Raw genomic sequence first — 105,367 nt, 5'->3', positions numbered from 1 at the left:
TGCTACTCCATGGCTCATATGGGACAGATGGGTTTGATGCTCCTGGATGACATACTTCAACAAGCCAGATTTATCAATATCTGAGAATTGCATAAAGAAATGAAGACACTTTTTGGCTATGATATGGTTCCAGAACCTAAAATCATTGATGCTGCTTTGCAGGCATACAGACTGGTAAATGACTTTGTGAGTGCTGTATGTGTCCTAGAGGTTGATAAGGACAAAGGAGGACCTCATAAAGAAATCTACCCCTATGTCATCCAGCAACTTAGACCAACTTTAAATGAATTGGGAATCTTCCCTTCAGAGAAACTGGGCCTTGACAAAGTGTAAACTCCCTTGGATGGGCTTCCCAAGGATTTATTGATGTTGCTACTTGATTGTAAACTGTCCCCTGGAAATATTAATGATAACATATTAACTTATTCAAACAAGTTTTCCCTTATTGAGTACCAAACCACGTCATGGTAACTTGAACCTTAATTAAAGGGAAATAAGTTTGAACTGAAATTAGGTATTGTTCTATGTGTATCGAGAAGCAGAAAATGAAATGCTATAAGGTCAAAAATAATAATTTTGAGGAGATGCCATTTATCTATTCTTTCATTGTTCATACTTCAAGTCTAAGAAACCACCTCCTGCTACGAGATCTTGAAGATGCTTTCCTACATTTTCTTCTAGGAGTTTTATGGTTCTGTCTTTTATGTTTAGGTCTTTGATACATTTTTTTAAATCTTTATTTTTTAAATTTCTCTCCCCTCCGCCCCCCCCTCAGGTGTCTGTTCTCTGTGTCCATTTGCTGCGTGTTCTTCTTTTTTTGTCCACTTCTGTTGTTGTCAGTGGCACGGGAGTCTGTGTTTCTTTTTTTGTTGCGTCATCTTGTTGCATCAGCTCTCTGTGTGTGCGGTGCCATTTCTGGGCAGGCTGCACTTTCTTTCATGCTGGGCAGCTCTCCTTACAGAAAACACTCCTTGCACATGGGGCTCCCCTATGTGGGGGCACCCCTGCGTGGCACAGCACTCCTTGCGTACATCAGCACTGCATGCAGGCCAGCTCCACATGGGTCAAGGAGGTCCAGGGTTTGAACTGCGGATCTCCCATGTGGTAGACAGATGCCCTATCCACTGGCCCAAGTCCATTTCCCTTTGATACATTTTGAGTTAATTTTTATAAAAGGTTTGAGATATGGGTCCTCTTTCATTCTTTTGTATTTGGATATCCTCTTCTCCCAGCACCATTTGTTGAAGAGAATGTTCTGTCCCAGCTGAGTGGACTTGGTAGTGTTGTCAAAAATCAATTGACCATAGAGGCAAGATCTATTTCTGAACTCTCAATTCAATTCCATTGATCACTATATCTCTCTTTATACCAATACCATGGTGTTTTGACCATTGTAGCTTTGTAATATGCTCTAAGTTCAGGAAATTTGAGTCCTCTGAATTTGTTCTTCTTTTTAAAGATAATTTTGGCTATTTAGGTCTCCTTTCCCTTCCAAACAAATTTGGTAATTGACTTTTCTATTTCTGTAGAGTAGGCTGTTGGAATTTTTATTGGGTTTACATTGAATCTGTAAATCAATTTAGGAAGAATTGATACCTTAATGATATTTAGTCCTCCAGTCCATGAACACAGAATGTCCCTTCATTTGTTTAGGTCTTCTTTGATTTCTTTTAGCAATGTTTTGTAGTTTCCTGAGCACAGGTCTTTTACATCCTTGGTTAAATTAATTCTTAAATATCTGATTCTTTTAGTTGCTTTTGTAAACAGATTTTTTTCCCCCTGATTGCAGCCTCAGATTGTTCACTACTAATGTACAGAAACAGTAAAATGATTTTTGTGTGTTAATCTTGTATCCTGCCACTTTGCTGAACTCATTTATTAACTCTAGTAGCTTTGTTGTAAATATTTCAGAATTTTCTCAATATAGGATCATTTACTAATAGTGAGAATTTTACTTCTTTTGCAGTTTGGATGCTTTTATTTCTTTTTCTTGCCTAACTGCTCTAATTAGAACTTCTAGCACAGTGTTGAATAACATTGGTGACAGTGGGCATACTTGTCTTGTTCCTCATCTTAGAGGGAAATCTTTCAGTGTTTTTGAGTACAATATTAATTGTAGGTTTTCTATATATGCTGTGTATCCTGTTGAGGAAGTTTCTTTCTATTCCTATTTTTTAAAGAGTTTTTTATTGAGAAAGGATCCTTGAATTTGTCAAATGCCTTTTCTGCAACAATTGAGATGATCATATGTGGTTTTTCTCCTTCAGTTTGTTAGCATGGTGTATTATATTAATTTATTTTCTTGTGTTAAATCAACCTTGCATACCAGGAATAGGATCCACTTGATCACAGTGTATAATTCTTTTAATGTGCTTTTGGATTCTATTTGAAAGTATTTTTTTTTTTTGAGAATTTTTGCATCTATATTCATTAGAGAGATTGGTCTGTAATTTTCTTTTCTTGTAATATCTTTATCTGGTTTTGGTATTAGGGTGGTGTTCACGTCATAGAATGAGTTAGGTAGTGTTCTCTCCTCTTCAATTTTTTAGAAGAGTTTGATCAGGTTTGATATTAATTCTTCTCTTCTCCAAATAATTGGTAGAATTCATATGTGATTCCATCTGGTCCTGGGCTTTTCTTTCTTGGGAGGTCTCTTTGATGACTGATTCTATCTCTTTACTTGTGATTGGTCTGTTGAGGTCTTTTATTTCTTCTACAGTCAGTGTATGTTGTTCATGCATTTCTAGGAATTTGTCTATTTCATCTAGGTTGTCTAATTTATTGGCATACTGTTTTTCATAATATCCTCTTATGTTTTTTTATTTCTGTGGGGTCAGTTGTAATGTCCCCCCTCTCATTTCTGATTTAGTTATTTGCATCTTCTCTCTTCTTATTTGTTAATCTAGCTAAGGGTTTATAGATTTTATCGATCTTCTCAAAGAACCAACTTGGTTTTGTTGATAATCTTATATTTTGTTTTCAATTCCTCTTATTTCTCCTCTAATCTTTGCTATTTATTTCTATCTACTTACTTTGGGATTAATTTGCTGTTCTTATTCTAGTTTCTCCAGGTGTTCAGGTAGGCCTTTGATTTGATCTCTTTCTTTCTTTTTAAAATATGTATTAAGGGCTATAAATTTCCCTTTCAACACTGTCTTCACTGCGTCCCATAATTTTTGTATGTTATGTTCCATTTTCATCCATCTTGAGATATTTACTGATTTCTCTTGCAATTTCTCTTTTAACCCACTGATTGTTTGAGTGTGTTGTTTAGCTTACATATATTTGTGAATTTTTCCATTCTCCACCTTTTCTTGATTTCTAGCTTAATTTCATTATGATCAGAGAAGGTGCTTTGTATAATTTCAATCTTCTAAAATTTATTGAGATCTGTTTTGTGACCCATCATGTTGTCTATCCTGGAAAAAGATCCATGAGCACTTGAGAAGAATGTATATCCTATTGATTTGGGTTACAATGTTCTGTATATGCCTTTTAGGTCTAGTTTGTTTAACATATTATTTAAGTTCTATGTTTCCTTATTGATCCTCTGTCTAGTTGATCTATCTGTCGATGTGAGCAGTGTATTGAAATCTCCAACTATGATTATAGAGATGTCTTTTTCTCCCTTCAGTTTTGCCAGTGTTTGCCTCATGCATTTTAGGGCACTCTGGTTAGATGCACAAATATTTATGATTGTTATTTTTTCCTGGTGGACTGCCTCTTTTATTAATATATAACATCCTTCTTTATCTCATTTAACAGTTTTGCATTAAAGTCTGTTTTGCCTAATATTATATAGCTATTCCTCCTTTTTTTTGGGGGGGGGGCTACTATTTGCATGGAATATCTTTTTCCCAGACTCTCACTTTCAGCTGATTTGTATCATTTGCCTAAGGTGAGCCTCTTGTAGACAGCATATAGATGTTTCATATTTTTTATCCATTCTATCAGTTTGTGTCTTTTGATTGGGGAGATTAATCCATTAACATTCAATGTTATTACTGTAAAGGCATCATTTACTTCAAACATTTTATCCTTTGACTTTCTAATGCCATGTCTTATTTATGTCTGTCTTTTTACCCTTTTAGTTACCCTTTCTGATAATCTCCATTTCTACACTCTCCTCCAAGCCTCTCTTTCCTGTCCTTTCCTTTCAGGCTGCAAAAATTCCTCTAGTATTTCTTGTAGACTGGCCTCTGGTTAATGAACTCTCTTAGTTTCTGTTTATCTGTGAATATTTTAAACCCACCTGCATTTTAGAAGATTTTGTTCATTTATTCCCCTCCCCCTCCCCCCATTTTTTTGCAGTCGCTGTCTTCTCTCTGTGTGCATTTGCTGTGTGCTCCCTGTATCTGCTTGTCTTCTCTTTAGGAGGACTGGGAACTGAACCTGGTACCTCCCATATGGGGGAGAGACATTCAATTGCTGGAGCCACCTTAGCTCCCTGGTTTGTTATATCTTTCATTGTCTTTCCTCTTTGTTACATCACCTCACCATGCCTGCTCATCACACCAGCTTGCCTTCTCCAGGAGGCACCAGGAACTGAACCCAGGACCTTCCAGGTGGTAGACAGAAGCCCAATCACTTGAGGCACATCTGCTTCCCTCACCCTTATTTTTGAAGGACAATTTTTTTTTTTTGCCAGATAAAGCATTCTTGTGGTGTCTTAAATATATCTTTCCACTGCCTTCTTGCCCCCATGGTTTCTGATGAGAAATCCATACTAAGTCATATTGAATGTCTCTTGTATATGATGAATTGCTCTCTTGCAGCTTTCAGAATTTTCTCTTTACATTTACATTTGACATTCTGATTAGTATGTGTAGGTATGTGTAGTATGTCAGAGTAGGTCTATTCAGATTTATTCTGTTTGGAGTATGTTGCATTTCTTTGACATGGATATCTATGTCTTTCATAGAACTGGGAAATTTGAGGCCACTTTTTCCTTAAATATTCTTATGTCCCCCCCCCTTCTTCTGGTACACCTGTGAAGCATATATTTGTGCACTTCATGCTGTCATTCAATTCCCTGAGATCTTGCTCAATTTTTTCCAATCGTTTTTCCCATCTGTTCTGTCTAATTTCAGATGCCCTGTCTTCTAAATCACTGATCCTTTCTTCTGCCTGTTCAAATGTGCTGTTGTATACCTCTAATGTATTTCTAATCTAATCTATTGTGTCTTCCATTCCCATGAATTCTGTTATTTTTCATGCTTTCAAATTCTTCCTTATACTCACCCAGTGTCTGTCTAATATCCTTTATCTCTTTAGCCATATTTTCCTTCAACTCCTTGCATTCATTTAGGAGATTTGTGTGAAAATTATAAAGTATTTGTTTCAAATCCTGTGTTTTATCTGGCATTTTAATTTGTTCCTTTGACTGGGTGGTATATTCCTGTTTCTTAGTATGGCTTGTAATTTTTTGCTGATGTCTAGGTGTCTGATTGTGATGCTGAGTTTATTCTGATGGTCAGTTTCCCTCTCTTGCCTAGGGTTTTATGGTTGATTGACTTTATATTTCAGCTCTTCCTTGATTCTTAGCTCAATTTATTCTAAGTCTCTAAAATTGTCTCTAAAATGCTCAGATTCCCTGACCACATTTGTATCCTGAGACATGTAGAAAGAAGCAGCCTTCCAGTCATAGACTTTGAAGATTCCCAGAGCCACTATAATTGAAGGGGGAAAGGTGATCCTGGAAACAGTTCTAGAATTGCTCCAGGATTGAGATGCTGTTAAATTTTTTAAAAAAAGTCTTCTATCTTTTTTTTTTTTAACTTACCACAATGGTAGAAAAATCTTTTTTGCTGAAATAATTTTGAAGATTTTTGTTCTATCTTGAACTTGTTAATACTTGGTTTTATTCTTTGTTTTGATAAGTCTATTTTTGTTTTTTCTTCTAGTGCTAGGATATATCTCTTAGTCTTGGGATATAGGTTTTGCTCCTAAGGTGTAGTTCTTCTGGGTTTTAATGGAAAGTTTTAGGTGTTTACCAAGTCCTTCTAATTTGGCAGAATTTGAACTTGAATCTGTCTTCCTTGCCATGCACAGCAGCTAAAATCTTTGCTCAGTTTTTTCATCCATCCATTGGTTTTCCTCTAAGCTACTTGGAATTTTCTCTGTGCATGTCCAGTTCAGAGTGTAGCCAAAGTTTTGAGGGGAGTTTATATGAAGATTTTGGGCTATTTGTCTTTAGGTTCCTTTCCCTCTGGGGTTTTCTTCTTTAATTTTCAGCATCCCTGAACTCTGTCCTTGATTCATTAGACCAGTGATTCTATGGATTTCTGGCTGAAATTTAGTTGTCCTGCACTGCAAAGCATGAGGAGTACCCTCAGCAGAAAAGCCATACAAAGGTGGATTATATCCAATGTGATTCCCTTATTTTAAATGTAGAATCTCCCCAGTTTATGCCTGCTTTTGATCACTGTCCTATACTTTCATTAAGTTTTTTTAAAATTTTGATCAAAGTTTATATTTACTATCTATGGAGGGTTAGTCAGATATAATCCATTACAACATTGCAACTGTACCAGAACTGAAACCCAGTCCAAAGCTAGGATTTTAACAAATATTTAGCAAACACCTTCTTTGTACTAGTGTTTCAGTTTGCCTGAGCTGCTACCATAAATACCATACAATGTGTTGGCTTAAACAACAGGAATTTATTGGCTCACAGTTTTGAAGCTAGAATAGTTCCAAAATCAACATATTGGCAAGAGTTGCCTTCTCCCCAAAGACTGTAGTGTTCTGACGCTGGCCGCCAGCAATCCTTGGGATTCCTTGACTTGCATATCTGCTGCCTATCCTTTCCTTTCTTGCTCTGTGACTTCCAGGTTCTCTTTATAAGGGCTCTGGTAATTCCGATTAAGACACACCCTCTTTCAGTTGGGCCACACCTTAGCTGAACATAACATCTTCAAAAGGTCCTTTTTGCAATGGGTTCACACCCACAGGGACTTGGATTGAGATTAAAAACATGTGTTGGTTGGGGTACATAACTTAACCTACCACAGTGAGGTGTATATCTGGGACTGTGGGGACCTAGAGTCTATTGATATCAACTCCTTCCAAAACATTTTGCAAAGGATCATATTTTTAGCCCCTGACTCAGAGATCCTTACCTCAACTTAAAACCACCTTGAGATTTTCCTCTATCCCTCTTTTCTTTCTGTTCTTGCTTCCCCCCCACCTCCCTGCTTTTCCCTTTTTTCCTTCTTCCCCCACCCTTCTTCTCTTCTTCTTTGCAAAATATTTACTAAGTGTTTTTTTCTCTTCCCAGGCTCTGGGAATACAGACAATGTGCTTATGCCTAGCTAACTCCTATTAGTCTGTGACGATTCCACTTCTGGAAAGTCTTTCCAGGTTTAACAAGTGGATTAATGCAGAGAGTATGACTGAAGTCAATTTCACAAATATTTGTTGAAGACCTGTACCAAGGAACTACCCTTTATTAATAATAATAGTTAATATTTGTCAAGCATTTGCTGTAAGGCAGATATTGTGCCAAGTGTTTTATGTGCATTATGTCATTGAATCTTCACACCCAATGAGGGAGGTCCCGTGATTATTTATTCCCATTTTATATACAAGAAGAGGGAACTTAGAGAAATGAAGTGATTTGCCCAAGGACGCACGGCTCTATTTCCACTGTTTCTGATACGTGGTTGGTGCCAATGATGTGTATTTCCTTATTTTACCAATAAGGCCACAGCACAGGATTGTGCAGTTTAGAGTTCTGCACAAAAATAGATGACAGAGATGGCAGAGTGGATGATATCCAGCCCCGGCTTTGCCGCAAGCTTTTGCTGGTCCTGCTTAGAGAGGATGCTTAGACAATTCTGTCCGAATTGAGGCCTCTGAATCCCAAGCTGACACTTCTCAGACATCTAAATTTTGGCTTCCAATCTCCTGATCCTTTCTTTCCAATTTTGATATGAATGAGGGGTGGGTGTAGAGAGGAAAAGAAGGCCAGGCTCCTTTCTCTCCCCGATCCTCTGGTGCCCTCCTCCTGGGCTGTCTTGTGCTCTGGCGTCACCTAGTGTTCCTCTGCCACAGCACCACCCTGACAACTCTGACAAGTTGAGTAAAAGTATTTTTTCTCAGGGAGTCTCTAGGGAGATGAAGTGTGAAGAGATGATAAAGCACTGTGGAACTCACTAAGGGAAAGATCATGGCTTCTGGGCAATTAGAGCTTAGAATTTGGATTTAGCTAGATTTGGATCCTGATTCTACCACACACTAGCTTTGTGACCTTGGGAAGTCACTTTCCCTCTTTGCTCTTCAGTTTCCTCTTTCGTAAGACGAGGAGAATACCGATGTTTCTTTTCTTTTCTTTTTTTTTTTTTTAAGCAGTTTTTGGGGAATTGCTTTATTTTTTATTTATTTATTTTCAGATTTTTAAAAATTTCTCTCCTCCTCCCCTGGTTGTCTGCTCTCTGCGTCCATTCACTGTGTGTTCTTTGTGTCCGCTTGGAGTCTTGTCAGCAGCCACCAGAATCTGTGTCTCTTTTTTGTTGCATCATCTTGCTGCGTCAGCTCTCCATTTGTGTGGTGCCACTCCTGAGCAGGCTGTGCTTTTTTCACAGCAGGCAGCTCTCCTTACAGGGTGCACTCCTTGTGTGTGGAGCTTCTCTACGTGGGGGACACCCCTGCGTGGCCGGGCACTCCTTGCGCGCATCAGCACTGCTCATGGGTCAGCTCATTACACGGGTCAGGAGGCCTGGGTTTGAACCCTGGACCTCCCATGTGGGCCAAATCTGCTTCCCCTGATGTTTCTTGACATCCATGAAATGCTTAGCACTGTGCTCAGTTGTATGTTAAGTGTGTTGTCATATTTGAAGGACAGGCAGGATATGGATATTTATTTTAGGCAGAGGGAACTATGAAAGCAAAGACAGAGAAAGGGGAGAATGCTCAGAAAATGAGCTAGGGATAGATGATCCCTCCTCCCTGCTGGGGAAGGACAGGCCCAGCTGGACAATCCCATGGGCCAAGGCCCAGGGGGCACGTGTCTCTTAACCATCAGTGAGAGGAGCTCCTTCCTGGGAACCAGCCTCCTGTTCCAGGTTGAGACCCCATCCTAAGTGCTCTTCTGGCCTCTGGCTGCCCTTATATGCCTGATCAGACCCTGCCAGCCATCAGCTCCCCACCTCTGCTTCCTTCTCCAGCTAGAACACAGCTCCTCCAAACTCCTCAGAAGTGCCCAGTCCTGACTCTGGTTCCTCTAACTCCTCTCTTGTTTCATCTGATTCTCTCCCATTCCCGGTTCAACATTGATAAACTACAGTGCCAGCTTCCATGATGCTATGTTCTCTTGATTGTCTTCCTACTTCTCTAGCTTGTTTTCTGAGGCTCCTTTGTGAGCTTCTTTTCTCTGCACATCCTTAGCACATTACCAAGTCCAGTCATTCTCTTCTTACTCTCCACACTCTTTCTGAGCCATCTTATTCCCTTTTTTAAACTTTATTTTCAAAGAAGTTTTAGATTACAGAAAAGGTACATGGAAAATATAGGGGATTCCCATATAACCCATCCACCTTCCCATCTCACATTTCCCCCTATTAATAACATCTTACGTTAGTGTGGTGTTGGAGATTTGGACCTGAAGGGTATCGGGAAAGAAAGAAAGAGAAAAAGGAGGGGGTGGGGGAAGAGAGGGGGGGGGGAAAGAGAGGGGGAGGGAGAGAGAGAGAGAGAGAGAGAGAGAGAGACAGAGGGAGAGAGAGAGGGACAGAGAGAGGGACAGAGAGAGGGAGAGAGAGAGAGAGAAAGAGAGAATGTGCTGGGATCAGAGGGTCTGTGAGTAATGGCTCCTCAGACAACTTTATTGACAACAAGGGGCTCTCTATATACCCCAGTCTACGTGACAACAAGCAGCAACATCCAGTTAACTATCAGCATTACTCATAGTCTATGGAATTAAAAAAAATCTTATCTCAAGGTACAAAGTCTAACTGTTCTATTTACTACAAAAGGCATGTGCTCATCTTTTCTTTCAGCCTTTAACAGCTTCATCCTGTTTGCTGGGAGCTCTTAATTACTGCATTCCTTAGGTTGCAAGTGTAGCCATGGAGACAGCACGTCTCTCCTTGCGAGACCACTGTGCCTCAGTTTCCAACAGTGTGGTATATTTGTTACAGTTGATGAACAATATTGAAGCACTGCTACTAACCATGCTCTATAGTTTACATTTTGGCTTACACTTTGTACCATACAATTTTATAGGGTTGACAAAATGTATAATGGACTGTATCTGTCATTATAATATCATGCAGAACAATTCCATGCCCTAAAAATGCCCCATGTTATACCTGTTCTTCCCTCCCGACCCCTCAGAACCTCTGGTGACCACTATTTTTATATCAATGTTATTTTACAAGTTCTCCCATTACAATAATTGCGGTCACCCCTCGGGCTGAAGTGTGGTTTGCTGGCCTGGCAGGGGAGCGGCCGCGGTAGGCCTAATTCCGCTGCCCCCATAAAAGGGTGGTTGGTCGGGCTCACCGCCACCCCTGAAGGGAGCTCGGCATGGGCGCAGAGTGCCCTCGGGTCTCCCCTTCTCGGCAGCCATGCTTCCGCGGCTGCCCCTCCTCCCAGATGGTGCCACCCGATGCCTTGTGGGGCGGCACCCTTCTTCTTCCTTCTCCCTGCGCAGGCGCAGGGCAGAAAATTCCAGTCTGCCCTTTTCCCCTCCCCCGACAGCAGCAACAGCCAGGCGTGGGCGGAAAAATCCAGTCTGCCCTCCACCCCAGCAACAGCAGCCACCAATTCCTAGACCCTGCCCCTTCCCCCAGCAACAGTGACAGCCAATCCCTAACCACCACCCCTCCCCCATCCGGTACCGCCCACTGACCTTTCGCCGGCAACCAATCAGAACGGGGCGTGGCTTCGACCAATCAGCCTTCCCCAGCCCCTATAAAACTGTTGCCTCTCCCTCAATAAAGTGGACTTGCGTGTTTACCTTGTCTCCGCGGTAGTTCTTCTGCCGTGCGCCCTCCAGTCCTGAGAGCCCCCGACAAGGGCCTGGCCTCCCTTGTCCCCAGTTTCGTCGCCTGCTTCTCCGGGCGACCCCTTCGTCGCCGGCTTCGCCGGGCGACCCCATCAGCTGAACCGCACAACCCCTTGTGAGACCGATCCCTCATCTGCTGCCGGACCGACCCCTCGTCCCAAGTGGGACCGACCCTTCGTCCCAAGCGGGACCGACCCCTCGTCCAGAGCTGGACCGACCCCTCGTCCGCAGCCAGACCCCACCTCTACCGACCGAGCAAACCGTCGCAAATAATAATACTGTCTACTTTGGTCCATGGTTGCATCCCCCCTTTATGTTTGTTCATTTCTCAATCTTGGGGGTTTTGGATAGTGATGCTTGTTCTGCCTCAGATTGAGAGGGGTGGGCGCCTTATTCATTCCAGTGACTTTAACTATCACCTCTATGCTTTCCTCAGCGCTTCAGACCTGCTCATCCAACAGCCTCTTGAATGCTTGAAAGGCACCACCAACCTGACCCATCCAATGTGAACTTACCTTCTAGCCCAAATCTGCTCCCTTTCCTGTGTGACATTGCACAGCCAATAGCACCCCCTCTATCTTATTGCCTAAGCCAAAAACAAGGATGCTAGCTTTGGCCCTTCCGTCTTTCCTCCCGCAGTACTAGTCTCACCATGTCCCCATGACTATACATCCTATATGTTTATCTAGCCTGTCCATTTCTCTTTAACCTCTGCTGCAACAACCTCATTCGGGACACCATCTTTATTTGCTTGTAGGTTTGCAACTGCCTTCTAATTTGACCCCTTGCTTCTAGTCTCCTCCCCTCCCACCCCCATTTGTCTCTTGCATTCCTTTCTGGGGTCTCTAGGGGCCAATGTATTTCCATGTCCTTCCCAGCTTCTAGAGGCTTCTCACATTCCTTGGCTCTGGTTCCACCTTCAAAGCCAGGAAAGTCGCATCTCTTTGACATTTCATTCATGGTAAAATCTCCCTCTGTCTCTCTCTTCAGTCTCTCTGTCTTATTTTAAGGACCTCTGTGTTTACATTGGTTCTGCTGATTAATGGAGGGTAATCTGCCCATCTCAAGATCTTTAATTTAATCACACCTGTGATGCAACACATTCTCAGGTTCGGGGATTAGTACGGGGACATCTTCGGGGCAGAGAGCATTATTCTGTCTACTTTAGCCTCCAATCCATTCTCGACCTTACAGCCAGAGTGGTACCAGCGGTTCTTAACCTTTTTTGTTCCATGGACACTGTATTAGTCAGCCAAAGGGGTGCTGATGCAAAATACCAGAAATTGGTTGGTTTTCATAAAGGGTGTTTATTTGGAGTAGGAGCTTACAGATACCAGGCCATAAAGCATAAGTTACTTCCCTCACCAAAGTCTATTTGGAGCAAGATGGCTGCTGACGTCTGCGAGGGTTCAGTCTTCCTGGGTGCCTACGTTCCCGGGGCTTGCTTTATTCTGGCTCCAAGTTTCCTTCCTTCCCGGGGCTGGCTTCTCTTTCCTCCGTGTGTTGACTTCCCAGGACTACTGTTTAAAGCTTCAGCATCAAACTCCAAAATCAAAACCCCAACATTAAAAGCCCTCAAGTCTGTTCTTCGCCATGCCTTTTATCTGTGAACCCCCACCAAGGGGTGGGGATTCCACACCCTAATGATAACTCAATCATGCCCAGGTACAGATATGATTACAAGCATAATCCAATATTTCTTTTTGGAATTCATCAATTATATCAAATTGCTACAGATACCCTTGCCTGTCAGGTGAAAACCACGAACCCCTTACTAAGGCCACACTATACTGTGCATTATTTAATAAATATGTCACACCCATACCAACATGGCCCCACAAGAATAATGTTTTTTTTTGAATTTCAATTCAAGCCACCAACCCCTGGTTAAGAACCCTTGTAAGAAAACTCAGTCAAGTCAGTCCTGCCCCACTCTTGCCTCCAGGACCCTGCCTTGCGCCCATACAAACAGCTTGCACCCTCACAATTGCTATGCTGCCATCAAGGTCATTGTTCATCATTTACTCTTTCCCATCTTGCCCCCCACTTGCCCTTCATCTAGTTCACTCTTACTTGCTCTTTGGGTCTACTTTAGTCCTCTTCTGGAAGCCTTCCCTGCCACTACCATCCTTGTTGGGATTATGTGCCCCCTCTCTCCAATGGGCTCCAGTACCTCTCCCAAGTTAGGTTATATCATACAGTGTTGGAATGACCCATTTCCTTTTGGGTTCATTCTGCTAGATTGTAAACTCTATGGGGGCAAAGACTGCCTGCTTCACTGCTGTGCCATTTGTGCCCAAGAAGTGTACAATATGGAGTAGGCTTTCAATAAACATTTGCCAAGAATAATAAATGTATGAGATTCTGTTCTGTGAACTCTCATTGCATCATTTGCTGGAGGATGTTGGCAGAGGTGTCCTATGTGATTGTCGTGGTAGTGGGAGTGATTCTGCACTGTGGATGGCAGTGGCAGAGGTGAGAGAGGTGAACAGGCAGACCTTTGCTTGCTGATGAATGTGGTGACTCCAGTTGATTCCCAGCTCAGAAAGCAGCACTTTGAGCCACAGCTGTCATATCCCAGGGTAGTCATTGGGGAATTTACTTTCCATTGGTGGGAAAGAGACCCCTCAACTTTAAAGGTTAGTGTTTGCCTGTTTTCATTTGTTGTTGTTGTTTGTAAGAACCAAAATAGTGAATAGCATCAAGATTCCCACCTCTTAAAAATGGATACTGTCTATATATCCATAATTTGCTTTTCTTCAACATATCATGGACTTTTTTCCTGACCAGTACATAAAGATCTCCCTCATTCTCTTCTTTTTTAAAATATTTACATCTGTTGTGTATTATAGCGTAATGATAAAACGACATTGCACTTATAAACAACATTAGGTATTATAGTATAGTAATAAAACCACATCCCAGTTGTAAAGAACATTTATATTGTTTCCTGTTTCTTGAAGTTAAAAGGTATGTGTTCCGTGATCCAAACTTTAGCATCAATCCCTTTCTCCTCCAGGGTCCATTGACTTCAACTTCCAGCTGCCCCTTGTGGCTTCTCTCTCTGTGGCTTTCTCTCTAAAGCCTCCAGTAGGGAAATGGACTTGGCCCAGTGGTTAGGGCGTCTGTCTACCACATGGGAGGTCCGCGGCTCAAACCCTGGGCCTCCTTGACCCGTGTGGAGCTGGCCCATGCGCAGTGCTGATGAGCGCAAGGAGTGCCGCACCGCGTAGGGGAGCCCCACGCGCAAGGAGTGCGCCCCGTAAGGAGAGCCGCCCAGCGTGAAAGAAAGTGCAGCCTGCCCAGGAATGGCGCCGCCCACACTTCCCATGGCATGCCACTGACTACAACAGTAGCGGACAAAGAAACAAGACGCAGCAAATAGACACACAGAACAGACAACCCGGGGAGGGGGGAATGAAATAAATAAATAAATCTTTAAAAAAAATAAATAAATAAAGCCTCCAGTAATAGGATTAAGGCTCATCCTGATTCAGTTGGACCTTAACTGAAGGAATCTCCTATTTACAATGGGTTCATGGTCACAGGACTGGATTAAGGTTAAAAACGAGTCTTTCTGGGGTACATAACTCCAAGCCCCACAGATCTAATGCCTGAAACACCTTCTGTGTTCCAATGAGTTGCCCAAAGCTATACCATAGGCAGCAGAGCTAGGTCTAGAAGTCAGCTGTCATTGCAGTTCCAAGCTCCTCCACTAGGTTGTGCTGGACCACCACTGCAGGAAGCAGCCCGGTGAGATCAGAAAACCTCCGGTTGCATATATGGGCTTACTGCATGCTTTTTACAGGTTCAGGGTTTCCTATTAAACTTATCAGTGAGAAACAGTCCCAGGTGGCTATTCTACTCCATCCAATTATTTATTCATTCTAATGAATATATATTTTTAAAGGTTTATTTTATTTTTCTCCCCTCCCCTCCCCCCCACCACCGTTGTCAGCTTTCTGTGTCCATTTGCTGTATGTTCTTCTGTGTCTGCTTGTATTCTCAAGGCAGCTCTGGGAACCAATCCTGGGACCTTCCAGAGTGGAAGAGAGGCAATCATTCTCTTGCACCACCTCGGCGCCCTGATTTGCTGCATCTCTTATTATCTTTCCTCTGTGTCTCTTTTTGTTACGTCATCTTGCTGTGCCAGCTCTCCGCGTGGGCCAGCACTCTGGCACGGGGTAGTACTCTGTGCAGGCCAGCACACCACGCAGGCCAGCACTCTGCATGGGCCCCTCGCCACACGGGCCAGATTGCTTTCACCAGGAGGCCCTGAGTACTGAACCCTGGACCTCCTATAAGGTAGACAGGAACCCAATGGCTTGAGCCACATCTGTTTCCCTGAATAAATATTTTTGGAGTGCTCACTAATGAGGCTCCAGCAATGGACAGAACACATATCCTGTCCCTGGGGAGTGCAGAATCTGGTGGTGGAGAAGACAGGTCAGTAAACAGGGAATTACTAAATTAATTGCTACGATGGGGAACGACACAGTGCTGGGGTCACAGAGGGGTTCGCTTTACCTGAGAAGGGGCAAAGGGGCCAGGGAAGGTAGAAGGAGAAATGATGTCTAGGCTTCAATCTGTAGAAGAATAGAAATATGCTGGACTAATGGGTATTTGGGGCAGGCCATTAACCTGGCATCCACTTAAGCCAATAGTCTTAATATATCTATTCAAAATTTATTTAGAGGAGAGAATGAATACTACATAAGAGAAGGTTGGAGAGGGAGCCCATTGGGGGAAGTATTCGCTTTCTCCTCTGTTATCCTAAGCAATTCAGCTCTAGCCACAGATGTGCAAAACAAAAGCCCTGTTATTAACTAGACTCACCTGTCCTCTTCATTAGGCATAACCATCAGTGTTTACTTGCACTAGCCCTTGGAGATCGCATACCTTCAATCCCCACCTAACAGTTATAGTCAATATTCCTTTTTTAAAATTTTAAAATTGTGATCATATATATATATATACACATACATATATATCATAAAATTTGCCATTTTAACCATTTTAAGTGTACAATTCAGGGGCATTAATTACATTTACAATGTTTTGCTACCATCACAACCATCTATTACCATAATTTTTTCATCACCCTAAACAGAAATTTTGTACCTATTACACAATAATTCCTCATTTCCCCTTCCCCTCAGTCCCTGGTAACCTTTCTGTCTCTACTTCCTGTCTTTACAAATCTGTCTGTTGTAGATATCTAATGTAAGCGGAATCATACAATATTTGTCCTTTTGCTTCTGGCTTATTTTGCTTAGCATAATGTTTTCAAGTTTCATTCATGTTGCAGCATGTATCAGAATTTCATTCTTTTTTATAGCTGATTAATATTCTAGTGTATGGATAGACCATATTTTGTTTATCATTCATCTGTTGATGGACACTTGGGTTGTTTGTATATAGAATTCTTGAGAGGAGTTTTTTTTCCTTCATTTTTAATATAAACAATCATCATGTTATCAGGATTTCTTCTTATGATTTGGGGTCTGAACAGGGTAGAAGCCAGCCAGGTGAAGAGGCAGGATGAAGAGGGGTTGTGGGTAGGTAAGGTGCAGCCTTCCAGGTAGGGGGAACAGCAAACAGGGGTCATACAGAAGGGGAATCTGACCCTTAGAAGAACTGAGCTTGAGTCTCGTTGAAGGGTAAAGGAGGAAAAGTACTGATGTTGGAGTTTTTCTCTTTTCTCTTACACGTTTCATAAAGAAAAATAATCTTCAAATCTGGTATTTCTATCACGTCATACATTTCATGTTACTTATATATCTGTTAGTATCTGGGGTATTCATGGGAACGTGCATTGAAGAATTAGATGATATCAGTGCAATTGCTCTCTCTGCCCACCCTGTCCATCCCTACATAAATACATTCTTTAACCAGTTTCCTATATGTCAAAATAGAAATAATGCTGTGAAGGAAGTTACTATACATAATTTTTTTGTGGATTTATTGGATTGTTTCTTTTATATAGTTCTAGAATGGTAATTCAAAAACAACTCTCAAGATTGGGGAATGAATAATGGACTGAAGTAGACTTAGTATTATTCTACTATAGACTTATTGCTATTCTAGTAATGGAAAAACTTCTATCACTGATGTGGAGGCATTGGCCACCAGAGGTTCAATGGGGAGGGAGAGGAAAAAATAAAAGTGTAATATTGGGGCATTTTCAGACATTATTTTCCTGCATGAAGTTGCAATGATGGACACAGGCCATTATATATTTCGTCATAATTTACAAAATTGCACGGGACAGAGTGTAAACTATCATGTAAACTATAATCCACAGTTAGTGGCAATGCTCTGATATGTGTTCATCAATTGTAACAAATGTACCACACTAATGAAAGATGCTATAAATGTGAGAAAGTGTGGGAGGGGGAGGGAATGGGGTGTATGGGAATCCCCTATATTTTTTATGTAACATTTATGTAACCTAAAGTTTCTTTAAAATAAACAACTTAATTAAAAAAAAAAGAAACCAATCCACTCCTGTAAAGGTGATAGATGACTAAGCCTTTATGAAATCAAGAGAAACACCAAGCAATAGACATAATATTTTAAATTGCATGTATTTGTATACATGTGCAATATATATCTATATCTCTGTGTGTTTATATGCATACATGTGTTTAAAAATTTTTTTAAAAATAAAAAACAAAAGGTAAGATATTTTAAAACACGGTTACTACCAGGTGGTTTTCCAGAAAAAAAATTTTAAACCAGTTCATACTTCTAATAACAGTAAATGAAAATGCATAATTCCCCACATCTTCAACAACATTGGGTATTATAATTAAGCTTCTTTGGCTGACTTGATAATTTAAAATAATCTCATTTAAAAATGTATTTCTTTCACTACTAATGAGGTTAAATATTTTTCTTATGTTTATTAACTATTTATACTTTTTCTGTGGATTGTCTTCAGATAATTTTTGTCCCCTTTCTATTGGAGGGCATTTTTATTAATTTGTATGAATTACCTATACAATCAGGATATTGACACAAATTTGTCCATGTATGTGAACAAATTCTAGCTTGTTTTCTTTTAAATAGATTTTATGATTTTTTTTCTATATTGTTTGAATTTTCATGTGTGCTATTTCTTCTATGGCTTTACGTTTAGAAAACTTAGTGTTAATAACTTCTAAAAAGTTACCTATTTTTTTCAAATTTATTTTGGTGTGTTTTCAATTTTTTAGTATTATAGAATAGAATGTTTAAGGAATATCCTTGTATTCAACTATAATTATTACCTTAAGATAGATTTCCAAAGTGGAATTATCTTGACAGATTATGCAATATTCTAAGGCACTTAAGATATGTCACTGAATGGTTCCCCAGAGTTGGGTTAACAAGTTACACGCCCACAACTCCCAAGAGTACACAAAATTACTTGTTTTCCAACTCCCAGTGTCTGAATGTGGACATCATTATTTTAAGATCTTTGCCAACATGATAGATGAAAAATTGCATTTTCTAGCTCTATTTTTGTATTTCTTTGATTTTCAGTGAAGCATACTTTTTCATGTTTATGGATCACACCATCTTCCCTATTTTTCTATTGGGATATTTACTTTATAAAATTCTCCCACAATCGCATTCCTGTGATTTTTTTCTTAGATTACTGTTTTTCTTTTTTGTTGATGTTGTTGCTATTTTACTTCATGCAGAAAATTTCATGACTTTCAGCAATAAAGCTGGGGTCAAAATATAGTAATATATTACTATTATGTTATATAAAAATATAGCATATATATAAAAATGATAGTTGCCACTTTGTAAGTACCTACAATGTGTCAGATACTTCTCATATATTATTATTACTAATATTCAAAACTACCCTTTTATCCTCATTTTACAGATGAGGAAGCTGAGGCACATAGAGTTAAGTATCTTGCCCAAGGTCATAGAGCTATTAAGAGGGAGAGCCTGTATTATTTTGAATTCTCATGACAACTTTACAATATTACGGTATTATTTTCTCTGCAACCCAAGCATCAGCTTTCACTCCTATCTAAGGTCTCTTCCTTCCAGTGTATTCAGGAAAGAAAGTTTGTTTTCTCTAATTTTCTTCCAAGCCCCCTAGAAAGTTGCCCTCAGTATCTTGTGTCCTTATTTGGTGGTGCTAGGGCATGTGACCTTTCTCACTAGTGGCCACCACTGGGGATTCCTGCACGTTTCCTTAAGGATAATGTTGCTACCTCCCCATGGGCTCTAGCACACCAAATACCAAGCCCTGGGCAATGTATGCTCCCTGCACCAGACATTTGGACCAAACAATCTCTAGTTGTTCTCCTAAGGGGCTTTCCTTCTCACACCAGTCAGACTCAGTGGGGTTGGAGTCCAGTGCGGCATTCCCGCTAATGGGTGTGTTGGTGCCACCTGCTTTTGGGGATAGGCATTCACAGGAAGGAGGATGAACAACCAAAGCTGCTTAGTGCAGGCGATGCCTGATGTGCACCTGATGGAAGTCTGATACTTCGTAGATGTGGACTCCACTGGCATGGCTGCTGGGCCCCAGTTGCAGGCAGTGCTCATTCCATGGGAAACTGAGGAACCTCTGAAGTGGGATTTGTGCCCATCCATTTGGTCCTACAAAGTTCAGACCCTTGACCCAGACCCCCTGACTTTGTCTCGCATTTTCCCCATCCCCCACTCCCCAAAACCCCTACCCAGGGTAGCCTCTGCAGTCTCTGGGGCAGGAACCTGCGCTCTAGTCCACATACCTCCTCCTAAATATACTGACTGTACTTGTTAGAGGGCTGACTCCTGTATTTCCCATCACTCCGGCTGATGAACTTGACTGCCAACCAGAATGAATGGGGGACAGGCTGAAAGTGAAAAGCACATTGAGGACAAAATACTTCCCTCAGGAAAGGGGTCTGAAATGAAAAACAAAGAAGGGTAAAGGGGTCATGCACGGATATTCTGCTTACTCACAAGTTTGGGGAATCCCAGAGCAGTGGGACACAGCCTGGGAACATTTTAGGTTCCCCTTAGAGAAGCATCTTGCCCAACACGCTAGCTCCTAGGCAGTTGGTTAGAAATGGAAGAGGGGCTGGTGAGGCAGAGAGAAGGCAAGGTCTGTCTCCTGCCTTTCCACAGAGTCAAGGTTGAAGTACACCTTTCTCATGCGCCTAGAGAAGTCCAGGGAAGTCGGCTGGGCCCAGGTTGACTCTCTAGTACCCCCCACCCCTCTTAGAGGCTGTGGGGTGAACCACTCACCAATGAGGGGGAACATGTGTGTGGCCATGGGAGCCCTACTCTCAGGAAGCTATGGAGTGACTGTCCAACTGTGTGACCTGAGGTTCATGAATGGGCCACATGATGAAGCAAACAGCTAGACATCACTAGTGCCAGAGACCAGGCCAGGTGAGGGGGCAGAAAAGAAGCCACAGATTTCCCCAGGCATGGCCTTCAGCAGGGCTCAGCAGGATACCCAAACAGGACCCACTGCACCTCAGGGCATGCCAACAGCAGATGCACAGGAACAAGATCAGACCCACCAAACTTGTTGGAGATAAGCAAAGGATACAGAGGGCTGTGTGCACACCTGAGGTTGCTACCCCATGACACTGTAAGAACATTTTCAGAAGAGGTCCAGGAATTGGTGAGACTTCAAGAACAGAAGGAAGTGGGTTGGCAAGTGGGTTTCCTGTCTGGTAAGAGACAAAACTAAGAGGAAGACTATTATTGGTGCAAAACTGAATTTCTGTAGAAATTTGAAAATCTGGGCCACTTCCTGTTTAAGCACCAGTTGTGTAGCATGTTTGGGTAAATAGAGCCTCAACCAGTTGAATCAAGGGAAATTCCCACTGTAATCAAGAACCTGAACAATGTTACTTTTAGGTCTGTTGAGTCCACCTGGACGGATGTTTCAGATATGTGACATTTAAAGGGCTTCTTTTTTTTTTTTTTTCTAGTTAGGCCAACAGTTTTTAAGGAATTGGGAGAAAATTACAGATTACAGTTTCCCAAGTATACTTGTGGGTCCAGGAAGAGAAAGGAAAAAGGAAAAGGCTTAAAGCGCTTCTTAAACTCAGGAATTCATTGTAAAGAACCACAACAGCACCATGGGTGAACAGGTTTAGCCATGTGAAGAAAAATTTCACCTCTTCTAAAATAACCATTTAAAAATTCTGTTGTTCAGTGTAATTTTATAAAGTATTTTCTCTTTGAATTAAAACTTAACTGACAATATGCTTGCTCACTCGTTAAAAATTGTGATTGTGATGCTCCAAAGTTCAGACCTCTCCTGGAGACTCAAAGCTGGGAGCAGATCCATATTATCTTACTCTTCACCAGGAATCACAAGGACAAGTCGTAGACAGGAAGTTCCCTTTTCGTCCCACTCTTCTTGGAAAACTTCCCTCCTTGTTCCATTTTCTGGTGCCTTTCTGGGGGTATCATTATGAGGTGACCCAAGTTTGATGGAGAGCTGGTGAGTCTCTCTTCAACGATGTCCCATCCCCTCCTTTTTCGTCATTTCATGGTGTTGATGAAGAGCAGAACTGAGAAATTATTGGAGAGATGAGGGACCCAGTGGGCTGATGAGTGTTTCTTATACACAGAAGAGGAACAATTCTCTCTCTTGGCACTTGCTGGAGATGGTCCACTGCAGAGGTTGCACAACAAGGGCAGTGAACAGGGAGGTAGGATCCTGGTCGCAGTCTGAGCTCTCCTTTTCTAGTTAACTTGGATCTAGAGTTTGGTCTGAGTCTGAACTTACCTTGGTCATGAATACGATAGGTGGTGACCAACTCCTTGACTCTTTAGCAAAGTGATTCTTAAAACTTTTTTGATTTGCAAACATCTGCAAATCTGGGGCCCTCTACCCAGAAAAGTGCATAGACCCATACACCCATGACATTTCTCAGGGTTGACAAGACACTGAAGTCCATCTGTGGACCCAGATTAAGTTGTCCTCCAAGCTTTAAAAAATTAGCAAGTCTGGGGTCTAACCTCCTCAGCCCAGCATGCAAAATCCTTCATCATCTGGCCCTTTGCTCCCTTTCCTGATGCTAGACACATACTCTAACAACTCACAGTTCTCCTTTTTCACTTCTGTAGTTTCGCAAATATTAATCTCTCTGCCTGGAATGTTCTCTTTGATTGCCTGGAAACTGATTCAGCTGTATTAAAGCAGAGTTAAGCATTTCTTTTTTTGCATGATTTGCGCCCAAACAGGGCATTTTGATGGGCTGTTTGACCAATGGTTATCAAAGCTGACACACTGTCAAATCTCCATGTCAAAATGTTGAAACGTTTTTTTCTTTAAGTCAATGTGTCAGAATTGGATTATCCATCCTCTCTTCCCACATGTTCCTTTCTCTGCTTGTTCCTGACAGAAAGGGATTCTTTTAGCATAATGAAATATTATCAGAGCCAGTCCATAAGAGGCAAATAGTATTAATAAGAATGCCTTATATATCTTGTAAATTCTCCTGTCTGAAGAATCTGAAAATTCTAAGGCTACTTTTGCAAATAAATGTCAAGATCTTCTGTTGCTTTCCCAGGCAGGTGTCAGGAGTGAAGTTAAAATGTGGCTCTGACCACCACATTTCGGCATGTGGCAGACGGCCTGTGGGCCGCTACAGCCATTCCCAGCTGTCTCTCCTGCTGCCCTCTACTCCAGGGGCTGGAAAGTCTCATAAATGCCTTCCTGGTCTCCTTCGTAGTTAGGAGTTGCCAAGGAGTTATAAGAGGAAGTCTGCTGGGAGCTTCTGGGAAAATTTTGGTTTCCTGATGGGGCCTCCTTTCCCTAATACCTGCCCGGAAAGAGGGTGTGATGTTGGGAGCTGTGGTGACCATCTGTGCCCATGAGGCGATTAGCACACACTGTGGTCCTCAAATGTTAGGGTGCATCAGTATTACCTGGAGGGCTTCTTAAAACACAGATTGCTGGGCCTTCCCTCCAGAGTTTCTGATTAACAGGTCTGGGGTGGGCCTGAGAATTTATATTCCTAACAAGTTTCAAGATGCTACTACTGCTGCTGGTCTGGGCACCACACTTGGAGAACCGTTGAACGTGAGGATGAAAATCCCAGAGGCAGAGGATGGCAAAAGAGAACAATAGAAAGAATCTGGATGCTGATGACCTTGTCAAGCAGCTGAATTTATGTAAGTAACATCCCCACCACTATTTGTCTAAGCCACAGTTTCTTATGACTTGCAACCAAAAGCATTTGAATTTACAGAGAGAGAGACTCTAGAGGGAGGGCAGAAGGAGAGAAAAGACCAGAGGAATGCTGATCCAAGACTGACTTGGTCTGAAGTAAAAACTGCCCCAATAGGAAATGTTTTGAACTATGTCCTAGAACCCATACATGTTGATAATTTTAAGATAGTTTTTAAAATATTAAGTTAATTTAAAAATTTTTATCAAAATAAAACATGAACATAGCTTACAAAGTCAAATAGTTTTACAAGGCTTATAATGACAAATAGTAAAGCCCTACCCCACCCATACCCACCCTGACCCTCACACTTCCCTACTTTGAACTCTTACAGCTATTTCTTCTGGAATTTGCAAATTTCCCTCTACCTCTAAATAACATGCTTATACTTCCTTTATTTACCTTTTGCTTTGTTTATTCACTTCCTTCTATGGAAACTGAGGATTTAGATTTCTTTATATATACTCTATATACATTCCTCTCCCATGTTTTGCCAATATGGTTAAGTTACATTTTTTTGGTTAAATTAATATTCAATGTTGATTTAATATTATGATTGTAAATATTATTCATTAGTGAGTTATGTTCACTGATTACATATTTTTCTGGTTAAACTTTTTGTTTTCACTGGAGTCAATAATTACTCCATTTTTTATTTGCTTAATTTTCTGTTTATAATAGAAGAGAATTTCCACTTAATAAGTCCAAATGCATCAGTAAACATATAAATTTTATTTTATTTTGGAGTGGCACTCTTTGTTCCAACCCAACTCCTGAGGGGCATGAGTTGGGGTGGCTGCAAGACCAAAGAACGCACCTGGCATTGAGTCAGACATCAGCTTTATTCGGACTTACCAACAGGAGAGATCTCCAGTGGCGGCAGTCCAGACAATGAAGATAGCACTCTGCAAAGAGAAGGGAGAATGAGGGGGTGATATAAGGGGTTTCAGAGACATTCCATAGGGTGTGAGAACAGGGTTCCTGCTAGGGTCCTGTGATGGCACATACGGGGTCCGATAATGTTATCATAGGAAGGAAGTTTTTCTGCTCTGAGGAGATTACTGTTTACAATACCATCTATACATCCTTTCCTTCAGGGGAAGGTTGTTAACCTTTAACTTATGTCTGGGTCATGCAGGCGGCTATGTGCTGAGGGCTCGGGGGAGCCGGGGTCCTGGGTCCCACACTGCAAAAAGGTCATCCTGGAATTTCCCTTCAACTTCATATTAGGAATGGCCTTTCTCTTTCATCTCTGTCGAGTGCCCTGTTTTCTGGATTCTGTGTTTTCCTCTCTTTTGATTTACCCTCTCATTTTTAACAAAGGCTGCCTGGGAGGTGAATTGGTCAGGGTTCTAATGGGAAGCATATGGCCAATGCAGAAGAGGCATTTGAAAAGCACTGAGTGAAGAGACCATTTTACAAAGTGTGGGCAGGATTGAAGGAGAACAACAAAGGACATGAAGTACCGTGGGGCTAGCAACAGCAGAAAGCTGTGATCCCCAAAGCCTGAAATGGCAAGGGGAGAGAGTATTAGTAGGCCCGGTGAGAGCCGTAGCTGTAGGAGATAGCCAACAGGCACTTGGGCTATGACTTGAGGACTGCAGTGGCCTAGTCGGCAGGAGAGAACAGAGGAAATAAATAACTCACCCTCTTTCTCCTCCTGCCCGGGATTTCTTGCACATGACTCCCATTGGCTGAATCCAACCAGGAAGCTGGGTTGCTGCAGTCCATAGAGGTGGGCTCTTGGCTTACAGAGCAGGGTGGAGAAGGCTTGAGACTAGATCTGGAAGGACAGCAGAGCACAGCTAGCCCAGGAGATAAACTTTTGAAACCGAATGTATCTGAAAATGTCTTTATTCAACTCTTTCTCTAGAATAATAGTTTGACTGGTTTAGTGGGTTGAATGGTGACACCCAACCAGCCACCCCCCCCCCAAAAAAAAGAGATGTGTCACCTGGAAACTCAGAATGTGACTTGATTTGGAATAAGATTCTTTGTAGACATAATTAAGGTAAGGATCCTGACATGAGATCATCCATGATTAGGGCGGACCCTAAATCCAATGAGAGTATCCTTATAGGAGACAGAAAAGAAGACACAAGCACACAAACAGGAGAGAAGGCCATGTGAAGACAGAGACTGGAGTTACAAAGCCCCAAGCCAAGGAACTCCTGGGTCCACCAAGAGCTGGAAGAGGCAAGGAAGACGCCTCCTTCATGATGTTGGGAGGGAGCCCTGTCCTTCTGACACCTTGATTTGGATTTCTAGTCTCCAGAAATGAGAGAGAATAAATTTCTGTTGTTTTAAGCCATCAGGTTTATGGTAATTTGTCATGGTAGCCCTAGGAAATAAATACAGCTGGTATAGAATTCCGGGTTGGCAATTCTTTTTCCTCAGAACTTTGGAGGCAATGTTCCACTATCTTCTGGCTTCCAGATTGCTACTGAATCCTCAATAACCACTGAGACAGATAGGAAATGGTTCTCTTTCTGGTAGTAACTAAAGTGAAACAATTTCATAATAAAATAACACGATTATATTACGGATTAGAGTAAACATTTTTGCAAGAGTTGTCAAGACAAAAATTAATTTAAAAAATTACAAAAAAAATTTTTTGAAGAGAAGTTCGCTTTTGCCATATTCTCAGACCATGAAATATGCATGTGATATATGCCTTCACTTTTCTCTGCCATTAATAATGATGAGAAGAGCTAATACCTAATGTATCAGTTAGGATACATTATGCTGAAGCAAAAAGACAAACAAAACTCAGGGGCTTGACATAAAGAAGGTGTCAGAGTCCCTGAAGGATTTTGAAACAGAGTGTGATTCAATTAGATCTGCCATTAAGAAAGCTCTCTCTAAAGGCAGTGTGAGGGATCAATTCAACTACAGTTAGAGACTAATGCAGGAAGGCTATTTGCATAATGAAGGGATAAAGACAAGGAAGGCTTGAACTAAGGCAAAATCACTACAATTAACTGGGTAATATTCAGCCTCTCTTTCATCAACTGATAAATGGGTATGGTAATAGCTTTCTTGACAGGTTATTCTGAGGATTATAAGCAATCTGAGATAACATAAGCAAAATCCATGACAGTACTAAGGCTCTGGAATCACAGAAAGGTAGGTCAAAATCCCTTACTAGATGAGGAGGTTGTTTATTAATCTCTTGAAGTCTCAATTTGCTCATCTTAAGGTAAGAAAAATTAGGTAAGGAAAATGATTGCAAACTGGTTGTAGGTTGAGACAATTGGCTTAAGAGGGAAGCAGAATTCCTTCTAGAAAAAGAACTGAGATTTTATTTAGGAAAACCACCTAAATGAATTTGTGTATTTCTGAAAGTCAAGATTCCCTAGACATAACTAGAAGAGAAGAAGTTTAAATGGAGAAGGATTAAGTTGTTCTGCTTAATAAAATAATACAAAATTTTAGCTTTCCTTTGAGATGAAAATTTGAGAGAAACTTGGGAGAAAATAAAGGGATAGAAGAGAGGTTTTCACTAGAGATAAGATTACTCTGAGCATCAGTTCTTGCTAGCTTCCCTGACCCTTTCTTCCAAAACCATAAATCTGATCTTGTTGTTCCTCCTTCCCCAGTACAGTGCCTGATTTTTAAAAGTTTTTCAGCAACAATTTGCTAAGTAAACGAGTGACTAAATGAATGCCTGATCAGATAGCAGATGGATCCCTAAAGAAAAGGACAACCACCAAGAATTTCTCTGTAGCGTTTTGGGCAATGATGTTTAATATTCATTTTTAAGGAGCTGCCTATTTTGTGCTTTGCTACAACCACTCCCACGCTCATCCCCAAATTACTTTCAGTAAAAGTCTGCTACACAAACTACACTGCTTGGGAGAGGATTTAAGAAATGAAAGAACAAAGTATCTAGGACTGGGCAAAACTATATGCAAAGATGGCAATAACCACAAGAAGAAAGCTAATGAACCGTGGGATCTGGAATTGAGTGGGAGCAGACATTCCAAGTAAGAGGTGAACAGAATCCTCTGAAATTTTGGGTAGGGTGTGATGGATGTCCTAATCCTTCTCTCTGAGGAATTAAGGGAAGAATTGGCTGGAAGATTTTGAGATATCCACAACCTCTCTGGTTACTTAAGGATGATAAATACTCAACTCATATAGTTGTAAGGATTATTAATCGGGGTAATTCCTGTAAAGTACTTAGTACAGTACCTGGCACATAGTAAGAGATCAATCAATGTTAGTTGTTCTTTCCTTCACTTTCCTCCACTCTCTCTACTCTCTTTCTGCCAGGCTCCATTCATTCTTTTCCAAGGACATGTAGGGGGCGTATCCACTCCTCCTCCGCCCCACCCACGCTCCACCCCTCGTTCTTCCCGGGATTGGCTCCTGAGAGGCGGAGCCTAGCGGAGAGCCCAGCACAAAGCGAAGGGGGCGGGGCGCATGCGCGGGCTGGGCTGGGTGGAGGTGGGGAGGAAGAACTGCCGGAAGTAGGCGGCGGTGGTGGTGGCCGAGCCTGCGGCAGCTGTTCGGAAAACCGAGGCGGGGGACGCACGGCCAGCGGACAGGCAGGCCAGGCGGGCCATCTCTCCCTCCGGCACCTAGAAGGCCCGAGTCTCCCCTCTGCCTGGACGGAGGGTCTCTGGTCCAGCAGCCTTCTCTGGACCCGGTCTTTCCCTAAACCCGCCAGGGGGCGCCGCACTGAGGGGCTGCAAAGTGGAGGGCGGGCGGCGCTGACCGGAGAAGCGGCCCCGGACCGGGCGGAGGAGAGGGCTCTGCCCTGCACCGGAGGTGTCCCTGGACGGGGGACTGGGAGTCGTCATCCAGGACTGGGGCAGGGGCTTCTGGGGGCGAGGAGGGCGCATCGCCCTCTGCCCCCGCCGGCACCCTGGCCATGACGGGCAAGTCGGTGAAGGACGTGGATCGGTACCAGGCGGTCCTGGCCAACCTGCTGCTGGAGGAGGATAACAAGTTTTGCGCGGACTGCCAGTCTAAAGGTAGCGCGTCTCTCCTGGCGGGCGAGGGTCCAGCCGCCGGACTGTGCGTGGAGGTGGCCCGCGTGAGGAGGGGGTTTCTGGAGCTCAGGCCGCGCAAGTCATCTTTGAATGGTTAGGCGTGCCACTCTGCTGACGAGCCTGCTGGGTTATCTGCAGCCCCGGGACTAGCGTGGGGAGAGGTTGCGAGGGCGGGGTGGGGGGAGGGTGGTGGTGGAAGGTGCGTGGTGTGTGCAGGTGAGAATGTCTGTATATCAGGGCTCAGCTCAGGGCCAACTGTCGGTCCAAAGGCAGCCCAGAACCTCAGCTTCTCACTTGCAAACCTGGGGATGAACTGCAGTGTGTGTGTGTGTGTGTGTGTGTGTGTGTGTGTGTGTGTGTGTGTGTAAGAGAGCAAGAGCGAGAGAGAGAGAGGGCGCGAGTGCGAGAGAGCGAGGAAGAGGGAGGGGAGGGGGGAAGTGAGATGACAGGAACGAAAACTGCTTAAATTGCTGCCTGCTATTTGGTTAGCAACTGCTTTTTTCATTTACAGACTTGCTGAGATCTGACAGTGCTTAGATGACTTTCTTCTTCCTGGATGTGTGCAGTGGGAAAATGCCTTATGCAGTGCGGATTTCTAGGCAGCCTAGCCCTGGCTTGTGGAGTGTGCTGGAGGCCTAATGTGTGTGTGGTGGCGAAAACTAGCGGATTTTGGATGTAGCGCAGGATCCATTTAATCAGTTAGTTGTGAGAAGGAAGCAAGGGGTGCACCGAATTTGTTGCTTTCATGGTGATTACACTTGTTAAGGTGAAATATGCTCATTGCAAATTGGCAGAACCATTTAGCTTTGTTTTCTGGGTCCTCAAAGATGCATGGCTTGGCACAATTGAAAATCAGTATGATTAGAAAGCTTGATTATGAGTGAAAGAAATGTTTGCACGCAAAATGTATAGATATAAGCTTTTATATTTTATATCCTTATGTTCTTTCTGATTTCTTTGGTATATAATTGGAAGAGTTGGGAAAATAGCAATAGTTAAATTTTGAGGACCATTGTTATTTTACTTTTCTTCATAATGCAGTGGCTTTCCCAGGGCTGTGTGCTATATAGCATTTGGGCATATATCGTAAAACAAAGATTCAAACATACTTGCATTTATCTATATTGAGAAAGGAGGTACATGCTTAATTTATGCTTTCACTTAACTACATTTTATTTTAGAAAAAATAAGGTTATTTAAGGAGAACAGGGGAATGATATATTGATTTAGACAGCCAGTAGTATATTTCAGTGACCTCTCCCGATAGATAAATGGCATGTCCTTCAGTATGAAAGCAGGTCCCCAGATTTCTTTCCTGAATTTTTGCCTTAGCAAGAATTCATTTTAAAAAATACTTCAGAGTCAATTTATGATGAGTAGGTTAATTTCTTTTAGTTAATTCTTGTTAGCTCTTGTTCTAAGATCTAGTGGAAGATTCAGTTTTAATGTTAGGTTCAAATTCTGTTGTCCTTGGTTGACAGATCTTGAATTACAGTGAAGCAGCCAACTGGAGTGAGCATTGCTACCTTTGAGGAGTCAGATGCCATTTTGATGATTAGCACTCTCGCCCCCCACCCCCCCTTTTCTCATACTGCTCTTGTACTTACTCATATTCCAATAAAATGCAGCATATGGAAGTTGTTGATTCACCACTTCCTCCAAATTTTCCATTGCTTTTTATCGATAGCATTACTAGGGATCAGGTAGTGAAATAGTAGTAACTGCTGGGCTTGTAAATTTTATTAACAGCTGTTTATGTTAAGAGTCCTGGTTCCTGAAACAATTTATTTTCAAAAGTTAGTTTTAAAGTTTGACTTGGTGGCTTCAGTACCTTGGCCATTGTATTAAAAATGTGATGACAATTGAGTCTTCTTTCAATTCAGTTAAATAAGACATTTGTTGAGGCCTAGGTTTATTCAGTTTGTAAATTATCTAGCCCCCTCTTCTACTCTTTCAACTTCTTTCACTCATTCTCTCTCTCCTTTTTTTCTAATTTTGGTTGTTGGAGTGATCATGTGATCAACTATCAGCTCTTGGAAGGAAGAAACACTTGCATCAATAGATTAAGTTACCTGTTAGCTCTGATAAAGAATACATTTAGTTGGAAGAGGAATTTACAATTATTGGCTAAAATGAAATTTGTATTTGAGTTTACTTCTCATGTCCTTTACTGCTTAGAAAATTGAAGACTAACTGTATATGACCTGGTGAGTGACTCCCAATATACTAATTTTTTTTCTTATTGTTTACATTAATTTTAAGTCTGATGATCTAGCTCTGGACTATAGTCCTTTGAGCAGGTATTTCTATAATGTTCTAACATAAATCTTTGTCAATGACTCTTCTTTTTAAAATCTTATGCTTATTTAATAATGATGTTTCTTTATTAATTGATTTTTAATAGATTTTTTTTGAGAAGTTGTAGGTTTACAGAATTATGCAGAAAGTAGAGTTCCCATATATTAATTGACTCTATTAGATACGTAACCTGAACATCAGCATAGAGAACAAGCATGTTTTTGCTTTACATAGTTAGAAGTGTTTTTGGTCCTGGTTTTTTAAAAACTCTTGAGTGCGCGGCTCACCATTTCTGGGACCTCTAAGCCATTGGAGTGATTGCTGTGTGAGAAACTGCTTTGACAGCCTTTTAAAAATGGAGGACTTGCTCAAGGCCCAAAGGTATGGTTTCCTTATTATCCAAAACCTCAAGTTAATGTGCTCTTTAGGGTAAATTTTTGGACTTATTTATGTAGTGCTAGATCAGAAGACAATCACACTAAAAATTCCATGTATGCCAATGGCAACCCTGGCTAGTGGAGATCTACTCCATTTCTGAGTAGACGCTTGGTGAGGTTATATAGGTCCAAGATTTGGTCTTTAACTCTGCAGTTCCAGATTTTACCAGTGCCTAGAATAACTCCTAAGCAACCTCTTCAGAGATAGTGGTTTAAACTAGGCACTATCTTATTTTTCATGAAGGGATCTACCTTTCTGATAACGTGAATATTTACTTGTGTCCACTTTTGGGATACTCCGTTTTAAGTAGCAAGGTATGAGAAATTGTAAAGAAATTTGATAGACTTGAGGAATATTTACTCTAGGCTGTAAAATATCATGGAATTCTTGAATCTGATAGAAACCTGGTAATAATTTTAAAATTTCCCCTTATTTTGCTATGTGCTGTCTCTAAAATGTTTCAAGCTGCCTCTGTTCCAATTCCCATTATATATATATATATTTTTTTTAAATTTAAGATTATTTTTTTAAAAGGTTGTACATTCATGTAGTTCAAAATTCAAAAGGCCCAAAAGGAAATATATACAGTGAAAAATTTTGCTCCAGTCCTTGATCCCTTGGACACCATTTTCCCTCCCTGAAGGTAACTAATGGTAGCAGTTTCTTATGGGACTTTTAAGAAATAACCTATGCATAGGCAAACAATGACATTAAGTATATTCTTTTGCAATTCTTTTATGCAAATAGTAGCATACTACCCACAATTCTTGACACCTTGCGTTTTTTTAAATCAGTAATCAACAGATTCTCCATGTGCACTGAAAAGCTTCTTTATTCTTTCAAGGTATTTTCTCTTTCAGGGTTTCTCTACCCAGGTATAATGGTTCATCCAGATTATCCTGATTAGGTTGAAAGATATTCTTAAGTGATTTAAAGACATCTGTTCTCTTTGATGGCATCTTAGAAAGTGTCCTAGACCCATCCATAGCACATATAAGCCTAACTTTCAGGTGACAAAGAAACAGAGTAGTATCAGGGGCTATAGACTTTATGTTGAAATATCCAGTTAAACTCTTCTCCTCCACTTACTGAAGCTTTGTGAGCTTTAGCACATGATTTAACTTTTACAGCTTAATTTTCTTTTTTTGAAAAATGAAAATGCCTTGTAAACTAAAGTGTAAGCATTGTTACTGTTGCTGACCTTATATACTTTATCTTGATTTTATTAGTTTTATTTTCTTATTTAGGTTATAGTTTGGTTCAGAATGACTCTTTGAAGGTAACAAATAGCTTTGGTGCTATAAGATGCTCATATTTCCTTCCAGCATGGCCATAATTACTTATGTAGTGTATGAAGACCCAGATGGTTGAGATGCTAAATTGACACAGGTAGGAGACTGGTGTTGTTACTGCTGGGGTAATTTATTTTTTTAAACCAGTTCTTTTATGGAAAGCCAGTGCAGATAAAATTAATTGGCTCAACATTTTAGAGCCTTGCTCTACAAATAAATTTCAAGTCAGCTTAAGTTTTGAAAAATGCTTTATTCCCTTGGGCATATATGAAAACCCCACAGCTAACATCCTACTTAATGATGAAAGACTGAAAGCTTTTGCTCTAAGATCAGGAACAAGTCAAGTGTGCCCAGTGTCATCACTGTTCTTCAACATTGTATTAGAAATTCTTGCTAGAAAAATTTAAACAAGGAAAAGAAATAAAAGGCATTCAAATTGGAAGGGAAAAAATATACTTTACATTTTTTCAGATGTCGTGATACTATATACAGATAATCCTGAAAAACCCACAACAAAGCTCCTAGAGCTAATAAATGAATTCGGCAAAGAGTTGGGGTATGAGATCAACATCCCTCAATCAGTAGTGTCTCTCTATACATAAGCAGTGAACAATCAGAAGAAGAAATCAAGAAAAAATTCTATTTAACTAGCAACTAAAAGAATCAAATATCTAGGAATAAATCTAACCAAAGATGTAAAGGACTTGTATATAGAAAACTATAAAATATTACTGAAAGAAATCAAAGAAGACCTGACCAAATGGAGGGACATTTCATGTTCATGAATTGGAAGACTAAAGATTGTAAAGATGTCAGTCCTACCCAAAGTGATTTATAGATTCAACACAATCTCAATCAAAATTCAAACAACTTTCTTTTCAGAAATGGAACAGCTAATCATCGAATTTTTGTGGAAGGGCATGGGTCCTCAAAAAGCTAAAGCCTTATTGAAAAGGAATAATGAAGTTGGAAGATTCAGTCTTCCCAATCTTAAATCTTATTACAACACCACAGTAATCAAAACATACTGGCACAAAGAAAAATATATAGACTGGTAGAATCTAATTGAGAGCTTGGAAATCAACCCTCACATGTATGACCAACTAATTTTTGACTAGGGGGCAAAGACCACTCAATTGGGAAAGAGTAATCTCTTCAACGATTATGTTGGGAAGACTGGATTTCCATTTGCAACAGAAAGAAGGAGGACCCCCTACCACACACCTTATACAAAAATCAAGTCAAAATGGATGAAAGACTTAAATATAAGAGCCAAGAACTATCAAACTCCTAGAAGAAAATGTAGGGAAGCATCTTCAGGACCTTAAGTTAGGCAATGGTTTCTTATACTTTACCCTCAAAACACAAGCAACGAAAGAAAAAATAGATAAATGGGAGTTCATCAAAATTTAAAACTTTTGTGCATCAAAGTACTTTATTATGAAAATAAAAAGACAGCCTACACAATGGGAGAAAATATTTGGGAACCACATATCTGATGAAGGTTTAATATCCAGAATATATAAAGAAATCCTTCAAATTAACAACAGAAAGACAAACAACCCAATTTAAAAAATGGACAAAAGTCTTGAACAGACATCTATCCAAAGAACATATACAAATGGCCAGAAAAGCACATGATAAGATACTCAGCATCATTAGCTATCAGGGAAATGCAAATCAAAATCACAATGAGGGAAACGGACGTGACTCAACTGATACAGCATCTTTCTACCATAGGAGGGTCCAGGGTTTGATCCCCAGGGCCTCCTGACGTGTGTGGTAAGCTGGCCCACGTGCAGAGCTGCTGTGTGCAAGGAGTGCCATGGAGTGCCATCCTACCCCAGCATAGGGGTGCCCCATGTGCAAGGAGTGTGCCCCGTAAGGAGAGCTGCCCTGCGTCAAAAAAGTGCAGCCCTCCCAGGAGTGGCGCCACATACACACAGAGCTGACGCAGCAAGATGACGCAACAAAAAAGAGACACAGTTTCCCAGTGCCACTGGATAATGCAAACGGACACAGAAGAACAGACAACAAATGGACACAGAGAGCAGACAATGGGGAGGAAGGGGAGAGAAATAAATAAAATAATGACAATGAGATACCATTTCACACCCATTAGAATTGCTGTTATTAAAAAAGAAAATAAAACAATAAAAATTTTAAAAAAGAACAGAAAATTACAGGTGATGGAGAGAATGCAGAGAATTAGGAATACTCTTTCATTGCTGGTGAAAATGAAAAACTATAACCGCCGTGGAAGAGAGTTTGGCGGTTCCCCAAAAAGTTAAGAATAGAATTAACATGACCTGCAATCCCACTACTAGGTATTGAAAGAATTGGAAGCAGGGACTCAAACAGATATTTACACACTGATGTTCATAGTGGCATTATTCACAATTGCCAGAAGATGGAAGCAACCCAAATGTCTATTAACCAATGGATAAATAAAATGTATACACAGTGGAATATTATTCATTGTAAAAAGGAATGAGATTCTTGTATATATGAAAACATGGATGAAACTTGAAGACATCTTGTTCAGCCAGACAGAAAAGGACAAATATTTTATGATCTCACTGATATGAATAAGCAAACTCATAGAATCAGAATCTAGAATACAGGTTACCAGGGGACAGGGTGGTAATAGGGAATGGGAAGTTAAGGCTGAAAATATATAGGCTTCCTATTTGGAACAATGGAAATGTCTTGGGACTGAGTAATGGTGATGGCTGCATCAACATTGGGAACATAATAACAGCACCTGAAATATATGTCTGAATGTGGTTAAAAAGGGGAAACATTAGATTGGATATATGGTAATAGAATAGACAAAATAAAAAATCCTTGGAACTGCACCATACAAACAGTGAACCCTAAGTTAAACCATGGACTGTAGTTAATAATACAGTTATAAAAATGTGCTTTCATCAGTGGTAACAAATGGACCACACCAATGGAAGGTGTTAATTATAGGGTGGTATATGAGAATTCTGTATTTTATGCAAGATTATTCTATTAACCCACAACTTCTCTAATTAAAAAAAAAAAGCTTTATTCCCTTAAAATACTCTGGTTACTGGAAGCCACATGTAAGATGACTCACCCAATAATTCTCTAGTCTTTAAGCCCAAAACCATTTTCTAATATATGGGTGTTCTGACGTTTTTGCAAATGTACTTTATGGTACCTAACCTTGAGGGATGGTTTCTGAATATTTCCTGACATTTCAATCTTGCATGAAAGATCATACGAGGAAGTGTCTTTGTGTAAAATTTTTCTAGTAGTAGTACTAAATTTTAACTGTCATAAATTAATTTCCAGCTTTGTTTTACATTTGTTTTCTTTCAATCCCTAGTTTAATTGCTTGTTAAATATCATTCTTTTGGACAGGGACTCTTTATTTTAGCTGTATCTGTGGGACATTTTGAGAGGTAAAAAATTCCATATGATGTAGCCATCATGAGTTCTGCATTATGGGTGTTGTTAAATGCCCTTTTCCAGTCAAGATCAATAACTTTCTGGGTTTTTACAGCTAATGCACCTTAACTCTGACTATCATGATGAGGCTGACACAGTTTTATTGAAAGTAATTTATCAAAGTCCCCATTAGATTGCTTTTTATTATCACAATGTTATAACCCATTCCCTGGGAGATACTTTCCAATTCATTCTCCTTGTCCTTTAAATATCCTTTTGTGGCAGTGGGATAAAGTACAGAATGCACATCCCTTAGTGGGACCTCTTTGCAAGCCTGAGATAACATCCTATTTATATTCATTCAGAAAATATTTCTTGAACACTTATTATGTGTTCAGACATTGCACCAGGATATACAGATGAAAAGACAGGGTCTTTGATCTCAAGGATTCTGTAGTCTAATGGGGAAGCAGATGTGTAAACTGATAAATGATGCCGTGTAGTAATTGTTATTAATGGCATTGGGTACCAGGGAAAAAAGAAAGCATTGAAAAATGCAAACAATTCTGCCTCATGAATTCATGGCTTCAAAGAGATAATTAGGCTGCATCTTGAAAGATGTCTAAGACTTTGCCAGGTGAATTTAGGGGACTTTGCATTCTAGGCAAAGGAAACTATGTGGAGAAACTCCAAGGAGTGCTCTGTTGTTGGGGGTGGGCAGAGGAATTCTTTTATGTGTGTGTGGTGTGCGCATTGTGTGTGTGTTTTTCAAGGAGGTATGGGGGGTTGAACCCAGGACCTTGTACATAGGAAGCAGGCGCTCAACAACTGAGCTATACCCACTTCCCAATGAGAGTTGGTTTTTTCATTTCTTTATTTTTAGGAGGTACTGGGGATCAAACCTGGGACCTCGTACATGGGAAGCAGTCGCTCAACCACCTGATCTACATCTGCTCCCCTCTTTAATCTATTTTGACTATGTGTTGGGAAGTGGTGAGAGGTAAGGTTTGACAGGTAGACAGGGGCCAGCCAATAAGACTCCCTGTTTGTAATAAACCCATAATATTGAAGGGCCTACCTGCTACTCAAGTGGAATTATTATAAATATTGCAGACCATGAAATGCCTTCTTTATTTTTTATGTATATCTCTGCCCCCCTGCTACCCCCCCCCCCCCCCCCCCCCGTTGTCTCCTCACTGTCTCCATTCCATTCCCTGTGCATTCTTCTGTGTCTGTTGTATTCTCATTAGGCTGCTCTGGGAACCCATCCTGGGACCTTCCCGGAGTGGGAGAGAGGTGATCATTTTCTGCGCCACCTCATCTCCCTAGTTCATTGCGTCTCTTATTGTCTCTTCTCTTTGTCTCTTTTTGCTGCGTCATCTTGCTGCATCAGCTCTCTGTGTGGGTGGCACCACTCCTGCGTGGGGGCAGCACTCCTTGCACGAGGGGGCATCCCTGCACTGGTCGACACTCCTTATGCAGGGTGGTACTCCCTGTGCGCGGCAGCACTCCACACGGGCCAGCTCGCCACATGGGCCAGGAGGCCCTAGGTATGGAACACTGGACCTCCCATATGGTAAGCAGAAGCTCTATCAGTGAACCACATTCACTTCCCATGAAATGCTTTCTAATTGCTGAACAGTAAAGAAAAGTCTGAGGACCATGCCTGCAAGATCTTCCTGGAAGTGTATTAACCTTCATGGAAGTCTAAAAGAAAAATAAAAAAATAAAAATAAAAACCTTTATGGATGCATTGTCTTAGAAAAGCCTAGTGGAATGTCAGCTGTAGATATATGTCATTTCTGGAGGTGATAGCATTGATTTTTGAGGACAACATGTTTTATGCTCTAGGAGGTCATCCTTATGAATATTTGATATCTACTCTTGGGGTTGCTCAGTGCTAAGGATGCATTAGCAGGTAGCTCCAACCACATCTCAGTACACTTTTCAGCAAACCTTTTCCTTCCAAATAAATCAGAAAGCTACCTTCTTTCTGCATTTGTTCATCTGATGTCACCATGGTATGTAGGTGGCAGCTTTTTCAGGCACAGTTGTCTATTAACTATTTGCTGCATGAGTCATTGTCTGTTTCTCTTCTACTTGAAAACTTTATCTTGAAATTATTGTCATGCAATTGGTGACTGCAATACTTTACTCATTATGTACATTGCAACTGGCTTTGTTATGTCAGTGGAATCTACCTGTGCCATAGAGAAGGAATACAATCAAATTTCTCTACATGATATTCCCCCACTGAAAAAGACACCACCATGCAAGAATTTGCATAAAACGTACATATGCTCTACATTTCAGTCATGCAATGTCTAACTTTTGTTTTTTTTTAAAAAGATTTATTTATTTCTCTCCCCTCCCCCTCACCCCGATTGTCTGTTCTCTGTGTCTATTTGCTGTGTCTTCTTTGTCCGCTTCTGTTGTTGTCAGTGGCACAGGAATCTGTGTCTCTTTTCTTGTTGCGTCATCTTGTTGTGTCAGCTCTCCGTGTGGGTGGTGCCATTCCTGGGCAGGCTGCACTTTCTTTCAGGCTGGGCGACTCTCCTTATGGGGCGCGCTCTTTGCGCGTGGAGCTCCCCTACGCGGGGACACCCCTGTGTGGCAGGGCACTCCTTGCGCGCATTAGCACTGCGCATGGGCCAGCTCCACATGCGTCAAGGAGGTCCGGGGTTTGAACCACGGACCTCCCATGTGGTAGACAGATGCCCTAACCACTGGGCCAAGTATGCCGCCCTAACTTTTGTAACTGTGCTCACTTAAAGCGGTTGTCTTTCTGTTTGAGCAATTGGCCAGGTTAAGTAGATAACTAACTTTGAAGTTCTGTATTGGCCCCTGGAGCTCAACATACCACATTGAAAAGGTAGGAACCAAGTCTGTGTAGAGTAGGATATCTTATAAAGTTCACCCACTTTTATCAAATTCTACTATTAAGGCCATATTCCTGTATTGGTTAATTTTTAAAATATTAATTAGCTACGATTGACATGTCTGTTAGAATGTATACTCCATGAGGGCAGGGTCTGCACCTGTTTGTTCGTTATCTTATTACCAAGACCTAGAACAGTGCTTGGTACTCATCAGGCATTCCATAAATATTTGTTTGAATGAATGAATTGATTTTGTCATCTATAAATCTTTTGTTTCTTATTAGAAGAAATCTTGTACAGGGTACTGGAATAATTGCTTGATTCTTAGAGAAACTACTCGTTTTCTGAAAAAACTTTTAAAATATGTTTTGAAGGTGGTAACAGTCAGGTCTTAAAAGCAGAAGGAATTCAATATAGGGAGTGGGTTATACAGGTAATGTAAGAGCTGAGACGCTAAATAGGCAATGGTGAGGCAACCCAGAGATTAGCTGTTATGTCCAAAGGAAAATGGAAGGTGCTGATGTCACCAGAGAACAGGGGAATGGATAGAGGAGCTGTCTGGTGGTAGCTGGAGCCCAGGCAGATTACGGGAGGTATCATTACCTGACTTCTCTCCTCCTGCCTCTGATCTCTGCTGTGACCCCCACCAGGTGAACCTATCAGAAGTCAGTTGGCAAGGGAGCCTGGGAAATGTAGTTCCCTCCCTGTGGTGCAGCATGGGCCAGGGTAGGATCTGAGAGCAAGGGTACTTACAAAAGAGTCCAAGATGTCATTCTTTCTCCTTATAAGCAAACAGTTGAATTATTTTGGGTAAGCACTAAGGTTTTTCAGGCAAATAAAACCTCATGTGCTACTGAAGGATCTTAGCTGTTACTGAAACAAATAAGTAGTTCCAGGAAGTAATGTAACAACTCAGTCATAGATTATAAATTAATGTTTGACTTGGCAGATTGGCTTCATTTGCATCTACATTAGATTGTCGACCACTGCCAGGAGCCATTTATTGTTTGGTTATTCAGAAAATGAGTTCTCACCCTGCCAATTCTGAGAAGCCTTAGGCCTGATGGATATACCTTGCCCCATCTACACCTGGATGACTTGAATCAGTAACACTAAGATGTACAAAGAGAATTTTGAAGGTTGCAGCCTTTAAACATGGTATGGTTAGTCTTTCCTTGATAGTTCAGGTAATTGTGGTGGGATAATTTTTCCTAAGCCACATACCATTTTAACTAGTCTTACTGGTTTTTTTTCTCACAACATAGATAGGTCTGCACTGGGTGAGGGAGGTACAATCACTGGATCTATTCTTTTCTACACTGGACCTGACAAGTAGGAACATTGTAAGGAACATTGCTGCTGCTCTCTTTAAACACAAACCTTCCCAACTTATTGCTACTAGTTTTCTTGATTATGAAAGTGTTTAATGAGTTACATAATACAAGTTCAACCCTTTCTGGAAGTGCTTTTTTTGTCAATCAGGTCACCTGTATTTAGGCCCTTGGCTACATTAATGGAATTCATGGAACTAGGCCAGCAGAGGTTTTCAGTGGAATGTGAGTATTTTGCTTTTAGGCTGTTATTTTCCATAGAAGCACAGATAAGGGACCCTCATTGTTTGAACAAAGTTACAAACTGCAAAAATTGCAGAGGTTTCATTGTTTTTCTCTTTTTTCTACAAATTAATTTCCTCTTGGCAGGTACTATTATATTTCATAGATGTAATTAAAGTGTAATTGGTATTTCAAAAGCATATCAAACTGTTTTCCAGAGTACCAGGTTTTTTTTTCAGTAAGTCTATTTCAATTTAAGAGGTACTTCTCTGCATTTTTAAAGCCTCATGTTTAATAAGTATGGTATTTTGCTACTGTATTTGACTCTTCCCTTTCCCAAACTTTTCTTTCCCGACCCTCTCTGGATCCCGTATTTCCTCACTGGCTTTGTGGATGCTGGTCCATTGAGGCTGAACTCCAAGTCCCTTCCTCATGGAAAACCTCAGAAATGAGCCAAATCTACCTGCATCTGTGGCCCTCCTTCAGTGTAAGCCTGCCCTGGTGGTTGTCTCCAGTTTGTCTAGTTCTCCGCCTGCCCCTCATGCTCCCTCACATGTGGCTGAAACTTACCCTGGAATTCTGCCCTTAACAACATGTTGCTGGGTAGTAATAGAATTTTATTATTGTTGCTTCTTTTTATTTCCAATAAATATTAATTCTCTGACAATTTTTGTTGACCATAGCTCTTCTTCCCCCCAGTTTGTATATTTCTTATGGGTATTCTGGTTTGCATTAAAAAAATTTTTTTTGAGGTACTAGGTTGGGGATTGAACCTGGGCTCTCATTTATGGGAAGCCGGAACTCAACCACTGAGCCGCATCAGCTCCCCTGAGTTGGTTTTTTTGTTTGTTTGCTTGTTGTTTGTTTCTAGGAGGCACTGGGAACTGAACCTAGGACCTCCCATGTGGAAGCAGGCACTCAATGGCTTGAGCCACATCCGCTCCCCCTGGTTTGCTTTTAATGAAGTGTAGAATACAGTTTATTTAAAGTGTAGTTTATATAGTACTGGATTTCACAAGACCACTTGGAGAATGCCTTGTTGATTTTATTTTTCACTTCAAATCACAGCTTTCAAAAAGAAATTTCTTAAACTGAAAGAATGAGAACCAGGTCTCCTAAGACTTTTTGTCATTTCTCCTTACTGAAAAACAAATGCGTAAACGTTCTCATTTTATGGTGTATTGAAAATAGGTAAGAAAAGTAAAAGGGAGAGGACCTACTGCCAGCTGTAGCTAAGTCCATCCTAGCATAGTGATTTGAGTAAATAGAGCACCTTTTCACTTCCTTTTTTCAAATAGGCTGTCTTTTGGAGCAGTTGCTGGTGACGGAAAGACCATAAATCCCCAAGATTCTACCCCACAGCTTGCATCTTTAGATGTGGGTTTGCATGTTAATTCTACAACTTTATTTCACTTTATTTGCCCGAAGTGCACACACAGTAAAATTTGCCATTTAACTTCCTCTTTTCTTGCCTGGTTGGAAGTCCCCGAATGTGTGGATTTAGAAATGAGTCCTTTAGTGTTTCTAGCTTTGAATTTAAAAATCTGTCTTAAGATGTACAGTTTAGATGATTGTTTTTGTTTTTATGCCTTCGGAAAGAATTTCTTAAAGAATTTCTCTGTGATCTGGTAACAGCTCATGCTGCTGTATAAAGCCTGGTAGGGGTGGGGGTGTCTTTTTGTTGATACTTTACCACTCCCCTTGCAACGACACAAACCCTCAGATGAGAAATAGGAAGGAAACTCCCTGTTCTTACCATGATGTGTGTGTGTGTGTGTGTTTCTTTCAAAATAGCTGTAAACAGCAGAGCTAATGGAAACCAATTTGAGAGTGACAGCTGATTTGAGAAAGAGAGAAGTAAAAGCTTCAGGCTATCGTGCTATGTGAAAAAGCGTTTTTACTGAAAGAATAGCTCTTTGGAACTGAGGTTGAGCTTTGTCTCTCTAAAGGTAGGCATAAGAAGTTTGGTTAGAGTAACTAACCAGATCAAGGACAAATTCAAAAATAGATCTTTTCTACAATGTACTGATGTATTAATGTTCCCACCTCATATACGATAGGAAGAAAGCTTCATTAAGTGCAGAATTGGAATCAGGAAGACTTCAACTCAGCTCTTTCTGAACACTCTGTCTTGGTTTTCAGCCTAGTCTGTGAACAGAAGTGGCCCGACACAAGTGACTTAAATCATGGGTCTGATATTATGGGCAGAGTAAAAATAGGACCCAATTCATTAGACTTCCTATGCATTTAAGAAAAAAAAAAGATTTGTTGCCATGGGAACAGACTCCCAGACCAATTCTTTTTTGTCTTGTGGGATTTTGGGGGGAGGGGGGGTAAGGGGAAGGGAGGTCATTAAATGAAGATTTCTTTAAAAAACAAAAAATAATTTTTTTCTGATTGTGAAAGTTAGCCATATTCATCATAAAATTCATTGAAAAGTATAAACAAGTATAATGATGCAGAAGATATTTCCTCATAATCCTTATCACCCATTTTTAAAAAATATTTTTATTGTCTTTTTTTTTTTGTAAAGATACATAGATTACATAAAATGTTACATTAAAAAATATGAGGTTCCCATATACCCCACTCCTCACCCCCCCACCCCCACTCCCCCCCACATCAACAACCTCTTTCATCAGTGTGGCACATTCATTGCATTTGATGAATACATTTAGGAGCACTGTTACACCTCATGGATTATAGTTTACATTGTAGTTTACACTCTTCTCCAGTTCATTTAGTGGGTTATGGCAGGATATATAATGTCCTGCATCTGTCCCTGCAATATCACTCAAGACAACTCCAAGTCCCAAAAATACCCCCATAGCACACCTCTTCTTCCCTCTCCCTGCCCTCAGCAACACCCATGGCCTCTGTCTCCACATCAATGATACAATTTCTTCCATTGCTAGAGTCACAATAATTCTATAGTAGAATACCAGTAAGTCCACTTTAATCCATATTTTATTCCTCCATCCTGAGATGGAAGAATATGGGATGGCAATGTCCACTCAACCTCTAAATTGAGAGGGGACTTAGATCCCATGTCGCTCATGGATGGGATTTTCCTGCTTACAGTTGTAGACACTCTCAGTTCCCTGGTGTGGTGGTTAACCATCCTTACCTCCCTGTTAGCGGACCTGCGTAAGTCCAACGAACCAGAGAGTAGGTGTTGCAACTCTGCTGAGGCTCAGGGCCCAAATGGCACATGGACAGTCCAGAGATTCAAGTCTCCTTAGCATACACCAACCTCAGTGCCAACCACAGGCTCAGTAAAAGTGACAGAAGAGGCACGTGTAGAGAGGTCACATCTGAGTCCAACTCCTTCACACTCAGGAGCACAAATTCCAGAATAGGGCCAACTGGCAAGGCACTGAACTCCAGAGCCATCTGCCATGACAGTAGGACCTGGGTGTCTCCATAGCCCTCAGGAGCACCTCTACCTGGGGTTTTATCTACTTTGGCTATCTCTGGGATCCTGCTGAGATGTGCATAAGCATGACCCCTCTGATGACCTCCCAACTCATTTTGAAGTCGCTTAGCCATATAAACTCATTTATCTTTACCATTTCTCCCTTTTATTCAAGGTCTTTTTCTAGTTGTATCACCAGCTCGTGCTTGGTAGTAATCCCTCAGCACTAGGGAGGCTCATACCTGGGAGTCATGTCCCATGCTGGGGGGAAGGTAATGCATTTACATGCTGAGTTTGACTTAGAGAGTGGCCACATTTGAGCAACATGGAGGCTCTCATGAGATAACTCTTAGGCACCCTGCAGCTCTAGACCTAGTTGAAATTTCAAGCACACAGGCTTATAAGCATAGTTATCAGTATCAAGGGCCCATAATTAGACCATCGTTCTTCACTAGTCTTTGCCATTGAACTTGGGGGATTGTTGCTGTTCCATTGGGCCATTTTTAATTGTGTTTTTGCCATATAATTTTGTCATTGTTGTTTTGCTTAATATTTATCATAATCATTTCCTGTTAAAAACAATGTTTCTATTATATTCCATTGTTTGAACATATTGTTATTTACTTTTGTCCAATTGTTGGACATTTTGGTTTTTAGTTTTTTGTTTCGTCTTCTTTTGTTTGTTTTTAAGATTTATTTATTTATTTCTCTTCCCCCCCCCACCCCACCCCGGTTATCTGTTCTCTGTGTCTATTTGCTGTGTCTTCTTCTTTGTCCACTTCTGTTGTTATCAGCGGCACAGAAATCTGTGTTTCTTTTTGTTGCGTTATTTTGTGTCAGCTCTCCGTGTGGGCGGTGCCATTCTTAGGCAGGCTGCACTTTCTTCCGCACTGGGCGGCTCTCCTCATGGGGCGCACTCCTTGCGCATGGGGCTCTCCTACACGGTGGGCACCCCTGCGTGGCATGGCACTCCTTGCGTGCATCAGCACTGCACATGGGTCAAGGAGGCCCGGGATTTGAACGGCAGACCTCCTGTGTGGTAGACAGATGCCCTAACCACTGGGCCAAGTCCGCTTCCCAGGTTTTTAGTTTTTCAGTGTTATAATATTGCAGTGTAAACTTTTGTGTTGTAGACTGATGAGGTTTGTGCTCAGATTTGAGAGTCCCTTGGGTTGAGCCCATGTAGAGATAGCCTTGCTGTAGGGCTATCATTCTGAACTGCTTTATTGCAGTGCATATCTGTTTGGGCAAGGAGTAGAGAGTTGGGGAGAGTTCCAGTTTGGCCATAAAATAAAGGGCTGCTTTACAGAGCATAATAACAGCAAGATGGGCCAGTGCTCCCACATCCTGTACCTGATGTTTAGAAATACTGTTGTCCCATTGATTAGCATCTTATATTGTTTATGCAGGCCTCCTCCATTTAAATTCAGTCTACTGAGAAGGTGGGTTAGAGGCCTAAATTTGTAGAAAGGGGATAGTAGTTTACTTTTTATTTTATTTATTATTTTTTATAAGGACTTTCCTTAGTATAATCCATGAGGACAGGGACCTTGTCTCATCTATCTCTGCATACCCAGTGCACAGTGTCTGGCACATATTGTCCATGTCCCATAATGATCAGTATTATTCTGTTAATAGGAACTCAGAACACATTATTTGGTGTTTGTTTGTTTGTTTTGACAGTTACTTAATACTATTACTTCATATATTAGAAGATCTGTGACAGTCTAGGAGGTTGGACAGGTGAATCTCATGGTTGCTTTGTGGTAATTGTTCCTTTGTGCCATTTAATTTGTGTACTTCTGGCATCTGTGTTGTTGTATCAAAAGCTTGAACCAGTCATGAAACCAGTGCTATGCCCTCTCAGTAGAAAGTTTTGGTGTAACACATCATCTTGGGAAAAATCTAGCGCGGGGTGTGAAACAGGAGGCTGAAATAGCAGTCCTTTAACCCTTTTGTGGTATGGGAGTAAATATTTAGACACTGTTCTCAGGTGCCATAGAAATTAATAATATCCTTCCTGCAATTTCAGAGGCTTTCCTCGTAGCCACTGTAATAGGTTTGTTGAATTTAAGGAACCTTAGTTTGACTCTTTTAGAAGCTGTGACTTTTTTCCTAGAGGCCTGCCTTGGGTTCCCCTGCATAATGTTCCCTTTGCAGGATCTTTTTCTATCCACACAGCTGGCCGACATCTCTGTCCATCTCCCTTGCTCCACACCTTTTGACATGCACTTCATTATAGCCAGTTCTGAAACAGACACTTCATATAGCAGGAAACACTTAGGTTTTGAAATATAATGGAGAATTTTTTTTTTTTAAGGCAGGTCTTTACCCTTTGTTTTACTCCTTTATGTCAGGGCTGTTTTGATGGCTAGCATTCAGCAAGCCACTAGGCTTACCATCCTGTACTTTGATCCCAGAATTCATTTCTATTCTGTGGTTTGTTTAGAAATGAAAGGTCACTAGCTTGTTTAGACATAGTTGTGATTTGATTAAACTGGCACTGATTTTTCAGTCTGTTTGCCATGGGTTGGAGCTCCTCATGTATCAGGAAGCTGCTGCAATCACTTTTGGGGAGAAGTTCACGAATTTGTGGTCTTTCAGAGTCTCATTTGTTGACTCAGGAGTTTTGTGTAAAGCCTTTGCCTGGGTAAAAGGCATGAGTTTTCCTTGAAACAGTTGAAGAACATTTTCTGCCTGGCCAGTTGTTCTTGAACTGTAGCATGTTACACTCTTCTCCCCTTCTGGGTTTCTTTTGAGGAAGGGGAGTAAAGGTAGGGGAGGGATGTGAGTGAGCCTTATGTACAGTCTTGGGCGTTGGGCTTCCCAGTAACAGAAAATGAATTGTTTGTGTAATGAAAAAGAAAACCTAAGGACTAGGATCTCAATTTGGTGACCAGTTATTGAACATCGACTATGTATAGTACACATTTGGGAGTTATAATGATTCTAATTCTATTCTAGCTGATGATTTCCTTTATATACGTTGGCAAATGACTTCCTAACCACCTATGGTACTTCGTTTCTCCAACTGTGCTTAGACTAGATGATGCCTAAGATGATTCTTAGAATTCTGCTCTCGAAATGTTTACCTGTTTGTTACAGAATAAGAGAAGAGTCTTTTCCACAAAATTGGTATATTCTTACACCGCAAAACTTCAAACTAAATAACTTAAAAATGGTTCCTCTAGAGAATCATCTCTTAACCTCTGCACTATTAACATTTGGGTATTTCTTTTTTGGGGGCACTGTCCTATACATTGCAGGATGTTTAGCAGCATCCCTGGCCTCTGCCCACTAAATGCCATTGTACTGCCCCACTCCAATTGTGACAACCAAAAATGTCTTCATACATTGCCATGGCCCAGAGCGCTTGTGGTGTGTAAGTGCCCAGTTTGAAATCACTGCTCCAGTGGTAGTCTTTGATCGTGGGCTCTTTTTAAGATCTACTTTTATATTATTCCTCTATTGCTTATTACCTTTTATGGCAGGATATATAATGGCCTGTATCTGTTGTTGCAATGTCATTCAGGACAATTCCAAGTCCCAAAACTTACTACCTTTTTAAATCAGCCAACATTTATTAAGTGCTTAATATGTGTAGCTGAATGTCAATACTAGATTATGAAGGAGTTTAGTTATAACATCAAGGTTTGAAATATCAGGGCTACATAGCAGACTTCGAAAGGATTGCATAACTATTAGCTCAGCAATCTCTCCCAGCATACCTACTCCCGCAACTTGCTGTTAGCTGTTGAGGTGGTGGTTGGAATTCATAAAAGCATTTACTTGTAAAGGCTGCCAGATCAGCAACATAGGAAGCCCTGGCCGTGAGTTGTAGATGAGGGCTGGGCCTTGTGCTTCCTGAATCCAGTTATGGTGCTGTCCCTTCAACTATCCAGGCAAAGAAATTAATCCTGTAGTTAATGGAGTATGAAGAGCAATTTCACTGGTTAATGACCATATTTACTTCTTTAGTTGCTTCTTTTAAATATATGTGACCCCCAACCAAGGGGGCAGGCTCACTTTTCATCTTCAGGGTTTTTCAGAGTTTGAGTGGATCTTAATTGTTGCAAAGAGGAAGTAAGGGTTCAACCTGCAGTAACCTGAAAGTGTAAAGAACTAAATGTCCCTGTGTGGGGAAGAGAATAACTTCTAGCGAATCAGGTTAGTATCTGTTAGCAAAAGTGGGTCATGAATGATAGGAAATCAGTTTAATTATAATGTCAAGTTTTGAAATATATGATCCACCTGGCAGACTTTTAAATGATTTCCTAGCTGTTAGCTCAGCAATCCCTCCCTACACACCTACTCCCCGCCCCCTGCCAAAACTTGCTCTTAGCCTTTGAGGTAGCTATTGAAATGTATTAGATCTCTTATGACATCTGATATCTGAACTTGTACATTTGCTATAAATGTCAGTTTTAGGGAGAATGACTTTGAATTTGCTCCAATGCCATCTTTCCCACAACTTTTTAAAATCCGTATTCTTTACTGGGTCAGGTGCAGAATGGTGCTGTTTGCTGATTGCGGTGGAGTGTGTCTTGTGAGCTTCCTTGCTGGGATACTCTGGGGTCCAAGGCTATGATTCCATCAGTTAAGCCTGTGTCAGTCCCTATCCCTGGGTCCTGGCAGGCTCTGTGTCCCATTCCAGCTGAGCCTTTGCTGGAGTAATTGCCCACACGGAGGCTTCAAGCCAAACAATTGTTTGTACTGAGATAGTCTCACTGTTTAGTCCTAATGAAATAATCTCCTTCCTGCCCCCAATGAAAGCAGCTATTTTTTGTTTCTCCTGCCCCTTTTCAGAAAAGCCGTGTCTCAGCCACCACTCTTCTCACTTATTCATAAATGCTTTAAGCAGGGTCTTTGTGTAGAGGAAATTGGCTAGAGCCAAATATCATGGGCTAATCAAGGGACAAGGAACATTATGGACACCTTTTTACCTAACTTTCTATGTAGGATTTTAAATTAGACGTGTGTGATTTTTCTGAGTATTAAGTGATTTAAACCTCAAATCCATGTAAGAAAATTACTTATATTAGGTTTTTAAAAAGTATATTAAATTAGGCCATTGTTACATAAGAGAGCTCACAAAAGGCAATGGCAACAAAAAGAAAATACAACAACAACAATAACGAAACAACCATAGATGAATGACACCAGATGGGCAACAAAGTGCTGTGGGAGTCAGAAAGGAGAAGGTGGGTGGGGCAAGATTTTCACCAAAAGATGTCCCACAAATAGAATAGTCCACAAAAGCTATTTGCAAAGATTTTAAGTTGATCAGGAAAGTGTAAGCAGTTGTTTTCCTTACTGGTCTAGACTTAGAACCCCAGAACTATGAATTCAAGAGGAAAATCTAGATGTGGTGACCTGGTAGCCCCAAGTCTCTCCTGCTTCGCTGTCTTGCTTTGGGTTGCTTCATCTGGATTGTGGATGCTTTCTGCTCACTGCTGCTACCTCTCCTCTAAAGCTCTGGCTCATGTATGGACACAAATCACTTCCTTTAATTCTTTCCCCTTTGGCCCTGTTGAGACCATTAAGAACTTTGAGTACGGGGGGGGGGGGGGGGGTGGGGGACAAAAAAGGGAAGTTTCATATATCACAAAATATAAAAAAACTAAAAAATAGGCACCCTTTCAAGATTTAGGTTGCTGATTCTACCTTAGCTTGTTCCCAGTCCCTGTTCCATTTCATAATCCTGAGGTCTCTGTGCCCTAGCTTTTTTAGGGCCAATGAAGCTTCTTAGTCACCTACTTTATTTCTTTTTTTCTCCGTACCTTGCTTTTCTCCATGTAAAAGGTGCCATTTAATGACCCAGCACCCTGGAACTTATCCCTACAGATCTAGACCTATAGAGGTAAAAGCCAAACCCAACTTCTTATCCTGCTGCCCACTTAGGGCTCTTTACTCATTTCTCAGGTAGAAGTATAGGCCTTTTCCCAGGGTTATTGGCCTGAGACCTCATCCTCCTGGGTCTCTTCATGGGTAACATTTAACATCTGAATACCTACTATAACTGTATCCATGCTATTTATTTTAAGGGAAAACCTTTATTTTGACTATAAATATAAATATATATTAACTATAAATTTTAGAAATGTTTAAACAGCAAGCATATTCTAAAAATAACAGAGGTTAAAAAGAAATTAAAGTTCAAGAAACAAAATGTCAGTTCCCCTAAATTAATCTCCAAATTTAGGGCAAAACTAATAGAAATATTACCAAGTTTAGCTGGGAGTGTTATTGTCATTTGTTTTTTTTTGTGCTGATTTTAAAATCAACCAAAATTTATTGAGGTCAATTTTAAGTTATTTTTATAGTAAGAGCTAATCATTTCACAATATGTAGCTCATTGCCCTAATAACAGTTCCTTGCATATACAAATGGACTTTATTGTGTCAAATAACTCCACCTGGTCATATCAAACTTCATTTAATGTCAAGTAATGGTGGATCTTTTACTTAAATCAAAAAACAATACACTATCCAATTCTAGAGGTCAAATGAAGTGGAATCATGTATTCATAAGATTTTTTTATTTTTATTTTTAAATTTTAATTAATTAATCTCCCCTTCCCTGTCTACCCCCCCACCCAGTTGTCTGCTTTCTGCGCCCATTCGCTGTGTGTTCTTCTGTGTCCGCGTCTATTCTTGTCAGCGGCACTCAGAATCTGTGTCTCATTTTGCTGCGTCAGCTCTCCGTGTGTGCAGTGCCATTCCTGGGCAGGCTGCACTTTATTCACGCTGGGTGGCTCTCCTTATGGGGACGCACTCCTTGCATGTGAGGCTCCCCTACACGGGGGACACCCCTACGTGGGGGCACCCCTGCGTGGCATGGCACTCCTGCACGCATCAGCACTGCGCATGGGCCACCTCCACACGGGACAAGGAGGCCCGGAGTTTGAACCGCGGACCTCCCATGTGGTAGACGGACGCCCTAACCACTGGGCCAAAGTCCGTTTCCCTGCTTTACTGTTCTTCTTCAGGAAGGTCTTCTGTGTATTCGAGTGAAGGGGTGGACCTCTTCTATTTTTATTGTGTTGCCATACTCAATGTTTGTAACATCAAAGGACTAGCTTCCACTGGAGGTGATGCAAAAGGCTTCTTCAGCTTGTATAATCAATCTAATCTTCTCACTGACTTCACACTATTCTTCCATCCAGGCAGAAAATTTTTGGCTAGCTCTTTTTTCCTCCTTAAAGTATGTCAGCTCTTTACTATAACAACAATACTAGCAAAACATACCAGAATCTCCTGGGAAAAGCACAAGAGACTTGGGCCTTGTCTTAGACTCTCAGACCATACCACTAGAGCACCACTACACAGCTGCTCCAGGTCACCTGGAAAGACATTTCTGTGGCAGTCACAAAGTCCTCCAGGGCTCCAAAGGGCACCACAGCTCTGCCTCTGGTTGTCAGTATCCTGTGGGCTGCAACTGATCGATTGGAACCCTGTGGAATGTTCCACCTCTAACCCAAACAAGTGCCAGGGAACCAGAACAGACCATCAGTGAGGCTGTGGGAGACAGGCAGCCAGGTTCTATAAAAGCAGTGCTCTCTAATTTTTGCTCAGCTCACAGCACAAATGGAAAGTGATATTATTTGTGCATTGCATTTAGGAAAGTGGAAACAGCTGACTGCAGCCAGAGACAAGCCCGGAACTTGGGCCCCAACTGTCTTATAGCAAACCTAGGAGGATCAAAGCAGTCCCATGCCATAATCCCTTCTCTGCATGTAAGCATGTCAGAACATAATTGATGGTACATGCTACACTAGAGAACTCAAGTGTCTACGTTCTGTGTGAGGCTTATTTTACTGATTTAAAGTTTTCTTCTGTAGCATTGAAGACTGATCTGGCCTACCAAGGTGACAAGGATAGCCCTTCTGAAAGCTCTTTGTTTTGTGTTTGGACAGTGCAAGTAAGGAGCCAAGGTCTGGAAGGCTTACCAAAAGTATAAATTTAAGAAACCTGGATTGCAATCACAAGAACTCAGGAGAAATCACTGAGCAACTGGCAGTGTCTTAAAATTTCATGGATTTTTAGTGAAGTTAGTTTGTCCTTGTTCAGTCTGAGGGTTCCTGAATGGGGCAGACTCTCTTCCAGTGGCGCCTCAGTGACCCAGGCCTTCCATCATATGGCCCTGCCATCTTCAGCACATGCCTCCCAAGGTTGCCCTGGTCTTCACAATTGTAGTTTCCTCTGTGGAGGGAGAAGGTCCTTCTTTCAGCTGAGTTTGCCACCTTTGCACATTTCACTCTCCTGGTATCTCTCTGGCAGATTCAGACTTGGAGGAGCCTCCTTAGCTGTCACCCAGGACTCTACCATGAATGGTCGTCCCCAGGACCTTTACCTGCAAGGCAAATGAGAGAACCACCAGCAGAGGCAGTTCTGAGGGGTGCCAGGGCTCAGGCCACAGGTCCCTCTATAGATGTGAATAGAGGCTCCTACCTGACTCGGTGTTGAGGGGAGGAGGTGGCAAATTCCTAATTAAGTGAGCATTGTTTCTTTGTTTATAATTCATTTATTTATTTTTAAAAGGAAATGGCTGCTTAAACATTTATGACCTGTTTCTGAAAGAATGAAGACATTGTGGTAGGGCAATAGAGGGAGAGAAGTTGGAGAGGATTTTCGTTTGTATTTTAAGTTGCAAGTTACAGAAATACAAATGGAAGTAGCTGCAGCCAAATTGGGGGTTTAAGGTAAGGCTATTGAGGTAGCCCACAGGATGGCAGAGCTGCAGCAGTCAGGGCATCCCCCACGAAACCTTGGGTCCCATTCCTGTGTCAGAAAAAGGCCTTTGGGTATCTGAGGGTAAGTTTCTCTGAGCGATGGAACATGGCAGCTGGCATCTGTACACACTTTTAAGAGGAAATGATGGCATTCCTGGTGTAAAGAAGTGAGAAGAGGAGTAGTAAGAATTTATTCTAGAAAGGTCCAGATCATTTCGTCCACACTTTAAAAATTTGGAGTTCAGTTGATGTTAGAGAGGCCAGTTACATGTCTTGAGTGGGACAATGACCTCAACAGAGCATACCTTGGCAGAAAGTCCTTTCCAGGGCCTACAAAAAGTCCAAACTAGGATACCATCTTTTCCCTCCTGAAGTCTTCTGGGGGTAGAGTTGAGTAATAAAGGTAAGGGTTGGTTGATTTGATAGTTCTTTGTTCTCAGAAATATCACCTAAGTACACGCTAGTTAGCATACACTGCTGGGATAGACAAAAAGGAAGCCTTATAGACTAACCTACAGTATATCCTTATCCACTAATAATAAACTAGGGAAATAGTATTAGTGGTGAGCTAAATTTACTGAAAGTTAATTGTCCTTCTTTCAATAACTTCAGAGTAGTTTAATGAATTTTAGAGGTAGAGTTACTATCTTTTATAAGTAGAGTAGATTTTAGAAATAACCTAATCCAGGTAAGGAAATTGACTCAGAGAAGTGAATTGACTTGCCTGAAGTCACATAGCTATTAGTGGTACATCTTAGATAACCAATATCTTTAGCTTTTTGGATTGCAGGGGCCAGGCAAATGACAGGAGATACGCAAAAGCATGTTACTGGATTAGTTCAGAGCAAGTATTGGTTTTCCTAGGACTTAAAGGAAATGAACAGCAATAAATAGAGGAGCTGGGCAAAGCTGCAGCACCCAGCTGTGCACACATGCCCTGTTTTGACCTCTGACCCTTTCGCTGTTTTCCCTTCTGTAGACTTTTTCAGCTTGTTTAATTTTGTGGTCCTTCCTTGTCCAGGACTGAGCAAAGTAAAGGAAGATCCATTGACTGTTAACTTAGCTAACACTATAGTGTCTGTGTTTATTTCCAAGTGTTACAGGCATTAAAATGTCTTTACAGAAAAAGCCATTTGGAATTAACTTCTGAAATGGGTATAGGTGTTGATTGATTGATCCTTTCACCAGTGAATGTGTAGCAGGGTTCTACTTCACTAGTCTGTCTTAGCTTCTCAGATGCTAAAACAAATACCATATAGTAGGTTAGCTTAAACAATGGGAGTTTATTGCCTCAGTGTTTTGAGACTAGAAGTCCAAAACCCAGGTGTCAGTTATGCTGCTTCACCACCCACATCCCCACCTGCCCACTATCATCCCCCCACCCCATCCTACCACCAAGATGATTGGCCTTCTGGGGCTGGCTGCTGGCAATCCTTGGGCCCTTCACTTTTCTGTCACAGGGCAATGCACATAGCAGCAGCATCTTTCTTCTCTGGATTTAGTTGATTTTTGGCTTCTTCCTCTGGCTTTCTTGCTCTGTCTGAATTTTATTCCAGTAAAGTGGATTAAAGCCCAAACTTATTCAGTTGGCCACACCTTAACTAAAAATTACATTTTCAAAAGGTCCTATCTATAATGGGTTCACACCCACAGGAATGGGATATATTATTCAGCCTACCACACTTCCTTTTTCTGGGTACCTGGTAGGAGGATAATGTTGCTTTGCTTCATCTCCATTGGTGTGGCCACAGTCTGATTGCTGTGTCTGTTATATCATTCATCTTCTGGATTAAGTTGGCGCAATAGGCTTATTTTGTTTGAGTATGAGTGGTTGCTCTCTTTTGTTAGAATCTCTAAACCACCATCTTCAAATCATATAAATATGGGCGAAGTATAGAACCAGCACCAGGAGGTAGAAGTGGTAAGAAGACAGATTATTGATGCTTAGAGTACAGAAGGGATCTCTAATAATCAAGGCAATCTGATGGAAGAACTGGCTGTCTTTTGAAATGGTATATAATTGACTTAAAGCTGGTGGTTTCAGGTGGTCACTGTAAAAGGGGCTCCTGTATTCAGTGAGAGGTTGGACGCAATGCCTTATCTTAAACTCTTCGGTATAGTATTTAATTCTCTAATTTCAGAAGTGTTTCAGTTTGCTTTGTTTCAAACACTTAAAAAGCTTAATTTCTGCTGTGTTTTAAAATATGTGCTCTTTTAAGACAAACGGAAACAAGATTCTTGCAATATTGACCGGATGGAAATGGACTTCTCTTGCAAAGATTTCTGAGAGCAGGGGTTGATTGAGTAAGCCCTTATTTTGGTATCATGGTTCCTTAAAATGTTTGTACTTTCAAAAGTTCAAAGTTTTTATTTATTACTGACTTAGAATAGGGAAGTGGGTGGTTTCTTGTTTGTATAAATTAAAATTGATTGGTAAACATACCTCCCAGCGATCCTACTTAATTTCTCCAGGATGGTGCTATGTTTCCACCTATTATTCTCTGTAGTGGATCAAGAGATAGAGAGAGAAAATGAGTGGAACTGAGGTAACTGGAATTAGAATTGTTTTTAAAACAAATCCTTATCTTTCACTTTGACTCCCAAATTTAATGTCTGAGTTAATGAAGGGTTAGAGTTTGTTGACTTAGGTTCTTCCTTAGGTATCTATCACATTTAATCCAGTTTTTAGTGTGAGACTCCATGAACTGAATGTGATTCCATTGTTAGGTTCATGAAGACCTAGCATTAAAAAAAAAAAAAAAAGACCTAGCATTTTCATAAATTGATTACCCCTTTTTGAATTTTCAGAGCCATTGAATGTTAAGCAGGGAAGGGACCTAAAATCACCTGCTAATCATTGAATAGAACTGTAGTAGTCTAACTGTAGTAGTCCAAGGGCCAGGTTCATCAGCTCACTCACCCTCTAAGTGTGGAGCATTTCTCAGCCATCCCTGAGAGCACCTGTTTGAACACCAATACTTACTTACTGGGATTTTACTATTTCTGGATATACTGCATTTGTTTTCACACAACCTTAATTGTTAGAAAATTCTTCTCTAGAGTGTGCTACAATCAGCTTCTACTCATTGGTGCTAGTTCTGCCTTTAGAGTCCCACCAAAGTAACCTAATTCCTTTTCTGTGTGAAAGCTTAGCCTTTTAGTGTTAAAAACTTCTCTTCATTTTGCAAAGCAGAAAAAATTTATATACTTCTATTATGTTGCTTATTGATGAATTCATTTAATAAATATTATGTCTCTATCTTCTATTTGCTAGTTTTATGCTGTTTGGGATAAATGATGAAGGGTCCTTGTCTACTAGTGCTCACAGTCTATTTAGGGCAAGAGAGACATGTAAGCAATTAACTGTAATAAGATAGTAAGTAATGAAAAAACAAAGCACATAGTGGACTGTGAGCCACAGAGAAGGTCAAGCTTTAAGTCAAGCTTTATTCCCCTGAGAGCCTCACACAGAGGTGATATTGGACTGGATTTTGAAGGTAGATAAGCAGAGAATGTGGGAGAAAGCCATTCCAGGTAGGATGTAAGATGTAAGCAAAGACATGGAGCTGTGAGTGCATGGCACATCTCAGAGTGATGACTTGCATAGCATGTGTAATACACAGACTTCCAAAAGGCTTTATGTGTCATGTGGGGGAGTTTCAACATATCTTGCAACTGGTTAGGAGTCATGGCCCGTTGTGCTGTTTTGTTTTTAAAGTATCTGTACTGATTTTTTGCATTACAAAAGTAATACAAACTCATTGCAAGTATTTAAGAATACAGAGAAGAAAATAGATATTTCATAAGCTAGCTCGCCAGAGATACTAGCTCTTTTAGGTTGCCAAAGGGGTGCTGATGCAAAGTAACAGAAATGGACTGGTTTTATCAAGGAGATTTATTTGGGGTAAAAGCTTACAGTTCCAAGGCTGTGGAAAGTCCAAACCCATCACAGATGCTTTCTCACCAAAGTCAGCTATTGTTGATCCCGGCGTGTTGAGGTTTCAGCCTTCCTCTCCTGGCTCACCTTTTCTTCTTGAGCTGCTCCTTTGGGCCCAGCCTTTTGGGGCTATGTGCATAAGCGATCCTGTAGTCTTCTCTCTCAACGTGGCAGGATCAAACATTGGTGGATTCCTTTTCCTGTGTCTGTCTGAGTCTGTTTCCATTTATTTTATTTTATTTTTTTTTAAGATTTTTATTTTTTTAATTTATTTCTCTCCCCTTCCCCACCCCCCCAGTTGTCTGCTCTCTGTGTCCATTCGCTGTGTGTTCTTCTGTGTCCACTTATATTCTTGTCAGCGGCACCAGGAATCTGTGTCTCTTTTTGTTGCGTCATCTTGCTGTGTCAGCTCTCTGTGTGTACGGCGCCACTCCTGGATGGGCTACACTTTTTTCATGCTGGGCGGCTCTCCTTACAGGGTGCACTCCTTGTGCGTGGGGCTCCCCTACGTGGGGGACACCGCTGCGTGGCACGGCACTCCTTGCATGCATCAGCACTGCTCATGGGCCAGCTCATCACATGGGTTAGGAGGCCCTGGGTTTGAACCCTGGACCTCCCATGTGGTAGGTGGATGCTCTATCTGTTGAGCCAAATCCGCTTCCTTCCATTTATTTTAGATGCAGCAACAGAGTGGAGACTCAACCCAAGTCAGATTGGACATAGTACAATCCAAAGCCTTAAAGCGATCTTATCAAGTAATCTAATCAAAGGTTTCTCAGCTGAATTTAATGGAATTAAAGGATATCACACACACAGGAATTGATTAGTTTACAACATAATATTTCTCTTTTTGGGATTCATAAAATAATTTCAACCTGCCACACTGTTTTTTAATATTTTAAGCATATTCTAGACATTTTTCTTTGCTTTACTTCATATTTTTAAATAAAAATGGAACATTCTGTGCTTATTTTAAAACTAAGTTTTTAAAAACGAATGTCTTAGAGCTACATAATTTTTCACCATTTTTCACATACCAGAATATCTTTACATAATCTCCTAGTGAATTCTTACAGTGGGGTCAAAGCATTACATTTAATTAAAAATGTTAAAACAAATTTTGCCTCCCCACTACATGGTAGGAACTGTGCTGTGTCCTAAGAATATAACAGTGAACAAAATAGATCTAGTTTCTGCTCATATGACTCTTAAATTTTAGTGAGAAACAATCACACAAATAAATATGTTATTACAAAACATGGTAAGAGTTAGGAGAAAGAAGTAAAGGGTGCAATGAAAGTTTATAACCTTAAAAAAGTCCTTATGTTTTAGAGATATATACTGAAGCATATGCAGATTAAATGGTGTGATTTTTGGGATTTGCTTCGAATTAATCCAGGATTGAGGATGAATGGATAAACAAAATGTGGTATGTACATACACTTGATTATTATTCAGCCGTGGAAAGGAATGAAGTTCTGATATATGTTACAACATAGATAAAACTTGAAGACATCATGTTGAGTGAAATAAGCCAGTCACAAACAGATAGATATTATATCATCACTTAGATGAAATAAGTAGAATATGCAAATTCATAGAGACAGAAAGAAGAGAACAGGTTATGGGGGGCGGGGGAATGGGGAATTAATGCATAATGGGTACAGGGTTTCTGTTTGGGGTGATGGAAAATTTTGGATAGTAGATGGTGGTAATGGTAGCCCAACATTGTGGATGTGATTAATACCAGTGAATTGTATGCTTGAGAGTAGTTGAGATGGTAAATTTTATGTTGTGTATGTTACCACAATTTTTTAAAAAGAGAGAGATTAAATAGACAATGACAAATGCAATACATGATCTTGGAGTGGATCTAATGGAGGAGAAAAGGACAAAATTACATTATTGGAACAACTGAAAAAAACTGGACTTTATATACTTATATGCTTTATATCAATGTTAAATTTTTGTGATTTGATAATTATGCTTAATGTGGTTACAAAATTGAATATCCTTGTTCTTAGGAAATATACATGTGAGTATTAAGTGATAAAGGAGTGTGATATATGCAACAGAGAAAGCAAGCCAGCATAACAAATGTGGCAAAATGTTAAAAGTCAGTAAGCCTGAGTGTCTGGGTAGGGGATATATTTGTGTTCTCTTTTTTAAATTATTATTTTTGTAACTTTCCAGTAAGTTTGAAATTACTTCAAAATTAAAAAAAAAAAAGTTTTGCAAGCATATTTGCAACCGAGACTTCAGAATAAATTATAGGCCACTAAAATTTACTTAATTTAATATTATAAGTCAGCTTCCAAATTCAAAAACTTATTTTGAGCTATACTAAAATGTTAACAAAATATAATATTTTATGTAATGAAATTAAAATGATAACAAAAAGTCTTGTTAATGAATAGACTAGAGCTTTAATTTTTGTAAATATAGTATATTTTCACCATGCTGTTTAACTTATTCTAATAATTTCAGATTCTCTCTCTGTTCATATGATTGTAGGGAAGACTCTTAATTTGTGAAATATAGTCACAAAGTTAAATAATTTTAAAAATAATAGGCATAAAATAGCTCCAATATTTTGGGAAACAGAATTTCACATTTTTTCTTATTTTGTTTTTAAATACTTTAAGTTTGATGGAGCATTTTACTTCCATTTGCAGAACCTTTATACCTGTTTGAGCTGCTAAAGTCTTCCGGTTCTCAGTTGGTAACTGCTGACTGAAGGCTTTACTATTCAATTTCTGTTGTTTTTCTAAGCTCTGAAAATAGTATAGATTTCAATTATTCTTTTTTTTTTTAAGATTCATTTTTTATTTATTTCTCCCCCCCTCCCAGTTGTCTGCTCTCTGCATCCATTCACTGTGTGTTCTTCTGTGACTGCTTCTATCCTTATCAGCAGCACCGGGAATCTGTGTTTTCTTTTCTTGCATCATCTTTCTGTGTGTGGTGCCATTCTTGGGCAGGCTGCACTTTCTTTCGTGCTGGGCGGCTCTCCTTATGGGGCGCACTCCTTGCGTGTGGGGCTCCCCTACGTGGGGGACACCCCTGCATGGCATGGCACTCCTTGCATGCATCAGCACTGCGCATGGGCCAGCTCCACACAGGTCAAGAGGCCTGGGGTTTGAACCGCGGACCTCCCATGTGGTAGATGGATGCCCTATTCCTTGTTCCTCCCATGTGGTAGATGGACTCTCTATCAGTTGTGCCAAGTCTATTTCCCAGATTTCAACTATTCTGTAAACAAAGTGGTAGTATTTTAGAATTTCAATTCTAATGGAACTAACCACATTTATGAAAAATTAAAAAATTTTCAGTACAATTTGGTGACTGGCTTGTGTAGGAGACATATATTATTTCTAAGTGTAACAACAACAAAAGCCAAAAAATCTTGGATCCTGACTCTAGAGAATAAATATCAAATGTTTTGAACCCTCTGTTTCTTTTATACTCTGGAATTTGATAAAAAAGTTTTTTTAACAAATCTTGAAAATCAATAAATATAATTCAATGTCACTTTAAAATTAAACCTAAAACAGCCAGGCCCTGAGCCTCAGCAGACTTGCAACTCCTACCCTCTAATTTTTTAGACTTACCCGGGCTAGCTAACAGGGAGGTGAAGGTCAACCACCACACCAGGGAGCTAAGAGTGCCCACAACTGCAAGCAGGAGAATTGCATCCATCATCCATGTGTAATCTAAACTCCCTCTTGATTCAGAGGGGGAGTGGATGTTACCATCCCAGGGTCCACAGGCTGGAGGAATAGAGTATGGATTAGAGTGGACTTCCTGATATTCTACTAGGGAACTATTGAGATTAGTAATGGAAGAAATTGTAGCATTGATGTGGAGAAAGTGGCCATGGTAACTGCTGAGGGTAGGGAGAGGGAGGAAGAGATATGAGGTGGGGACATTTTCAGGACTTGGAGTTGTCCTAAGTGGTACTGCAGGGACAGATGCTGGACATTGTATGTCCTGCTATGGCCCACTGGGTGGACTGGGGGAAAGTGTAAACTACAATGTAAACCACTATCCATGTGGTGTAGCAGTGCTCCAAGATGTATTCACCAAACGCAATGAATGTTCCATGATGATGAAAAAGGTTGTTAATGTGGGAGGAGTGGGGTGAGGGGGATGGGGGGTATATGGGGACCTCATATATTTTGAATGGTACATTAAAAAAAATAAAGAAGGAAAAAACGTAAAGTAAACCTAAGCAGTCCTGCCAAAATTAAATAATTCTGACCATAAAAAAAAAGATCAAGGGTTGAGGATGAGGAAAGTAGGTAGGATATTAGCTTTGAAACAAGGTTGGCCAGGAAAACGAGTAGAAATGGTGAATGTACATCATAGGTTTGTAATTAGCAGCACTAATATGTGGGTATGATAGTAGTTGAAAGGGAAAGTCTAAGACATGTGTATCACTAGATGGAAAGCTAAAATATGAAACATGGGACAGTATAGCATAGCCAACCCTTTTGTGAAAAATGGATATGGTTAATAGTGAATATATGAGAATGTTTTTTCCTGAAACAGAACAAATGTAAGTTGTTACAAGAGATTATTATCAGGTTGTTATTTGGGCAAAAATACAACCAAAACAAAGGACAGTAGTGTATTTTAATATATTAAATATATTAATAACCTTACATCAATGGAAAAAAAACATGCTAAATGAAAGAAACTAGATAAATAATGCTACATAGTCTTTGACTTCACCTATACAAAATGTAAATACAGATAAGTTACAAAGACCAAAATAGATTAGTGGTTATGTATGGCAGGGAAGGGATAGGAAGATTGAGAGGTGATTTTTGTGTGTTTGTTTTTTGTTGTTTTTCTTTTCTTTTTTTGAAGTAATGACAATGCTCTAATATTGTTTGAAGTGATGAATGCACAGCTGTCTTATACCAAAGGCCACTGATGCACACATTAGATGAATTTTATGGTTTGTGAATATGTTCAATAAAATTTAAAAAGAAAAGATTGGCCAGGAGTTGATAATTGCTCAAGCTGGTTCATTATACTCTACTTTTTATGTGTTTGAACTTTTCCAGAATAAAATGTAAAAAAAAAGAAAGGATGGAAGAGAGATTATAAACTGATTTAGATCGGGGTGGAGGTGGGTAAGGGAAAGTTCCTTTGAGGAAGAAACACTCAGCTGAGACCCTCATGATACGTAGGAGTTGGCCAGGGTATGAGTGGCTGATGGTTGGAGGAAGAGCTTTTTATGTAGTAGGATCAGTGTGTATAAAAGCCCTAAGAAAGGAACATGTTGATTCCTAGAGGAAGTGAAAGAAGACGTTCACTGGAGTTGAGGCTGGAGAAGTACGCATGGGCCAGATCATATAAAGCCTTGGAGACCATATGTTGTATATTTTATTCTTTATTCCAGCAGTAATAGAAGGAGGCTTTCTGTAGAAGGATTGTGGCATGGTCACCTTTTTTCTTTAAGAACTCTTTTCTTCAAGTTACCTGTTTTATGAGAATACTTTTGGTTAGGAGTTGGGGACAAAGGGAAGGCAAAAGTATAAATGGAGAGACATTCAGAGGTTCTGATGACTTTAGGTTAGAAAAAGTGATTTAATGGCAAGAAGAAGTACCAATTTGAGAGAGATTTCGATCTTGGTGATTTGTATGGATATGGGTGCAAAGGAGAGAGAGGCGTCAAAGATGATGCATAAATTTCTGACTGAAGCAGTTGGAAGGATGGAAATATAATTTACCTAACGTGGAAAAGAATGGAGGAAGAGCAGATTAGGTGGCTGGAGATCAAGAGCTGTATTTATTTATTTTTATTATTTTTTTCAGATTTTAAAAAAATTTATTGAAATACATCACTCATAAATAAACATACATAAACAATAAATGTATAATAGTTGTGAACTTACAAAACAAACATATATAACATCAAACAAACATATATAACATCTCACCCTACCACTAATAACTTGCATTGTTTTTAAACTGTTTTAACTAAGGATTAAAGAGCATTATCAAAATATTACTACTAAGCAAAGTGTTTTTCCCCTAACCAATCTGATTATCATTGTCTTTATGTCATTTATATATGAACATACATAAACAATTAAGTGTATAGTAAAAAGTTGTGAACTTACAAAGCAAACATGCATAACATCATAGAGGGGCCCCATATATCAACCCTCCACCAACACCTTGCATTGTCATGAGACGTTTGTTACAAACTATGAAAGAACACTATCAAAATCTTACTACTAATCATAGTACTTATCTTACATTTGGTGTGTTTTTCCCCCAACCCACCCTGTTATTATTTTTTAAATATTTTTTATGACAGAAGTTATAAACTTATAAAACAATCATGCACATGTGCAGAATTCCCAAACAACACCCCTCCATCAACACACCACAATGTGGTGTATCATTTGCTACAGATAAAATAATATCATTTGATTATTGCCATGTCTATAGTGTACGTTTGGCTCACATTTTCCATACTGTCTCAGTATCAACACAGTACACCTTTTGAATAGATGCAAGAATATTATATTATTACTACTAACCACAGTCCATAGGTCACTCCAGCTGTGCTTTTCCCAAAGAGCTGTATTTAGAATATGCCCGTCAGAGCATTTGCAGTTTTACATTTTCACCTCTACCAATGAGGCATGGAGGGTTTCTATTCAGGGGCATGTTCTATATGTATTTGTATTTGTTTCTTTTTTTTTTTTAAAGATTTATTTATTTATTTATCTCCTCTTACCCCCCCACCCCCCTGCCCTGGTTGTCTGTTCTCTGTGTCTATTTGCTGCGTCTTTCTTCTTTGTCCACTTCTGTTGTTGTCAGCGGCATGGGAAATTGTGTTTCTTTTTTTGTTGTGTCATCTTGTCATCAGCTCTCTGTGTGCGCGGCACCATTCCTGGGCAGGCTGCACTTTCTTTCGCGCTGGGCGGCTCTCCTTATGGGGCGCACTCCTTGCGCATGGGGCTCCCATACGCGGGGGACGCCCCTGCGTGGCAGGGCACTCCTTGAGCGCATCAGCACTGCGCATGGGCCAGCTCCACATGGGTCAAGGAGGCCCAGGGTTTAAACAGCTGACCTCCCGTGTGGTAGACGGACGCCCTAACCACTGGGCCAAGTCCGTTTCCCTGTATTTGTATTTTAGAAAGATTATTCTGATGGGAGTATGGAGAACAATTAACTAGTCTGTAAACTCTTTGAAGCAGGAATTCTCATATTTCTTCCTTTGTATTCCAAGGACCTAGCTGGCAGAGTGCTTAGCAAATAGTAAATAAATAATGCTGAAAGAATGAATGCTTATAGGTGAGAGTTGAGAAGGTCACAGTAGAGATGGACAGATTTTGGAAAAGTTTCCAAAGTAGATTCAGCAGGGCTTGAAAGTAAGATAAAAGAGAGTTATTTAACCTCGACCCTCACTCTTCCCATTGAAAAGTTTTCAACGCTGCATGATGTCAGGAAGTATGGGTCAGACTTCAGTTCAATTAGCCTTCAATTTATCAATGTTTTTATTCTTCAACTTTGTAAGGTAGTTATCAATCCACAAAATTTATTAATATTTCATTTTTAAAGGTGCTGTAACTATTATAATAGTAGCTTCAAGCCATCTGAAGCTCCACTTCTCTTCTGTTTGCTGAGTTCTTAAGCCCATCACCCTTCTAAGCCTGGCAGCTCTGGGGCTGGTGGAAGTTTTAGCAGGAAAGGAAATTTGCAGCAGGGCAGTGGTAAATAGAGGCTGTCTAGAAGTTGAGTGCTAGTTGGAGATTACCTATATGCTTTCCATTTTACAAATGAAGAAGTAAGCCCTAGAGAGACTTGTCAAAACACATGCAATCAGGCAGTGTAAACCCAGGTTTTTCTGATACTGGGCTGGTATTCACAATAGTCAACTTCTTGACTTATCAACCAAATCCATAAGCTTTCTCCATTTTCACTGATTCTTTATTGCAGAGTGATTACATGTTAATTTTATTATTGTATAATGCTGCTTGAATCCACTTTTCAGCTACCATTGAATATGTTCACTTAGCTGTGATCTTGTTCTTGTGTTGTGCCTAATCACTACCAGTTTATATAGCTTGTCTCTCCTCTTTGCTTTCATTGTTCAGAAAATTGCCTCCCAGCCTCTCTTTCTATTTCCAATTTCAAGTGGTATCTTTTATATTTTCTCCTGGGTTGACATGGCCAATGTATATTGAACAATTGGTTTATCTTTGCAAAATATACCAGGTTAAAGTACCAGGTACAACAGGTACTGTGGAAGCAAAGTATCTGCCACTCAAGCTTTGGGACTTTTTCCTTTATTTGTGTATGTGAGCATAAGGGCAATAAGGGAATGTATAGCAGAGAAGGGGAAACTAGTGGGAGTGCAGATATTCCTTTTCAAGGAATATTTTGAGGGAGATAAAGAAGCTGCTTAAAATTTCATGTTTTCTAGAAGACTTTGAAATTGGGTCCAGAATAAATTTCTTCTGATATTCAGCCAATTTTGGTTTGGATGTTTAGGACCAGGACTCATAAACCCATCTAAAGAGAAGCATTCTGTGTTGCTTAGTCTTGGTGTACATGGGATTTAGTTGATTGGTCCTTATCAGTGGAGGAGATGAATGGAAAATGGATTCTGGAAATCTCATTCTATACCATGTTCTAATATGTAGGTCTCATTTGTTACTGTCCCCCTATGTTCTAGGTACTGTGAGGTAAATATTACTGTACATCTTTTATAAATAAGGAAACTGAGGCTTAGGAAGTTTAGGTAGCTTGCTGAAGGTCACAGTTAATCATTGATGGAGCTGGCATTCAAACCAAAGTCTTTTCTGGCTCCAAAGCCTGTACTTCTAACACTATCATTTGCCCACATTTTCAGCCTTGTAAATTTTGTCTCTTTTCTCGTCTTCGATTTCAGAATCATTTATAGAGAATGAAATTATCGACTAATAAACCCAGTGGCTCAAACCTAAAGGAGACTGAACGTCTTAGAGAATACTGTCACTGTTCCCTGGGAAAAAGCTGAAGGAGGGCTGTTAGATCGGGAACAGAGGAGGCTCTCCGTGGTTTTTCCATGAACACATTGTTGCCTCTATTTCTGTACCGAGGCCTTGTGTGTGGCTCCAGCAATAGGATCTTAGCCTTGTATTCCTCAGAGGCAAAAAGCATTAAATATTCTTCAGTAGGATCCGGTAAAACTCCACAGTTGTGACAGTGGTTTAGATAATTTTGAATTGCCTTCTCTGGACTTCGGGCAGGAAGCAAAAAGGGTAACATTCCACAGCTAATTTTTAATTTGCATTTTGGCTTCTGCCTTTGTAGCAAACAAATATAGTTTAACTCTCATATTATTATGAGTTCTTGACTCTAGAATATAAAGCAAAGGAAAAATTGTAAAGAAATATGAAATACTATCTTTTGGTTCCATTTTTAATACCTTATAAAGTAAATCTAATCAGATTTCTTTTACGAAAACTGTAACCTAAAAACATTATATTGCACTTTAACAAAGCTCATTCACATCTGTTTAGGTTTTTTGTTTTGAGTTTTTAAGCTCCCCACCACCTAAAACAAATGCACATCATGTATGTGGTTATTAGGTATACGGCAGACCTACTGTGCATGTCCTCTAGGGATATGAAGGGCTTGATGATCTTTTAGAAGATAAATCTGAGCCTAACAAGATAATAGCAATAAGGTATTGGAGTAAAATTTCAGGCAGAGATCACCACCTGGTGGTTACAACATAGATTTGACAGTTCTTCACAGTATTTGCCGTACTGTAAGAATGATACCTTTGTTAGAAAATTACATTCTCATTTCTAATAATCGTGGAATCAAATTTCTAAGAATAGTTTCTGCCATATGATTCTAACATTTCTTCTTTAAAACTGTCAAAATCTGCAAGCTAACCAAATAGTTGTCTTTGTCCTGAAGAGCTCAAGCCTGTTGCTGTTTGCTGATCCAAACATAGGTCTTGTTTATTTCTGTAGAAAAACAGTGTCTTTTCATCTCTTTATGGCAACCTTTAACTCTGACACCATGCTTATTTTATACAATATATTTCTAATTAGCAGAATGCTGGAGAAGGAAGTGTTTCTGATTTTTCACTAAGTATTTGGCAGGTGTCATATAAAAGTCACTTATTCCTTTTATAATTATAAGAGGAGTTGAAAATCCAGAGTGATTATTAGGGTCAGCAGCGCTGGCAAGGAATGGGAGATTATGTAACAGTTTTTTAAAAAATTAAAATATTCATGATATTTCTTTTTTATTGCAATAGGTATCTTTGTTATTTGGCAATCTTGAATCTAGATAATTCTGCAGGTGGGTAAAGTAGGGACATCAGCCCAAGGGAAAGGATCTTCTTAAGTTAAATGGATGCATAGTTTATAGGCCTGAGGCCGGAGTAAGGGAGGATAAACAAAGTTTTAAATTTCAGGTTGAACCTTGGGCTGGCATGGCAAGTCTGTATCTTTTTTCCAGTATGAAAACTGAATCCAAGCCCACCATAGCAGAAAAACTTTTTTGGTTCGAGTGTTTGTGGTAAGGTACTAGAATAAATAAAATGTGAGATGGCTTTGTACTCTCGTGGGATTTTTCTTTATATAAATAACAGTATTCTAACGTGATTTCAATACTCATATTATCAAACACTGTAAAAAGATGCTCTGGACACAAAAGCCTGCATATTGTCTGATTCCATTTATACAAAATGGCCCAAATTGTCAAATCTATAGAGACAGAAAGTAATTTCATGGTTACCAGGGGCTAGGAGGGTTGAGAAAAAATGAGAAGTGCCCACTAAATGTATACACAGATTCTTTTTGGAGTCATAAAAGTGTTCTGAAATTAGATAGTGGTGATGATTGAATAGCTGTATGAATATACTAAAAACCACTGAAGTATATGCTTAAAAAAAAATAAAACTAAACTAAACTTAAAAAAAAAAGCTGCTCCATGGAGGAACGAACAAAAGTAATAAAAAGGAGATTGCGGTAAAAATTCTCTCACATACCTTCTAGCAGAAATGTTATCTGATGATAATCTTCTTTTCACTAGGTGCTCCCTGCTAAGCAGGTTGAGAAGGTAATCTTACAGCTTGGGCCTTGAATATTGTTAATATTTGTACTTTATTGCCCTGTTCATGGCCTCCATAGGACCAAGATGGGCCTCCTGGAATATTGGTGTCTTCATCTGCATTCGATGCGCTGGAATCCACAGGAATCTGGGGGTGCACATATCCAGGGTAAAATCAGTTAACCTCGATCAGTGGACTCAAGAACAGATTCAGGTACTTGCACAAAAATTACCTCCAAATGAATTTCAATCAACAGAACAAAAGTGAAGATAAAGGAAAGTTTGGTTGTCAAAACTTACACCATGCTCTCATACTTTAATAGAGAACTTTTAAATCTTTTTTTGTTTAAGATATTAGTTATTCTCCCATATTTTACATCCTTCAAAACACAGTGTATGGTCTAGGACCCCATGGGCTCATAAAGGTGTTAAGGGGACTCTTTGGATTATTTTCTAAGACCCTCAGCATTTGCAGGCCTGACATTTGTAGTAGTATACCATCACTAAAAAAAGAAACCCAAATCATAGACTTATAATAATATTTTATTATTAAAATGAATATACAGATTTTACTTGCTGTTAGGTTGGTGGATTGGGAGTGAGTCGCTGAAGCTAGTGAGTGAGTCCAGCTGCCTAAGAGCTGAACCTTGTTATTCATTTGTTCTCTACTCAATTCCTATACTGATATTCTTTAAAGTGATTTAAAAAACAAAGAGCTTTCTTTTTTGGGATGAGAAAGCAGCCCCAAAGAAAGCCAATGGCTAATACTGGTGGTGGAAATGAGAGGTTATTGTTTGCCAGAAAATAGCTTTAGGTATTACTTTATACTGTATTTGTAGATTCATTAAAGTTCTAAAAAGATGGGTTCCATTTCAGTTATACTTTACTGTATCTTATGAAGGAAATTACATGTCATGGAGGTATTAGAGAATTTGAAGATTTAAAAGTATCTTGGGATTTATCCTTCACATCGTTAAGGGCTCTTCCATATTTCAAAAAGCCTATTGGGAAACATACATTTATTGGCAATAAAGTCAAGTAGTTAATTAATAATATAAACTCAGAATTGTGACACTGATTATTGCCTGCCAATGCTGTAGGGCAAATGGTGGGAACCTTTACTTGAATAGAGAGAGTCATGGATTGGAAATCAGAATACATGGATTTACATCTTGGTTTTGGCCACTCTGTGGGCTGGTTCTCCATCTGTAAAATAATGGAATTGGGTGGGGATTTTTCACTTCTTTCCTGATTTGACATTCCATGTTTCCACGTTCTCTTTGATTGCAGTGCATGCAAGAAATGGGGAATGGAAAGGCAAACCGACTTTATGAAGCTTACCTTCCTGAGACTTTCCGGCGACCTCAGATAGACCCGTATCTTTTATGAAGCAACCTAGAATGAGCTGAAGGCTGAGTGGTATTTTGGTGTTTGGGGAGAGTTTCACAAAACCCAAGGCCCGTGATCTGACTGGGCCATCTCAAAGACCTTGCTTTTCCTCTCTTCTGCAACCAAGACACACAAAAAAGCACATGCATATTTCCTAATGTCACAAGTGTCATGTGTCACATGAGGAATTAAGTCATTCAGGAATTAAGACTGCAATGGTTTCCTTCACTGTGAATTCTTCCATAAAGTGACATATCCAATAGTTTTTGGATCTCTGAAACTATTGTTTGATAGAAAGAATAGCTTACTGTGCTATCACAGTAAGTCAGCCAAACTGCCCTTTCATTTTTATCCCCTTTTTATGTTGTGAGTGAAAGAATGAACAGTTGTTGTCTAGTTTATCAGTAACCTTCTTCCCCTACTATCTCAACAGGAGATAGCATCCAACACCAAACCAACCCTCTAAGGCAGTATTACTCAAAATGTTGTTGATAGATCATCTTATTAAGAGTTTTCTTTTTGGTAGGATGTAGGCAGAACCGGTTAAAATGTAGATTTAGTGGCCCTTCAGAAGACCTGCTGATCAGAATCTAGCAGTTAGGCACAAGAGTTGATATTTTTACAGGACATTCAGGTAAGCTTTTGTTTGAGGACCACTGATCTAAGGGTTTTGAAGTAGATAATTGACTGCTTTCCCTGTAATCTACAACAACCACAGCCATCCTGGATATCAATATGTAGGTTAATCCCATTTGCTGTTATCATCTTGTGAAGGAAAATCATGGGAAATAATGATTACCTGCAGTAACTGGAGGAGGCACTTCAAGATTTTGGTCAGGGAAACCGTATAAAGAGACAGAAGCCATGTGGGGAAACCAGGCAGGAGGGAGCAGGGAGATTCAAGCTCTGTGGGATATAAGTTGACCTTTTATATTCATACTGTTGGCACAACTTGTTTAATTCCTCCTTAATAAGCTTTTTGCAGAGCTGTTGAGGGATTTATCCGAGATAAATATGAGAAGAAGAAATACATGGACCGAAGTCTGGACATCAATGCCTTTAGGGTTGGTTGTGAATCTTTAAAGTTTTGTCCATAATAAATAGTTTGCTTATAAATCAGGCCAAGAAATAATTTGAAGAACAGCTACCAAAGAATACTCCAAAATCATCATTAAAAAAAATGCAAAAGTGTAAAGGGGTCAGTTATTGAATCAGGACCATGAGATACTATGGAACAAAGTTTTGCCTAAGAGATGGGCATAAGTGAATTCTTTGCCTTCATCTCTAGAAGATGTTAGTGATTCCCAGTTTCAAATTATTTGTTGAAATGGACATATTGGGCATATTAGATCAAATAGAATATGTGTATATGCATTTATGTGTCTGTATATATACATACATATAACATATACTTTTTTCTGTAAAGGGCATCAACAAAATTAGATGTAGTTAAATCACCAGAGTTTCTTCAGTTTGTCCAAAGTACATTTCCAGCATTACCTGCCAATAACCAGTGTGTAGGTGGATGATTGCCAATTGAACTCTTGTTCCCAAGAAAGGTTTCAGAGGGGGACCACCAGAAACCAAGAATAATTTCTATCCTAGGCATGTGGGAATCTGAAATACAGTGTATGATAACTTGAACAAATATAACACTCAGGAAGAAATACAACATAGTTTCTAGAAGAAGAGAATATGCTTTTCTAATGACAGCTAAAGTAAAACAAGAAAATATGACTGTTCAGACTATCCAAAAGCCTTTGAAAAGATTCTGTAGTAAATTTCTGTCATCTATTTTAATGGAGGGTATACTTGCCAGTGAAATCTGTGAGTTTTCAGGGGCTTCTCAGACTTTACAGGCAATGAAAAGTCAAACTAATTAGAATCAACTCCAGATAGATCTTTTGAGCTTGCTTGAATAGGGGCATTAAATAGTAGATGAGTTTCAATGTAGGCAAATAAGTGCAAGGTCATACATATGTTAGACCAAAAGAATTCCTCCTCAATTTAGTACAAAGGACTATCCAGAAAAGGGAAGTTATCAGAATTGTTCCAAGAAGGAATTAACTTAGTGTACAGCTACGACTTGGGTGGCATCATCAAAAATGGTTTGGAGGGAAGCAGATGTGTCTCAAGTGATAGAGCTTCCACCTACCATATGGGAGGACCTGGGTTTGATCCCTGGGGCCTCCTGGTGAAAAAGAAGAGAAAGCATGCCCATGCAGCAAGCCAGTGCCCGTGTGGTGAGCCAGTGCCCACATGAGTGCCTGCATGGTGAGCCAGTGCCCCATGCAAGTGAGTCATGCAGCAAGATAGAGACAAAAAAGAGACAAGGGGAGAGTCAAGGTGAAGTACAGTAGAAACCAGGAACTGAGGTGGCACAATTGACAGGGGACCTTTCTCCCCATCAGAGGGCTCCAGGATTTAATCCCAGTGAATCCTAGAGGACAGAAAATGAGAAGAGAAGATAACACAGACAACAAAAACAGCAGGGTGGGAGGAGGGGAAGGGCAGGAAATAAATAAATAAATCTTAAAAAAAAAAAAGGGGGTTGGAACCAAAACACACATTTCCTATTATTTGTAGAGAACCATGGCCAGACTGTCTAGCTCCATTCATTGTACCTGAAGATATGAAATCAGATGGGGTCCAGAAAAGGGCATCTGAGATATCTCTAAGATGGGGAGAAGGGGAGAGTTGCTGTATAAATGGAAATAGAGTCCTTCAGGTGTTCTTTCATAATTAAGCTGCTGATGGACCATACTCATTGTATTAGTCAGCCAAAGGGGTGCTGATGCAAAGTACCAGAACTGTGTTGGTTTTTATAAAGGGTATTTTTTGGGGTAGGAGCTTACTGTCACCAGACCCTAAAGAGTCTAACTCAAGGTACCATGAGAGGTACTTTTCTCACCCAGTTCTGTTGCCATGTGTTTATGCAAGATGACAGGCAATGTCTGTGAGAGTTCAGCCTTCCTCCTTCCTCTTAAAGCTCCATGGTCCCAGCTTCTGATCTCAGCGTCAGACTGACATAAGACTGTCTCTCTCCTGGGGCTTGTCTGCTTCCAGCCTCAGCTACTCTGCTCTCTCCACAAGGTCAGCTGTAAACTATCAGGGAAATGGCACGACCTGGAACTCCAGTGTAAAAACGCAACTCTCCGTGTTCTCCTTCTCTGTGTATTTTCTTCCCTGTCTTTGATTGAACATCCATTTATATAGCCCACAGCTGTCAGCTAGCTGTAGGTGGGGACTCAAACTGAGTCACCCTAATGATGCAGTCAAATAAAAGCCCTAATCTTGATTTGATAAAGTAGAAGTGAAACCTCTGAGTCTAATATGATCTAATACACCCAGAGGAACAGACCAGTTTACAAACACAATCCAATATCTATTTTTGGAATTCACAAACAGTACCAAACTGCCACATTCATGAAGACAAGCCTGTTTTACTTACTAGATGTTTTCAGTTAGGAATAAAATATCCCATGTACCAAAAAGCTATTTCAAAGTTTTTATTTGATGTGCTTAGATTTTTAAAAATATTCTTATGCAGATTTTTGTACCAAGAATTAATATTTGCTGAGCAAAGATATTTAATATAAATGGAAAAGAAATGGCTTTGTTAATTAAAGAATATCCATTTTTAAATGGACAGATAGAATGGTTTTAACGTCAGCATTGGGAATTTTAATGTGTTTATTTTGAAAGGCAAATAATGTGTTCTGTGTTAAAAAATACTCGTATGTATATGAAACAGATATGTTTCTTTAGGATTATAAAATTATTTTACAGAAAGTATGAAAAATAAAAGGAAAATACATGCATAATTTCACCATCTTTACTAAATGATTATCTTCGTGTGTTTCTTCTTTTTTTCTATATAGTTATTTTTTGGGGGTACATAGACTGTCTTCTGCTTTTACTCCATTTAACGTATCATGTATATTCATGTTACCTATATGGTTTTCATAATTTTTAGTTGTTGTATTATCTTCCAGTGAATGGCTAAGTTAGTTTATTTTACCTTTCTCCTTCTGTGGCATATATATTGTTTTTGAAGTTATTCTTTAACATAAATAATTTTGGGGTGAATTTCTTGGTGCATATAACTTTATCGATATTTTGGATTGTTTTCTTAAGATATATATTCCCAGATATGGTATTATCTGGGTCAAAGAGTTTCAATATGTGTATCTTCATACCTTTGCCAATGTATTTCCAGACATTGTATCATGTTGTACTGTCTTTTCAGAATTGTATAAGAGTACATGTTTCACTTCATCCCTACCAATGTTATTATTATTGTTGTTGTTATTTAGATCTCACCCCTCCCCACAAATGCATTTGAAATTGCATTTTTTTAATGACTAGCAAAGCTGAACTTTTTTTTTCATTTATGGACTTTCTTTTATGTGCCTGTATTTTTAAGTTTACTTTGTGGCTCTGTTTTGCATTTACATGTGATATTAGAAATGCAATTAATAACATTATAATCTTTGAAAGTGTTATGAAAATTCCTCTGAAAGTTACAAACCTGGGAGAGACTTTCTCATTTTATTTTTGATGTGCTTTTCATTTTTTACAAGCAAATCGTGCAGGATGCCCTTAGAAGGATACTTTAACCCTTTTACTGTTTTTGGTCTTGTGTCCTTGCTTTTGTCCTTGCTTTTTCTAATCCTTAAGGAGCTTGAAATGAAGGTTTATGAACTAATTTACTGGAACACCAAGATGTTGGGAGACCCTCAAATCATGAGCAAGTCAATTTGGGAGCAAAAATGGGCAGCAAACTGGTGAGACTTTTTAGCCTCAGTTGATAGCCTTCACTGAAAATGTCAAGAGTCATAAGTAGGTTAGACACAACCAGGAGGGCAGGATTATTATGTGTTGCTTAACATGTTTGGACCGTGTCTGTGACAGCATTGAGGCTAACAATGAAAGAGGCCAATAATCACACCCCACACCAAGAGCCACCCCCTTCCAGATTTGTCAGATTCTGACATCAGAATTAGTAAGTTTTTTTTTTTTTTTTTTTTTGGTGTCTTTTTTGGACACTTGAAATTACAATTAATTAAACTCTTAGTCACCATGGGGCTTGTGTTCTTTGTCTTGTTTTGTTAAATCATTAATAGAAAGAAAAAGATGACAAATGGAAAAGAGGGAATGAACCAGCTCCAGAGAAAAAAATGGAACCTGTTGTTTTTGAGAAAGTGAAAATGGTAAGTGGGAAAGTATTTGTACTGTGGACAGCCTCAGGTATGTTTATGTATATGGAGGGGATGGTTATGAGGCCTTCTGTGGGGTAGGTGGGGTTATTCCATCCTTCCCCTTTGCACCTGGGGTTAAAGGGTTCCACGTTTACATTAAATCGCCTGCTGCCATTTCTGCTTCTTTCCCATTGTCTTGATACTGCCTAATCTGCTCTGCCACACTTCTCTTTGGGGCCAGATGGGAGCTTTGGAACTGCATCTGTCCCATCGGAGCAAGAGGCACATTCCATGCCAGAATGCCCATGCTGTGTTCTGAGCAGATGCTACCCCACAGTAGTCCTTCTCTGTGTCAGACCTTCTGTACTTCACTTTCCCGTTGCAATTAATAACAGTCCAGAACCCAGGCTATACTAATCCACTTGAAGTGATCCTTTCTTACGTTCTTCCTTTCTCCTATTGAAGTGGACACCTTTCTTTTTCCATGGGAAATATCGTGGCTTGAGTGGTAGAGGCTCTTATATAAGAGATTGGAGTCTTGTAGGGAGGAGTTTTTACTATTGCTTCAAGAAGAGTCTTTTATCATCATTCTGAATCACACTGTATGTGGAACACAGTCATTAGAGATATTGGCAGAGTGAATTAGGTAATCTTTAGACTGATCTCCCTTTTGGTGTTAAAGTAGAAGGTTTTCTAACCACTGGGAGAATTGTTGGCTCTTCACTCTTATACTATCAGATAACTACCTTTCTTGGCTTTTTCTGGAAGCAAAAGCTACTACTTTGGTTGGATTCCCCAATCTGTGGTTGTCTCGGTTTCAGAAGGATCTTATGTCTCTTCCGAAAGCCAGACAAACACAGATGACAGCTTTGCTTTATACTTTAGGTTTGGTTTATGCACTTGTGCCTCCTGACTTGAATCTTTCACCTGATACTTTCTGAATTATGTTTCTTTGGTAACCGTTTTTAAATAAGAGCAACTATGGCACAAGAATACTTGTAGCTTTACAGAGGAGAAGGAGGAAAAAGAGTTCAAAAACACCTGCTTATTTCTTTCTGTAACATTTTCACCTTAGCCACAGAAAAAAGAAGATCCACAGCTACCTCGGAAAAGCTCCCCGAAATCCACAGCACCTGTCATGGATTTGTTGGGCCTTGGTAAGAGTTAGACTTTTCAACCTCCATATTCATAGTCAGATTTTTAACCCCATATTCCTTATACATTGTGATCCTGGGATGAGGGATAGAAATGAGATTCTCTAGTTTGCATCTTCTTCATTAAGATTGTTTTCTCATGTTCTTGCTTCTTTGTTTTACATCTAAGCAGTCGTCCTGAAAAGTTTCACTTGATGTTTTTCAAAACGACAGTTCAGTGTAGTGATTAAGAATATGGGCTTTGGAGCTAGAGTCCAACTCTGCCACTTATCTGTGTGACTTTGGTAGCTTACTTAACTTGTGAATATCGCCTTCCTAATCTCTACTGTGAGGGTAATAGTACTCTACTTCAAAGGTGTTGGAAGGATTAAATGAGAAAGTGCATCTAAAGCTCTTAGCCCAGTGTCTGGCACATACTAAGCACTCAGCAAATGCTAACAGTGTTCAGTGGACCAGCACCTGTGAGCCGGGTCGCTTCCCTGTACTTCACCCCTTGCCCTCTAGCCCTTTCATTTTTCAGGTGCATCCTGTTTCTGAAATGGTTTATTACCTTGTGTTTTTTTTCTCCAAACCTTTGAAATCTGAGCTAGAGATTCTGCCCTTTTCAGAAAGAGAGCCTAGCCTTTACCTTTCACAATATTGATGGCTATACTTTGTTTCTGTTCATTTCTGCTGATTAGGTTTATGACTAATTAAGCTTCTAATTTCTGTACCTTTCATTTCTTCCTGAAGATGTCTTATACAGCTTTACCCTTCAAAGAGCCAGTAGGGAGCCAGCCATCCTCTGGGCAATGGTATTGATATAGCCATCAGGCCTGCATTTCTGATGCCCAAGGCCTGAGAGCTGGGCTGCAGGCATCCCACAGTGCCCCCCAGGAAATGTGGGATGAGGCCTCTTGAGAAACCCCATCCAAGATAGACTGTTTCAGAAGTCTAGATTTCCAGGTCCACAGTGGAGCATGATGGGCCTGTTCTGTCGGCTTTTTGTTTGGAATAGAAGGAACATATGTGCTTAATGAGCAATGCTACTTGCTAACATTGATCTCTCTTTCTAGATGCTCCTGTGGCCTGCTCTATTGCAAATAGTAAGACCAGCAATACGCTAGAGAAGGATTTAGATCTTTTGGCTTCTGTTCCATCCCCTTCTTCGGTTTCCAGAAAGGTGAGTCTTGTAGGCTCACCAGGATTAAAAAGCGTTCTGGAAGGATGACTTTGATAACTTCATTATGGAACAAAGGCTTGATTCCTTGGTGGAATTGCACTTTGTTCTTCTTGATTCTTCCTTTAACACTGTGTCATCTCTGTCAGAACCTAGGATTACTGTTAATTCCATTTTTGTCTCCTGTCCAAATATGTGGGCCCTTTGACTGGGCTTCCATCAAAGGTGTGTCAAATTATAGACTGATGCTTTAGATAAGCTCCACAGTTTCATTTACTCCCAGAGAATTTGTAGATATGAAAGACTTGAAACTCTTAATGGCAATCATTTGTAGAATGCCTGCTATATACAGGGCACAGTGCTAGATGTTTTTCATATCATTTTGTATATTTCATACATAATTTCAAATCTTCACCACAATCCTGCTAAATGTATATTTTACAGATAAGTAAACTTTGGTTCAGAAAAGTTATGTGACTAGCTTGTGGCCAAAACTAGTAAGTGGCTTCTGTGGCTACATCATTTGTGGGTTCCCCCTTCAGCATCAAATCACACTACTTTGCAGAAGAGCAGAAAATTGTACTAGAGCTTAACTATCAAGTATTTCCAGATATGTAGATGGTAAAAATGTCAGGAAGCTATTAACTTGAGCCATGAATTTTATTGAAAATGTTAGAAGCAGCAGAGCAGTGAGGGAGGTACTTACAGAGACCCCATGAGGACCATTTCATTTCTCCCCCTGCTCTCCTTGCCCCAAGGTTGTAGGTTCCATGCCATCTGCAGGGAGTGCCGGCTCTGTTCCTGAAAACCTGAACCTGTTTCCTGAGCCAGGGAGCAAATCAGAAGAAACAGGCAAGAAACAGCTCTCTAAAGACTCCATTCTTTCCTTGTATGGATCCCAGACGCCTCAAATGCCTGCCCAAGGTAGATTTCATGGGGAAATGAGTCATGGCCACGTGCTTGGTAAAGACATGAGGACTGAAATGCAGGAATTGTTTGTAGTAATAGGGGCCATTGCTTTGGCTGCTGAGACATCATACTCCAAACAAATCTGAACATTTCTTTGAAGCCACAAGTGTCAGATAGATATTAGCATACCTCAGATCCATACTTCTGTGGGTCTGGTTCACACCTCAAGTTAGACTCAAGGTCTAGATTCTGGACCCTAAAAAGGAAGTGACCGGGCCAGCAGCAGCCCACTAGTAAACCATAGCAAGTCTTGAAGGGAAGCTAACTGATTTGCTTTTTAAAGAGTGTTCTGACTTGAGAAATCCTGAAAAATTCTAGCTGGAAAGGAGTAACCAGTGAGAGTTTGGGCTGATTTTGTGTCCTTTCCTCTTTAACAGATCTGTGTGTATGTTTTCTTGGCAGCAATGTTCATGGCTTCTGCTCAGATGACATATCCCACAGCCTACCCCAGTTTCCCTGGGGTCACATCTCCTAGCAGCATAATGGGGAGCATGATGCCCCCACCAGTAGGCATGGTAGCTCAGCCAGGAGCTTCTGGAATGGTTGCCCCCATGGCCATGCCAGCAGGCTATATGGGTGGCATGCAGGCATCAATGATGGGTGTGCCAAATGGAATGATGACTACCCAGCAGGCTGGCTACATGGCTGGCATGGCAACTATGCCCCAGACGATGTATGGGGTTCAGCCAGCTCAGCAGCTACAGTGGAACCTTACTCAGGTAAGCTACCCCAGTTTACTCAGGACAAAGTTTTGAGCCTTCCTCAAGGCCATCTCACTTCTGGGATCATTTGTGACTCTTCTTTATCCTTTGGATCCTTTCAGCGTTATGAGATAAGGCCAGAGATATTCTTAGGTTTGCTTTTTACCCCCACTAGGTTTATCTAAAGTTAGATTTTCTGAGGAGTTCTGGGTTCCTATAATATTATTGTACATCTCTAAATCTAAATCTCTCCACGTATTCTCTAAAAACAAAACCAAAAAAACTATACAGATAAAAAAGGTGGGTAGATAAAACCATCCATAATCCACAACTACTCTTCTAGTTACTTTCATGGCAACAGGCATGTATATACTCAAATCCAGCTGAGCCACCATCAGGGTGGAGAATTCAGAGGACACTATGTGAAAAGAGGAGAAGGAGCAGAGACATAGAGTTAACAGAACACAGATAAAAATCACCCCCAGAAAGAGTAAGCCCCACTTTAAGTGAAAGCATACCAGGTCTGAGACCTGGTAGAAAAAACCCTAGTTACTTGGGGCATCAAAAATATGCAGGATTAGAGATGGGAACCTTGGAAAAGCATTACTTTTGGAGAGACAGGTATGATTTAGGAAAAGGAAAGGTGCTCTTTGGAGACCTGGTGGGGAAGTAAAAGTAGGAAATAAGATATAGATAAAAGAATCACAAAATCAGAAGATACACCATCCTCCTCTTCCCAAGTAATCATTTCACTGTACTAACAGAAGGTGCTTTTTAAAAAAAAGATTTACTTATTTCTCCTTCCCCTTGTGGTTTTGCACTCACTGTCTGCTGTCCATGTCTGTTTGTTGTATGCGCTCTGTGTCTGCTCATCACCTTTTTAGGAGGCACTGGGAACCGATCCCAGGACCTCCCATGTGGGAGGTAGGCACCCAATCTCTTGAGCCACATCTACTCCCTGCTTGTTGCATCTCTCTCATGCTTCCTTGTTGTGTCCTCTTGTTGTGTTATCTTGTTGCCTTAGCTCACTGTGCCAGCCTGTCGCATCAGTTCACTGTCTTGCTTGTCATTAGGAGGTACTGGGAACCAAACCTGGGACATCCCATGTGGGAGGGAGGTGCCCAATCACTTGAGCCACATTCGTTCCCTGCTTGTTGTGTCTCTCATGCCTCCTCGTTGTGTCCTCTTGTTGCATTATCTTGTTACCTTAGCTCACCATGCCAGCCTGTCACGTCAGCTTGCTGTCTTGCTTGTCTTTAGGAGGCACTGGGAACTGAGCCTGGGACCTCCCATGTGGTAGGCGGGCACCCAACTGCTTGAGCCACATCTGCTTTCCAACAGAAGGTGCTTTTGACCTAAGAAATCCAGTAAGCCTCCCAATAACCCTTATGCCTGTCTATATTATTGGTTTTTTTGTTTTTGTTTTTTTAATTTCTCTCCCCTTCCCCCTCCAGTTGTCTGCTCTCTGTGTCCTTTCGCTGTGTGTTCTTCTGAGATCACTTCTATTCTTTTCAATGGCACCGGGAATCTCTGTTTCTTTTTGTTGCATCATCTTGTTGTGTCAGCTCTCTGTGTGTGTGGTTCCATTCTTGGGCAGGCTGCACTTTCTTTCCTGCTGGGTAGCTCTCCCTACAGGGCATACTCCTTGTATGTGGGGGCTCCCCTACGCAGGGGACAACCCTGCATGGCAGGGCACTCCTTGTGCCTATCAGTACTGTGCATGGGCCAGCTCCACACGGGTCAAGGAGGCCCGGGGTTTGTACCACGGACCTCCCATGTTGTAGGTGGACGCCCTAACCATTGGGCCAAGTCCACTTCCCTATATTATTGGGTTTTTTTTGTTTTGTTTTGTTTTGTTTTTTTAAAGATTTATTTTTATTTATTTAATTCCCCTCCCCTCTCCCGGTTGTCTGTTTTCTGTGTCTTTTTGTTGTGTCTTGTTTCTTTGTAGCTTCTGTTGTCGTCAGCGGCACGGGAAGTGTGGGCGGCGCCATTCCTGGGTAGGCTGCACTTTCCTTCGCGGTGGGTGGCTCTCCTTAGTGGCACTCCTTACGGGTGCAGCGCGTGGGGCTCCCCTACGCGGGGGACACCCCTGTGTGGCAGGGCACTCCTTGCGCGCATCAGCACTGCGCATGGGCCAGCTCCACATGGGTCAAGGAGGCCTGGGGTTTGAACCGCGGACCTCCCATGTGGTAGACGGGCCAAAGTCCGTTTCCCCCTATATTATTGTTGATCCAGAAAAATAAGGTACTATAAAATGAGCAGAAAGTGGCAGCTGACATTCATATAAAACTAGTTTGAGAAAAAAATAGGAAATCAAAACATTGCAGACAGTGAAAATTCTCCCCCCTCAAAATAGTCATCAAGCAGAAGAAAACTGTTACACAATCCACCTTCCTGAATTAAATGTCTTTAAACAAGCATTTGCAGATGAGACAAAAACATTTGAATTAGAAATTCAAAAACTTAGAATCTGAGGAGAGGGTATAGCTCAGTGGATGAGTGCCTGCTTCCTATGTATGAGGTCCTGGGTTCAATCCCTGATGCCTCCTAAAAAAAAATTTAGAATCAAAATGAACAAAAAAAATAAAAGTTGTGAAATGAAAGTTAACTAAATTCATGGGAAAACTTGAAGAAAAAGGCAAAGTTATCTTAGAAATAAAGACTGAATACAAATTATCCAAGGGAGAATAGATTCAGCCAGTGATATATTTGGCATGGGAAAAGGCATGAAAATAGCTAAAAGAATGAAAATTAAATAGAGAAAGTAGTAAAAAGGGTCAGCAAAAAAGTGATACAGAAGATAGTCAAAGAAGGCCTAATATACACATACTTGGAGACCAAACAAGAAAAATGAAATAATGGGACAGAACTAATATATTTAAAGCCATAATACAAGAAAAGTTTGTAGAAATAAAAGACCTGGATCTAATATTAAAAGTTCTTCTGTGTATCTGGGAAAATTTACTTTTCAAAACAGCCAACTCTTTTTTTTTTTTTTTTTTAAGATTTATTTATTTATTTCTCACCCCCCCACCCCCCACCCTGGTTGTCTGTTCTCTGTGTCTATTTGTTGTGTCGTCTTTGTGCGCTTCTGTTGTTGTGAGCAGCATGGGAATCTGTGTCTCTTTTTGTTGTGTCATCTTGTTGTGTCAGCTCTCTGTGTGTACGGTGCCATTCCTGGGCAGGCTGCACTTTCTTTCGCGCTGGGCAGCTCTCCTTACAGGGTGCAAGCTCTCCTTACGGGGCGCACTCCTTGTGTGTGGGGCTCCTCTATGCGGGGGGCACTGCTGCGTGGCACAGCACTCCTTGCGTGCATCAGCACTGAGCATGGGCCAGCTCCACACGGGTCAAGGAGGCCTGGGGTTTGAACCGCGGACCTCCCATGGGGTAGACGGACGCCCTAACCACTGGGCCAAGTCCACCGCCAACAGCCAACTCTTAACACATATTCCAATAAACTTTTAGATTAAAAAAAAAACAAAAAATCTTCAGGACTCCAGCCCTCTTCCCACCTCTCACCTCCCAAAATCCAAGTCATTTACAAGGGGATATGGGTGGGAAACCCAGATTGACATCAGACTTTTCCACAGCAACATACAAAACAAGACAATAGAAGTAGCATTTTGAAGACACTCAAAGGATTTTATAGTCAACCAGGCTATCCTTTAGGTATTAGGGCTGTAAGAAAACAACTTTAAAAACATTTTTAAAAAATTTATAAACACTATAATCATCAAGCAAAAACAACCTCTTTTCCTGGTAACCTCTAAACTACTTTCTGTCTCTGTGAATGTGCTAAAGAAAACCATTTTAAACATGCAAGAACTCAGAGAATATCTTATTTAAAAACCCTTCCTGAGGACTCTACCAGAAGATAAGCTTCATCTGTCTAAGAGATAGTAGTGATAAGTTAAAAAATTTGGTATGGGATAGAGGAAGGAAAAGCCTTCTTTACTGAAGAATGCTAATTAACAGATGGGGTTCACTGCCATGGCAGATGGCCCTTCTTTGGAGCTGGTGTTTCTACATGATGGAATTGGACTCGGAGGGGATCTCTTCCCACAAGACTTGCATGCTACTTTATTGGAATTGTAGTTGGTGCTGGGGTTTAAGATATATTTAGGAGATTTGAATCTCTGGACTGATAATAAGACACCCAGGCCCAGATCCTCAACAGACTTCAGCTCCTATACTCTGGTTTATTGGACTGACCCCACTCAGCTAAGATGGAGTTGAAGAAGGTCAACCACCACACCATGGAGCCTAGAGTGTCTACAACTGAAAGCAGGAGGAGTGCATCCAGTATCCATGCGGAATCTAAGCCCCCACTTGACATAGATGTGCAATGGACACACCCAATCCAATGTCCACAGAGAAAATGTGGAATGGGTGTGGGAAGGGTAGCCATGGTGGCTGCTGGGTTTGGGGAATGGGAGGAAGAGATGAGATGTGGAGGCGTTTTCTGGACATGGAGTTGTCCTGGGTGGTGCTTCACGGACAATTACAGGACATTGTTGATCCCCCCAGGGCCCACTGGATGGAATGTGGGAGAGTGTGGGCTATGATGTGGAACATTGACTATGGGGTGCAGTGATGTTCAGAGATGTACTTACTGGGTGCAATGGATGTCTCACGATGATGGGAGAGAGTGTTGCTGTGGGGGGAGTGGGGGGTGGGGGCGGTGGGGTTGATTGGGACCTCATATTTTTTTTATGTAATTTGTAAAAATAAATAATTTTAATTAAAAAAAAACACAAATACAGAAGGAATGGGATATTCACACATTCCCAAAGAATATTCCTTATATTACTTATTAATTACTATGAGAAAAAACATGATGGATACTACCTGAACCAAGAAATCAAACTTAACAACACCAGTAATGGGACAAATTGATACCATGTGTCTCCTGATATCTTGTACTAAGGAGGACATAATATCATCCTATGTAGAATTCTTGCCAAAAATATTTAACCTGGATCCAATCATGAGGAAACCATGAGATAAATCCAGATTGAGGGATAATCAGCAAAATAACTGACCAAGAGTTTTAAATATGGCAAAGTCAAGAAAGAAAGAAAAAAAGTGAGGAGGGGAGGGACTGTTGTAGATTAAAGGAGACTAAAGAGATATGATAAAGAAATGTAACGTATTAGAATATTCTATTAAAGTTAAATTTCTTGAGTGTGTTAATTGTATTGTGGTTCTAAGAAAGTGTTCATTCTTATGAGGTACCACTCCTGACTTATTAAAGGGCGAAATATGAAATCTGCAACTTTAAGTGCTCATCAAAAATTTTTTGACATACAGAGAGAGAATATGACAAAATGTTAACAGTTGTTGAATTTAAGGAAGGGATACATGGGTTCCATTCTACTATTCTTTTAACTCTTCTATATGTTAGAAATTTTCTTTAAAATTTGGTGGAAGAAAATAGACCTTCTAGAGAAAATAAACTTATGCAGAAAAATGTACTAGGCTCGGGAAATTTAAGCTGTTTTTCTTTGAAAAAATGTTTCTTCTGTTCACTGCCAGGGGCCAGTTTTTCGATCAAATTCATAAAGAGGCCCCCATCTCCACCTAGGCCTTATCCTGCTGACTTTTCTCCCAACCCTTTCTTTTCTCATACACTGAAGACACTTTGCTCTTTGTTTGCCTTCCTTTGTTCATTCTGAACAGTAGAGTTTCTTTTTTAACTCCTTGCCTCTGCGAAAGTGTGCACAGCACTTTCACTGGCAATAATAATCACAGCTGGAGATGAGATGGGAGCGTCTGGATGGAGTGGGGCTTTTCTTTATATTCTCTGGCTTGACTGTGGCAAGTTAACAATAGGCCCCTTCTATTAAGGATGAGGGGCTGGAAAAAGAAAAGGAGATTAACTTCTCATCCTGCTTTTATGTTGTCTAGATCCAGGATTCCTTTCTTATCCTAGAAAGTCCCCCACTTACATGGTCTCATGTCCTTGAAATGATCTGACTATTAAGGTCCAGGGCAGTTATGTGCTATAACAAAGTTTCCCTTTGTCTTGTTCTCCTCCTCCCAGCAGTCAGAAGGACTCCTATCCTGCCTTTGCACTAATTGGCTGAATGTCCACAGCCTGGTCTGAAAGTCTCCTCTCTCCCTTTCAGATGACCCAGCAGATGGCTGGGATGAACTTCTATGGAGCCAATGGCATGGTGAACTTTGGACAGTCAATGAGCGGCGGAAATGGACAGGCAGCAAATCAGACTCTCAGTCCTCAGATGTGGAAATAAAAACAAAACACCTGTGTGGTTACCATCCTCCTCAGCCCCATCTCTTCCACCTTACTCCCCTTTCCTCACCTCCTGCCACCCCCATCCCCCTTTCTTACCTCTCTGGTTTAGAAATTGCTCAGTAAGTCATTTGGAGTTTGGCATTCTACCCAGTTCCAACACGCAGCCCTCTCTGTTGCCTTATGTTGTACATGTCCCCTTGCCATCCTTACTTCTCTCCCCAGCCTCAGCCCCGAGTCATCTCCTGGAACCAGCACCTTAGAAATCGTCAGAAGAAGGCACTTAAAACTGTGGGAGAAATGTACACACCACTGAGTAGCTTTCCCTCAAAGATAAACCTCCCATCAAACCCTGGAGACAGATTTTAGTTATTGTGTTTTAGGCAAAGAGAAGAGGTTTAGAGGTCCTTCTATATGTGTCAATAAGCTGTTTCTAAGTGTTTAAATTTTGGGCTAAGGGGGGGAGGCATCATATGCCCATGATTTATGGGAATTAAGAAAGTACTGAAATCAAATTTAATATTCCATGGGTCTTGGATCAAGTTCTGAACAAAAGTATATTTTGCTTTGTCCTGAGCTGCTCTTTGGATAAGTGGCTTCAGGCTTTGCTGCTTTAGCCAGCTGTGAATAAGCACCAAAGACTTTATGAAGGCTCCACCCAAACACGCACCCATTCCCCACCTCCTGCCATGGCTGGAGGACCAGCCCCCCACGGAGGGAACTCAGTGTAAAGTGTGTACCTCTTGTATGTGCGTATGTGTGGTTTCTGCCTCCTGCCCACTCCCCATCTGCTCTGGGTGTTTTTGGTTTTTTTTGTGTTTTTTTTTAAGTTATCAGTTTATAACAGAGAGGAGTTAATTTATCAACAGCTTACAACTGTTGCCAGTTTTTCTTACAGTTAAAAAAAAATTGCAATCTCATTTATAGCTGCCAGTTTCCTTTTTCCTCTCTCAATTTGCCAGTCACTCTTTCATGCCTATGTGTCCGAGTGCTCTTTTTCCCCACCTTTTCCAGGTATATGAGGCAGAGAGCCTCCTAGTCACTATTCACCCTACCTGAAAATGAAAACAAGAAAACTTTGCTTAAAAAATCTCATCTGTGGCAACCACAATTCCTGTTTGCCTTTCTCCTATGTATGTGTAAATTCCTTAATAAATATCGCAGGGAAGGACTGCTTGCTTGGCTCTTACTGTGTCATTCTTGGAAGAGGGTGGGTTGGACCCAGGTGTTTATTTTTCAGGGGCAATTCCTTCATGTACTATATTAAAACAAAACAAAAACAAATATACTGGGCATACCCAAGGGCCAGCCCCAGGTCAGGCAGTCAGAAAGGGGGTCTTTCTAGTGATCTGTAGAGTTGTGAGCTGAGGAAACCAAGGAGTTCTGCTGCACCTGCCGTAGTTACAGAACATGAGAACCAAAAGCACACTGTTTTCCTTTTTCTTTTCTTTTACTCTGGACAGATGGAGAAGCTGAGACCCAGAGAAAGGAAGTGGTTGGCCAGGGGTCTACTAGAGAGAGAGCCCTGGGCAGGTCCGCAGTAGACTCCACATGTCCGGACTTCCCACCCCTGTTCTTCTCCTATACCATGGCAATTAAACAATGAATTAAAATTGCTCCCTGCCAAGAGAGCAGTACCCTTACCTGGTAAAGGTAATTAAGCCCCAAGATAGAAGCGGGACCTTCTGAACCAGCATCAGGAATTAGATAGAGCTCTTATCCTGGGGGCAGTGTGAAATACAAAAGGCGAGCAGTCTTTAGTCTGTTTCGTCCTCTCTCACTCCCTTTCTGCTCTTAACATGAGGGATTTTTACTGGCTTTCTTTCCTTTCTCCCTTCTTTCCTCCTTTCCTTTTTCCTTCCGGCCTTTTATCAAACCTTTCGGTACTGAGAGATGTAAAGTGAGAGAATAGCACAGTGGCCAAGAAAGTGAGCTCTGGATCTTGGGGCCAGTGTTCATATCCCACCGAGGTCCTGAAGCTCTAAGTCTCAATGTAAAATGGGCTAATAGTAATACTTAAGGGAAAATGAAGCAATTCCTATGATGCGCTTAGCACAGTGATGGGCATTTAGTAAACATTCAAATGTTAGCAAGCATTATGTGTCAGCCTATGTTGGGCATTGACTCATTCAAGTATTTAGTAAGTGTTTGCTTGTGCCAAGCACTATCAGGCTCTGGAGATAAAGAAATGAACAAAAATTCCCCAATCTCATGGAATCTTCTGGTAGGAAAGATAGGAAATTAAACATGTAAATAAATCTCAGGTAATAATAAGAACTATGAGGGAAGTAGACAAGGTAAGGGGAAAGAGTGGGTATGGAGCCATTTGGATGGAGTAGTCAGGAGGAGGTTACATTTAAACTGATTTCCAAATAATTGGCCCATCATGTGGAGGTCTGGAGAAAGAGCAGAACAAGGGTACAGGTCTGCACTGGAAATTGTTTGGCTGGAGGTATCAGGTTGGAAGTCATCCTTGTATGAATAGTATAAATAGTATAAAGCCGCTAGACCAGGTAAAATCACCTAAGAAAAAAGTATAAAGACCAACATAAAGCCTTGGGGCCCATCAGCTTTTAGAATTCAGGAAGAGTAGGTAGGAAAATAAAAAGATGAATCTGATATAGTTCTTACTCTTAAGAAGCTCACAGTCCAGAGGAGTAACAGAATGATCATTTCTTACACAGTGTATTATGGGAGATAAGGAGGGGTACCTAGCCCAGTCAGGGAACCCTTCCTAAAGGACACTTAAGGGAGAGGTATAGGAGTTAACCAGCAGGTGGGGTTGGGTGGGCGAAGAGTAACCCCGACAGATAGTACCGTGTGAACAGATACAGAGACTTGCAAGAGCACAGTACATTTGGGGAAGCACAAGCAGTTGAATCTTCCTAAGATGTGATATAAGTCAGAGTGCAGTGAGAGGTGAAACTGGGGAGAGGTCAGGGGCCAGATCATGGGAAGCTTCTGTGTCCTATGAAATTGAGCCCAAAGTAAACGGTGGAGTGACATGGTCACTTGTGCATCACTGTGAAAAAAATGTGTTTGAAGGAATAAGACCAGAACTAGGGACCAGAGAGATGGCAAGAGCTGAACTAGGGTCATGGTAGTGGGGAGAGAGAATAATGGAACGGCTTAGAGCAGCGATGCATGAACTGGTTTATGTGTTCCACAAAAAGGCTAAAATAAGTTCAGGAAAGACTGCATGTTTTGTCACCACTCATACATCTAGAATATAATATCTGTATAGTGACTGAGAAGTCCTACAATAAAGACTTACTTTTATATGGTTTGATAACATTTATCAACACTGTCTAGAATCCATTTTCCTGGAATATCTTATAATCACAGAACATTATTTTAGGAGATAGAGTTGGGAGGTCTCAGTAAGAAGATGTGAGAGGAGATGGGAAGAGGGAAGAAGATGGGAGAGGAAAGAGTCAAATCTTTCATGTTTCTAGCTTGCATGAGAGAATTTCCTGAATGAAACTGACATTTCTCTCTAGAAGTGGAGATGAAGAATTAGGAGTTCAGATTTAGGTGTGTTGAGTGTGTGATGCCTGAGATATATCCAGGTGTGGTTGAGTGGCGGGAAATTGGATTTAAGAGGCTGAGGTTTGAGAAAGATGTTGGACTGGAGAAATGAATTTGGGACTCAGTCCCATGGAGGTGGATGGCTTAGGGTGGGTTTATATAGTCAGAGCAATGGGTTGGGGGCAGAACCGTGGGAAAAACATCAATTTTTAGTAGGAGTTAAGGAGGGAAAGGCCCAGGAAGAAGAGGAGGTGGAGTAGTACTGAGGAGGAATAGAGAGTTCTGGGGGTAGGAGTGGGGGAAACAAAACAGCAAAGTGCAATATCAAAGAATCCTAGGGACTGAATATCAAGCAGGAGAGGATGATCATTAAATGTCAAACTCAGCAGGGAAATTCAGCAAGGTGAAAATAAATTATTACTGAACTCAGCCTTTGGAAACTTTTGCAAAAGTAGTTTGAATGGGTGGTGGGGCCAGAAACGAAATTGTGGTGGGTTGAGAAATGAATGGGAATTGAAAAAAGTAGAAAAGCAGGCTCTGTTAAGTTAAAAATATGTTGATGGTTGTACAACTCTGTGAATATACAAAATTCTACTGAATTATACTTTAAATGGTCAGTTTTATGCTATGTGAATTACATCTCAATAAAGCTGTTAATAAATAATAAATAAATACTCTCCATTATGACCTATAAGGCCAGGATGGGATTTAAGAATAGCACAGATCCCAAATGGGGTTGCATTCTTCAACCCTGAAATAAATATGCCAGCTGAATAGCTCCATTAGAGTGATATACAAATGAATATATATATATATATATATATATGCACTCAGATTTTAGGAATTATACTTTAAAAAAAAATAGAAATAGAGAGTATAAATTCCAAACAAATAAAGAAGAAAAAACTGGAATAAGAAAACACAAACATAAAAATTTCAATCAGTACTCGTGCCCCACATACACCACAAGAAAAGGAATCTGTGGGCAACAGATTCTTTGCCCTCCAATTACTTTAGAAACCAATAACTTAAAAAAAAATAGAAAACATGTATTTGGAAATTTAAAAATGACAGCAATAAGTATGCTAGACTCCAAGAAATCATAGTGGGGAAAAAGGACTAAATAATAGTGAAAAACTACATATCAAAACTTGTGGGATGCAGTGAAAGTGATATTTTAAAGTATAGAGCCATAAATGCTTATAGTAGAAACGAAGAAGGACTGAAAATTAATGACTGGAATGTCAAGCACCAAAGAATTTATCCAAAGTAAAAGAAATCCTTTATAGATAAATAAAACCAGAAATTGTCTTTTTTTTTTTAAGTACATCTAATAAAGTAGGAAAATCTTTAGAAAGAGTGATCAGGAAAATTTCTGTTTCTGGCAAATACTTGGAGCAAGTCTCCCTCTGAAAACAACTGAAAAGTTTGGATAAAACAGTTTTAATTCTGTTCAAGTGAATCTTCAAGCTGGTCAAAATGTAAGGGATAGTTAATCCGAAAACTTAATGAAGGCAAAATCCTAGGGAGCAAATGGGGCAGTGAAAACTGCTTTCGCTTTGAGCTTATTTATCAAACTAGGTGAATTTAAGCATTAGCTTATATATATATATATATATGTATGTATGTATATATTCATTAGAGAAGTTGTGAACTTAAAAACAATCATGCATAATATGCAGAATTCCCATACTTCACCCCCATACCAACATCTTTCATTGTTGTGGAACATGTGTTACAGATTATGAAGGAACATCATCAGACTATTACCACTAATGGTGATCCATAGCATACATTTGGTATATTTTTTCCATACACCTATTATTAACACTATGTACTAGTATTGTACATTTGTTAAAGTTCATGAGAGAACACTCTTATATTTGTACAGTTTGTGTGTTTATATATATATATATGAGAAGTTGTGAACTTAGAAAGCAATCATTCATAACGTGCAGATTCCCATACAACAGCCGTCCTCCAACAACTCCCACATGGAAGGTCCTGGGTTTGGTTTCCGGTACCTCCTGAAAAACAAAAACAAAACAACAAGCAAAACAAATGAAAGAGCCAACTCAGGGAAGCCGATGTGTCTCAGTGGTTGAGTGCTGGCTTCCCAGATATGAGGTCTCAGGTTCAAACTCCAGCCCCGACACCTAAAAATAAATTACCAATTCATGAAATAAGTCATCATGCAGTGAGTGAACCAGTATAAATGACAGCAGGATCAGGCCTGCAAAAACTTCAGATACTGGAATTATGAAAGTTAGATCAAAAGTTAAAGACGTGTTATGTTTCAAGAAATAAAAGGGGCGGCGGACTTGGCCCAGTGGTTAGGGCGTCCGTCTACCACATGGGAGGTCTGTGGTTCAAACCCCGGGCCTCCTTGACCCATGTGGAGCTGGCCCATACACAGTGCTGATGCGTGCAAAGAGTGCCCTGCCATGCAGGGGTGTCTGCCGCGTAGGGGAGCCCCATGCACAAGGAGTGCACCCTGTAAGGAGAGACGCCCAGCGCAAAAGAAAGTGCAGCCTGCCCAGGAATGATGCCGCACACATGGAGAACTGACACAACAAGATGATGCAACAAAAAGAAACACAGATTCTCGTGCCACTGACAACAACAGAAGCGGACAAAGACGACGCAGCAAATAGACACAGAGGAACAGACAACTGGGGTGGCGGGGAAGGGAAGAGAAATAAATAAATAAATAAATCTTTAAAAAATAAAAATAAAAGGTAAGTTTGGAAATAGCAAAGAACAGGAAAATTTTTTAAAGAGACAGAACTCCTAGAAATGATAACTGAAATTAAAACTCAATGGTTGTGAGAGATTTAGAAAAGGCATTTGCAAACTCCAGCATCCTTTCTTGGTAAAAACAATTCAAAAGATAGGAATAAAAGGAAAATTACTCAACATGATATAGGGCACCTTACTCAATGGAGAAAGGCTGAAAGTTTTCCCTCTAAGATTAAGAACAAGACAAGGATGTCCACTGTCACCACTATTATTCAACGTTGTGCTAGGAGTTCTAGTTAGAGCAATTAGGCAAGAAAAAGAAATAAAAAGCATCCAAATTGGAAAAGAAGTAAAACTCTCACTCTTTGCAGATGACATGATCCTATATTTAGAAAATTCTGAAATACTTACAAAAAATCTAGAGTTAACAAGTTCAGCAAAGTGACAGGAAACAAGAGCAACACACACAAATCACTGGTGTTGCCATATACTAGGAATGAACCATCTGAAAAGACAATCAAGAAAAAAAAATCCATTTACAATAGTGACTAAGAGAATCAAACATTTTAAAATAAGAAAAAAAATCAAATATTTAGAAACAAATTTAATCAAAGTTCTGAAGGATCTGTACTCAGAAAATTACAAAACATTGCTAAAAGAAATCAAAGAAGATCTAAACAAATGAAAGGATATTTTGTGTTTGTGGATTAGAAGACTAAATATCCTTAAGAGGTCAACTGTACCCAAACTAATTTATAAATTCAAAGCAATCCCAATCAAAATTCCAACAGCCTATTTTACAGAAATATGAAAGTCAATAATCAATTAATTTGGAAGGGAAAGGGGCCCTGAATTGCTAAAAACATGTTAAAAAAAAAAAAAAAAGAAAGAAAGAACAAAGTCAGAGGACTCACTTCCTGACCTTAAAGCATATTACAAAGCTACGGTGGTCAAAACAGCATGGTATTGACACAAAGATAGACACACTGATCAATGAAATCAAATTGAGAGTTCAGAAATAGACCCTCACTTCTATGGTCAACTGATTTTTGGGGGGAATGGGTGTACTTCAGGGGTTGATTGTGTGCTTCACATGTATGAGGTCCTGGAGTTCAATCCCTAGTACCTCCTAAAAAAAAAAGTGTAACTGATTTTTGAAATACATTTTCTTAGAGAAGCTGTGAACTTACAAAACAATCACATATAACGTGCAGAATTCCTATACAACGCCCCTCCACCAACACCTTACATTGTTGTGGAACATTTGTTACAAATTATGAAAGAACATCATCAGACTATAACCACTAACTATGGTCTGTAGCATACGTTTGGTATATTTTTTCATAACCCCCCCCAATTATTAACACAGTACCTTCTTTGACTCTGATGCAAGAATATTAAAATATTGGCGTTAACTATAGTCCATAAGTTACATTAATTGTATTTTTCCCGTGCATATCCATATTCTTACCACTTTGTAATAGTGATGTACATTTGTTCTAGTTCATAGAAGATCATTCTTGTATTTGTACTATTAGCTATACTCCTCATCCACCTCCAAGTGAACATAGGTTCACTGTGTTATTCAGTCCCTAGTTATTCTCTAGCTTTCTTTTAGTTGACATTTACATCCCTCGACTACCCTGTCAGCTACAATCCCATTTATAAATCAGCTGTGTTAATTATACTCACTGTAAGGTTATGATCAACTCTATCCATTTCCACACTTTTACAGTCAAACTAATTAAAAATTCTACATACATTAAGCATCAGTAACCCTTCTCAGCCCTCATCCTATCTCCTAGTAACTTATACTCTAGATTTTAACTCTAAGTGTTTATTCTTCATATTTAGTTTATTTTAGTGATACCATACAATATTTGTCCTTTTGTGTCTGGCTTATTTCACTGAACACAGTATCTACAAGGTTCATCCATGTTATCATGTGTGTCCCAATTTCATTTCTTCTTCCAGCACCACAGTATTCCATCATAGGTATATATACACATTTTGTTTATCCGTTCATTGGTTGATGGACACTTGGGTTGTTCCATCTTTTGACAATTGTGAATAACGCTGCTATGAACATCACGTGCAAATGATAGTGGTTGAAAGGGAAAGTTTAAGGTTGTATATATCACTGGAAGGAAAGCTAAATGAAGATGTATGGTGCTGAATGGCATTGTGAACCCTTTTGTGGACAATGAGTGTAGTTAATAGTGCAAATATAAGAATGTTTTTCCATGAATCAGAACAAATGTATGTTAATGTTATAAGATGTTAATAATAAGGTGATATTTGGCAAATATACTACCAAAGCAAACTATAGAGTATAGGGAACAGTAATACATTACTATTCTTCCATCAGTTGTTTAAAAAAGGGAATTATAAGTAAAAGAAATCAGACACAATGTATTACATCTTGTTTGATTCCATCTATAAAAAATGTAAATATGAGTAAATTTATGAAGATGGAATTAGACCAGCAGTTATATATGGCAGGGGAAGTGTAGACAGATTGAGAGGTGACTGCTAAGGGATAGGAGGTTTTTTTTTTGGAGTAATGAAAATGCTCTATTTCTTTGTTTTGTTTTGTTTTTAGGAGGTACCAGGAATTGAAACTGGGACTTCATACATGCAAAGCAGCTGCTGAATCACTGAGCTACACCCCTTTTGCAAAATGCTCTAATATTGATTGTAGTGATGAATGCTCAGTTCCGTGATCATACCAAAAGCCATTGCTTGTGCACTTTAGATGAATTTTGTATGGTTTGTGAATACATTTCAATAAGATTTATTTTTTAAAAAAGAAAGCTGTCATGGGAAGCAGCTGTGGCTCAACATATTGGGCTCCTGTCTACCATATGGGAAGCCCTGGATTCACTTCCCAGGGCCTTCCTGTGAGGGCAAGCTGGCCCGCAGGCCAAGCTGGCACAGCAAAATGATGCAACAAAGGGAGACAAGCAGACACAGAAGAACGCGCAGTGAATGGACACAGAGAGCAGACAGCAAGCAAGTGGCAGGGGGCGGGGGAGGAACACAAATAAATAAAATAAATCTTTAAAAAAAAAAAGAAAGAAAGTCATTGGAGTAGCTCAGGCAGAGCACAGCTCTCTTGCAAAATAGGGGAGAAGTCATAGAAGTCATCCGAGGGAGCCGCTTTGGGGACCTGCAGACCAGGAGAGTGCTCCATGCATCACCCAAGAGGGACTGGGACTGTAGATCTGGTGCATGCCCTGTTAGCAGCTCCCTGCCCCTGTTTTGATACTTAAACAGGGCAATCTTTAAAATTTTAGAAAAAGTTGAACCAAAAATCAAAGAAGAAGTCAAGTCAGAACTGAGGACCATCTGTACACGGGTGGTGGAGTTGTTGGATAAATACTTAATAGCCAATGTAACTAATCCAAAGAGTAAGGTCTTCTATTTGAAAATAAAGGGAGATTACTTACAGAACCTTGCTGAAGTGGCACATGGCAATGATGGAAAACAAAGGATAAATAATCCCCACGGGTTTTACCAAGAGGCATTTGATATAAGCAAGAAGGAAATGTAACCCACACATCCAATCTGCCTGGGACTGGCTCTTAACTTTCCTGTATTTTACTATGAGATCCTTAATAACCCAGAGCTTGCCTGTACACTGGCTAAAACAGCTTTTGATGAGGCCATTGCAGAACTTGACACACTGAATGAAGACATACAAAGACAACACCCTCATCATGCAGTTGTATGAGACAACCTAACGTTAGGGACAGCAGACAGTGCAGGAGAAGAAGATGATGCAGCAGAAGGGGCAACAACTAAATGCATTTAGGGTGACATCAAGAAACCTTTTTACACATCTCCATTCCTTATTCCCCTTGGATTTCCTATAGTAAAGAAACCCATTCGTGTGTATGGAATCAACTGTTTATTCTTCACACTGCAGCTTTGATTTGCATTTGTCTTATCTTCCTGTGTGCATTACTGCTGTAGAAAAGTATTAATAGTTTCTTTTCATATAAACATAAGTAACTTCCAAACACTTACATAGAGGACTAAAATATATCTGGTATTTAAGTAATCTGAACCAGTTCTGCAAGTGATTGTCTTTTGTATTACTGTAAAGATATGAAAATGTAGTTAATTACAATTAAAGAGTATTCTATATAACTTCTTAATTTCTCTATTCTCTCCCTTATTCTTCTTCAGGGATTTCCTTTCAATAATCAACTTTTCCATGCTCTTAATGTATTCCTTTTTAGTAGGAATCCAGAAGTATTAGATTGAATGGAAAAGAATTTCACATTTCCGGGCTGGGGGTCACAAATTGAAAATACTCCTACATAATATATTATGGAGGTCAAGTATATCTTTGGCAACAGGGATTTTCCTTATTCACTCATATGCTGCTGTTTAAGTTGACAACTTCCCTTCCTAATAAAAATTCACTTACACTACTGCCTCTGTATTTCTGGTATTCACTTTATTATGTAATAGAAGTAGCATGTTGCTGCCAAAATATAATCATTGCTTTTGGCAAATTAAAGTGCATGTCATTTCTTAATACACTAGAGACAAGGGATATAAGTTAAACTACACAAGTCCAAGTTTAAAACTTTAGTACTTTTTCATGCAGATTTGTGCACATGTAAGAGGGTATCCACTTTGTCTAGTGATTATTATTAAAGAGTTGGGCAACTATTGTGAGTTCCTAATTACTGACTATAGTCCCAAAAAGCCTTGTGAAAATGTTCTGCTCTATGTAACAGCAGTGTAACATAAAATAAATTACATTTTATAAATAAAAGAAAAACCTATTAGGCAAGAGAAAGAAATTGATGGATCAAGAGTAATATAACCAACACAATCAGATGCCTAGATATCAACAAAAATTACAAACCATACTAAGAAACAGGAAGATATGACTCAGCCAAAGGAACAAACCAAGAATTCAGATGAGACACAGGACTTAAGACAACTAATCAGTGATGTTCATACAAACCTCTTTAATCAATTTAAGGAGATGAAGGACAATATGACTAAAGAGATAAAGGATATTAAGAGGACACTGAATGAGCATACAGAACAATTGAGAAGCAAGTAACAGACCTTATGGGAATGAAAGATACAATGGATGGGATTAAAAATATATCAGTAAGGGAAGAAATTGTAATATTGATGTAGAGAAAGTGGCCATGGTAGCTGCTGATGGTAGGGAGAGTGAAGAAGAGATATGATGTGGGCACATTTTCAGGATTTGGAGTTGTCCTGGGTGGTGCTGCAGGGACAGATGCTGGACATTATGCGTCTTGCCATGGCCCATTGGGTGCAATGGGGGAGAGTGTAGACTATAATGTAGACCACTGTCCATGTAGTGCAGCAGTGCCCCAAAATGTATTCACCAGGTGCAGTGAATGTGCCATGATGATCGAAGAGGTTGTTGATGTGGGAGGAGAGGGGTGGTGGTGGTGGGGAGTATATGGGGACCTCATATTTTTTTTTAATGTAACATTTAAAAGAAAATAAAGAAAAAGAAAGAAAGAAAGAAAATACATTAGAGGCATAATAACAGCAGATTTGAAATGGCAGAAGAATAACTGAAATGAGGTCAGAACATTTGAACTCGAAAAGACAGGAGCACAGACAGAAAAAAGAATGGAAACAGGGTCAAAGGAAATTTAATCACAACACAAAATGCACAGACATATCGTTATAGAATGAGAAGAGAACAGAAAAGGGGTAGAAACAATATTTGACGAAATATTGACAAAATATTCCAATCATTATGAAAGACATGAATTTCAATATTCAAGAAGTACGACATACCCCAAAAAGAATAATTCTGCATAGACTTATTTTGATACATTTACTATCCAAAATGTCAAATGCCAAAGATAAAGAGAGGATTCTGAAAGCAGCAAGAGAAAAGTAATGCATCACTTATAAGGGAGCCTCAATAAGGCAACTGCTGATCTCTCATTAGGAGGCAAGAAGGCAGTGGTATGATATATTTAAGGCACTGCAAGAGAAAAACTGCCAGCCAAGAGTACTTGTCCACAAAACTATCCTTCAGAAATGAAGGCCAGTTTAAAGTCTTCACAGACAAATAGAAACTGAGTTTGTTACCAGGAGACCAGATCTACAAGTGATACTAAAGGATGTTTAACAGCCTGAAAGGAAAAGACGAGGGAGAGAGCCCTGGAGAAGAGTGTAGAAATGAAGTTTATAATCAAGAGGGGACTTAGATTCCACATGGATAATAGATGCAATTCTCCTGCTAGCATTTGTAGGCACTCTTGGTTCCCTGGTGTGGTGGCTGACCATCTTCACCTCCCTATTAGCTGACCTGGGTAGGTCCAAAGAACCAGAGAGTAGGAGTTGCAACTCTGCTGAGGCTCAGGGTCCACAGGATGGGGGGATAGACTATGGATTAGAATGGACTTACTGATACTCTACTATAGAACTATTGTGACTAGTAATGGAAGAAATTGTAGCATTGATATGGAGAAAGTGGACATGGTAGTTGCTGAGGGCAGGGAGAGGGAAGAAGAGATGTGATGTGGGGGCATTTTCGGGACTTGGAGTTGTCCTAAATGATATTGCAGGGACATATGCTGGACATTATATAATGTGCCATAACCCACTGAATGTACTGGAGGAGAGTGTAAACTACAATGTAAACTATTATCCATGTGGTGCAGCTGTGCTCCAAAATGTATTCACCAAATGCAATGAATGTGCCACAATGATGAAAGAAGTTGTTGATGTGGGAGGAGTGGGGTGGGGGTGATGGGGGAGGTATATGGGAACCTTTTATATTTTTAAATGTAACATTTTGTGTGATCTATGTATCTTAAAAATAATACAATTAAAAAATGATGGGGAGTGGGAGGGTGGGGAGTGGGGTATATGGGAACCTGTTATGTTTTTCAATGTAACATTGTGTGTGATATATTAACTTTAAAAAAAGATAATTAAAAAATAAAAAGAAATGAAGATTCTAGGTAAGAGAGACTGAAATTGTTAATAGACAGACAATAGTAAGATATGACAACAGAAAACCAGGGAATAAGGTGGACTAAATAATGCCTTTACAGTAGTAACACTGAATGTTAATGGATAGACTGATAGAATGGATTTTTAAAATGAGCATCTATTTGTTATCTACAAGAGACTCAACTTAGATGCAAGGACACACCCAGATTGAAAGCGAAAGGTGGGAAAAAGATATTCCATGCAAATAGTATTCTTAAAAATCTGGAGTAGTGATACAAATATTGGACAAAATAGATTTTAAATGCAAAACTGGTATAAGAGATGAAGAAGGTCCCTCTATAGTAATAAATGGGAAATGCATCAATAAAAATAACAATAATAAATATTTATGTACCTAACTTAAGTTCCCCAAAATTCACGAGATACACACTGGCAAACTGAAGGGAGGAAGAGATGTCTGTACAATAACAGTTGGAGACTTCACTATAACACAAACATAATTGGATAGAACATCTGGGCAGAGGATCAGTAAGGAAACAGCTTGAATAATGTGATAAATGAACTAGACCCAATAGACATCTATAGAACATTATACCCCAAACAGCAGGATATACATTCTTCTCAAGTGCTCATAGATCTTGCTCCAGGATAGACCCTATGTTGGGTCATAACCCAGACCTCAATAAATTTTAAGAAGATTGAAAGTATACAAAGCACTTTCTCTGATCATAATGGAATAAAGTTGGAATTTTTTTTAATTGATTTTGTAAAAATATTACATTAAAAAAATATGAGGTCCCATTCAACCCCACCACCCCCACTGCACCCCTCCCCCCCCCCCCCCCCAGCAACACTCACTCCCATCATGACACATCCATTGCATTTGGTAAGTACATCTCTGGGCATCTCTGCACCTCATGGTCAATGGTCCACATCATGGCCCACACTCTCCCCCATTCCATCCAGTGAGCCCTGTGAGGATTTACAATGTCCGGTGATTGCCCCTGAAGCACCATCCAGGGCAACTCCAAGTCCCAAAGGCGCCTCCACATCTCATCTCTTCCTGCCATTCCCCATACCCATCAGCCACCATGTCCACTTTTCCCACTCCAATGCCACCTTTTTTCTGTGGTCCTGGGATTGGTTGTGTCCGTTGCACCTCTATGTCAAGAGGAGGCTCAGATTCCACATGGTTACTGGATGCAATCCTCCTGCTTTCAGTTGTAGGCACTCTAGGCTCCATGGTGTGGTGGTTGTCTAAAGTTGGAATTTAATAACAGGCAGAAAAAGGGAAACTTCACAGATAAGTGGAGATTAAACAACACATTCAAATAGTGAGTCAAAGAAATTGCAAGAGAAATCAGTGAGTATCTCAAGACAAATGAAAAAGAGAACACAACATTTCAAAAGCTATAGGATATGGTGAAGGCAGTACTGAGAAGGAAATTTATAACCTTCAATTCTTATGTTAAAAAAGAAGAAAGAGCCAAAATCAAAGACCTATCTGCACACCTGGAAGAACTAGAAAACGAACAGTAAACCAATCCCAAAGCAAGGAGAAGGAATGAAATAATAAAGATTAGTGCAGAAAGAAATGAAATGGAGAAGTAAAAAACAATAGAGAGAGCCAATAGAACCAAAAGGTGGTTCTTCAAGATCAACAAAACCAACAAACACTTAGCTAGACTAATAAAGAAAATATGAGAGAAGATGCAAATAAATAAAATCAGAAATGAAAAGGGGGACATTACCACTGACCCAGCAGAAATAAAAGAGATCATAAGAGGATATATGAACAACTGTATGCCAATAAACTAGATGTTTAGGAAATGAAAAATTCCTACAAACACATGAACAACCCACTCTGACCCTAGAAGATATAGAAGACATAAACAAACCAATCACAAGTAAAGAAATTGAAATGGTTATCAAAAACCTCCCCAAAATGAGAAGTCCAGGACCAGATGGATTCACAGGTTAATTTTACCAATCATTTTACTTTATTTATATATATTTTTAAAAGATTTATTTATTTATTTATTTCCCACCCTGCTCCCCCCTGTTGTCTGCTCTCTGTGTCCATTCGATGTGTGTTCTTCTGTGATTGCTTCTATCCTTATCAGCAGCACCAGGAATCTGTTTCTTTTTGTTGTGTCATCTTGTTGTGTCAGCTCTCTCCGTGTGTGTGGCACCATTCTTGGGCAGGCTGCCCTTTCTTTCGCGCTGGGTGCTCTCCTTATAGGGAGCACTCCTTGCGTGTGGGACTTCCCTACTTGGGGAACACCCCTGCGTGGCACGGCACTCCTTGCGCACATTAGCGCTGCACATGGGCCAGCTCCACACGGGTCAAGGAGGCCCGGGGTTTGAACCATGGACTTCCCATTTGGTAGGCAGATGACCTATCCATTGGGCCAAGTCCACTTCCCTACCAATCATTTTAAGATCTAATATCAATCTTGCTTAAACTCTTCCAAAGAAGTAAGCAGGAAGGAACACTACTAAACTCATTCTAGGAAGCCAATATCACCCTAATGCCAACCCCAAATAAAGATATTATGAAAAAAGAAAATTACAGACCAATTCTCTAATGAATATAGTTTCAAAAATCCTCAACAAAATACTTGCTAACAGAATCCAAAAGCACACTGAAAAAAAGTATATACCACAATCAAGTGGATTTTATGCTAGGTATGCAAGACTGGTTCAACATAAGAAAATAAATCAGTGTGATACACCACATTAATTAATTAAAGATGAAAAAATCACATGATCATTTCAATAATGCAGAAAAGGCATTTGACAAAATACAACATCCTTTCTTGATAAAAAACATTCTGAAAGTTAGGAATAGGAGAAAATTCTCTCAATTCAATAAAGTCTGTATATGAAAAACACACAACTAACATTGTACTCAATGGTGAAAGAAAGAAAGCTTTCCCATTGAAACTGGAAGCAAGACAAGTATGCCCACTGTCTCTACTGTTCTTTAATATTGTGCTAGAGGTTCTAGATAGAGCAATTATGAAAAAAAAAAGAAAGAAAGAAAGAAAGAAAGCACCCAAATAGGAAAGTAAGAAGTAAAAGTTTCATTATTGGCTGGTGCTATGATCCTATACTTTAGAAAACCCTGAAAACTCTACAGCAAAACTAATAGAACTAATAGATGAGTTCAGCAAAGTGGCAGGATACAAGATTAATATGCAAAAATCAATAGTGCTTCTATACACTACGAATGAGAAGTAGTGACTTAGGAGGAAGTCAGGGAAAAAAGTCCATTTACAATAGCAACAAAAAAGGAAGTGAAGTGGCTCAAGTGATAGTGCCTCTGCCTACCATATGGGAGGACCCAGGTTCAATCCCTGGGGCCTCCTGGTGAAAAAGAAGAGAAAGAGTGCCTGCATGGTGAGCGAGTGCCTGCATGAGTGCCCACATAGTGAGCCAGTGCCTGTGTGCGAGCCAGTGCCCACACAGTGAGCCAGTGTCCACGCAAGTGAGTCATGCAGCAAAATGATGACACGACAAAAAGAGAGACAAAGGGGAGTCAAGATGAAGCATAGCAGAGACCAGGAACTGAGGCAGTACAATTGACAGGGTACCTTTCTCCACATCAGAGGTCCCCAGGATCGAATCCCAGTGACTCCTAGAGGAGAAAGATGAGAAGAGAAGACAAAAAGAGAAAGAGATACAGAAGATCACAGTGAATGGACACAGACAGCAAAAACAGCAGGGTGGGGTAGAGGGAGGGGAAGAAAAAAATAAAGTTTTTTTTTTTTTAAAAGAAAGGAGTTAAAAAAAAATAGCGACAAAAAGAATAACATATTTAGGAATTAACTTAACCAGGGACATAAAGGACCTGTATTCAGAAAACTACAAAGCATTGCTAAAAGAAGCCAGAGAAGGCCTAGGTAAATAGAAGGACATTTCATGTTCATGGATTGGAAGACTAAATATCATTAAGGTGTCAATTCTACCCAAACTGATTTATACAGTTAATGCAATCCCAATAAAAATTCCAACAGCCTTCTTTGTAGAATTGGAAAAGTCAATTATCAAATTTATCTGGCAGAGTAAGGGCCCCTGAATAAACAAAAATACCTTTCAAAAGAAGAACAAAGTTGGAGGACTCTCACTTCCTGACTTTAAAGCACATTATTTAGGTACAGTGGTTAAGAAAACAAACAAGGAAACAAACACACACACACACACAAAACCCCAGCATGGTACTGGCATAAAGATAGACATATTGACCAATGGAGCCAACTCAAGAACTTCAAAATAGACCCTCACATCTACGCACAAGTGATTTTTGACAAGGCTGACAAACCCAGCCAACTGGGTCAGAACAGTCTGTTCAACAAATGGTGCAGGAAAACTGGGCATCCGCATGTTTAAAAAAGAAAGAAGACCTGTATTTCATACCTTATACCAAAATTAACTCAAAATGGATTAAGGACCTAAATTTTAGAATTCCTAGAAGAAAATGTAGGGAAACATCTTCAAGATCTTGTGGTACAGGATGGAGGAATAGAGTATGGATTAGATATTCTATTCTGGAACTATTGTGATTAGTAATAGAAGAAAATGTAGTGTTAATGTGGAGAAAGGGGCCATGGTAGCTGCTGAGGGTAGGGAGAGGGGAGAAGAGGGAAAGGGGAGAAGAGACATGATGTGGGGGCATTTTCAGGACTTGAAGTTGTCCTGGATGGTACTGCTGGGACAGGTGCTGGACTTTGCAGGTCCTACCATGGCCCACTGAGTGGACTGGGGGAAAGTGTAAACTACAATGTAAACCACTATCCATGTGGTACAGCAGTGCTCCAAAATGTATTCACCAAATGCAATGAATGTGCCACGATGATGAAAGAGGTTGTTGATGTGGGAGGAGTGGGGTGAGGGGGGTGGGGGCTATATGGGGACCCCATATTTTTTTAATGTAACAAAATAAATAAATAAATAAATAAATAAAAATGAAGGGACACAATATCAGTAAGTCCCTTCATTTTTTTTTTTTTTTAGTTTTTTTCCTAAAAAAGAAATCTTGTGGTAGGTGGTGGTTTCTTGGACCTTATACCCAAAGCACAGGCAATGAAAGAAAAAAAATAATAAATGGGTCTTCCTCAAAATTAATCACTTTTGTGTTTCAAACAATTTTGTTAAGAAGATGAAAAGGCAGCCAACCAAATGGGGAAAAAATCTTCAGAAACCACATATCTGACAAGGGTTTAATTTCCATGTTATATAAAGAGTTTATACAACTCAAGGACAAAATGACAAGCAACCCAATAAAAAAAATGGGCAACAGACTTGAATAGACACTTTTCCAAAGAGGAAATACAAACGGCCAAAAAGTACATGAAATGATGCTCAACATCAAGAGCAATTAGGGAAATGCAGATCAAAACTACAACGAGATATCATTTCACCCCTTACAGAATGGCTATTATTAAAGAAACAGGAAACTAAAAGTGCTGGAGAGGCTGTTGAGAAATCAGACCAGTCCTTCACTGTTGTGGGAGTGTAAAACGGTGCAGCCACTGTGGAAGATAATTTGGCGGTTCCTCAGGAAGCTAAATATAGAACTGCCATATGATCTGTGAATCCTGCTACTAGGAATATACTTAGAAGAATGGAAAGTAAGGATGTGAACAGACATTTGCAAACCTATGTTTATAGCAGCATTATACACAATTGCTAAAAGATGGAAACAAGCTAAGTGCCTGTCAACTGATGAATGGATAAACAAAATGTGGTCTATACATACGATGGAATATTATTCAGCTGTGAGAAGAAATGAATTGGGGAAGCACACGACAACATGGATGAACCATGGAGATATTATGTTGAGTGAAATAAGCCAGATGCAGAAAGATAAATATTTTGTGGTCTCACTGATAGGAACTAAATACAATGAGTAAACTTACAGGGTTAAACTATAGAGTATAGGTTAGTTAAGAGACAAAATGTGAGGGTTGGGAAGAGGGAGCTGATTCTGAACGTATGTAGAATGTTTAATAAGGTTGATTGTATATATGTGGTAATGAATAGAGTTGATGGTAGCACATTATAATGAGTATAATCAATACAGCTGATTTATTAATGCAATTTGTGGCTGAAAGGGGTAGTCTAGGGAAGTTAATGCTAATTGAAAAATATAACAGTGATATTGGCTGTAGATGAGGATAGTGGTTAATAATATAAATACAAGAATGTTTTTCTACTACAAGGTGTTAAGAATATCATAATACATGGGATAAATACAACTAATGTAACTTATAGTCTATAGTTAATAATAGTGTAATATTTTTGTAACAAAGGCAAAAAAGGTCCTCTATCAATGCTAAAGGTGAAAAAAGAATATGGGGTTTAATTTTATGAGATATGAAAATGATTAAGCTTTTTCCCCCTTCATTTCTACATTAACAAGGAGACCTTGGTCATGTCATTTAACCAATCATTTATATATGTTTCTTTTTTTTTTTTTTTTTAAAGATTTATTTATTTATTTAATTTCCCCCCCTCCCCTGGTTGTCTGTTCTTGGTGTCTATTTGCTGCGTCTTGTTTCTTTGTCTGCTTTTGTTTGTTTGTCCGCTTCTGTTGTCGTCAGCGGCACGGGAAGTGTGGGCGGCGCCATTCCTGGGCAGTCTGCACTTTCTTCGCACTGGGCAGCTCTCCTCACGGGTGCACTCCTTGCGCGTGGGGCTCCCCCACGCGGGGGACACCCTTGCGTGGCATGGCACTCCTTGCGCGCATCAGCACTGCGCATGGCCAGCTCCACACGGGTCAAGGAGGCCTGGGGTTTGAACCGCGGACCTCCCATATGGTAGACGGACGCCCTAACCACTGAGCCAAAGTCCGTTTCCCTATATATGTTTCTGAACACTGTAGAAACAAGTGAGCTTGTTTTTAGGATTAAATTAGATAAATATGCCTGGACAAAATTTTTTAAAGTAATGCTTCTTTAGTTTGTAAAGTTGCCTTTTTTTCTCTTATTTTATTTTGAAGCTGAAATAAAGTTTACTTAAAAATAACTTTTAAAAGTTTAATAAAGAAATACAATAGGACTTGCAAATAACTATAGCTTATAGCAAATATTCAAGCACTGGAAAATACCAGCAAATATTATTAGGTAGTATTTAAATAATGTTAGTATGGATTAGAGTGGACTTACTGATAATTCTATTCATGAACTATTGTGATTAGTAATCGAAGAAAATGTGGCATTGGTGTGGAAAAAGTGGCCATGGTGGCTGTTGGGGGTAGGGAGTGGGAGGAAGAGATGTGATGTGGGGGCATTTTCAGGACCTGGAGTTGTCCTGGGTGGTGCTGCAGGGACAGTTACCAGATATTGTATGTCCTCCCATGGACCACTGGGTGGACTGTGGAAGAGGTGGGCTACGGTGTGGACCATTGACCATGAGGTACAGCGGTGCTCAAAGATGTATTCACCAAGTGCAATGAATGTGTCATGATGATGAAGGAGGTTGTTGTTATGGGGGGAGGAGTGGGGTGAGGGGGGTGGGGAGGACATGTGGGACCTCATGTTTTTTGAATGTAACATTAAAAAAATAAATAAAGACAAAAAAAAGAGAAGAAAATGAAAAAAATGTAACATTTGGATCTCTTAGCAAAGTTAACAGCACTACATAGAAGCATATGTTGAAATTACCAATTTAAGGCTTTTTTTAAAAAACGGTTATTTTTTGGAATACCTCTCAAAGGATTTGCATAAAGAATACCATGCATATGAGCATAATATAGAAACTGAATATTTCTTTTATTTGCAAAAATTACTTACCGTGAGTAGCAGACAGCATCATGAATACACACTTAAAACATGGCAACAGCTACAAGTAAGGCTCACTGGTCATAAATTCTCTCCCACGTGCTCCTGCACAGTTGTGGGAAATGTTAACCTTTGACTCTGTACTTCACTGTTTCCTGCGGGGTATTTGTTTTTTTGTTTTGTTTTGTTTTTTCAGTTCAACCAACATTTATTGAGGATACAATGATGAATCAAAGATTGCCCCAGTCCTCAAGGTATTCACTGTCAA

General features: G+C 40.0%; 1 protein-coding gene across 2 annotated transcripts; it reads left to right on the top strand.

Annotated features, from left to right (window-relative positions):
• The first annotated feature begins 27,604 nt into the window (after positions 1 to 27,604).
• On the top strand, positions 27,605 to 85,246 carry SMAP2 (small ArfGAP2). Of its 2 annotated transcripts, XM_058303817.2 has the most exons (11): positions 28,614 to 30,406; positions 37,041 to 37,223; positions 67,322 to 67,455; positions 68,532 to 68,617; positions 69,616 to 69,694; positions 73,757 to 73,843; positions 74,907 to 74,988; positions 76,041 to 76,147; positions 76,903 to 77,068; positions 77,516 to 77,832; positions 83,946 to 85,246. In XM_058303817.2, exons 2-11 carry the CDS (start codon positions 37,124 to 37,126, stop codon positions 84,069 to 84,071), a joined length of 1,284 nt encoding a protein of 427 aa, XP_058159800.1. In that variant the 5' UTR covers positions 28,614 to 30,406; positions 37,041 to 37,123; the 3' UTR covers positions 84,072 to 85,246. The 2 variants fall into 2 exon arrangements, with proteins under 2 accessions (XP_004450693.1, XP_058159800.1); XM_004450636.4 differs by lacking the exons at positions 28,614 to 30,406; positions 37,041 to 37,223 and adding an exon at positions 27,605 to 28,181.
• The last annotated feature ends 20,121 nt before the right edge of the window (positions 85,247 to 105,367 follow it).

The sequence above is a fragment of the Dasypus novemcinctus genome, chromosome 9 (genome assembly GCF_030445035.2).
Source record: "Dasypus novemcinctus isolate mDasNov1 chromosome 9, mDasNov1.1.hap2, whole genome shotgun sequence".
NCBI lineage: Eukaryota > Metazoa > Chordata > Mammalia > Cingulata > Dasypodidae > Dasypus > Dasypus novemcinctus.
This window is presented reverse-complemented; position numbering and strand designations above follow the sequence as displayed.

What these genes read in the sequence shown, in the direction of transcription:
- SMAP2 (XM_004450636.4), top strand. Translation starts at nt 28,079, where the DNA reads ATGACGGGCAAGTCGGTGAAGGACGTGGATCGGTACCAGGCGGTCCTG. An exon ending in TGGACATCAATGCCTTTAGG is followed by an intron (nt 69,695 to 73,756) that starts GTTGGTTGTGAA and finishes AATCATTAATAG; the next exon opens with AAAGAAAAAGATGACAAATG. An exon ending in CATGGATTTGTTGGGCCTTG is followed by an intron (nt 74,989 to 76,040) that starts GTAAGAGTTAGA and finishes CTCTCTTTCTAG; the next exon opens with ATGCTCCTGTGGCCTGCTCT.